Source organism: Tamandua tetradactyla, chromosome 12 (genome assembly GCF_023851605.1).
Source record: "Tamandua tetradactyla isolate mTamTet1 chromosome 12, mTamTet1.pri, whole genome shotgun sequence".
Classification (NCBI taxonomy): Eukaryota; Metazoa; Chordata; class Mammalia; order Pilosa; family Myrmecophagidae; genus Tamandua; species Tamandua tetradactyla.
The window spans coordinates 96,720,734-96,862,087 of NC_135338.1; the positions used below are offsets into that span (position 1 = coordinate 96,720,734).

A 141,354-nucleotide genomic window follows, 5' to 3' on the forward strand; every position below is an offset into this window, starting at 1 on the left:
GAATAAAAACAGAAGGGTTAAGTAAAAATTTAGATACTGACCCCCTGTCCCATCCCCCATACCTCAAACCTACCTCTACCAGCTGTTTTCCCTCAATCAGCTCCTTAGAAGATGGCTCCTTCTCTCAATCTCTCATTCTCTCCAGGCAGGATACTGGAAGATTCTTCCCTGGGAATCCAAATAGCCCAAAAGATACCATCATCAGAGACTCCCCAATGAAACAGCCCAGTCAATTCACTTTAGACTGAGACCCTTAGTCAATAAGCCCTAGCCACAGTACTTCCAACTAACTTCCTAGTGCCCCACTCTTAAATATGAGCTGACAGCCAACAGTCACCAGACATCTGAGAGAGAGCTCTTTAACATGAAAGAGAAGTCCAAAACGAACAGCCAAGAGTAACTTGGAAGAAACAGGCAGAATGCACGGGGAGATTAAAACTCTTCCTAGAAAGCTGGATAAAATGACAAAAAGATGGAAACTAAGGAGGGGAAAGATCTCTTAAATTGAATAGAAATCAAACATCCAAAAAATAAGGGTTCCAGAAGCAGAGGGTAGTGAAAGTTGGAGGAGGAAAACACCCAGAGACTAGAGGACATGTGTTTCTTCAAATTTAAGAGGCCCGCCAAGTGCCAATACAATGTGTCAAAACAATCCCTCAAGGCACATCAGTGTGAAATTTCAGAATGCCAGGGACAAAAAGAGGAGACTAAAAAGTTTCTAGATAGGAAAGCAAAAGTTATTTAAAAGAATCGCGGCTCTGAGTAGCTTTGGGCTTCTCCACAGAAAGGCTAAAAGACAGACAACATTCAAAGGGAATTTTTTTTTTACAATTTAGAATTCTACATTTAGCTAAATTATTAATGAAATGTGCAAGTAGAGGCATTTTCAGACATATAAGAGCTAAGAAAACTTACCTCCTATGTGTCCGATCTCTGAAAGCTACTGAAGGAAGTACTCCGCCAGATCACCAGAATAAGCCAGTAAATGGGGAAGATACAGGATCCGAAACACAAGGGATCCAGCCCAAGAATTAAGAGAAAGGAGTCTCCAAGATGTAGTGAATGGATATCCTAGGCTGATACCTGGGCAGCAGGGACTGGAGTAAATTAGAAAACTACTGGAGAGATGTCTCCAAAAAATGGAATTAATGTAATACCCGTGTGTTTGAAAGAAAGGGGAGACTTAGACATTAAAGGACAGTCTGATGGTGAATTAATAACACATATAGAGAAAGCAAATAAAAATATCAAACCAAAGGAAAACAAAATGTATACAAGACTTGAGAAGACAGTATACTACATGGCTCAGCTATAAAGTATCTATACACAGTCAGAGCAGTGCTGAATACCAACCTACCCTAAATTATTATTTAACTTCATCAGAGGGATGGAGGTGACAGAAAGTACACACATACTGAGAGAGATGAGGAACTAAATCCTCATCTCTAATAGAATGAAAAGCCAATAGATAATGCCTAAATTAAAAAACCAAGACATATCACTATGTGCATGGTATTTAAGGATATGGAGTCAATTGAAAAGAAAAAGATAGAAGAGGTGAAGTGCTTGGCACTTGCTGGGGAGCAAAAAGTGGGGAGGAAGCTCTGATTTATGGTGGGAGTGAGGTTATAAGCCTTATAGAATGACTAACTCTTTGAATTGTGTGCATGTGTATATACATGCACATATACAAATATATATACACATATTTCTGTGAATAAACAAAAACTAAACTTTTTTAAAAGGACAGGGAGGCAGTTGGATTTATATGCCTTGAGCTCAATAGAGAGATCTAGACTGGAGCTGAAGTATTTGCAGCCTCGAGGCAGAGTCTGATAACTGAAAACAGAGCCAAACAAATCCAGCGCTCTCTGCATCCAGGTCCCCGGCCTGAGGAGGTATACTTTGCACCCAGAAGGTAGCGCCTAGGAGTGTCCAGCCAGGGCTGGAGTTCGAACTTAAACAGAGAGGGAGTTCTCGGCGCGCCTTCCAGGCGAGCATCTCCCTTTGGCTCTGGTCACCAGCCTAAACGACACGACCTGCAAATGCCAGGCTTTATTCCTGCCTTAGATGAAGAAAGGAAAGCCGCTTCCTGCCCGCGGCCCAGAAGGGACACCGGCTGCTCTGGACTTGCCAAAAGGAGAAAAAGAATCTCAGGAAGCAACGGAACACCTTGATGAAGCACAGAACGGAACTGGCAGGCTGAGTGAACAAGCCAGGGAGGAGATTTTGAAAGCAGGACCGACGTACAATAACTGCCAACCGCTCTTTCAGAAGGGGTCAGAATTGAGGGCCAAAACCCCGAATTTGACACATGGTGTCACCCACCAGGAGCATCTGCACGCCTGGGGAGGAGAAGGGAGAGGCGCTACATTGACGCGTCCGAATTTGAAGATATCACCTCAGGCTCCAGAACAGATTTTTATTTTGATGAAGAATTCTTACTTTGAAAATAAAGTTCCCTCTAAAGAATTTCACCTGAAGGAGTGGGGTGATCCAGCCTCAAAGTCCCTACCTGGCGTCCCTACCTGGCATCCTGGTTATTCGGATGCAGGGGGCAGGGCTGGCAGGGGTCATCCCAGGTGACGTCCGACCAAGGCCATCACAGTACTATCTGGTTCCATATGGGAGATGAGGAAAGGGGAGAAGAGGAAGATGATGGTGAGTGCGAGGAAAGAGAGGAAAATGAAGAAGATGGCTAGCAGAACCCTGATGGAGTCCAACCCTCTCTTTTTCATTGTCTCCAGTCCCAAGTTGCAGTCTTACCGCCACCCCCGCCCCACCCCTTTCTCAGTTGCCCTGTTTCTGAGGTCTCGCTTCTCTCCTTTACACCGTGGTTCTAAACTTATCTGGGGAGACGTACCTTACTCAGAACACAGTGGGAAAAGAATCTCTACCCTGATCGGATCTGAATGCATTTTTATCCCTTCCTGTCTCAACAAAAAACTTTATGGAGTCAACAAGCCACTGGGCCCTGTGGGAAATAAAAGAAAAACCTTCTGCTCCCTTCACTCTGCTGGAAGCTGGAGGGTGCTAGACCCCCTGTGGAGCAGAGCGTAGCATTCTAGCTTTTGCCACCTTTCTTTGTATGTTGGGCTCAGAGATTGCACTGTGTCTCTCTGTGAATACGGACAGTTACCATTTACCAAGATGTATCTGTCTACCTTCTCTCATGTAAAAAATGAAAAAAAAACATTAGCAAAAAAATGGGGTTATAGAAGGTGAGCGAAGGGTGGGTTTGAGATGTTTGCGTGGGTTTAGTGGGCATTTTGACAACATGGCTTCTCCTTTGGCATGTTCAGTTGTGATGTTTAGTGGATATCCTTGCAGTTTAACATGATGCTTTTAAAATAAAATTCTCTCCTGCTGCTTTATATGCATGTGACCTGGTATTTAGAGATAAGAATGAACCAGATCAGGTTAGGATTAAGGTAATTCAGAATACAGAGGTAAGAAAGACATTGTCTATATTTTAGAACATCATCTACTCTTCGAAATGAAAGGAAGAAAGATTTATTTTGTCTAAAACCTAAGTTTTCTGTAGCACACAATCTAACTCAACTTGTCTGGATAGCTCATTTAAACAATCCAAACCCAGGGAGCCCAGAATAAGAATGAGGGCCTTTAATCCTGTACAGCTTAATGTAATGCCTGGATACATTCCAGAGGATATTAAGCAGATAATCAAAAAGTATTGGCAAAGTCCCTTGAGGGATGGGAGAAAAATTATGAAACTATTAAACTTTACCACTGGGCAAACCCCTGATACTGCGTCAAACTTTAGGGACACCCAAATCATTAGGTCAAGTCCTTGATCCTGAGGCTTACTCTTGTGAAGCTTATGTAGGTAGCAGAGAAGCTTAGCCTACCTATAGGTGTGCCTAAGAGTCACTTCTTGAGGACCTCTGTTGTTGCTTAGACATGGCCTCTCTCTGTCTAAGCCCAACTCTGCAAGTGAAATCATTGCTTTTCCCCCTGAGTGGGACATGACTTCCAGGGGTGAAAGTCTCCCTGGGAGCATGGGAGATGACTCCCAGAGAGGGGTCTGGCCCTGGCATTATGGGATCAACAATGCCATCCTGACCAAAAGGGGGGAAAAGAAGTATAACAAATAAGGTATCAGTGGCTGAGAGAGTTCAAATAGAGTCCAGAGGCTACTCTGGAGGTTGCTCTTACACAGGCTTCAGTTAGACATTGCTGCCTACCATAACTTGCCAACCCCCAACCAAAACCATTCCTGCCAATTCTAAAGAACACCTAGGACATTACAAGAGATTCTACAAAGGTTCCATGCACTAGGGTAATTTTCCAAAACCTGCAACCTCCAGATGGGTCCCTGGACCAAATAAGTCCTGAAACCTAGAGGGGCCAGCCTCTCCAGAACAACAACTAGTTCCAACCCCTTATCCCATATTATCAACAGCCCCTCAAAACATGATAAAGTTAGAATGGGCATAGCCCAAATACCCCTAAAGAGTGGGAGAAATAACCATGCTGATGGTGGAGTTATACAGAGAAGTTTGGATTTAACAAATGAGTATGATTGCTGAATCATTATACTGATATTTCTTTTGGCTTCCAGTACCTTAGAGCAACTAGAAGTAAAAACCTAAAATTGTGGAATTATAACCCACACCAAACTCTGAAATCTGTTCTACAACTAGTTGTTGTGCTGTGCTTTGAAATTTATCGCTTTTTTGTATATATGATATTTTTCAAAACAAGAAAAAAAAGGTCGGTTGTGATGATAAAAATATATATATTCCTTCTAGCCTAGCCTCCAGTGTTCTGGAGCAACTAGAAGAAAAAATCTGAGATTTTGGAATGCCAACCCATGACAAACTCTGGGATCTGTCCTGTAACTACTTTTTGAAGAGTGCTTTGAAAACTACTGGGTTTTTCTTTCTTTGCTTTGTATATATGTTATACTGTACAATAAAGAATTAAAGAAATAATAGAAAATTCTCTCCTAATGATGACTTGGGCCCTGCTACTTGATGGGAGACTCAATAGAACCTGTAGGATCTTATTTGGAATTGACATTCTCTATTATAATTTTGCTCCTGTGTATTTTTAAATTTTCTTTTTGTTTCACTGGAAAAGAAAGATGATGCTCAGTTTTAAATGTTAAAAGTGTACAAGTTGCTTTGCTAACAGTAAAATTAAACATGTACATACAAAAAAAAAGATAGGGAAGTGATCTTTCTATCATTTCAATCAGATTAAACAAAAAACAAAACAGGGAGTGGCGTGTTTCATCCCTGGAGGTAAGTCTAAGGAAGACTGCTTTCAGATCCTCCCGAAAGGAAGTGCTGACACTGCCTCACCTCCTCTCACTGGTCTTGGACTCTGAGAACAGCTGCTCTCAAAATTAGTGGCATGTTGGAATCACCTGGGGGGCTTTAAAAACACTGCTGCCCCAGGAAGCAGAGAGTCCACCAGCCAGCAGCCTTTGGAGATGAAGAAGGAAAATGCCTTCCTGGGAGCTTCATGAAACAGGAAGCCAGGAGAAGAAGCTAGCAAATGATGCCTTGTCTGCCATGTGTCCTTCCAGATGACAGAGGAACCCTGACTGTGTTCACCATGTGCCTTTCCAGATGACAGAGGAACTCTGACTGTGTTTACCATGTGCCTTCTCACTTGAAAGAGAAACCCTGAACTTCATCGGCCTTCTTGAACCAAGGTATCTTTCCCTGGATGCCTTAGATTGGACATTTCTGTAGACTTGTTTTAATTGGGACATTTTCTCAGCCTTGGAACTGTAAACTAGCAACTGATTAAATTCCCCTTTTTAAAAGCCAAAAAAAAAAAAAAAAAAAACACTGCTGCCCAGGTCCTCCCTCCATGGATGCTACTCGAATTGGTCTGAAGTTCAGCCAGGGCATCAGGAGCTTTAAACAAAATCCACTGATAATCATGTGCATCGAGGTGACTTCATAGCAATTTTGGAGCTGCCACCCCCAACACCTGGGCTGTATCCACTTCCAAGGTAATGGCCAGTTGCAGGGATTTCTGATCATTCTGGAGGAGAAAGACAAGCAGGTTACCCTCTCCTCACAGAACTGTAGGCTCTAGCCCAGGTCGGAAAGACCACCAAATAAAGCCGAGCTGGCTTAATGTCTTCTGTGCCTGGGTGCCTTGGCTATGCAGCTGGGTTTGCACATGATGAGCAATCAGGCGGGAGAATTTTCCCAGAAGCATTGGTCAGGTAGAAGGGGGCAGGGAAGAAAGGCCAAGTGGCGTCAGGTGTGGTGTGTAATTGGGCGTGAGGGACAGTCAATCCAACGGGGAGAAACAACCCAGACGGCAAACAAACAGGGAGGGGTGGACTGAGACCAAATTATGTGGACAGCTCAGCGGTCATGAAACTCCCAGTGGAGCCAACAGAGCTGCCTTCACGTGCACCTCCACAGACTGAAACTTTCCACTAGGGAGAGAGCGCTTGGAGACAGCATGATGTGGCCATTCCCAGACAAAGCCAGAAAGCCTACGTCAGTGAGGAACATGGCACGCAGTCTTACCCTCAAGAAGGAGGCTCCCGCTCAAGGGTTCAACAAGCATGGGAGTGTAGCTAGCAAAATGGGGGCTTCTGCAAGACAAAGAAAAGCTTCCCCTCCCCGTATCCTTAAACTGCAGCAGCCTCCATAGAGGTGCCAAAGGCCACGAGATTCACCCACTTTTCCCACAGGGCTCTGCTGACCCCATCTACACACACAGAGAGAACTGTGATGACCTGTTCACTTATCTATCTGCCTCCACAAAACCTTCACTGTTGTACCTCAAAGCCTAGCAGAGGTAAGTTCATTAACTGACTAATGAACAAATGAATGAAAAGGGAGGTGGGGATTTGTGCACTGTTTTTAAACAAAGACTCAACAGCTCTCAGTCTAGGGAAGTTTTTAAACAATACACAAGTCTGGTGGATTACTGAGACCTGCCAAATCAGACCCTTTGGAGGTGGGGCTTTGGCATTGGGTAATGGTTACTCACATTTCTGATTAGGAACCTCTGCTCTGCACTCAAAGGTTCGCATACTTTGGTAGGCATAAGAATTGCCAGAGACATTTGGTAAAAATGAAAACCGGAGCAACTAACAATTTGAAAATGGAAAGTTTAAAAGTAATACCATTTATAAAAGCATCAAAAAACATGAAACAATTGGGGACATATTTAAGAAAGGACATGTTAGACCTGAACTCTGAAAACTACCAATCACTGCTAAGAAAAATGAAAGAAAATGTAAATAAATGGAGAGATATACCATATTCATGGATGGAAATACTCAACATTGTTAAAATGTCAGTACTTGGCTGTGCATATCCAAAAGAATGAAAGAGGACCTCTATCTCACTCCCTACACAAAAATTAATTCAAAATGCATCAAAAACCTGAATATAAGAGCCAGTACCATAAAAGTCCTAGAAGAAAACATAGGGAAAAATCTTCAAGATGTAGTGATGGGAGGTAGTTTGCCAGGCCTTAGACCCAAAGCACAAGCAATGAAAGAAAAAATAGACCAATGGGACCTCCTCAAAACTGAATAATTCTGTGCTTCAAAGGACTTCATCAAAAGGGTGAAAAGGCATTGCAACTGTATCCAAAGAGCAGTCAAACCATAGAAAAAGAAAAAAAAAAGGGTGAGAAGGCAGCTGACTCAATGGGAGAAAATATTTGGAAACCACATATCTGATAAGGGCTTGATATCCAAAATATATAAAGATGTTCTACAACTCAACAATAAAAAGACAAACAACCCAACTAAAAATTGGCAAAAGACATGAATAGACATTTTTCCAAATAGGAAATAAAGGTGACTAAAAAGCACGTGAAAAGATGCTCGGCCTCACTAGCTATTAGGGAAATGCAAGTCAAGACCGTAATGAGATATCAACAATCTAGAACCACCACTGTTAGACAAACAGGAAACTACAGGTGTTGGAGAGGGTGTGGGGAAATAGGAACACTCTCTCCTGCTGGTGGGAATGTACAATGGTACAGCCGCTGTGCAGGATGGTTTGGCAGTTCTTCAGGAAGCTGAGTCTCAAGTTGCCCTACAACCCAGCAATCCCACTACTCGGAATATACCCAGAAGATCTGAAAGCAGGGATGCGAACAGACCATTGCACACCGATTTTCATAGCAGAATTACTTACAATTGCCAAAACATGGAAACAACCTAAATGTCCAACAACAGATGGATGGATAAACAAAACGTGGTATATCCATACAATGGAAGATTATTCAGTTGTAAGAAGGAATGAAGACCTGAAGCAGGTGAGAATATGGATGAACTTGGAGGACATTATGTTAAGTGAAATAAGTCAGAAGGACAAATACTGTATGAGCTTACTGACATGAACTAATTATATATGTAACCTCGTAGACACACAATGTGGAATACAGGCTACCAGAACATAGGATGAGGGGAAGGAATGGGGAGCAGTTCCTCAATACATGCAGAGTGTTTAACTAAGCTGAGCTTGAACGTCTGGAAGTAGACAGAGGTGATGGTAACACATTATTATGACAATCCTTAATAACACTGAATGGCGGGTGGAAAAGTGGCGGAAGGGGGAAGTTTAGAGTCATGTGTGTCACCAGAAAGAAAGGTGGAGGTTAAAACATGGGAATGTACTGTGAATTACTGATTACATATGTAGAACAGAATGAGCAAATGTTAAGAATGTTTGCGTTTCTTTCTTGTAATTTTTTTAATTAATAAAATTAATAGTTAACAAAAAGTTAAAAAAACAAAACATGGGAATGTATAACACAGTGGATCTTGTGGTATATTGTGATTAACTGGTCAAATATAAAAAAATATTAAAAAGTCCTTTCATGAACTAGAACAAATGCATGACACTATTTTAAGCAGTTAATAATAGAGGGGTGTATGGGTCAATGTACTTATTGCAAACTATGGATTAGAGTCCACAGTAATATTTTAATGTTCTTTCACCAATAGTAACAAATATACCACACCAATATTATGGGTCAGCAATAGGGGAGAAAAAGGGGTATGGGAGGATTTAGGTTTTATTTTTTTATTTTTATTTATTTTCTGGAATAATGAAAATGTTCTAAATTTGATCACAGGAATGTATGCACAATTATGTGATGATGGTTTGTATGGTGTGTAAATATATCTCAGTAAAATTGCAAAATAAATAAATTAATTTTAAAGATGTCAGTTCTTCCCAAATGAATTCAGCTCAATCTCAATCAAAATCCCTATAGGCTTTAAATAAAAACTGTCAAGTAAATTTTTTAAATTTATATGAAAATGTAAATGACCTAGAATCGTCCAAACAATGTTTGAGAAAAGAGAAACTTACCCTAATTTTAAGACATACTATAAAATATAAAACTACAGTAGTCAAGACATTGCAGTATTGATGTAAGGATAGACAAACAGATCAATGGGACAGGAAAGACAGTCCAGATTTTCATTGATTTTCAACAAAAGTGACAAGACTATTCAATGGGGAAAAGCTATTCTTTTCAACAACTGGTGCTAGAAACTGAATATCTGTAAGAAAAAAAAATTACCTTAACTCTTATCTTACTTGACATACAAAAATAACTCAAAATGGATCACAGACCTAAATGTAACTGCTAAAACTATAGCATTTCTAGAAGAAAGTGGGAGAAAATCTTTACAACATTGAGGTAGACAAAGATGACTTATTTAGAAAGCAAAAATACTAACTGTAAAGGAAAACATTTGACAATCTGGATTTTATCACCAGGAACGACTTTAGCTCTCTCAAATTCACTGTTAAGGAAATGAAAAGGCAAGTCACAGAGTAGGAGAAAATATTTGCAATGCTTATGTTCAGCCAAGGACTTATATCCAGAATATACAAAGAACTCTTATAGCTCATTAAGAAAGAGAAATAATCTCCCCACCCCCAAACAATCGAAAGATTTGAACAGACACTTGACAAAAGATTTACAGGTGGCCACTGAGCATATCAACACGTGCTCAACATTGTGAATTATTTAGGGAATGCAAATCGAAACAATAATGAAGGACCTCTACACACTCATTTTAATACCCCCCAATTTTAAAACTAACAAAATCAAGTGTTGGCAACGAGTGAAATAATTAGAATTCCCATACATTGCCTGTGGGGACACAAAATTGTACAAACACTTTCAATAGCTGCTCAACATTAAATTAAACATATCCTTATCACCTGCCCCAACAACTCCACTTCTAGATATTTACCCAAGCGAAATAAAAATACACGTACACATACACACACACACACAACTTGTTTGTAACAGTTTTATTCCTGGTAGCCTTAATCTGGAAACAGCACAAATACCCATCAGCAGAGGAAATGAATGAACAAATTGTGGCACATCCGTACAACAGAACACGTCTCAGGTACATACAACACGGCAGGATATTAAAACCAAGCTGTGTGAAAGAAGTGAGACAGAAAAATAGATCCTGCTGTGCTGGTTTCCCGTGGCTGTTGTTACAAATCACCACACCCTTGGGGTGGCTTAAATCAAAAGAAACGCATTCTCTCAAGTTCTGGAGGCCCCTAGCTGAATTCAGGGTGTCGACAGTGGCCGGCTCCCTCGGGGATCTGGAGGAGAATCCGTCCTGAGCCACCCCAGCTGCTGGCACTGCTCAGCATCCCTTGGCTTATAGCCACATCACTCCATCCTCTGCCTCTGTCTTCACATCAGTTCCTCCTGTGTGTGTGTGTGTTGAATCTCTATCTCTCTCTTATTTGAGATGGAATTAAACTCACCTGGATAAACCAGGACTATATCCACATCTCAAGAATCTTAACTTCATCCCATCTCTAAAGACACTTTTACTCCACTTACATGGAGTAAACCAACATTGACAGGTTCCAGGGATAAGGACCTGATATCTTTGTGGCCACCATTTGGATGATTCCACTTATAAAATTTTAGAATTGGTAAAACTAACCTACAGTGACAAAAGGCAGAGCAGGGTTGCCTGGTGCCAAGGGCGGGGCTGATCCATTGCAAAGGAGCATACGGGAGCTTCCCGCAGCAACGGCAATGCTCTGCGCCTTGAGCGCGGGGATGATTACACGACAGCAAATTTATCAAAGCTCATCAAGTTGTTGTCTTAAAATGAGTGCATTTTATTATATGTAAATTTGATTTAAAAATAAAATCGATTTAAAAAGAAAGCAAAAAAAGTGTAGATTTGGGGAGCCAACCTTGGAGAGTCTGATTCAACAAGTCTGGAGAGTGCTGCAGGGACTCTGCCTTTTAAACAAGCAGGTCAGGTATTTAGGAGACACCCTCCCCCCCACGGGGAAGGAGCACTCAGGAAGGTGGGGTGAGCACCTGCCACATCCTGCTGCTGGTTCCACACACACACCTGAGTGCCAGGTGCTGAGCAGCAGTGAAGCCCCATGCACAGTGAGGACAGGCTGCTGGGAGACACACACACAGTACCAACTCCAGGACAAGGCAGGAGTGATGAGAATGACAAAGAAGATGAATTTTGATGCCAGAGGTTGGTAAAAGCTCTCTGGAGAGGGTAGCATCTGAGCTAATTACTGACAGTAGAGCAGATTTTGGCAAGCACGGGCTTGGCCACCAGTGCCCTCCTGCTTATGCATGCTGAGCTCACTCTGAGAGCTCTGTGCCTCCTCTCTGTCCAAGTCAAGTCCTCTCACAATGGCATGCCAGCCCCTTCTCTAGGTTCTTCATCAACAAAGCCCAACAATGGGACCTGGCCTTCAATAAGACACCCTCCTGCCGAGAGCCAGCCTGGGTGTCCCCTTCTCTTGATACACTAGCCCCAGGTCCACACTGCAGCCCCCAGGGCTCTGCCTCTTTGACCAGACTCCCTGACCCCTTCCTCCAGGCTGACCTAACTGTGGTTTCTCCAGGGAGCTTTCTAGGTAGACTCCGCCCCGCACAGCACAAGGGCCCTGCGGGTGGTTAGATCTTCCTTTGTGATGTGGTTGCTGATCCCCATCCTTGATCTTTCTTGGTCTCCATCTCTCAACTCCTGGAGTCTCAGGGAAGGACCCAGGCCAGGGCCCCAGGGCCTCTCTGGCCCAGAAATGAGACCAATCTGAAACTGGATTTGGTCCCATGTACCTTGTGTTAGAGAGGCAGCTTGGTATCTTTTAGCCTTAATCTTCCCTATCTTTGAATAAGCAGGTAAGCTCCTACCCACTCCCCTCCTTCTCTAAGTGAGGAAGGGCAGGCCTGGGGAGCCCGGTACAAGCCGTGTCTAGGAAAGCTGAACCCTGTGTGCTTCAGATATGCCTCCTACTTCCTTGCTTTCTCCTCCCTAGGTAATCCCTTCTCTGCCTGTATCTGTCCTTATGAGCGACTGACTTCCCCACCCCCTTGGTAGACTGAGCAGATGAGCCTGCAAGCGGTCCCCAGATGGAAGGTCTGCAGCTGCAGGGCCACAATGAACTTCCACTGATGCCTCAACCTTTTGGGGAGCCCAGTGGCCTTCAAGATGTGGTCCCAGGAGACAAAGACGAAGGCATGGGGAAGGAATGGGCCAATCCTAGGAGCTAACAACCCTAAGGCTAAGAGGAGACCTCGCCTGGTAAGGGCCCTGGACCCACCACCTGCCCACGGGTCTTCATTTAAACTCACACCACATCCAGGAGAGGCAATTGGGTGCCCAGGGAAGCTTTTCACCCCAATGGCTTGTGCAAACGATCTGCTTCCTTGTGCCCCTTCCCCACCACATTTCCATCCCCCATAACCACCAGTGGTGACACCCAAGCCAATACCACAAGTAACGCGTCTCTCCCTGGGACACGGAGGTAAACACACAACCACAGGGATGTGTCTTGGGCCCAGAATGGAAGGAGCCAAGGTGCCGGAGATGGATGACAAATCCCCCGAGAATCCAGCCCCAAGCTCCCCCCAGTGACACCCCTCCCCAAAATAGGCAGAGAGGGTCAGGAACACCCATGCAAACAGCTGATCCACAAAACCCCCGCTGTGCCACGGCCTTCCCCTCCTTGGCCTTTTCTATTTTTATCAGGAGAGTGCGAGGGGGTTGCCAGGCAGGGCCATGCCACTGTTTATGTCTGAAATTTGAAAAGATGCACAGTGTACTTGGGAGAAGGCGTTGCAGTTAAAGGAATTTTGGAGGAGAATTTCAAAACCAGCAGGGTGAATAGGTGCCTTGTGTTCTGGCTCTTGACTCTGGAAAAGCTGTGTTTCCAACCAGGGGAGGCAGAGGGGCCAGGGATGGGGAGAAAAGGCCCACGTGTGAGGGCTGGACAGGGAGTGAGGCACAGGAGACAAACGGTTTGCAGACGGGGGGTGTGGTGGGAGGGAGCACTTTTGCCCCTCCAGTTTAACTTCTGCTTATTTATCCCCCAATTAATTCATAGACTTTTCTTGCCCTGAAGTCTACCTGATTAACCACTCAGTTCTAACCATTCTCTGCTCTCCATCTGCCATCCCTCTCTTCTTGGTCAATGAATTTTACCATGCGTGAACTTTCTCATAATACATATTGTTGTTATTATATGTCCATGTTTTAATTCATCAAGGACAGAACATCTGATGCACATGCAAAAATGTTACAACATTGTACTCATTCATTTCCCTCCAAAAACAGAAATGAAAAAATTCTTTAAATGCTGTCTTGGCACATGGACTTTGTTTTGGAGGACAGGCTCTTTCTGTTGGGCTTTGGAAATGAGAAAGAACTTTTAACTAAAGAAGACAGAACAACAAAAAAGTAAAATAATATGAATTAATAACAGAGAAGAAGAGAAATTAATGAATCAATGATGATCAATAAGACCAAAAGCTTTTTAAAATCTGAAAACAAATCCTTAGCTAGCCTACTCATGACAAGGTACAAAGCACAAATACACAAAACTCAGTATGAAATAGTTGAAAATAGTTTTCGAGCCCCTTTCCCAGCTTAAAATGTGGACATTTCCTCATTTCTTTTCTGCATCTCCTATGTCCGTGTTTACTTGGTAAGGTTTGCAATCACTCTAATTTGTCAGTATTCTATTCCCTACTTTAATTGCAAGGCACCCTGCAATAGTAGCAAATCCACTATGTTTATCACTCAAAACACGACTTAGGGCCTGGATGGAGGTCTTACTCTCTGTAGACAGATGGTGAAGGTAGCGAATTGGTCCTATTTCTTTGAACTGGAAAATAGAGGGCAAGGGTGGCCACAAAAAAGTGCACAGCCCCCACCCCCTTCCCCTCACCCCCTCCGCTGGGGCTGAATGAATCGCATCCAGTCTGTCCTCTCTCCTACTTCACCTCTCAAATGTTAGCCCAGCTTGGACCCAGCTCAGTAGATTCAAACCCGGCTACAAATGGTCCTTACTAAGCCAGGGGCCCTGGGGACGCCTGGGGAGACTTCTTGGGGGCTGGACTTCTGGGATCCCCTGGTTCAGGGGTGAGAAATGCTCAGCATAGATAAAACTGTAGTTGGTTAGCTCAGTTCCTTGGGCCTGTGGGTAAGTGCCAAGAGGCACTAGCCATGTACGCCCTTAGCCGCAAAAATGCAACAGTTTAAAAAAAAGTCATTAACCACAACGCCCTAACAGCCACAAGGTACAGGTGTCATGTAATTAAACTCGGGGTCTGACTGTGTTGATGAAAGCTCACCCCTTGATACTTGTGCCTACTTCTTTTTCTCCAGAAACCCCTCACATGCGTCACTTGTCATCATATGCGTCGGAGTCCACGAGATGTCCCTCCCTACATTTCTGAGTTTCTCCCAGTTTCTCTTAGTGTCCTTACAGCTCTGTCCAACAGTCTTTCTTCCACCACCATTTCTATCCTTCGCCTTTACCCCTTAATTAGTTACAGGATGCAATTAAAATATATTTTAGCATCTGCATTGACTGAGCAGAATTTAATGTACCCTGTTCTTAAGTTAAAAGTAGATGTGCATGACTCCTAGGGGCGTGACTCTCCCTGGCAACGTGGGACCTGACTCCTGGGATGAGCTGGGACCTGGCATCGTGGGACTGAGAAAGTCTTCTTGACCAAAAGGGGGAAGAGAGACATGAGACAAAATAAAGTGTCAGTGGCTGAGAGATTTAAAACAGAGTCGAGAGGTTATCCTGGGGTTCTTCTTACACATTATATAGATATCCCCTTTTTAGTTTGTGGTGTATTGGAGTGGCTGGAGGGAAGTACCTGAAACTGCTGAACTGTGTTCTAGCAGCCTTGATTCTTGAAGGTGATTGTGTAATGATATAGCTTTTACTATGGGACTGTGGGATTATGAAACCTTGTGTCTGATGCCCCAAAGCCCAACGGAAAGAGCCTGTCCTCCGAAACAAAGTCCATGTGCCAAGACAGCATTTAAAGATCCAGGGTATGGACAGATGAGTAAAAAAAATATGGACCATAAATAAACACATAGTGGGGGAAAGGGGTAAAATAAGTTGGGTAGATGGAAATACTAGTGGACAATGAGAGGAGGTGTAAGGGGTATGGAATGTATGAGTTTTTTCCTTTTATTTATTTTCCTAGATGGGTGCAAATGTTCTAAAAATGATCATGGTGATGAATACACAACTGTGGGATGATCTTGTGAGCCACTGACTGTACACCATGTATGGAATGTTTCTGTGTGAAGATTTGTCAATAAGAATAGTTAAAAAAAAAAAAAAACCCAGATGGGCAGAAACTCAGATTGACCATGTTCCCAGGCATTTCTCTCCGCCTGCTGGCCGCCTGCCCCTGCTTCCGAAAACCCAGCATGTAGACAGCAGAACTCACCGTCTTTTCTCACTTAGCTGTCACCTTCCCCACCCTGCTTGCTGGTGTTGGACTCTCCACCTCCTGGTCATTCCAGCTCAGAGACCTGAGGCCATCCTTGATGCCTGGGTCTCCCTTTCCTCCAAGATCAGTGTCAGATATATCTTTGCAGATGTCCCTTCATTTCCAGTCTCACTGTCATCATCATAGTATTATCCCACCACCCACAGATGCACTTTGCTTATCCTTCAGTGCATTAACACACACCATATTTGAATTTTTTAATCAGTCATCAATTCTTTTTAATTTTCCATAAAAATCTAGATAGTTGGTTTCTCAAGGATAAAACGTGAACAGCGTCCAGCAACAGCAAGCCTGGATTTCTGGGTGGCAACATCGCGCTGGAGCTGGGGAGTGGCTGCTCTTGGCCCCCAGCTTGAGTGAAGGAAGCCCAACCCAACAGAGTGTACTTGGGAAGATAACATTTATATCAAACTCAAAAATAGGCAAAACTGACCCACAGTGACTAGGTGAGAATAGTGGTCTCCCTGGGTTGGGGAACTGGCTGGAAGGGTACCAGGGAAACTGCTCAGTGATAGAAAGGTTGTGCTCGCTGATTTTGTTTGTGATTGCAAAGCTGTTTTCACGTGTAAAAATTCATCAGGCTTAACCCTAAAGAGTGGGATAGAATGATCAAAGGTGATGGAATTATACAGAGAAGGTAGGGTTTAACAAACAAGTATGATTGCTGATTCATTATACTGATATTTCTTGTAGTCTCCAGTATCTTAGAGCAGTTAAAAGTAAACCTAAAATTGTGGAATTGTAACCCACACCAAACTTTGAAATCTGTTCTACTGGTAATTGCTGCACTGTGCTTTGAAACTTATTGCTCTTTGTATATATGTTATTTTACACAAAAAATAAAAAATAATCAATTGCGATGATATAAAAAAAAAAATCTACTCCTTCTTGCCTCCCATATTCTGGAGCAGCTAGAAGGAAAAATCTGAGAAGATCGTATGGTAGCCCATGACAAACTCTGGGGTCTGTCCTGTAACTACTTGTTTAAGACTGCTTTGAAAACTATTGCTTTTTCCCTTCTTGGTTTTGTAAATGTGTTATATTATACAATTTAAAAAGTTAAAAAAATCCATCGGGTTGTACACTTAAGATGGCTTTTACTCTTCATAAATTATGTATCAATCAAGGAAAAGGAAGAGAGGGAAGAAAAATGTTGGTACAATGCTTAGCTTAGTAGCCAGCACATAGTAGATGCTCAATAAATGGTTGCTATGAAAATATTTTTTTAAAGGATGAGTGAGGGCTCTGGAGTCAGATCCCTGTTCTATTATTTAGCAACGACATGAACTTGGGCAACTTTCTAAACTTCTCTGCCCTCAGTTTCTTCGTCAGCGAAATAGAGTTAATGAGAGTCCCTGCCTCATAGGGTCGTCGTGAGATTAAGAAGTTCTTAGCTGATCCTGGCGTGTAGAAAATGCCCTATAAACGTGAGGCTATGTGAGCCCACTAAGGGACTGGCATGCCCTTTTCTCCAACTTGCGATTTTGAGACTAGACAGCGTGTCCTCCAGCATTTCGGCAATGCCTGCTTTTTCAATGAACTATTTCAAGATTGGAATGCTAACGAGTAAATGTTCAAATAATAAAAGATACCCACTTATGTACTCTGCGTTTTTCTCCCCTTAAAGGAACAAGCATTAAAAACCAAATATAGCCATAGCCACAACAACTAAAATGTCAAGATACTCCCCCGCATGATAATATCAAATGAGCGCCAGACTTTGTGGGGCGCAGCGTTGCAGATCATGTTTAAAAGCGATGGAGTTGCTGTCTGTCCCTCTTACATTTCATTTTTAGCAAGTGTTTGCGCGATACCATTCTTGCTCATTTTATACATAGATATTTTGTATCTGTACTCTAGTGTGTAAAACTTTGTGACAAAAGCTTTTCAGAATTATCCAATGTTTGTCATTAACAGAGAATAAAAGCCTAAGCCCAATGTGACAAGTGCTGGGTGGTCAGTCCGAAAAGATTCTGATAGCTGGAAGAAAGCAGACAGCAGAGAAGGGCCAGCTCCAGTCTGGGGTGTGGGAAGCCAGCCCTCAAGATTCAGCATCAAGAAGAAAGCAAGAGGTTCCCAGGAGCCTCCAGGGCTGGAGCTGCTTGGGAAGCAAATTCTCTTTCCTCTCCTCTTATCCCCGATCTGTTTGAAATATGTTGTCACTGAGGAAGACGAGGAAGAGGATGTTATAAACCAATGCAGCAACATCCCATTCATCATCAGTCACTAAGAATCCGCAACGATAAAAAAAAAAACTAAGAAAAAACTAGTAAGGAAAGTGCTTGCCGTAATTTCCTCTTTTATGAATGGCAGGCTTTTATTGAAAATAAGTACTTTAATTGAGATGAAAATTGCATACCGAGGCTCTAAGAAATGTGAGTTTCCTTAACATGCCCTTCAATTCCCAGGTCTTTCGTGACACAGCACTTTCTGTCACTCCTCTTCATTATTTCACACAGGCCTGCGGTGAATTGCAAGTGTTTCATTAACCTCTCCAATGTTCTTTATTATTAGAACATTTCCCACTTAGTTTGTCACTGGTACAGTGTTAAAGTAATAAAACGGCGCTTCTCAAATATTCCACTAGTTCTCAGAAGACTCCACTCCCTGGCCTAGTTCTGCAATTAGGTTTTCTATATCATATTTCTATGGGCCCTGGCTTCCAAAAAGGATCACAGCATTCTTTACCCACATCACATACAGGATTTATCACTGCCACATTCCTAAATGGCGGGTATTTTTAGCTTCTTTTACAAACCCAGAAAGTCGTACACAGACGAGGATGAACTTTTCTCAGGGACAGCAAGTTGTGGTAGGGAGCAGGGTAGAGGGGAAGGCAGGGGGTGGGGAGAGAAAGTTAACCATCCCTGCACCTCCAGCCAGACCATTTGCTAGGTGCTGACATTCATACCTCATTTTCATTCTCACAGCAATCCCGTGAGGCAGCTCCATTTTCCAGATGAGAAAAGCAAGACTCAGGGAGGTTAAGAAACTTGCCCAGGGCTCCCAGGGGCAGGGCAGGATTCCCATCCGGGGTTACGGAACGAAGCCTTCAGGCGGTGGTGGGGCATGCAACAATCTGCTGGTTTTAGTTCAGCAACTAAGAGGATGGCACAGTTCTGAAAACCAACGACCTCTGGCCACACCAGCAGGAAGAGAGTGTCCAGATGGTGGGAAGGGGAGAATTATCCCAAATCCTTCCCAGTCAGACCTCAGCTGGACTTGTGCATCCAATACTGGGGTCACACTTTAAACGGGCACCCACAAATACCAGTTTATGGAGAGTGAGGATGCCAGAAGCAAACTCCTCTGGAAAACAGTTGAAGAGTCCAGGATGCGAGGGGTTAAGCTGTGAGGAGAGCACAGAAGAGTGACGCGCTTCACATAAGAGGGACATGGGAACAGCTCGTGGGGCCCAGAGGCTTGAACAGGACCGCTGGCAGGCACGGGGGCATTGGACGGAAGCTCCAGAGAAATTCCATATACACTTTGTATTGGGACTTAGCAAGGCACCTACAGGGTATCCCCATGTAAGGGAGAGAAGAGAGCGCTCCCCGGGGATGAGGTTGGCCAGTCTGGGAGAACGACCTCTGTAAGTGTCACTGTAATGGAGTGTGGAAGCCAGCCTCCAAGTCACCCCGCCACCATCCCCACCTCCTGGTGCTCCATTCCAGTGGTGAGCCCCTTCCCACACTAGCTCAGGGCTGGGCCTCCCTCTGTGACCAACAGAATATAGTGGGAGTGACAGCATGCAACCTCCAAAACTAGGACATAGAAAGCATCGTGGGGAGGCCACAGTGGCTCTGCAGGCAGAGCTCTCGCTTGTCATGCCGGAGACCCGGTTCGATCCCTGGTGCCTGCCCATGTTAAAAATAAAAACCACTGTGGCTTTCACTTGGCCTCTTGTATGACCCACTGTGGTGTGACCAGCCACCACGCCATGACAATGCTCAGGCATGGAGAGAAACTGAGGCCTGTGACACTCGCTTGTGAGCCATGTAAGTCAGCCACCATAGCCTCGTTCCTCAAATCCCAAGCAAGCATCCAGCTGATGACAGCTCCAGCTGACGTCCACCTGCAACCCCATGACCTATCCCAAGCCAGAAGTGCCTCCTAAATTCTAGGCCCGTAGAAACCATGAGATGGTAAATGACTGTTGTTGTTTTGAACCACTAAGGCTTAGGGTGATTTGTGACACGGCCATAATAAATGGAATGTGCAACCACGTCATCCCAGGAGAAATGTCTCTAGGGACTTCTCTAGAGCTCAGCCCTGGGCTCAGTCCTGTGCAAAATGCTTGTGAACAACCTGAATGAAGACATGGAATTGGCATCCCAGTTAGCTTTGTAGATGGTCTGCAGCTGAGGAGAACATCAAGCACATAGAATAACAGAATCAGGATCCAAGATGATGTGATGGCTAGAGTGATGAGCTGAATTTATTAGGGTAATATTTAAGAAAGGTAAAGATAATGCTCCAATACTTAGATTGGTAAAACCCATTGCACCAGGACAAGCCAGGGGAGACATGACCCAACAGCAATACACATGGACGAAGGAGGTCTGGGTTGGCTGTAGGCTCAGAATGAGTCATGATGAAGCTGCCAGAAAAGCACCAAAAGATGTGGGTGGGTTGCATTAACAGAAGCATAGTACACAGAACAGAGGAGGTGAGCTCTTCCCTGGGCTGAGCACACCAACAACAGGGCTGGAGGAGTTCTATGTCACCCTTTATAGAGGACCCAGGTAGTTTCAAATCTGCTCAAAGAAGTTTGGTGGGGATGGATAGAGGTCTATTGAGCAAGACAAATGAGGAAGGACTGAAAGGAGTGAGGATCCCCAGTCCAAAAGGCAAGTGGGAAGAAGAGAACAATAAAATCACTGATTTCAAACACAGAAAGTTCTGTTCACATGACAGCAGACTCAGAGAACCAGGCTGGGGGGTGGAAACAGGTCTATCTTGTCCATTGATGGGTTCTCAGTGGCTGGCATGAGTAGGAGCTCCATCTAAATGCTAGAGCCATATGAAAATGGGACATGGCCTCAGAAGGGAGCCAAACCCATGGGTACAGCAAGCAGAGTCGGCTGGCCTGTGTGGGTTGGAGGGCATCGTGCAGTAGACCAACAGACTATGTGAAGGGCTGTCCTCGAGACTCTCTAAAGGCTCCCGCCCAGGACTGAGATGCACTTATTCTGTAACGTTGTGATTACATCAGTAGGACCTGCTGAGGGATGGCAGCACCAAGCTTCTCAAACCCCAGCAGGTGCATAAACCCCCTGCGGGATCTTGTTAAAATGCAGATTCTGAGTCAGCAGGTCTGGAGGGGGCCTGAGAGTTTGCATTTCTAACAATTCCCCATATGACACCGCTCACTTGCTCACTCGCTCACTCGTCTGAGGCCCACACTTCAACAGCTGGAGGTTGGAACTTGTTAACTACAGCGGATCAGATCGCGCAGCCGGGAGAAGGCATGTGGCAATGCTTTCAGGTAGAGGAGGGACGACCAGCATCAGAAATACAACTCAAGGGGCAGGACTGCTACAGGGACAGCAGCAGCCCCCACGTCATGGAGGGCTTTCTCGCACTACGTGTCTTTTGATTCCTGAACAGTTTTTAAAAGGTCCAAACACTTTACCATCATCCCAGGTTTTCTTTAGCCTTAAGGATAGGCTGTGTGGAGTTCCGCCAACCTGCGCAAAATCCCGCTCTACCCCATGCTACATGGGTGGTCTCTGAGCCTCAGTGACTGCACATGTAAAATGGGGATGATGTCCATTTATGGGGCTCACTATATTTTGTCTTAACCTTGTTATAAAAACTAGATCAATTAACCTCTACCCCCTTTGTTACAAAGATTAATTACATAATTAATATTTGACCTTAAACTGAATTGTCCTTCATTAATGTCCTGGGATGCACGTCAGCCACCACCACGTTTTATAGGTGAGGGGCGGTTTGGTCTCACCTGGAGCATCAGGCAGATGCTTGCATGAGCATCTCTGACCCTTCCTGTTGGAATTTAGGGACTGTTTTTTGAGAACAATGGATTTCATCCCAGGATTTTCTGGAAAGGTTGTTTCCCTGGGTCCAGGCATCTAAACAAGTAAACAAGATTTCATCCCATTTCTTCATCCTTGAGGGACGGGGCTGTTGCCCTCCAAGGGGTTTTGTCACCAGCATCTTGGCAGTGCCCAAGTGCTCCAGCAACTGAGAGACCTGACCTGGAGAAACCCAGAGACCCAGGTTAAAAAAGGGTGAAGTAAAAGTACCAACCAAGAGAACACCTTAGCACAGCTCCTAGGGACCCTTGGGTGCAGTGGGCACCACTCCCCTCCCCATTTCACCGCCCTGCTCAGGGGGCTCACAGAGAATGTGCTGGGCCAGGGCCAGTCCTGCCCTAAGCAGAAATGGCCACGATTCCAAAGGGGTCACCCCAGGGAAATTGAGGCACTTCGGTTCCTTTTCATCAAGGACAAGTTTGTTCTATTATCTCTGTAATGGGCAGCCCCCGGAAATCCCGCTTCCTGATCTGGGGGTCTTCATTCAGTCCTTGCCCAAAGAGGAGATTAAGCGCCTTCCGCCACGTTGACGGAGGCCCCCCGAGTCTTAGCATCTGACCTCTGAAGCGCCACCAGCTTCCTCCCTGAGGGTCCTGAGGGTCGTCAGCCAATTGGGTCTCCCCAAAGCGCAGCAGCTTCTCCAGCAGCTGGCGTGGCAGAGCGCATGACCTTGGGTTTCAGCTCAGCTACCCCCTCCCCCCTCCTTGTGTGTAGGTAACTCCTCCCCTTCCTGAGCCTCAGTTTTCACATGGGGTGGGGTGGGGGTGTATATGTACCTTATTGGGCTCTTTGTAAAAATTAAATGAAATATTAATGTGTGTTAAACAACTGGCTCGTAGAAGGTGGTCAAAGCTGTCAGTTCTTTTATCCTCTTGCCCAGAAACAAAATTACTGAGGAGGGATTTCCCTGGCTCCATGGTGGTACCGACCCGGCCAATTCCTGCCGCGCTAGAGATGCCCTCGGTCTCTCCCGCAGTTTGAAGACCCCCGGCCTTCTGCGCTGTCCCCACCTCCCTGCCCCCCAGCACACCTCCCCACGGACCCCTGTCACCTCCCTCTCTCCCAGGCCTCCCTGCCACCCGGCCCATCCCAACCCAAAAAACTTTCAGCCGGCGCCCCAGGAGGAAGGTCCTTCCCCATCACGGCCGCGGGTGGGGAGCAGCGTCCCCGCGCGATCGCGTCCGGCCCCGCCGGCGCCGCCGACTCCTGGTCCCCGCACCCGGGCGCCCATCCGGCCCTGGTGACCGCCGGGCCCGAGCCGCGCGGGACCGCTCTACGGATGCAGCCCGCCGGGGCCCCACCGACTGCGGAGCTGCCCACCGCAATGCAGACGCGGGCCCTCCAGCCCTTCCCACGCCGCCGTCCTCCCACCCGGCCCGGAGCCGCGGGTCGGCGCCGCCGCGCGCTGCGCTCCTCTCGCGCCCTGCGCACCGGGCGTCTTCCCCAGCGGCGCGCGGGTCCCCGGCCCGGCCCCCAGCGCGCGCCGCGCACCTCCGCCGGCCCCGCCCCCTCCGGCCGCCCCTCGGGTCCCCCGGGGGTGGGGTTTCCCTCGGCGCTCGCCCCCTCCCCCTCGCCACCCCTCCCCCGCCCGCCCCTATGTATGTGTCAGGGCGCGCCATGCCCGGCCGCCCGCCCGCCGCCCGCCTACCTCCCCGCCGCGCCCGAGGGGCTCGCAGAGCTGACGACGCGCGCGCGCCGGGCAAGGTCTCCCTCTCCGCACCATCGCCGGCCGGCCTCTGACGCGGGTGCCGGGACTCCGCGCACCTCTCGCGGGCCCTTCCCTCGACTCGCCGCCACCCCGCAGCCCCGCCGCTGCCGCCCAGGCCGCCGCCGGAGGAGACCTGCGGACAGGACCGCCGAGGAGGAGCGGTGCGCTGCGCCCCCGCCGAGCGCGTCCCCTGAGCGCGGCGAGACCCGGGCCCCGCGCCCCCGGGAGCTCCCGCCGCCTCTCCGGGTGTACGGGACGGAAGTTCTTGGAGAAGGGAGTCCAACTCTTCAAGGTAACTGTCTCCTTCCCTCCAGAGAGAGGCTCGCCCTGGGCGCCCTGAGCGCCAGGAGCCGTCCTGAGGCTGCGGGCTCTGCGGGGTGGGCACCGCCCGGGTCTCCCCTCCTCTGGGAGGTGAGCTTCGGGGGGCTCCGACCAGCCGCTTGCCGCGTCTGCAGGGGAGTTGAGCAAACTCTCATGCTGTCGCAGCCTCGGCGAATGGGAGGAGGAACACGTGAGAAGGGTCTCCTCTCCTGGTCCCCTCAGACTGAGGAGTAGAGAACAAGGGAGCCTTTACTTCTAACTCCTGTGTGTTCCGGAATCCTTGGCAGATTAGCCGCTCAGAGCCAGGGAAATGTGGGTTCGGATCTGCTCTGTGCTACTTGTGAGCCGGAAGAGTTGCTTCGTCTCCCTGAGCCTGTCAGATGGGAGTGATTCGGCCTCCTCGTCAGGGTGGCTGGGGGAACAAATGAAATGATGTGCGCAGTGTGCCGGGCGCAGCGCGGGTGCCGAAGCAGAACCCGTTGGCCCCACTTCCTTGGCCACTTGGCTTGTTCCAGGTGCCCCGGGGCGCCTGAGGAGATAGAGAAGGGGGAAAGCCAGAAGGAGACGAGCAGAACTGGGGACCGGGCTACTGAGCTGCGGGCAAGGGAGACAGGGGCAGGCTGTGAACATGCCCGCGCCACTGAGCAGGGGCATTTCTCAGGAAGAGGAAGGGACATGAGCACATGTGACAAGGGCATTTTCCCTTCTGCAAGTGAAGCCAACGATGGGAGAGCAGGAACCCTTTCAAACCCTGGAACTGGATGGGGGGCTCTCAGCAGATCTACTGAACCCACACTCTAGGCCAGAGCAAGCCGTGGCAGGGTGAGGCGTCTCCGGTTGAGACTCAGGCTCCAAATCACCCAAACTTTACATCCTGCTCCTCCTTGCAGTCCTGAGTTGGTTCCAGTGGGATGTTGCAGGGTTTCACCATAAAGAGGCTCTGGTCTCTACTTTTTTTTTTTTAACATGGGCAGGCACCGGGGATCGAACCCGGGTCCTCTGGCATGGCAGGCAAGCATTCTTGCCTGCTGGGCCACCGTGGCCCGCCCTGGTCTCTACATTTTGATTAATGTGTAGCTTCTGCAGGGGCACCACCAGGAGGAAAGGGGAGGAAGATACAAAGCTGAATGGGTGGTGTGGTGTCTCCAGACCTGTGCTCCACAGTGGGTGGACGCCTGATAGTTTAGGGGGAATCTGGACCTTGGACAGACATCCATGTGTTCTGACGCTGTGGGAAACCAAACCCAATCAGCTTTACTGAGTTTCTAAAGGTCTCCCTGCAACTTAGGGACATCTCTAGGACTAGAATCCCCAGCTCTGTTTTTTTTTTTCCCAAGGCCCCAGCAGGTCCTTAGTTCAGATTTAAGAGTCCAGAAGTTTGGGATCTAATCCTTATCTCTGCTCCCTGCTTCTGGGCTGCCTCGTGGCATGCACAGTCAGGTGGCCTGTGGCCCCAAGGCAAGGTGTTTTGAGGAGGCGCTGATGAAGACATTTGGAGAAGTGTTGCCCTGTAAATTACTGAGCTTGGGAAGAGACTGTGTAGGTGTGAAAGGGAATGCAGGAGAAAAGCCGAAAGCTTGTTAGGGGGGTCAGGGAGAGAGATGATCCTAACCTTTAAACAAGTTACAGAACAAAAGTTCTCCCGGTTTAAAAACTTTGGGATGCAGGAATTTGCAAAAGGAAGAAAATGTCTCCGAGAAATGCTGGCTTTCCTGAGGTTGCATCAGACTGTGTGTAAGTTAGATACTTGTGTCGGTAGTGCCCAGCTCAGCACCTGGTAGCATTCATTCATTCGCCAGCGCCTCTGGAGCGCCACCTGGAGGCCAGGCTCAGGCTCGATACTGGCACATAGTGGGGCCTCAACAAACAGTAGCTTGTGGGATGAACCAGGTAAGGCATTTAGCAGGGTGCCTGCCTGGGCCAAGTCCTAATTGTTTAGTGTGATTGCTGTGGCAGTTCTATTATTATTATTAATTTTATATTGAGTCGACACTTTTGTCTTAGAATTTTCGATGAAAATCATGCTTAAGAGGGGAGTCTTTATTTATCGTTTTAAAGCCCACGAGTCATTACAGGAATAAATAATCCAGAGGGGAAAGCGATGCAAATATTATTATTTGGTGTGTGGGGGCATGTGTGTGCATTCGTGGTGAATCCTGCTGTGTCTGGTGTGAGCCACCCCAACTGCACACCCAGCCCCACACCCAGGCGCAGAACCGGCCCCTGCCCACCCCCCACCCCCCATCGCAGGCATCCCCGGTTGCAGGGGGAGCCCCAAGGCAGAGCTCGCTCCCTGAGAGGGTGGGTAACAGTGGGGCGGGGTGGCAGACAAGGCAGACCCAGGCTTGGATCCCAACTTAGCCACTCTTTGGCCCCATAGCTTCCGACTGGTGATTCGGTGCCCTGAGCCTCGGTTTCCTCTCTAAAAAGGAAAGACAAAACCTCCCATTGAAGGATTTTTGCAAGAATTAAAAACATGATGTGGGCACCTCGTCTGACTCACAGCAGACGCCATAGACCTTAGCTCTTCTCCACTAATAACTCCTGACCCCTCTTGGGGTCACAAACGGTAAGTTCCAGAAAGCACCAATTTCAAATATTGTCTTAGTATGAGATTGTGTGTCCAACTTTCAGTGTGGAGAAAAGTGAAAATGATGCCATCTAGCTTTGGGCCCTTCTTGCTGGGCTCTAAGAAGACCTCTGCTGAGTCGGGGAGGGCCTCTGGCTCATTTTCAGTCTGTCCCTGCTTCCGCAGGAGCATCTAGCATAGGGTTTGCCCTCCCACAGGTCATGAAACCAAGTTAGTGTGAGTTTTATGAAGTAGGAAAGAACAGATAAGCCTAGACTGCTTCCTAAGTGGTAAGGGTAAGTACTGTTTCCGAAAAGTTTTGCATCTGTTCTATATTTGGCAGCCCTATACGTGTCTGTGTGTTTGTGTTTGTGTGCCAGATACGTATATGTGCAGATATATGAAAACTGATATTTGTGTTACGGATCTTTTTTGCTGCTGATTGTGCTCAAAAAAAGTTTTGAGAGACACTGATCCAGGTGGTGTTTCCGTCTCTGAGAAATCCCTGCCCTGTGGCTTTAGGAGGCGGATGGGGGGGGGGGGCATCCTTGCTGGCGGGATGGAAACTGGGGGTGCGGGTGAGTGGCCAGCAGGAGGAAGAGGGCTCCGTGTCGGTGTCGCCGCTGGGCTTGGAGGACTGGCTTACAGAGGGAGCAGGAGCGGGACGGGGCAAGTCGACAGCACGGGAAGGGCTCCTCTCCTGCTCTCAAGGGAGAAGCTGGATTCGAACTCAGAGCAGGCTGCCCAGCCTCCCCACCCGTGCCCAGTGTCTCCAGAAGCGAGCTGTGCCTCGGGATGAGACTGGGCCCTGATGGAAGATTCCCTGCTGTCCTCCTTCTTTGAAGAAGCCTGTCAGAGGAGGCAAAGGGGCTGTCCCTGTGGATCTCCCCTTCCCCAAGCCCAACAGGACACCCCCATCCTGGGAGGGGCCCCTAGGGGCTGTTGGGGGTAGTGACCGCAGAGGAGGGGTCTCTGCAGGGGTGGGGCAAGGTTAAGGTGGGGGAGGGGGAGGGGGAGGGCAGGACAGGCGAGAGAAGGAGCAGAGAGAGGGGGAATTTGCTGGGAAAATGGTAAAACGGTTCCTTTTTTCAAAAGTTGAATCCAGGGCAGGAACGGAAACAGTGGAGTTTACTTTTAAAAACTCAGAGCCTCCTTGTAAGCAGCCAAATGTGTGTGAGTGTGTGTGTGTGAGTGAGTGTGCCGGGAGGGCGGGCCCTGCGGGCTGGCCTGCGTGTGTGCATGTGCGAGCCGCCACTGCTCCCTCTCAATGGCCTTACAGTGTGTCCTAAAGAAGCTTTTTGTTACAGTCATGAATAGGTGGATTTGGGGTGTGCAATACTGGGCATCACGACCTGGATATTTGGTTACCTTTGAGGTTACATGTTTTTCCTTTAAGACACACACCCGAAAAAATGAGCCACCTCTTCTAGCATAAGGTCTGGTTTTTCAGGGAGGAGAAGGGCCTCACTTGTCTGTCTGTAATTGATTTGACTCGAGGGAGGCTAAGGAGACTCGCGGCTGGCCCGGTTTACAAGGCGCGGCCCAGGGGACAGTGCCCTCCTGGGCCCATAGGGCTCTGTCCTCTGTGGTCGGCTACTGAGAGCCCCTGGCCTGGGACACCGGGGGCGTCAGAGCCTCAGATGAGGGTCGTTTAATAGATTGCAAGGGAGTCGGAGGCCAGAGACGGGGAGGGTCCGTGCCCCAGGGCACGGAGCAGGTCAGCAAGGCTCAGGACAGGAACCCAGGCCTCAGGCCTTGTCCCGGAACTTCTCGCCACGTCCACAGAGGCCCTCCATCCATCCACCCATTCATTCATTCATTCATTGTTCTTTGCTACATGAGAGGCACCACACTGGCTCTGGGGGGACAACAGTGAACAGAAAAGGTCACTCTTCCCGCCAGCTGTCTGCTAGTGGGGAAGACAGGCTTTCACGAACCTGGCCTTGACCCCTCCGTTCCATAAGGCCGTGGTTCTCGCCTGGAGTTGATTTTGTGCCCCCGGGGACATTTGGCATATTTCTAGTTATCCCACTGGGGTGCCACAGGCCTCTGGTGGGTGGAGGCCAGGGACGCTGCTAAGCTTGCGGTAGTGCGCCGGAGAGACTCATCTTGCCCCAAATGTCTCTAGGGCTGAGGTCAAGAAACCCTACCCTAGACACCCATCCAGGCCCTGCACTGGGCCACAGGAGCCCAAGAGCACAGGCAGGAGGCCGTGGGACAGGGAGGCCGAAGGGAGGGCTTGGCTGGCAGTGAAGAGCAGAGCATAAAAATAAATTAAGGCAGGCCCACAGTGGAGAGGTAGAAAGAACGTGGGCATGGAGGCTTAGCTCTAGATTGAAATCCTGGCTGTGTGTTCTTGGGCAAGTCACTTATCCTCTCTGAGCCTCAGCTTCTGCATCTGCAAAGTGAAGCCAGTGGGACTGTTAGGATCCCAGAGAAAGCAAATAAAGGACGTGGCACAGAGTAGACCCACCATGGAAAAGCCGCTGGCACTGTTACCCGTGAGGCTGTTAAAAGTCCAACTGTGGAAAATCCCAGCCTCCATCCACAGGTGTGGGCATTTGGTCAGAAGGCCAAAGAAGGCTGCTGCTGGGGGCGTGTTCGCCACGGTGAGGCTTTCCGCAGGGGTGGGGCCGCAGCCGCAGGAAGGGGCGAGATGCGCAAGGGGGACAAAAAGGCCCCGACCTCCAGCCCCAGGTGTGCGGTGGGGGGAGCAGGGACCTGGGGGTCAGGGGTGATGGGGAAGTGGTTGCTCATCTGTAAAACGGGATCCTAAGGCCTGCCCCCCAGCCCTGGGTCCGGGGAGGAACAGGGGCCACGCTGCCGAGCGGGTGCCTGGTGCAGCGAGCCGAGTCTCCCCCAGTGAGTGAAGGAACCAACGAGCCCACCATACTGCGCTGTAAATTCCGTCCAGCTCCTGCCGAGGAGGGGACCAGCGGGCAGCAGGAGGGCCACCCTCCGCCCACCACCCTCCACCCCACGCAGGCTGGAGGAGGCGGGCCCCGGGCCCCAGGGAGGGTGGAGCAGGAGCACCCCAACGCAGTTCCCCGTGGGATGGGGTGGGATGGGATGGGGTGGGGTGGGGGAGACCCCTGAGCTGAGGAAGGCCCAGCTGCTGAAAAGAGGACCGAACTGGGATCAGGAGCCCAGCGACCTGTCCCAGAGCAGGGGCGCCTCTGAGCACCTCCACCGTCCATCCTGTCCGGGGATGGGGGGGGGGGGGGCGGGGGCTGGGCTCCGTCACCCCGAGGCAAAGTCACCATCCGAGGCTGAATGGACACCCACCAGGCAAAGGGGACTCCCCAGGCCTCCAGAGCCTACAGTTACAGGACCGTAAAGCAGTAGAGCAGGACGGGGTGTAGGGGTCACCACACACCCCAACCCCCTCGTTATTCAGATGAGGAGACTAGAGAAGGGAGGGTGCAAGCCAATCTTGGCCAAGCACGGCTCAGCCAGTGCCTGCGGCTCTTACCCCACCTCCCGCCAGGCCGAGGGGCTGGGGGCTCACTGCCATCCACTCCCGACTGTGGACACTTAGCCCTGCGGAACCCCCTGGCCAGTCTTGGGCCGTTTCCTGTGTCCTTCCCTGGTCCTCGCTTTGGTTGCATGGCAGCTTTGGGGACAAAAACCCCTCAAAAGAGAAATGTCCAAGGTTAGGAAGGACCCACCTCCCTTCTCCCCTCCAAGAGTCTGGACTTCCTCCAGCCACCACCCCGGAGTCACGTGGGGGACAGTTTTCCCAGCAAAGCTCCCCTGGCCTGACCTTCCCCCACTTTGTGTCTCCCCCTTTCTTTGCCACCCCCCACCCACCTCAGCCTGCACATCCAGATTCCTCAAGGGAACGCCTGGATTTTAGGATGACTCAGGGATGTAGTTGGTGTTTTTTCAGCTTGACAAGAAATGGAAAGAAGGGGCCCAGAGGCCGTTGTCGGACGTAGCCTTGGTGTCTAGACTCAGAATCCTCCAAAGGGCTTTTGAAAAATGCAGTGCCAGCCCCGGTGTGCACCCTGGCAGCCTGCTTCAGTCCAACCAGGGGGCCCTAAGAACCTCGGTTTCCCAGAATCGCCCAGATGATTCAAAGCAATCAGGGTTGTGTCTCCCAGTCTAAAGCCCCAAAATGCTCTGCTTGGTGTGTGTGGTTCTGAGCCCGTCTCTCCAGCCCTGCCTCTGCTGCCTCGCCCTCCCCTCTCTCTGCAGCCTCTGCTCCCCGCTTGTCCTTTAGGGGTGTGGTCATGGCCCGCTCCCCGTAGCTCCTCTCTCCTACCTGAGACAGAAGCTCCACTTTCATATTTTTTCCTCTGGATGAAAGGACATCTGTCCCTAGAGCCAGATGAAGCTCAGCCAGGGCTCCCCAAAGTAGGCGCCACAGGACATTCCTCCCATGGATGTCAGCGGGCGTTGTGTGCTGGAGAGCGTTCCATCCCCAAAGGTCATTTAGGGTTAAGCAAAGCTAAATGCGTCCCTGTCCTGCAGGACTTCTAAATGTGCTGACGAACTTTGGAAATCTCAGTCAAGCTTCTCAGATTAATTTGACCAGGGGACTCTTTTTTTTTTTCTATAGCAGATTGAGGAACTCTGAGTCCATAGAGATGCTGACGTAGGCATCAGCCAGCGACTCATCCTGCAGCAGGGATGTGGCAGCTGCACAAGGGGCAGCCCCCCCGCCGGTGGCGTTCACAGTCCAAAATCCCAAAGGCAGCCCGTAACCCCGCAAGCCCTCCCCACCACCTCTTCCTGCACCTCAAGCCTGCACCCTTCCCTTCCGTGGCCATTCCCCGTTCAAGAGCTTAATGCTTAATTAAAATGCTTAATGCTCATTTTAATGCAACTGTCTCCTGGATTGAAAAAAAAAAAAAGGAGAGACAGTGAGAATTCAGAGTGATTTATCCAAGGAAAGTTCCAGATCCCACCCCACCCCCTGCCAAGTCCTGCCTCTGGAGGGATTATTTATCCAAGCCTGGCTGCCCCTCCCTCCCCACGCGTGAGCCCGGGGCCTAACCTTGCATGTCCTACCTCCTTACAACTCCAGAGGGCGCAGCCTCCCTGAGGTCCCCATGGCCAACTGTTCTGGGGTGAGTGATGGTCCCTGCAGCTGGGAAAAGAGGGTCTCTGGCTGGGACCTTGGTTCCATTCCCATCTCACCACCCTCTCCTTGGGCATCACCCACCTTAGGCCCACAGGGCCCTGCCAGGGGCTCCTGCACCTCACAGGGGCCATCAGTTCCCTTGCAGCAGCCCCACTCTGAACCCCCACCTGCTTCCTAAACCCAGCACCCAGTGACTTCTGCTGTAACTTACTCTGTTGATGTTTTAGCAGAGAGGGGCTGCCCTGGTGTGCTGGACGGATAGTTTAGATTGGCCTCACACCCATTGCTGGGGACGGGGCAGTTGTTAGCCAAGGCAGTCCTAGAGCCTTGATTCCTTGTGAGGGGCCAGCACCCATCCTCTCCCTGCTGCACCAAGAGCAAAGGCTGCATGGGACAGGGGCCCTGTCTGTCTTGTCACCCTGTATCCCAGCACCCAGGAAATGCCTGGCACACAGTGGGTGCTTATTGAAATGCTGACGCACACTCGGTGCTCGTTAAAAGTTTGTGAGCCTGACAAGTGACTTCATTCCAGTGTTCCAGAGAATCGGGGGTGGAGGGGGATGGCCCGTGACACCCCAGAGGGGCCGCAGGGGTGGGTCAAGGGGAGGCAGAGCCGGTAGCTTTGGAGGACCAAGCCAGAGTCAATCAGAGCGACTGCAATTTCAGGTCTTTTAGCCTTGGGCTTCAAAGTAAGATTTTGTTTGAATAAAGCTTTCATAGCTTAAAAGAAGAAACACGCTGGAAAACCGCTGATTCAGTGCATTGTGCTCCTTCACAGAAAATGGGACCCAGAAAATACTACATTCTGCCTAAGGTGCATGGGCGGTGGCAAAGCTGGGACTTCGTGTTGTCTCCTGAGCAGGACGGCTGCCTCAGGACAGCACCCCATCCCTGCCCACCTGGGCTGTGTCTCAGGGACTCTGCACGTGCAGAACCTGGGCCAGCCCCTGTCATGCCACCACCGGGGCCGCCAGTGACCAGTTGAGGAGGGGTGGCTGCCCTCCTTGTGCCAACCCCCTACCTTTCAGCTTCCTTTAGTGGCGCATGATGATTCCCCATCCTTGGGAAGCAGCCGCTTGTAGGAACACATGTATGTTTTTAGGTTCTACCGCCTTGACGGCCTCAAGTTCCATCTCACTAGTCTACCCAGCATGGGCACCATTTCATCTCCTCTGCTTCTTATAAGCTACAGGGGCCCAGCAGCCCCAAGGACACGGCAGGCCTAGGGCTGAGATGTGTTTTCCCTGGACTGGCTCAGACTCTTCCTGACTTTGTGAGCTGCAATAGGCAGTTCTCACCTTCACTGTCCCCACTGAGTGACAGCTCCTCTCCAGCTCTCCCCTTCATCTGCCCACAGGCTCCAGCCCCTGTGGGCCTTTCCTGAACCTCCAGCTCCTTTGGTTTCTCCCCTGGAGTTTTAGTCCTAGCCCCCATCCTGATGACATCTAGCACAGACGAATCCATGGGGTGTTGGCTCCCAAGAGTAGAGTCAGATAAAAAGGCTCCAAGGCCAGTGAAGCCACTTCCTCAGAGTTGGCTGGCCTCGCTGGGCCTCAGTCTCTGCACCTGTCACTTGATATAATGACTTTTATCCCATCGGTTTGTTGGTGGCGGTGGGTGGGGGCTGGGTGGGTGGAGGTTGACAAAAATGAGATAATGTGGCTAAATCACAGTACCTGGCACAGAGCAAGGGCTCTCAAAGTGGCAGCTGCTGTTAACATTTTGTAGAAATGGGTTGGATGCCCTCACCTGAGGTGTGACCACCTCGTTTTGCCTAAACTGAAGTTTCTTGGCTGCTTTCTTGAACATTTATCCTCTTAAGATATTCGCACAAATCCCACAGCTGGAAGGCCCCCAGGCCTGTAATGACTCACGTGGTCTCTGCTGCCATGAAGCTGGCAAAGGAACAGGGTAGGTGAAGGAAGCCAGGCCGGCTCCTGGTAGAGGTAACTGCAGAAGGCCCTGTTGTGCCCAGGGCCCCCACACTGCAAAGCTCCAGGGGCACCAGTACAACATGATCTGTGTGAGTGGTGCCCCCTGGAGTTGTGCAGCGTGCAGCTTTTGCACGTCAGCCGTGATTGTGCCCCACTCCTTCACCCATTCTCTTAGGACTGCCCTACAAAGGATGAAGGGGTGGGAATTCCTCTTCTGGTGTTCAACCTGCTGACCAGGTAGCAGGGCTGTCGGGAGGCATGCGGGGAAGGGAGGGGCTGGTGCAGGGCTGGGTGCTGCCTCTGGCCCTGTGGTTCTCTCCCTCCATCCCCATCCTCTTCTCTTCTGGGACTAGAGTGTGAGAAAGCCTAAATTTCCCAGGAGTGCTTTTGATGGCTTAGAGCAAGTTAAGGCAGCTGAACAGACCCAGTTCTGACTTCAGCTGAAATTGGTCTTTCTGATTCTGTTTGGCTCCCAGGAAAAAAGATTCACTGAGTCAAAATGGGACCAGAAACTTCAAAGATATTTTCACTTGCAGGTGTTTGTTTGTTTTAAATAAAAGGCACAATCCAGGCCAGGATCTGGGATGTGGTTCTCTCTTCTCCTGGTTCCTTAGAAATACAGAAAGCTCACCTGGTGTCAGCTGGGAGGTGGACAATTGATGATAGCTGATGAGGTGAGGGAGCTGGACTGGGTCAGAAAGATTGGATTCAAAGTAGAAGCACAGAGGAGAAAGATGCAGAGAGAGCCATCGAGAAAGAAAGAGCCCAAGACACAAAATGTTCCATCTCCACCAAGAAAAATAACAGGCAGTGGAGATTTAGATTAGACAGTAGAAAACATTTTCTAAAGAAGGCTAAATGACCTTGAGGCTGACTGCACAGTAAGACTGGAGAATCTCCTATCTTCAGAGTGGTTTTTTTAGTAGTAGAATTAGTATTATAATAAAAAGTTACCCTTTATTTGCTTGTTACTGTGTTTTAGACCTGTGCTACAGCTGAGAGATTTAGAGGACCTTCTATCAGAGGACACAGATGCAATAAATGCCATATTCTCCCGAAGGGCAGTGATTTTATATTAATAGGAAACTAGGCAAGTTGAATAGAAAGGGGATAAGGGCCCCCAGGAACCGAGCTTTTCCTTGGAGCCGAGTTCCCCAGGTGCACACTTAGGCTGGAGCAGCAGAAAGCGCTGGCAAGTCGATCTCCAGACCCCCATTTTATAGATGATGGAATTGAGGCACAGCTGGAAGTGGTGGGGTTAGGACTTGAACTCAGGACCGATTCCAAAGCCTGTGATTGCCTGGCTCGTCCACGCACTCTGCCTACAGAGAAGATTTTCATGGGCTTGGTCCTGTCACGTAGGTAAGGAAGAGAAGCGAAGGGGCCCTGGGTGAAGCACTGTTTATTTCTTGCATGCCCTACCTGAGAATGTCCTGCGGGTTCCTGTGGCTTATGGTGAGATAGAGCCATGAGCTGGAAACAGCTTGAGCTGACTCCACTGAACACTAATTGTGGCAGGAGGAATTCTGTTTCCCAGCAGATTCCCAAGAGTTTTAATACAGTGCGAGCTTGCTCTCCTCTCCTTCCCCAACTGAGGCAACCCCCCTCCTCTCCGGCCCCCAGCAGGCTGCCATCTCTGTCACTGGCCAGTCCGCTGGCTTTGACGCACATGTCCAGTTCCCCTAATGGCTGCCAGAGATGGAGTTTATTTTCTCCTGTGAGCATCACCTTGAATGTAGATTTTTTTAAAGGATGTGAAATTTCATTTCATTTTTAGAAACATCTTTCCTTTAAAAAATGTTAAAGGACACCATAGAAAGTTTAGGAAATACCAGCACTCGAAATGGAAAAAAATAAAATTTGCCATAAACCAGCCAGATAACTGGATTTAAATTTCTGTATATCTTCCTCATCTTTTTTCCATGAATAGAAATATTTTGGAAAATGGAATTCGATCATATTCTACACGTTATGTTGTAACTTACTTTTCGTGCAGTGAAGGCTAGCACCTGTGTGATGCAGAGAGCCCCAGTTCCCGTCCCAGTATGCTGCTGGGCAGCCATGGGTGAGTTTTCTCCTTCAAGGAAAACGGGAACAGCTGCTCTCACCCACCACGCTCAAACGGGTTTGAGGCTAAAACTACAGTGCAGTGGCTTGTCATTGAGAGAATGAGAGAACACCCGCCCAGTGGGAAGTTCTGCAGGCAATCCACCCGAGGGACGTGTGCCCCGAGTGGGCCAGAAAGAGGCGAGAATTTGCTGCTCCCGGGTTTGACCTCAGCTCCCCCACGCATCTTGTGGTGTGAGCATCTTGCAACCCCAAGGGTGTTTTAGTGTTTAATGATACGTATCTTTCATGCAGCCTGGCCCTCGTAGCGAGCCAACGAGCTTATCTGCCGCCCAGATGAAAAGGTAGTCTAACCCAGCGAGGGGAGGAGGGCGGCTGTGACAGACTCACCGGCCAGGGCATGTTGGTCCCCCACATGGCGCCTTCCTGAGAGTCTCACAAGGGAAATTTTGATGATGCCTACTTCAGCCCTGCGGGCAGCCTCCAACCCCGGCATCCCGAAGGTGCCACGCCGCTGGCTGTGGGGAGAATGTGAGATGTCCCAGGTGCGACACATGGGGTGGCCATCTGGTGGGTGGCTGGGCTTCCTTGGGTATAAAACCCCTCCAGAGAAAACAAATGGAGCCTGGCCAATGACATGGTGCACAGAGCCCTCCCTACCGTGGGGGGTAGGGGTCTTGAGTTCTCTCCTCAAAAGGAAAGGGAGCTGTCTCGGGAGGACAATGTCACAGATGAAACGATGGGGAGGAGTTGGTTGGCACCAGATGGTGTGAGTTCCTCGAAGGCACTTGAGTGGAGGGAGCCGCTCTGGCATCCTGTTGGGAGGCTGTTCTAAGGAACTACAGCCCCGACCGCCTTGCAGAGGACAATCAGACAGTCAGAAAAGGCTGGCAGAGAACTGGGGACATGCTGGACACAGCTGGAAAGGGAGGAGACAAGGAGGGACAACACCACATCGCTGCCTGCAGCTCTTCTCTGCCTGTTCTGCAAAATGTCAGGCGCTGGAGGGGCCCGTGAGGGCTCAGGGAACCACGTCTCGGCCTCTTCCTGGTTTTACTCTATAGCCCTGCGGCGTCTTGGTCTTTTTGGTTGTATTTTGAAGCTGAACCCAATCTGTGCTAAGAGCCTTTCTGTAGATCGAGCATGCAACAAATGTCTGCTCACTGAATCCGTGATTTTAAACCTCGGCCCCTGATCGTCAAAGGGCTTTTGACACGGATTGTCAGAAACCTGTGAGGGGAACCAACCTCAGCACCTAGCGTGGCTCCCAGTGTGCACACGGGAGGCAGGGTGCCGGCTAGGAGCACTGCTTTTGGAGTCACAAGGTCTGGGTTTGAATTCTGGCTCTGCCACTCACAGACCTTGGCATTTCGGATAAGGTTTGACCTGCTCTGAATCTCTAAATAGGGCTCATAACAGGACCCCTCTCCTAGGACCCACTGAGCATTGAGTGAGATGATGTGTTTGTGCAAAGTGCTATAGGGCACCACAGCTGGCGTGGAACTGAGCCCCAGTGCACGGCTGCTCTTAGGAGAAGCAGTCGTGCCCATGGATGGGGAGAGACCAAAGGGTAAAGAAGACCTAAAGCATGTTCCCGGGCTGCCTCTCATCGCGGAGGCAGAGAAATGCTGCAGGCGGTGTATGTCCTCCTGGGATGGAGGAGGGTGAGCTCGACTGGGATGGGGGAGCCAGCAGGATGTCATGGAAGAGGGGCCAGCTGGTCTGCCCTTCAAGGGTAGAGGGCCTTCCATTAGGCAGAGAGCGCAGAGGCTGCTGCTTTCCTCCTGTCGCACGTGTCAGGCCAGGTCAGCCCCCTGCCCTGAAACCCTGAGAGTTCCCCTCACCTACCTCCAGCCATACCCCCCACATCTGCCTAGCTTTGTTTCTGACTTTATTTGATGCTGCACTACTTGCCTCTGTCCCTTCCTCATGGCTCTGTTCCTGCCAGCCCTTCCTGCCGGGACCCCCGCCCCTGTCTCTGCATGTCCACATCAGCTGTCTCCCAGGGCTCAACTCAAACACCACCTCTTCCCCAGAGCCCTCCCTGGCCCCCACGGACTTCTGCTCCGGAGCCCTCTCCTTTGCCTTGCCCTCTTGTTCTCTGGTATTTATCCGCCATCTCTCCTGTCCGACCCAGTGAGCACCTGGGGCGGGTGGGTTCACAGTGGCCCATCGTTGGATCTCTGTCAGCATCTGCTGTTTCCGGCGGTGAGTGGTGATGGAGGAAAGGAGGGCAGCAGGGAAGCCAGGACGCGGTTGGAACTTTTCTGATGGAAGGCAGTCGTTCCTGCCACAGCAGAGCCGGAAGAGAAAGCTCTGCTTCCCGGAGAGGAAAAGCATTGCCACTGAGGGGTGACACGGAATGAAGGGACCTCTTCCAACATCCGCTCAGCCAGCGATACACATCCTGATGTTCTAATGAAGGAGGGAAGAGCTGCTTTGTGTCTCCCCTGAAATGATACACAGAATCCACGGGTGCAGGCAGGATCTCCCAGGAACTGAGTCCACAGCTGCCGTCAGTTCTCAACAAGGAACAAGATCCCAAATGAGCCAAGTGGGTCTTCTCCGTGAGACCTTTCAACCCTGGGATCAGGAAATGCAAATGAGAAGAATGGTCTAAAAGAATGAGATCTGACTCCAAATAACCCTTGACTAGTTCCCAGGACTAAAGGCCATGAACTCGAGCATCCACCGTGGAAGTTCAAGGGAAACAGACCGATCGCCCCTTTATTCTTTACAACTACACCCCAGGCCCCTGGCCCTCCACTTTATCCAGTAATTCAGCTCTAACTCCAAATACCTGATAATGTTTCTGGCAAGAAGGCATTTCCGCCAGACCTTCTGATTCCAGAAACCTTTCCTGAAGCTCAGTTTGGAAACCCAGGCTCAATTCCTACTCACAGAAGCCACCAAGGAGTCACGCTGGGTCTCCACCCCTTCCCCAGTACCTGCAGGAATAAACTCTGTCCTCCCAGGTTGGCGCTCAGTGCCCATCAGACCAGACCCAGCTCAGTGCCCATCAGACTGGACTCAGCTCCAGGCCCCAGGTCCCTGCCCCAGGAAAGCTGCTGGTGCCTGATTGGAGGGCGGGCTGAAGGACACTCCTTTCCAAAACTTAGGTCTGATATTTACACAAAGTCTGAAATTAATGCAGAGAAAACGTCCAAGTGCCCGGGCTGGAACAGAAGGCTGAGAACAGGAAAGGGCAGGTACCAAGTACCAGGTTTTTTTCCACGAAGAGAACAGGGCAAAGCTGAATGTCCCTGTGTGAGTAAACCAGAAGCCATTCATCGTGCCTGTGCCTCTCCCCTTTAACCAGTTTTCCTTTGCGATTGAGAGAGGGGAGGGGTGGGAGAAATAATGGAAATATTGGGGAAAGGCTAGTGGTGCTGAGCTGAGGGCCCTGCCTTATCCCAAGAACACTCTGTGGGAGGAAGGCCACCCCATCCTCGGAAAGCACGACCCCTGGCCGGACTTCCTGTCCAGTGCCTGGATTTTGTCTCTCCCCCCCGCCCCCGAAGCTCCTTGGAAACACAGCCTTCATGAGGCTGGCGACCTGGCTCTAAGCTCTGTCCTGCCCCTGCCTGCTGTCTCTGGGCACCCACTGCTCCCTGCATGGCGGCCGCACTCCTGATCCTCTCTTAACAGGAGAGGAGTTCAGGTAGCTATTTCCTTGGATGTGTGTTGCCCCTGCCAGGCCTGCTCAGGCGTCCCCTCTGTCCCTGGGCCTCTGGTGCTCTCTGGGGCCCGAGGAGAATAATGCATTGAGATCAGGTGACACTCACAGCTATGATCAATCAGCAGCTTAGCACTCCTTCCATTCCCAGACTTCATCCAGAAAGGACACTGCCTATTCATTAGGAGCCATCCATCCACTCATTCAACAGATATTTACTGAGCACCTACTATGTGCCAAGCACGGTTCCAGGCACTGGGAATACAGAGTGAGCAAAGCAAAGTCCCTGCCATCGTGGAGCTTATATTCTAGTAGGAGTGACAGACAATAAGCAAACAGAAAAAGACCAATTTCCAAATAAGACTGATGTTATCAATAAACCATTATAGGGTGCCCTAATGGGGAGTACCTGGGAGGGATGGTGGGGGCGGGTGAAAGAACAGGGTGTTCAGGAAAGGGACATTGGAACTGAGACTGGAAGGATGAAAAGCAGCCAACTAGGGAGAGCTCCCAGGACGGGTATGTTCCGGAAAGAAGAAAGAGCAAATACAGGAGCCCTGAGGAGAAAACAAGCTTGTGTGTTCAAGAAACAGCTGGAATGTGGCTGGAGCCCAGAGAGTGGGGAGTAGAGGCGTGAGACGCAGCCTGAGCAGCGGCGGGGGCAGAGCGCGGAGGTCTTGTACTCTGTGGGGAGCAGCAGGTTCTACTCTCGGGACCTTCAGCCTGAAGGACAGCAGCCAGGCTTCCTATTGCTTTAGCCGTCCCTTCTGACCTCAGCTCAGCACCCTGGCTCATTCGTGGTTCCAATGTGAAACAGTTTCCCTTCATCCCAGCTTCTCCTCCTACCCTACCCAATAGCAGCAGGCTACCCAAAGGATGTTGGGGCTTCTGTTTGGTGGTTTGCAGAAAACAAGAGGAAGTTTAGAGCAACCTGTCACAGAGAGTCATCATTCCCTGCCTCTCCTCCTGACTGCTAGGAGTATCTGTGATTTTCAGGAACCTCACTCACAAAAATTCTGGCCAGAGATGCCAAGAAATTTGCCCAAGGTCACTGAGGCAGCAAGTTATGGGGCAAAGGTATGAACTCAGGTTGTGTTCTTTAAGCACCACTTCCAGCCAATCCATGTTGTCTCCTAGGAACCTTGAGAAGAGGCCATTTCAGGAAATTACATAGAGCCTGGGTTCAAAGTGGACCTCAGAGAGCAAAGAACAGCATAATACAGATCTAAGTCAAACAGGTATTACTAACAGGGACATATGTCAGCGAGGCAAAGCCACAGAGCCAAGACACACAGATCAGAGAGGGGAGAAATCAGTGTCATCTCCTAAAAGTATTTTCTGTGCCATGTGTCCTGAGCCAGGGTCAGTCCTTCCAGTTCCTCGTGTGCCAATTCCCCATCTCCATGTGGGCCTCTACCTACAAGCCCACACAGGCCTGCAGCAGACCAGGGCCAGCTCTGCTCTGACAGGTGGGCCAGTGTCCTCCTGGTTTCTGGTCAGGGCAGTGAGCTTGGCCATGGATTGGCACTGGCAGGAACAGCTGCTGGGAATGATTTCTGAAGCTGAACCTCAGAAAGGGCTTCCCTCTGTTGGCTTCCTCTCTCTGACCCTCTGTGATCAAGGAGTTGGCTGGCTCTTCTAGCTGCCAAAGGCAAGGGTCCTCAGGTGTGTCCACTGCCTTTTCTGGAGAGCTGGCCATTAGGAATCCAGACCCTCCTGAGTAAAGGATGCTCATGCCCTTCCAGGCACTGGCTGTGACGTGGCTCATTTACTAGGGGATGGCTTGATGAGCACTCTGGTAAAAACCTGCCCTGAAAATCCTGGGAAGGAAGAGGGTTAACAGGGGTTGTCTGTAAACCCCTGTCAGGCAGAGGTGGGTTTATCTAGTGTCCATCTTTTTTGGAGTCCTTGCACAATTTGCCTAAGGGCTTTTGGGAGGAGCTGCCACATTGGGCTGCAGGAACCTGCCTGCCAGCGGACTTCAGAGAGAGCAGAGAAAGCCAGAGCTCAGAGCCTCCCAGGACCCTTCCCTACCGTGAAGGGCCCAAGATAGGTTAAGGTGCTCGCTTGGGAGCCCACTTCCTCCGAAACTCTACCCTGCATTGATCACATCAGGATTCCCCAGCCCTACCTGTAAACCAGGTATGCCGCAGGCCCCCCGCAAAGCTGGAATAGGGCTTGGTTTTCCCTCTCATATGAACTAGTTAGGGGATGCATTTTGCCCTCTACCAACCCCTAAAATCCTCTGGATCTGAAATTCCGTGAGAACATTTCTCATCTCCCCCATGTTGAAATGTGTTTGACCAAACAATGGAATGGATGAGTGAAAGTAATGAATGTAGAGGGACTGGAGATGTGTGTGAGACTAACTATGGGATTTGTAGCCAGAAGACCTGGGTTCCAGAACGAAACTCAGTCACTATCTGTGTGATTTTGAACAAATTACTTAACCTCATACTTAACCTCTGAGCAGTGGACTCTCCATCTATAAAATGAGGGTAATGACGCCTCTGCAAGGTCATTTGAAGGATGAGAAATGACCTGGGTACAGCTGAAGCACAGCTCCTGGCACTGAGCAGGCTCCTTGTAAAGGTCCATGAATGTAGGATTTGACTCTGGTTGAGACGCCTGCTGTTGCCTGGTAGGGAGGTGACGGCCACCCGCACTCGGTGGCCACGGGAACGCGCCGGGAGCTCTGTGGCCAGCCTTGTGTCCCTGGAGATGGCAGTGGCAGCATTATATCCTACTTCCCAAACCCACAGCTTAGCCGATACCACATCCTGTAGTCTCCAACTGAAGGCAAGAAGGAGCCCTAGGCTAACCGCATACTTCCCATTTGCTATCATTGCAGATCAAATGACCATTTGGCCTGGGGCATCACTGCATTAGATATGGGTGCAGTTATTTAGGACCAGCTTCTTATCGAGTCAGCTAGAGCTGGCTGAGGGCTGCTGTGTGCAGAGACACAATGGCCCAGGCCCACAGTCAGTGCTCAGTGCAGCTGTGCTGGATTGAACGCAGCGATCCTTCCATATCACGGGGGTCCTCTCTCCTCCCCGGGGGTGTCCAGTGAGACAAGATGCAGGAAAAGACCCAGTGTTCACCGAGGGTCACACGGCATCTCCTTTCAGTCCCCACCAGGCCCTAACCTGGACCCTGCCTTAACCGACCACGTGACCCTGGACCTCAGTTTTTCCTCTCTGAAATGGGGACAGCCTAGGGAGAATTGGCCCTGGAGTTATTTGAGATTCTAAACGCGAGCCTCCTGCAGGGCAGAAGACCTCTGGGATTAGAATAAGTCCCCTCTCACATCTCCCAGCCTCCCTTGCAGTTTGGGACCAGCTTATCTCTCGCTCATTCTGCTCCAGCACCCAGGTCACAGGCAGTGGCACTCAGGTTCTGAGAAGGCCGGAGCCCCTGCATCCTGGCTGTGCTGGGGAAGCAGCAGGGGGTGTGGGGATGGAGAGAAAGGGCGCTGCCAGGTGGTGAGGGTGGGAGGAATGAGGGGCGGCTCTGCGGGAGGAGCAAGGCTCAGGTCGGTGGAACTGGGAAAGAAAGATAAGAAACCAGGAAGTGACACCAGATAGAGAGGGGACTGGTCATGCCTCTTACCTGGGTATTTAAGACTCTCTGAGTGGTGGCCTTGGGCCATCTCCCAGCAGCTCCACCAACTCCAGCTTCGCTCCTCGAAAATGCAGATAAAATAGACTCTGCCTGGTAGGACCAGCGCCCGCTTACTCGGGTCTGCTCCAGCCGCTAGGCTATGGGATCCTCAAAGGGACATACTCCTTCCCCGTCCCCGTCGCCTCCGTCTCGGCACAGCAATGCTCAACCCCAACCCTAGACAACTGGCCAATTTCAGTGGACCCACTTAACTGCCCAGAACGGAGAGACGAAGGTGAGAAATTTGATGTAAGATGCTTAAGTAATGACAGAGCTAGTAATTGGAATTAGGAAATCGAGGGTGTCGAGTGAGAGAAGATAAGGAGGAGACGGAGGAAGAAATACAAAAGTACTAAATGAATTCTCAAAATGCCCTCAAACACCCAGGTCACCGCTGCATCACCCGGGGAAGGGGGCTGGCATTACGGTTCCCGTTGGCAGATGGGGAAACGGGCCTCATGTGAGCTCCCTGGGGGTGAGGCCCGAGCTGGGACCGGACCTGGCTTAGGGCTCTCCCGTTCCACCCTCCCCGCCCTGTCTGCTTACACTGTTGAAAGTCAGCAGCTCTGGCTGGAGGGGCCTTGGGAGCGGGCTCACGGGCACTTCCCCTAGGCTGGGTCCGAAACCCCAATGTCAAGTGCAAATGCTGCCCACTTTGGTGTGCAGATATCGGGATGAATCTTGTCCACGAACGAGGTGGACTTGGAAGTAACTGATGTGCTGGGCGGGGGGCGCGGGGTCGTGGTCCTTTGAATCCCTCCCCCAGGACTTGCGTCACAGCCTCAGAGCTGCTTGGTCACTGGCGAATCTTACTGGTCCGGTAGTGTACCAGATCCCAGCACCCAACAAGCAGGTGTCAGATGCCAGTCTGCGCTTCCACAGAGGGATTTCCTTTTAATTAAGGCTGGATTTTGAGCCTTAAAGAGGTCACCGTCTGTGTGGCACGCAGCCACATGAGGGACGGCTCATGGGAGCCATAACGCAATAGGAAAATCAGTGAAATGCTAACATGACTGGAGAAGCAGCCACAGTTAGGAGAGCAGAACCAAGGGACAGGGTCATATGCGGCATTGTGGAGGGGAAGAGAACCATGCAGGGTCAGGACGGGGGCCGTGCATACGCCCACTACCCCAGAGACACTGGCCGCGTGGGCTGTGATGTGGCCGGCGCAGGAGAGAGAAGAGCCCAGCCCAGTCCTGGTCTTGGCCTTGGTTTCAGCGCCAGCTTCGTGACCCCAGGGGCTCATGCCAAGCAACCCAATGAATGGAGAGCAATGCTTGATAAGACAGAAAAAAGAGAAGCAACCTATTATCTTTCCCCCTGCCTGTTTCTTCACTGAACATTCTTTACTTCCAAGAGTGTAATAGTGTGCTAGCACATCCGCTCTCAAAAAAAAACACAAAGCCCTGATGTGTAATGTTTGCTGATTTCTGTGGTATATTCCCGTTATGGTCAAGTTCAGGCTGCCATTGTGATATCCCTGGATGCAGAATTGGGAAGAGCTGCTCAAAACTGGCCTTGGCGTGCACAGGGCTGATGCTTCCCTAGAAAGGGAGGGGCCTGACTGCGATGGCCCTGAGCTGCGGATGGTTGGGACTCTCCCAAAGCGCCATGCCCTACTGAGGGACTGTCACGAATCTCATCATGAGCAAGTGATACCTACTGTATTAGTTAGGGTTCTCTAGAAAAACAGAATCAATAGAGTACCTTCGAGAATACAAAATTTATGAAAGTGTCTCACGTGACTGCGGGAATGCAGAGTCCAAAATCCGCAGGGCAGGCTGTGAAGCTGACGATTCCCATGGACGGTCTGGACGAACTCCACAGGAGGGACTCGCCCGCCGAAGCAGGAAGAGAGCCTGTCTCTTCTGAATCCTCCTTAAAAGGCTTCCCGTGATTAGATTAAGCATTACTCATTGCAGAAGACATTCCCCTTTGGCTGATTACAAGTGGAATCAGCTGTGGATGCAGCTGACGTGATCATGATTTTATTCTATGAAATGTTCTCATCGCAACAGACAGGCCAGCACTTGCCCACCCACCACCTGGCCAAGTTGACACATGAACCTGACCATGACACCTACCTATGGCTGAGACGTACTGAATGCAAAATGGATGAGCCTTCTCAGCAGGGCTGTGCACCATGTGGCTGCCCGACGAGTGGGGGGCTGCAGCTCCACCCAGCTTTCCTGCCAAGGCCTGGGGTGGAGGGAAATGCCTTCTACAGTGCGTGGGCCTCACTGTTCACTTGTGCTCTCAGCAGGCGCTGGCCAATTCCTCCTTCGCTCTGTGCCGGGCACTAGGCTGGGCATCGGGGACCCAGTGGGAACAAGACAGACCAAATCACTGTTATAGAGCTCACTAAGCCTGTGGACTGGGGCAGCCAATCCCCCCTGGGTCTAGGTTCTGGTCCGGGCTACACCGCCAACCTACTACACGGCATTGAGCAAATCCCTTAACCTCTGTGGCCCTGTCTCTTTACCTGTAAGTTGAAAGTGTTGGACTTAATATTCATGCAAGTCCATCCCAGCTCTGACTTCAGTCCAAAGGGAGGCAAGATGGGCCCGGAAGCCACGTGAGGAAGGATTGGAAGGTCTGGGAGTGTCTCCCCTGGAGAACAGCAGACAGGAGAGCTGCCTCTGGTCCCCAGAAGATCTGGCATGAGAACAGTGACAGAGGAGTGGGTGTGAGTTGTGTGGCACCCGAGGGTAGAAATGGTTAAGGGTGGCGGTGGTTTTTGACCCCATTTTGGAAGTTCCTTTTCTCTGCCGCGGCACCGGCCCCCCTGGGGAGGGCTGAGCACCCCACCATTGAAGCAGAGGCTGGGGGCCATCTGCCTGGACCCACAGACGGGAGCTTTAGGAGGAAGACTGTGGTTGTAACCCCCCAGATCATCAATTCTGAAGGAACAGAAATAGTCGTTTGGTCCACTGTGTTACATGGAAAATGCAAACGGAGTACAGAAAAGATTACAACTACGTAAAACACAAGTGGACACCCAAGGAAAAGACTAGAAGGAAAACTATCCCTATGCTAACTATGGTCCAGTAAGGATTATGAAGATTTTATTTCTCCATTTTTCTATTTTCCAAGTGTTGGTAACGTGGTGTTATTATTTTGAAATGAAACCATTTCACTCTTTAAGAAAAGTCATCAAGTCCAACCCCCATCCTAGAACAGAGATCCTCCTCACAACAGCTAAAAACTCTCTTGTGACCCCAAATTTCTGAGGCTCATCGGGCTCGGCAACCAAGGAGGGAGGGAAGACGGTGACCCTGGAGGGTGCTTGTTGAGTGCTGGCCCCATGTTGGGGACAGAGCCAAAGACACAGCCCCTGCCCTCAGGGAGGGAAGCTGCCCCCCAGCTCTTGGAAACCACCGAGATGGCGGGCCCTCTGTTGTTAAGCAGCAGGTGGCCCCGGCCAGGCCTGGCCTGGGTCCCAGAACTTGGGGTCTCCAGAACACACTGCCCGAAGACGCCCTCAGGTGAGCGGGTGGACTGGCAGCTCGAGCCCACAGCTCCCGCTGCGCAGGCAGCCACGGGGAGACTCTAGCTGACAAGGAGGTAAAGGGCTTCCAGCCCTGCCTCAGCTCAGGTTCAGAGCGCTAGCATGCTGGCAGCAAGTGTCCCGGCACTTCTCTCCTGAGAGCCAGTTCCTCCATGGGCTCCAGCCCGCAGCCCGTAAGCCCCACCGAAGTTCCATCCACACCTACCCGCTCCCTTCTCCCCCACTCGCCTCCTCTCCCTGCTTCCACGGCTCCAGCCCCATCCCGCACCTCCTGGCTTTGTTCTCCACGGAGAAAGTCTCCTGCTCACCCCGCGCGCGAGAGGCCCACTGAGACTGCAGACACTGGGAACCCGGACAGAATGGAGCATCTCGGATGGAATGGAGTATCTCGGACGGAATGAAGCATCTCCCTATTTTCTTTACAGCTGAGAAAACACACACAGACACGGGCATCTTTATTGCGATATTTCTATCGCAAAGTTTGCCCTTAAAAAAAAATGAAGAAATAAAATTCGTTTCTCTGCCCATGCCCCCCCTTTCCCCTCACCCCCCCCCCCTTGGCAGAGGGGAACAGAGCCCCAACCCCACAGAGAGCTGCTGCCTCCCTGGACAAAGTCCAGCTTGTTCGGGGGCGAGGGAAGAAACACGACTCTGAAAACTAGCACGGAACCTCCCAGGGAGGGGTGCTGCGAGGGGGCACCAGGCGGCCCCGAGTCTGAGCCGGGCTCCCCAGGTCTGGGAAAGAGGGGCATCCTGAGCCCTGCACGCCTGCCCGTGGCGACCCCACGCAGCCGAGCCCCGCATTGCTTTCACAGGCCGACCCCGGCAGAAAAGTCCCTGAGGAGAACCATGGGGCCACTTCTCAGAGCTTTGGGGTGCTCCGGTTTCCCCCCCGCTGCCCCTGCGCGTTGTGGGCCGCGCCTCATGCATTGGCCCCTCCGCTTCCCTGTGACCAGCCTGAGCCCACCCTCCCCCACCCCACCCAACTCCTGGAAGCCCCTCAGGGGTGCTCCCCTCACCCCAGATGTGCCCAGGCCCCAGCCAGTGGTGCCCGGACCCCTGCTGGACCGTCCAGGGAAGCCAGGGGCTTCTCCCCAAGACCACTCCACCCTGTCCTTCGGTTCCAGTTGCCCCAGGGCTCCGAGGCTGCCTCCCCCTCCCCGCAGAGCCTCGGGGTGGCCCACGCAGCTCAGCCCAGACTCAGGGCCATGAGGGGGCGCAGAGAGCAGGGAGCAGGCGCTGAGGCGGTCGGTGGCCTCGGTGTTTCTGGCACGTGGACACCACCTGGGAGCTCTGAAAACGCCTCAAGGCTGTGCACTGCGGCGGTAGCTGAGCTCTCGGTGGATTCAGTTGGACCTTTTTGGGGTCTTCCTTTGACCCAGCTGGGTCCAGGAACCCCAGGCAGCTGTCCACGCTTGTGCAGACCCAGCCTTGCACAGCTCCAGGGGACTCCCTTTTCACTGTGGTCGCCACAGATTTGCATATTTATCGTGACAGCTTTCCAGCAGGTGGCAATAAGGAAGGTTTGTTTTTCTAATTTATGTGAAGTCGTGATTTCGGCCAGCAGGAGAGCCATGTGTGCAGTTCTCTCCTAAATTGTTCATCTATCTATCTCGTGGCCTCCCCCAGAGCTCTCAGGGCTGGGATCCTTCCCCTGACTTGAGCGAGGCCCCCAGCTCTTGCCCCACACTTTGGAGGTGCATCCATTCTAAAACACACAGGATTCCTGGTTTTGACATTGGTGACGGGCCCAGATTTCATGAGGGAGGCTGGGAACGCGTGTCCCGCCTCTGGGGATGTCCAGGATGAGGCTCCCCTGCTGGAAGGGGAGGGTCCCTGGGAGAGGTGGGAGGGGTCTTGGGCCGAACTGCCTGTAAGTAGACTGAGAAAGCATGGCTTGACCTGTGAAGGTTTGGGGAGGAGAGGATTCTTGGAGAAAAGATCTCACAAGCCACACGCGGCCTCCTTACCTCCATGTGATTTCAGACCCTTGGGCTTGGGACTTCTCATCTTGGGTCCAGTGGAGTATGTGACTTCCTTGCCCACCCACGTAACGCATCTGCCTTCCCTCTTCCAGGTGCACTATGACCACTTTACTCTTGGTGTTTGTGACTCTGAGGGTCATCACTGCAGCCGTCTCAGCAGAAGTTTCAGGTGAGGACAATCCCATGCGTGTTTCATTTAGTCAGTAAGCCCTGGGGACTGGGTGCTAAGTGCTGGGTACTGAACTCGGCGCTGCTAGTCCCAAGGAAAATCTTCCCCTCTCCTGGCCTTTTCCAGGCCCTGCCCCTTTCCCGTCAAATACAAACATAACTGCAGGAGACACCCACGTGCACACACACCCGAGCACCCAGGCTCCCTCCCTCAGGCCTTCGTTCCCCTGTGGCCTTCTCGGATGCTGCTGAGGGAGAAGGCTCTGGGTAGGGGCCCACCTTCCTGCAGTCCCCATCCTGAATCTCACCTAGAACTGCTGGGCACTGAGCTTAGGGTTGGGGCAGGACAAAGATGACTAAATGGAGAAAGAGCTGCCAAGAGAAGAGCACATGGAGTGTCAGAGAAGAAAAAAACCACCCGAGAAACAGGCAGAAAGCAGCCCCAGGTGAATCAGCCAGGCCTTGGCCTTTCCAGGCCAACCAGCCCCAGCCTGGTCCCTTACATGGGCAGGCACTGGGTGTACTTCTGATAATCAGGTCCTGAGCCAAATGAACCAATCACCCACTGACCCCTGTGTGCACATGAGCCCAAAGTGGAGTTGCGGTGGCCTTAGGCCCAGGGGAGAGAGGCCCTGCTCCAGGCCAGGCACTTTAGGGTCCCTCTGGCCTCCTCCGGACTCAGCCTTGCCCCATGGATGGGCAATCTGCAGGGAGGATGGCCACGTGTGCCCAGAACCCTTCAGACCACACCCTGTGTATCCAGGACACCCAGGCGGGCCTGAGCCCACTTACTGGGAGTGCAAGGGTCTCCTTTCTCATCCAACCCCTTAGGGGTGGGCCCCCACGCCAGCTGTGAGCCCCCCTAGGCCTACAGAGTGGTTCCGGGCTGCCCATTGGCATGGGGTGTGGACAGCTTGGACGTGAGAGCTGGGACACCCCCACCACCACCGCGAGTCCCTCAGCACAGGGCAGAGTCAGTGTGAAAGAGGAGGGGCTGACCCCACCCTGCCCCCCACCACCACAGTCCAGCACAGAGCTCTAAGGACTCCAGGAATCCAAGTCTGAGCCTGGCTTTGCAGGCCATTTTGAAAGGCATAATTGTCAAATAGGAAGTCAGAACGTATTTCACTTAAGGATCTGCTGGTTCGATTTATAACTTTTAAATATTTAGACAGATGATGCACGGGCCTGCATTTGTGCTCTCGCTGTGGGACCCACCAGCATCCTTCCCTTGTCCATAAGGTGGGGTAGTTTGCCCTCACAGGCAGGTCAGGTCACTGGTACTGGCCAAGAGCGTGAAAGGCTGCAGAGCCGGGTGTCGCAGGCTCCTTCAGTGCGCCCCCAAGACGGCCGCCACCACCAGCCCAGGCTGGGTCAGACGGCGCAGCTCAGCCAGCACAGGGAGACTGGGGGAAGGACCCCGTGGGGCCATCCCAGACATCAGAAGGCAGGACCGGGCTCCAGACAGTGCTGGCTCCCCGTTCTTTGCCCTTTTATGGATCCTGTCACCTGCAAATATCTGAAATAATTTTATTTTCAACCTCTAAGCTCTCCTGGGGGAAACAAGGAGGTTCCATAAGTTTATGACTTGACATGAGAAGCGCTCTTTTCAAAAGCTGCTTCTTTCCTATTCCAGGCAGGTCTTTCACTTCTTAGGATTTAGTAAACACACTATGTCTTCCCAATCAATGCTCGCCATGACTTCGGGGCATCTGATTATATTCTGTCCCCTGCTGCCATCTGACTCTCTGCAGATTAAAATGCATGATCTCTTCTGATGCTTCTCCAACCCAGCTCCCCAGGTCCCGAACAGCAGAACGGGGTGGCTTGTCCCCCACAAGATTGGGGTCGAGCCCCAAGAGGGACAAGTCACAGATCGAAAGTGTTATGTGTTCACTTTCAAAGTTGCATGGACATTTTTTTCTACCCCATAATTTACCCCCAATGTAAAAGTAATCAATCCCAAAATCTTTGGGATTTTTGAGTAAAAAACTTTGAGGAAAGTTGCTACATCAGGAAGATAGGCTTGATCATTGGGAGGGGTGGCGTCCCCTTATGTGGGGGCTCCCCAGTTTGGAAAGCAGAGGTGGCCTACATCCTGACCTTTCCCTCGCCCTTCTCTGGACCACTCTTCTGGCTCCGTGGTTTCTGCCTTGATCACAGATCAGGGTCTTGGGAGGTGCAGCTCTGGAAGGGGGGCTGCCAGGCTTCTAGGGAATTCCTGCCTGGCACAGGGACGGACAGCCCCACCCCGGCGCTGACAGGTGTGTCCCCCCACCCTGGCTGGGGGCCCTGCCCGGGCGCTGACAGGTGTCTCCCCTCCCCCCGCAGACCCAGACAGCTCGCTGAGCGTGAGCATCCCCGAGCCCTCCCCGCTGCGTGTCCTCCTGGGGAGCTCCCTCACCATCCCCTGCTATTTCATCGACCCCATGCACCCCGTGACCACCGCCCCCTCCACCGCCCCCCTCGCCCCGAGAATCAAGTGGAGCCGCGTGTCTAAGGACAAGGAGGTGGTGCTCCTGGTGGCCACGGAGGGGCGCGTGCGCGTCAGCAGCACCTACGAGGACAGGGTCTCGCTGCCCAACTACCCGGCCATCCCCAGCGACGCCACGTTGGAAATGCAGAGCCTGCGCGCCAACGACTCGGGGGTGTACCGCTGTGAGGTGATGCACGGCATCGAGGACAGCCAGGCCACGCTGGAGGTCGCGGTGAGAGGTGAGCGCCGCCCGGGGTGAGGAGGGGGACGCTCAATCCTGCCTCCACCACCCACGGGTTCCGGCATCGGTCGAGTCACCAGCCTCGGCCGCTCCCTCCGTGAGCTGGAGCTGGTGGAGCCATCCTCCCGGGACTGCTGGGGAGTCACACGGACGCCAGCCTCAGGCTCAGGCCCACCAACTCCCGTAGTTAGTCTTCCCACCGCAAACTGTGATTTGGTTGGCTTTGTGATCAGCCCCATTTTACAGACAAGTAAACTGAGGTTAAGTGACTTGCCTGAAGTTGCCTGGCGAGTGAGTCGGGCTGGGTCCTAATGCATTATTGGGGTGCCTTTTCCCTCCCCCGCCTGCACCCCCTCATTCCCAGCTCTAGAAGCCAAGGAAGGGCCTGAAGACTATGTCCCTATCCTCCTTTGTCTCTTCCTTGAGCCCCCAAGAGCTGGTTGGGTCCCTGGGTGACTTCAGGCCTTTCCTGCCTGGTGAGGGACAGTAGGAAGCTCTGTGAGAGATGCTGCCTCCTGAATGGGCCTTGAACAGGACCCCACTCGGGTGACCCCAGGCCGAGGATGCCCGAGGTTCTGGGTGTCTCGTTCCCCAGAGCAATTACGGGGTCCTGGAGCAACAAGAAAAAATTACAAGGAGGCAGATTTTGGTCCCGTTCAAAGAAGGACTCTGATTGTCAGAGGTATCTTAGAGGAACGCTTGCCCAGTGAGACCGGGAGCTCCCGTGATTGGGGGGTCCCAGCCGAGACAGGAGGAGGACTCACCCTCATGGAGAGGGGGCCCAGGCACCAGCTAACGGCCAGACGAGGTCCCCCTGGGCCGCTGCCGAGCCTGTGCGAGACCGCGCTGACCGGCCCCGGCGCTGACAGCCGCTGTCGCCCTCCTCCTCGCAGGTGTCGTGTTCCACTACAGAGCCATCTCCACGCGCTACACCCTGGACTTCGACCGCGCGCAGCGGGCCTGCCTGCAGAACAGCGCGGTCATCGCCACGCCCGAGCAGCTGCAGGCCGCCTACGAGGACGGCTTCCACCAGTGCGACGCCGGCTGGCTGGCCGACCAGACCGTGAGGTCAGCCCCCGGTGCAGAGGGCCACCGGGGCCAGGGCGGGCGGGGGGTGGCGCCCCATCTGGGTGGCCGGGGCGGGTGGGGCCTGGCGTCCCATCAGGGCGGCACCGTGACCAGCCAGGGCAGCAGGCTGGGGTCATCACCTCTGGCCGACACCGGCCAGGCCCTCCCTGACCCGTCGGGGCCCTCATTCCTGTGTCAGGCGGGAGGGTGAGCGGCTGCTGGCAGCCTCACCCTGAACGAGCATTTCCTCCACGCAGATTACATGCCCTTCTCCCTCCACCCCATGTTCCCCTTGGCCGTGGTTTCCTCATTTGCAGTTTTTTCTTTAACTTTGATGTTTTATGTATTTTTATAGACCACCTTGTAGCCTATCGGTTGTTTGCTTTTTCATCAGCAAGGCAAGACAGGCGTACACTAAGCTCCCTCACACATTGCTTTCTGAGTGCAGCCCCCGAGAAGTGGGCTTCAGAGCGGGACAAGCCAGAGCCCCTGCCCTCAAGGGGCCTCAGTCTGCTGTGAATTAGCCTGTCCAGGAGAGATGGGACGGTCAGCCCGCAGCGGCGCATACCTCTAAATGCACTAGCTAGAGCCACAGTCTCGAGAAGGAAACATCTGTGCAACCTTAGGGTAGGCAAAGATTCCTCAGGGCGCAGAAACCACTTGCCACATAAAACAAGATGAGATGATGCCCAGCACAGGGCAAGCGTACGTACCTCGGGCCCCAAAAGAGCTGGGCTCGATGCCGCCTCTGAGCCATGGAAGCGTGTGGCCTTGGATAAATGGTTTACCATCCCTGAACCTGTTTACTCGAAATACAGTCCTTATAGCTCCTGCCTCGTTAGGGTGATGTGGGACTCAGATGACATACACAGGGGTCAGCAAGTTCTCGCCCACCGGCCAAATCCAACCCAGCCCTGGAGCTGTAAGGACAGTTTTACTGGAATACGGCCAAGCCCATGTGTTACTCTACATGGGCTTGTCTACAGCCGCTTTCACGCTACAGCAGCGAACTTGAGTAGTTGAGCAGAGACCCTATGGCCAACTAAGCCAAAAATATTTACTATCTGGCCCTTTGCAGAAAGAGTTTGCCAAGCCCTGATAGAGCAGCGGGGCTCGGAGCAGTAAGTACTCAGTGGAGAGGGCTGCCTTTGCTCGAATGACTGTAAAAACAGATGGACAGGCCACATGGCCAGGGCGCACACGGTCAGGGGTATCAGAAAGTCACCGTCTCCTCCAGGCGTGCAGCTTCCTCTCTGCTCTCAGTCACACGCCCCGCTTGGGGTTCCCGGCAGGTACCCCATCCACACTCCCCGGGAAGGCTGCTATGGTGACAAGGATGAGTTTCCCGGTGTGAGGACCTACGGCATCCGCGACACCAATGAGACCTACGACGTGTACTGCTTCGCCGAGGAAATGGAGGGTGAGGCCAACCCCCACCCCCCGCCCCTGCCGTGAGACGCTTGCCTTGCTCCTGAAGCCCTGTTCCGTCCCGTTGTCCCCTCACTGCCCTGACCCCACACATTTTCTGGGGAGGGTCCCACTCGGGCTCCTGTGCCCCGCTGCCCGCCCTCCCTCTCCCTGCCTTCAGGGGGGGCCTGGGGCTCCAGGCGCCTGCAGACTGACCAGGGGTCACCACTGGGCCCAAGACCTCGGGTCAGAAGTCTCTCACGGGGACTGTCCTTCCGAGTCAGGGCCCCGGCAGCTGGGATCTGCTGCACCATCAAAGCCTCATCACCCTGGAAGGGACATCCCAGGACACTCCAGGGTGGGGCCGTCAGTCCATAGCTCCTGGGAGCGCTGGCTCCCCAGCCCCCAGCCCTATTCCAGGCCTTCCCAGTGGGAGGCTCGGGTACAAGAAGGAGACCTGGATTCCTTCTGTTTTCTCAAGGGCACTAATTTAGTTAGAGCTGCCCCAGGTACCAAGTGAGGGGTGACTCCCCTACCCACCAGACGACACCTGCTCCTCCCCTCCCCAGCTCCAGGCCCGCCCCTCCCGGCTGGGAAGGAAAGTCGACACACCGACTCTTCTGGGCAGGGCAGCCCCCAGCTTTCTCACCACCAAGACCCCTTTTCCTCTTGCTCATCCCAGGAGCCAAACTAGTCTGTTAAGGAGCAAGTATTCATTTCCCATTTTTGGCAAACCAGGGGCAAACACAGCAGCCGTCAGAGCTGCCACTCAGCAGGACAACCAGAGGTCTCCATCAGCAGATGCCCACGGCCCCCTCACCCCAGCACCACCTTGTTAGGTGTTTGCAAATATTGAAGAGTTCATAGCCCCAAATAATGCCAGTTTGGGGACCATTGTCCTAAGGCATCAAAGTCCGATGCCACTTTTAAGTCTTTGCTTCACGTGGGCGATGCGTCACTCCTAGGGAAGACACCCTCATGGTGGAACGTTCCACAGCAGACTGCCAGAGGCAAGGAAGCTTCTGTGCAAGGAGAGTGTCACCTGTCCTCAAACTGGCGCTAACCCTCCCCACCTCCCAGCCACTTGGGCTGCTCCTTGCTTGGTCGCCCTGTTTCCTGAACCTATATCGCCCTGCCCTAAACCCACAGGAAGATGGAAACTAGCAACTGGGGGTCAGGATCGGAGATTCAGACACGTGGCGTGAGCGCTTTGAGAAGTCTGAGTGCAGGCCAAGTGAGAGGAGACTCATGGGCTGGTGGAAGCCTGTGGTTCTCTCTGGGGGGACTCAGGGCAGCACAGGGGCAGGGTGGGGGATCCTCACGCCACCGGCCACGTCTTCCACAGGTGAGATCTTCTACGCCACGTCCCCTGAGAAGTTCACCTTCCAGGAGGCGGCCAGCAAGTGCCGGCGGCTGGGTGCCCGCCTGGCCACCACGGGCCAGCTCTACCTGGCCTGGCAGGCCGGCATGGACATGTGCAGCGCCGGCTGGCTGGCCGACCGCAGCGTGCGCTACCCCATCTCCAAGGCCCGACCCAACTGCGGGGGCAACCTCCTGGGCGTGAGAACCGTCTATCTGCACGCCAACCAGACGGGCTACCCCGACCCCTCATCCCGCTACGACGCCATCTGCTACATGGGTGAGGTTGCGGCCGGGGTGGGGTGGCACCCAGAAAGGGGCAGGGAGTGCTCCACCCCTCCGAGGGCCACTGCGCGCCTGAACCCCGTGTCTTCGGCTCACCCCACTTGTGGCTGGTCCCTCGGAAGTGCTAGAGGGTGGAGACGCTATGGGCTGCAGCCCATCTACCCCGACCTCCCCTTTGAGCCGAGAGAGCAGGGGGAGAGCATGAGTTTCGGAATCTGACCTCTCACTTTGGAATCCCTGCTCTGCCTCTCACTGCCATGCCGCCCTGGGGACGTCACGGTCTGAGCCTCAGTTTCCCCATCTGTCTAATGGGGACATGATGGCCCTGCATGGCAGGGAGGGGACATGGCCATGAGACCACCCCCCAAGGAGAGATGCTGTTATCTGACCTTTTAAATTGACTCCACTTTAAAGGAGGGCCAGAGCACTGCTGAGGAGTAGGTGAGCATTTTAACCAGGACTTTATCTTGAAAACTGAGGCTAAACATTTCAAAAATAAGTTTCTATCTTATATACATATGTATTTTTCACAATATAGTGTGAGCTTTAATATAAAAATTAGATGTCATTTCATTCTATCTTTTATTTAACACTAAGTGATACTTACAATTACGTGCTAATTCTTGGGAGAAGAGGACAAGAAATAATCAAGATGCACAAAACTTTGCATAGGTCTTATGCATCCAGACATAAAATTGGTGATAGCACAATACCATCTCATTTCATTTTCAACCTTCCAAGCCTGATTCTTACATAAAGAGGATTATTTTTGGCAAAATAATTAGGGTTTCATACCTCAGAGCCTCTCTTAACCCTTGATATTCTGACCACTTTTTTGAAGCTGTGTCACTCACGCGGATTTTTCTCTTTTTTAATTGTTAACTAACTGGCCCATTTCGGCCAGACCCTCATCTGTCCCTGACCCTGAGCCAGGGCGCTCGTCACCATCATTTTAATCCATTCCACAAACTCCGGCATTTTCTGCCAGACTCTAGCAACGCTCCGTGGCTCCTTGGCACTGTCCTCTGGCTGGGGCATCACTGGCCGGCCGGGTGCCCGCTGTGGTTGAGGTGGGCGTGTGAGGAGCCGGAGGGGACGTGGGAGCGGGAGCCGGCTTTGTAAGCAGTGGGCTGATGGTCAATACCTTGTGCTGCGCGCAGGCTAGCACCCTTTTGCAATCCTGAAACGGGGGGGTGGGGGTGGGCCCTGTAATGAGTAAGTAGCGAGGCCCCGCAGCAGGCACGCGGAGGTGCCCTGCGCATAGCAGGTGCTTCCACCCCCTAGCAGGAAGGAGGTGGACCCCACCGGCGCTCACCCCCTGCCCACCCCTCGTGCCCCTTCCCCAGGTGAAGACTTCGTGGACATCCCAGAAGACTTCTTCGGGGTGGGTGGCGAGGAGGACATCACCGTGCGGACGGTGACCTGGCCTGACTTGGAGCTGCCCCTGCCCCGAAACATCACGGAGGGTGAAGCCCGGGGCAACGTGATCCTCACCGCGAAGCCCGGCTTGGGGGTCTCACCCACCGCCCTGGAGCCCGAGGAGCCCTTCACCTTTGTCCCTGACCTGGAGGCCACCGCCTCCCCCGAGGCCGAGAGCAGGACGGGAGGGCCCACCACGCCCGGCCTGGGGCCCGCCACAGCCTTCACCGGCCAGGACCTGGTCGTGCGCGTGACCGCCGCTCCAGGAGCCCCTGGGGTCCCCGGGCAGCCCCGCCTGCCAGGTCAGTGCCCGCCCCCGGGGGTGTGTGCAGGGGCAGGTACCTCCGGCTTACCCTATGGCCGGGGACGGTCCCCACCTGTAAGACAAGAGGCATCAGCTGGCCAGCGATGCCCAGGCTCAGTCGCCACGGGGCTCTTGCTTCAAATGAGAGCGCATGCGGGAAGCTGGGGCCTGTTATCAGATAAAGGTGCCACGCACGGAGAAGCAGGGTGGACCTGGGGCTTGTCCTCGCCCCCATCAGCCACCTCCGCAGTTAGGCCACCTGAGAGCCCCTGCCCTGGGTGGCCCTGAGGTCAAATGGGGTTTCCCGCGGAGCTCAGCTGCTCCCCAAGCTCAAGTCCCTGAAAAGGAGGGAGGACGTCCTGGAGGTGTCTCCGTGAAGGCCCAGGTGGACCGCGGCCGGGAGGGCAGGGCGCCCCGGGGAGCGGGCACTGGGTTCGCGGTGCGAGCCTGAGCCTGCCCCCCCCCGCCGTGCAGGCGTCGTGTTCCACTACCGCCCAGGGCCCGCCCGCTACGCGCTGACCTTCGAGGAGGCACAACAGGCCTGCCTGCGCACCGGGGCCGTCGTGGCATCACCCGAGCAGCTCCAGGCCGCCTACGAAGCTGGCTACGAGCAGTGCGACGCGGGCTGGCTGCAGGACCAGACGGTCAGGTGACAGGGCACAGGCCGCCCCCCGCCCCCGCCCACGGCTGGCCCGGCGCCCAGAGCAGAGTGCGCCTCTGAAACGTTGTGGATTCATTCATTCATTCATCTGTTAGTGGCTCCATGGCTATGCCTTAAGTTTTCCCCGATTTCTGAGACAGTGGGAAAGGGCCCCCCAGGCAGTTTACGTCCTTGGTAACTTTCCCCCTAGAGTCACAGAGGTGGAACCCCTGCTCCTGAGACCCCTTCTCCAGCCACCAGGACCCCTCCGACTCGGCCCAGTGCCCCTCCACGCAGCCAGCTCGCTCTGGAAACCAGAGACCCCAGGGGCCACCAGTCCCTTCTCCCAGAGCCCAGGAACTGGCTGGCTGAGGGCCTCCCTTCTGGTTTGAATCCCATCCATCCTGCCCCAGCCCCAGTGACCCTGGGGCCCTGCTGCCCCAGCTCCAAGCACGGGCCCTCATCCTCCCCCACCCCCCCAGGTACCCCATCGTGAGCCCCCGCACACCCTGTGTGGGCGACAAGGACAGCAGTCCAGGAGTCAGGACCTACGGCGTGCGCCCATCGACAGAAACTTACGACGTCTACTGCTACGTCGACAAGCTCGAGGGTACAGACAGCGGCTCAGCTCTGGGTCCTCGATGGGCAGGGGCTGACCGCCTGCCCAGTGGGTGCGGTGGGGAAAGAGCCTACTTAGAAAGGAAGGTCCCCCACCCGTCTCAGGTCAGGCCCGGGACTCCCTGCTGGACGGGGCACATGGTCGCCCCCAGAACTGACAGGGGGAGTTGCTTCCTTAAACTGAGTTCTCTGTGGGTAAATGAATCAATTTCTTTATTATAAATTCTACACACAGCATCTGCCTCTTGGAGAGTCCCTATGCTCACGAGCAAAGCAAAGGCCCTGAGAAGTCCTGCAGTTTAAAAACACCCCCTTTAACTCTGTTTAACCCCGTATTTCCCAGACTTGTTTGAAAAACAGACAAGCTTTATTTTGCTTTATTTCATTTCATTGCATTCCATTTCAAGTAATATCCCACCAAGTTAGTATTCCACTGAACCCAGTTTTGGAAATGCTGATGTGCTGAAAAGATTTCAGCATTGCTCCCAACTTATTTCTGGAATATGGGCAAATGACTTAACCTCCCTAGGCCTCAGTTTCCTCCTCTATGAAATGGGGCTGATTTATGACACCACAGAGGCTTTTTTGAGAGTTAAATGACACGTGTATGAAAAATGCCTGGCACAGGTAGGGACTCGATGAAAGTGACTTGCCCCCACATTGGCTAGCCACCCCGACACAGGGTGCTGGGGAACAGTAGCTCCAGGACCTAGGCCCTGCCCTCGATGGGTTTACAGGTCAGTGGGGGCGAGGGACAGGTCACAGCACCAGAGCACCCAGTGCCATGGCACAGGGAAACACAGGAGCATTAGGGGGGTGCCCAGGGGAGCCCCAGGGGAGCCCGTGGGCCAGCAGAGGGAAATTCTTTCCCCATAGGGAGACCAACTCCTTCCGGTTTGGCTGGGATGTGCCCCATTTAGCCCCAAAAGGCCTGAGTCCCATACAAACCAGGACATTGGTCACCTTATTTCCCAGGGACCCAGCAGCTTCAGCGGGGTGGTGGGAGAAGGAGCTTATTTGAGCTGGACTGGGTCTTTACCGTGTGTGCCATGGGGAATAGGGTCGGGGGGTGCTGGCCCGTGGGAGCCCTGCCCCTGGGAGAATGGGGGCTGCTCTGGCCTGGGCTGGAGGGTCCCACACCTGCCTCTCCCCCAGGGGAGGTGTTCTTTGCCACGCGCCCCGAGCAGTTCACTTTCTGGGAAGCCCAGGAGTTCTGCGAATCCAACAACGCCACGCTGGCCTCCACGGGCCAGCTTTACGCCGCCTGGAGCCGTGGCCTGGACAAGTGCTATGCTGGCTGGCTGGCGGATGGCAGCCTCCGCTACCCCATCGTCACCCCGCGGCCTGCCTGCGGCGGGGACAAGCCCGGTGTGAGGACCGTCTACCTCTACCCCAACCAGACTGGCCTCCTGGACCCCCTGTCCCGGCACCACGCCTTCTGCTTCCGAGGTATGAGCCCTCCCCTCTCCCCCACCTCCCCCTTCCACCCAGGCTCACACCTCTGTCCTTGCCCCCCTCCATCAGGGCAAGGGGGAAAGGTCAATCCCTCTGGGACGGGAGCAGTTCTGGAACTAGTATGACCTTAAGCTTTGACCCCAAGGCAATTGCATCCTTCTGAAGTTCCCCCAGAAGTCAACAGAGTCATGAGTAAGAACTTGGGCTCTAAAATCAGGCAGAACTCTGCCATTCAATGTCTGTGCGACTCCAGGTGAGTCACTTAACCTCTGTTCCTCTGCCTCTCCTACAATATGGTGATATACAGTTCTTACTTCAAAGAGTTAGTTGTGAGGATTAACTGTGGTAGTACAAGTGAAGCACTTGGTGTAGTGCCTGGGATAGCAAATGCTCAATAAATGTTAGCTTTTATTCTTATGCTTTTCACGTATTATTTTAATTTGTATGTCCTTGTCAAACTGTTTCTGGCCTGTAAGTATTTTGTGATGAATTTACTCAGGTTATTCTATTATTCTTCACTAAACACCAGTAATTCGGTGTTGTGTATGACCCATGCTGAGGACACACAGCCTGAGGGCACCCTACTACTCACTGGGTGCTGCCAGGACATCGAGGCATTGCTGAGCTCTGATTGGATGGGTTCCCTGCGAGTCTGGGGGACGGTCCAGGGATGGGCGCTCAGATGAGCCTGTGGCATGTAGTAACGTCTTATGCCATGTTTTAGTTAATACGCATCAAAACTGAGTGTCTGCAACTTCCTTGGAATCTGTGATTATTTCAAAATTAAAAAAACAAACAAAAAAAAAACCTTCATGCCCCTGAATTTCCCAGAGTCTCTTTTTTAAATCTCAAATCAAAGAAAATTCAGCCCTGCTCAGCAAGCCTCGGGAAGGCCAGGCCCCTCCCAGAGAACTGGATGAGCCCCTTACCCCAGCTCACGCCCACCCTGCACCTGCCCTGGGCTCGGCAGCTGAGCCTGTTAGCTCCAGGTAAATTCCAGGCCCGGCCCTGTCCCCAGCCGCAGCGAACTCAGCCTCAGCCTTCTGTCCCGCAGAGAAGGCCCAGCTCCCTTCCCTGCCAAGACGGCTGCTGGTCGCCCCTAAACCAGGGAGCAGTCATCCCGGGTCAATGAATCCTGCCCCCACTCCTCAGATGCCAGGATGGCTTCATGGATTTTAAATAGCACCCTTGGGTTTTTGATCCTGCTACATTTGGAACAGAATTTCTTTTCCCCAGAAAGGCAGCATAAGGTATCTGGATTCACATATTAGATCTGCCATATGTAAGCCACTGACCCCGGCAAGTCACTTAATCTCTCTGTACCTCGGTTTCTCCGTCTGCAAAATGGGGCAACCATATCTAGGTCATCAGGCTGTTGTGAACGTAAATAGTTTTTATATACGTAAAGCCTTTAGAGTAGTGTCTGGTGTGTGTAGGGGATGCTACAGGAGAATCCCTGGACCACTCTGGATTAAACGGCTGAGGGTGTATGTGTACTGCTGTCCCCTCATGCAGACGGCCGCATGGGGCAGCCAGAGGGCCTCACGCTGGTAAGGGCGGGAGCTCACCGCTGCATCGCCCCTTAGGTGTCTCAGCAGAACCCTCTCCCGGAGAGGAGGAGGGCAGCGCACTCACGCCACCCCCTGATGTGGAAGACTGGATCATCACCCAGGTGGCACCTACCGTGGCTGCTGGCCCTTTGGGGGAGGTGACAGCCGCGCTCCCAGGCTTCACCATGGAACCAGAAAACCAGACAGAGTGGGAACCAGCCTACAGCCCAGCGGGCACCTCCCTCCCACCAGGTGGGTGCAGCCTGGGCCCTGGGCACAGTGTATCTTCCTGGAACCTGTGCTTCCATTTTCCCAGCCCTGCCACTGGCCCCGTGGCTCAGCTGGCCCCCGGCTCTCCCCTTAGTCATAGAAAGGGCAACCTTGTCATAGCACATCTCTCTCTCTTTTTCTTTTCTTGGACAAAGACCCCAAATGCCCACGCTGCCAATCAGAGGGGCCTTGGTTATTCTGCCCTCCGGCACTGACACCCCAGTCCCCTGACGCTCTCATAGGAAGCTCTCCAATAGAGGAGGCAGAACCAGGGAGGGTGTGGTTGCTGGAGCTCTCACTCCTCTTTCCCCCACTTCCATGTCCCTCTCCCAGGCCAGGTGTCCCCCGTCAGAACTTCCTAAGCTTCATCATTATGATTAAAGCAGAGGTGTCTAGACAGGGTGAAAGTAGCAATCCCCAAACATTTTTTGCATGCTTTGTGGCCACTGTGTTTGGGAAATGCTGGCTTGCTAAAAGATTCACAGGTATCCTCACTGCAGGCTTTCTCAGAGCCTTGGGGATGCGAGTGCCCACTGCACATCTGCACACGGGGGTGACACATGCTGAGTGTCCCAAATGAATCTGACCAAAGAGCCGTTCTTCAGTGGCTCATTCCTAATATCTAGAGGCACTCAGTCTGGGTAAGGCTGAACTGAAGAATGTACAGTAATGGGTGTGTGTCCCAGGAAGCGTCAGCTCACCCAAGGCATGTACATCTTGGGAAAACCACGTATCAGAGATTCTGATTGATCCAGACTTCCATTCGGTGCATGGTTCCTGGGCAATGCTAGGCCATCCCGTGGGCGCTGGAAATGCACAGGCTCCCTCCATGCTAGAAGGTGAGAAGGCATCCGTGGGATTCTGGTCTGGGATCTTGCCCAGCAGACACACCTAACGTGGCCCTTTCCTCATCCTTCACCAGGACGATAACTGAGTCTTCTTTGGCATGAGAGTGTGGGTTGGCCTAGCACAACCACTAGAGGACATTTATCGTAGTGGGGGAGTGGGGAGCAGGCGGTTCCAATAGCTGCATAGAAATGTTTCCTGAACTTCAGTAATTTCCCAACCACCTTGCTGATTCCTGGGAACCATCTGTACTATTGAGTACTCCATGCATTTTTGTTTAAATTGACTTGCTATAAAAAAAGAAACTTATAATGATGTAAAAAATTTATATCTTGACTGTAAATGGCTATCCCAGTGTTTTTCTGATTTGTACATTAAAATGCATAACTATCAAAATTGAGTGTTTCTGTGGACCCCACCTAAAATCATCTTGCATACCATCATTGTTATGCTTAATTCCCCCTGCCCCCTCCCCCCACCTCCACCCGAGATTCTCCTCTAAGCAGGAATGGACTGGGAACCTGCCCGAGTGGGAACCTGCCTGAGCGCCCTTCTGTGCCTCAGGTGCTCCAACTGGGAAATTAGCCCAAAAGTACATACAAGACATAAAACCCATCCTGGGGCAGGCCAAGGTGGCTCAGTAGCAGGGTTCTTGCCTGCCATGCCAGAGACCCAGGTTCGATTCCTGGTGCCTGCCCATGCAAAAGAAAAAAAAGCCCAGCCTGGTTATCTTTAGAATATCAAAGGAAATAAGACCAAAAGAAAATGTAAGCATGATTATTTAGAATGATGGGATTTTCCCTTTCTCTCTCTCTTTCTCTCTCTCTCTCTCTATTGATCACATTGTCTCAGAATGGAAAAAGTTGGTATATTTTTACCAAGAGCACCATCCGACCTTCCCTATCTCAGAGAGATGGATTTAGACCAGTGGATCTCACACTCAAAAGTGCATCAGTATCACCTGGCTCTCCAAAAGTCCAGGTGATAGGGCTGGCAGGTACTCAGAAAAGCTGGAGCTTCCCAGAAGGTTTGCTCCAGATCAGTGCTACTCCAACTTCACTGTGGATAAAAAAAAAACACCTGGAGAGCTTGTTAAAGCACAGTGCTGGGTCCCATCCCTGGAGTTTTTGATGCAGTAAGTCTGGGATGGAGGCTGAGAATTTGCTTTTCCAATTTCCCAGGTGATGCTGATGCTTCTGGTCCAGGGACCACACTTTGAGGACCACTGGTTTGGATTAATAAAATGAATCATGTGGAAATTCTTGAAAGGTGACCTTGGTTTCCTTTGGTGGTAGCCAGACCCCCATGTCAAGTGGGTTGTGTGGATGGTGTCCCTAGGATTTTGCAGAGCACTGCAAGTCTGGCCAACACTGGTCCTGCAATGGCCAGGAGCTTCTTGGTCCCTTCCTTTCCTCCCTCCCTTCCTGAGACAGTATGCAAGGTTCCATTAAAAAGTATCTGAACACATCTCTGAGCTCTTAAGAGAAAAGTTTTGTTGTGGAAGGAATGGAGTTCAGCTTTCTTGGTATGAGCTTAAAATTGGGAAGAGTGAATAAATCTATACCTCCTCATTCTTCTTTCTTTCCTCCAGGATTCCCTGCTACGTGGCCTCCCACTGGTGCAGCAACAGAGGAAAGCACAGGCCCTTTTGCAACTGGAGTGCCCTCAGTCTCAGAGAAGGTATTCCCCTCAGAGGAGCTGTACACACCTGCATCCTCAGTGCCCAGCAGGACTGAGTTATCAGGCTCTGGGGAGCCATCTGGGGCCCCCGAAGTCAGTGTTGACTTCACAGGCAGTGGCGAAGCTCCAGGAGGACTTGACTCCAGTGGCCAGCCCTCAGAGGGAAGTGCAAGTGGAGTGCCCTCTGGAGACCTTGATTTCAGTGGCCTGACCTCAGTGGCAGGCTCAGGCCTGCCTTCAGGAAGTGGACTGCCCTCAGGGGATGAAGAAAGTGTTGACAAGCCACCCTCTAGAGGTGAGGGCCCAGAAGGCTCTGCTTCTGGAGTAGAGGACCTCAGTAGGCTTCCTTCTGGAGAGGAAGGCCCAGAAGCCTCTGCATCTGGAGTAGAGGACCTTGGTGTGTTGCCTTCTGGAGAAGAAGTTCCAGAAGCCTCTGCATCTGGAATAGAAGACCTTGGTGTGTTGCCTTCTGGAGAGGAAGGCCCAGAAGCCTCTGCCTCTGGAGTAGAGGACCTTGGTGTGTTGCCTTCTGGAGAAGAAGTTCCAGAAGCCTCTGCATCTGGAATAGAGGACCTTGGTGTGTTGCCTTCTGGAGAGGAAGGCCCAGAAGCCTCTGCATCTGGAGTAGGTGACCTTGGTGTGCTGCCTTCTGGAGAAGAAGGCCCAGAGGCCTCTGCATCTGGAGTAGGGGACCTTGGTGTGCTGCCTTCTGGAGAGGAAGGCCCAGAAGCCTCTGCATCTGGAGTAGGGGACCTTGGTGTGTTGCCTTCTGGAGAAGAAGGTCCAGAAGCCTCTGCCTCTGGAGTAGGGGACCTTGGTGTGTTGCCTTCTGGAGAAGAAGGTCCAGAAGCCTCTGCCTCTGGAGCAGAGGATCTTGGCGGGTTACCTTCTGCAGAAGAAGGTCCAGAAGCCTCTGCCTCTGGAATAGAGGACCTTGGTGTGTTGCCTTCTGGAGAAGAACACCCAGAAGCCTCTGCATCTGGAGTAGGGGACCTCAGTGGCCTTCCTTCTGGAGAAGAACATCCAGAAACCTCTGCCTCTGGAGTAGAGGACATTGGTGTGTTGCCTTCTGGTGAAGAAGGTCCAGAAGCCTCTGCATCTGGAGTAGAGGACCTTGGCGGGTTGCCTTCTGGAGAAGAAGGTCCAGAAGCCTCTGCATCTGGAGTAGAGGACCTTGGCGGGTTGCCTTCTGGAGAAGAAGGTCCAGAAGCTTCTGCATCTGGAGTAGAGGACCTTGGTGGGTTACCTTCTGGAGAAGAACATCCAGAAGCCTCTGCATCTGGAGTAGAGGACCTTGGTGTGTTGCCTTCTGGAGAAGTTCCAGAAGCCTCTGCCTCTGGAGTAGGGGATCTTGGTGGGTTGCCTTCTGGTGAAGAGCATCCAGAAACCTCTGCCTTTGGAGTTGAGGACCTCAGTGGGCTTCCTTCTGGAGAAGAAGGTCTAGAATCCTCTGCTTCTGGAGTAGGAGATCTTGATGGGCTTCCTTCCAGAGGAGAGGGTTCAGAGACCTCTGCTTCTGGAATAGGGGACCTCAGTGGTCTTCCTTCTGGAGAAGAAGGCCCAGAAACCTCTGCTTCTGGAATAGGGGACCTCAGTGGACTTCCTTCTGAAAAGGAGGGTCAAGAGACCTCTGCTTCTGGAGTAGAGGACCTCAGTCAACTTCCTTCTGGACAAGAAGGTCTAGATATCTCTGCTTCTGGAGTAGGGGATCTCAGTGGACTTCCTTCTGGAAGAGAGGTTCTAGAGACCTCTGCCTCTGGAGCTGAGGACCTCAGCAGGTTGCCTTCTGGAGAGGAAGGCTCAGTGGGTTCTACTTCTGGAATTTTGGACGTTAGCAGACTGCCTTCTGGAAGTGGGCAAGCCCCAGAAGCAAGTGGTCTTCCCTCTGGATTTAGTGGTGAGTATTCTGGGGTGGATCTTGGAAGTGGCCCATCCTCTGGTCTGCCTGACTTCAGTGGGCTCCCACCTGGATTTCCCACTATCTCCTTAGTGGATGCCACATTGGTGGAAGTGGTCACAGCCACCACCGCAGGTGAGCTGGAAGGGAGGGGAACTATCGGGATCAGTGGTGCAGGAGAAACATCTGGGCTGCCCTTCAGTGAACTGGATATTAGCGGGTTAGCTAGTGGATTACCTTCAGGAACTGAACTCAGTGGGCAGGCATCTGCGTCTCTTGACATCAGTGGGGAAACATCTGGACTCTTTGATGTTAGTGGGCAGCCATCAGGGTTTCCTGATATCAGCGGGGAAGCATCTGGACTCTTTGATATCAGTGGGCAGCCATCAGGGTTTCCTGACACCACCAGTGGGGGGCCATCTGGAGTGACTGAACTTAGCGGACTGACCTCTGGACAACCAGATATCAGTGGAGAAGCATCTGGAGTTCTTTTTGGCAGTGGCCAACCATTTGGCATAGCCGACCTGAGTGGAGAAATATCCGGGGTCCCTGATCTCAGTGGGCAGCCATCAGGTTTACCAGAGTTAAGCGGGGCACCATCTGGAATCCCTGATCTCCTTTCTGGTGCCATTAGTGGCAGTGGTGAATCTTCTGGAATTACCTTTGTGGATACCAGTTTTGTTGAAGTGACCCCTGCAACATCTAAAGAAGAAGAAGGCTTAGGGTCTGTGGAACTCAGTGGTCTTCCTTCCGGGGAGGCAGACCTGTCGGGCACATCTGGGACGGTGGATGTCAGTGGACAGTCTTCTGGAGCAGTTGACTCCAGTGGGTTTCCATCCCAGGCTCCAGAATTCAGTGGCCTGCCTAGTGAAGTCAGTGGAGAATCCTCTGGAGCTGATATGGGGAGTAGTCTGCCCTCTGGAGCATATGATGGCAGTGGACTTCCATCTGGTTTTCCCACTGTCTCTTTGGTAGACAGAACTTTGGTGGAATCTATAACCCAGGCCCCATCAGCCCAGGAAGCAGGAGAAGGGCCTTCAGGCATTTTGGAACTCAGTGGTGCCCATTCTGGTGTCCCAGACACGTCTGGAGACCATTCTGGATTTTTGGACCTGAGTGGGCGGCAGTCAGGGCTAGTAGAGCCCAGTGGAGAGCCACCAAGCACCCCATATTTTAGTGGTGACTTTTCTGGTATCACCGATGCAAGTGGAGAATCCTCTACAGCCGTGAGCACCAGTGGGGAAGCCTCAGGACTTCCAGAAGTTACTTTAATCACTTCTGATTTTGTGGAAGGTGTCACTGAACCAACCATTTCCCAGGAACTTGGCCAAAGACCCCCTGTGACATACCTCCAGCCTTTTGAGTCCAGTGGGGAAACCTCTGCATCTGGGGACACTGGTGGAACTACGCCAAGGCTCTCGGAGTCTGGGGTAAAAGCATCATTGGTCCCAGAATCCAGTGGCGAGACATCTGCCCATCTGGAGACTGTGGAGGGCGCATCAGCTGCCTCCGAGGCAAGTGGGGACACTTCCGTGTCCCCTGAATTGAACGAAACCACCTCTGCTTTCCATCACACTGACCCTGAAAGAGCCTCCGGCCTGGATGTGAGTGGCATCACCTCTGCCTTTGAGGAGGGGCCCCAGGAGAGTTCAGCTGCCCTGGAAGTGAGTGGAGATTTAACCACCACCTATGACATGGGCTCAGAGACATCAGGCTTGCCTTCGGCTGCTCCCATGGCTTCTGGAGACAGGACTGAAATCAGCGGAGACCCGTCTGGTCACAGCTCAGGGATAGAGACTGTCATCAGCACCAGCCTCCCAGAGGCTGAGTGGGTGCAGCAAACCCAGCGTCCTGCAGAGGTGCGTCTAGAAATCGAGTCCTCCAGTCCCTTGCATCTGGCAGAAGAGACCCAGTCAGCCAAAACAACCACGTCTCCAACAGACGCTTCCATCCCGACTTTATCAGAAGCAGCAGGTGAATTAACGTCAAGTACTGCAGGTATTGTTGGAATTCTTGTACTTTAAATGTGGTTGGGTGGATTAGAGTATAGGTAGCATCATAACATAGTGGGAGGAAGTGTAGCTTCAAGGTTTCAGCACAGCCCCAGCCAGCTGTGCAACCTCAGGCAAATTTCTTAACCTCACTGAGCCTCATCTGTAAAATGAGAGTAGTACCAGAGATTAAACAGCATATAGGTATAAAGCAAGCACTTAGCGTCATACTTTGCACACTGTGCCCACTCGCAAAGGTTACAGTGAAGTTTCAGCACCAGAATATTTATATGTGAATTCAACTATGTGTACTTAGCACAGGGAGAGACAGTGCTGGAAATTCTGCCCATGCATCCTTGCCCCAGAGTGAATGTGAGATGAGAGAATGGATCTGCTGATGAGATTTATGCCCACATAGTTTTCTTGTGCAGGGTTAAAACCTGCACAGTTTAAAGAACTATATGTGATTGTGGTTACACTCCAACTCTAGACCCTGTGTGCCCAGCCCCACCCCAGCACCCTGGGGACTCCTCTGTAATGACCACCTTGATGCGAATGAGAACCTGGGTGCCCTCTACTCCCGGGCACCAGCTGTGATAGTTGATGATTTCCTTCCACTTTTTTCTTTGGACCCTTGCACCTCCCTTTGTGCTGCAAGAGTTTCACAGTCAGAGAGAGCCCCAGATGCTTGGGGCAGGGGGACAGAGTCCCCAGAAACATGCTAACCCAAAAGCCAGCCTCGTGGTCCCGACTGTGGGGTCTGGAGAACCCACTGTAGCCCACGGCAGTCAGGTCTTGGTGCTCAGCCTCTCCCCTGGCGGTTGCAGCCCCCGCCAGCTCCTGTGCCGAGGGACCCTGTGGTGCTGGCACCTGCCAGGAGACGGAGGGACGCATCCTGTGCCTGTGCCCCGCGGGCTACACTGGCGAGCGCTGCCACATAGGTAAGAGCCCCACTGGCCATGGGCCCCCCTCGCCCCTGGAGGGGGCTGCAGGCAGGAGGCGGCGACCAATGTCAACCAAGGCTCAGGCTTTTCAGATGAGATGTGGGGGGTACAGGTGGCAGGTCGGGGAAGGAACCCACAGGGTAGCCTGGCGCATCGTTTTGAACCTGGCGCCAATTTTACATGAAGGTTTAGGAGAAAAAAAGTCAAGGAATTAAACTAGTGAGTAATTAGTTTTCTGTCAAAGCAAAGGTTATTTATGAGTAGACTGTAAATTGCATGCATTTTGAAGATAGGACGGGAGACTTCATAGGAACGTTGGGTTGGGGTGAGTATCAGGCTGACCATCACGCCTGTCTGTCCCTGGGAAGGAAACTCCCAGGGGGGCGTCTGGGGTCACACCCAGTGAATCCCACCAGGAAAACCCCTTCAGTGCTGTGCATGTGTGGGGTGGGGTGGGGTTCAGGCCCCCCTTCTTGCCCTGGTGGACCTGATGGAAGTGCTGGTCACACCAAACGCACGGTCTCCTGCATGCAGGGAGCCGGGACCTGGTGGCATCCTGCCCTGGGCACCCACCACTCTGGGGTTCGTGTCCAGAGGTAGCTGTGAACCTTTGGGGACTCATGAGGGTAGGGTGTTGCGGGGGGGCTGGGGAAACTTCCAACTGCAGGTGGCTCCCAAAGGAAATGATGAGAACCCACCTGCCCCTTCCTGGACACACTGCAGGGCTGCGGCCTTGATGACACATCTCTCGGCAGCATCAGCCCCCCTTGAGGGAAAAGATGCCGAGTTTTGTCCTCACTCATGTTCTTGGGCTAGCTCTCTCCACTGCCCCTTGCCCCTCACCCAAACCTCTCTCCTAAGTCGGGAATCAAAGACTCAGAGCCTTTCATAAAAGGACCCATGCCAAAATGGGGAAATGACTGGGGAATCAACAGCCACAATTGGCAAATTGTGCCAGGAAATGACCCTGCAATAGCTTTTATTGAATCAGACGCAAAGAAGGATTCTGTGTTTACAGATACTAATATGTACTCCAATTACACCCTTATGTATGATATCCTTAGGTAATATAAATACACAGTATGCCTTAGTTCCCTAGTTCAAGCAGCGGGAATCGATGGGCTCACGGTTTTGAGACTAGGAGAAGTGCAAAGTGCAGGTGTCAGCAAGGCGAAGCTATATCCCTGAAGACTGTGACATTCTGGGGACAGCCACCGACAATCTTTGGGGTTCCTTGGCTTTCCCATCACATGGCAATGAGCATGGTGGCGTCTCCTCCTTTCTCCTCCAGGCCCGCTGGTGTCCAGCCTCTGGACATGGCCTCCTCTCTGTGGCCTTCACTATAACACCCCCAGGAAGTGGGTTAGGGCCCATCTGAACTGAAATGACCCCAACAAAAGCTCCAATTTCCAATGGGCTCACACCCACAGGATGGATTTAGGACATGTTTTCAGGGGTACATGCTGTATGCAGTACTTATACTATATCTATCTATCTATCTATCTATCTATCTATCTATCTATCTATCTACCTACCTATCTATCTATCTATCTATCTATCTATCTATCTATCTATCTATCTATCTATCTATCTATCATCTATCATCTATCTATCTAATCTATCATCTATCTATCTATCTATCATCATCTATCTATCTATCTATCTATCTATCTATCTATCTATCTATCTATCTATCTATCTATCTAATCTATCATCTATCTATCTATCTATCATCATCTATCTATCTATCTATCTATAGAGAAACAGACAGTAGGGTGGAAATCTATTCACTTTTCACCCCCTTGGGGCCGGCCTCTGCCCTGGGCAGGGGGCCTGACCTGGGCACACGTGTACCTCCAAGGCCAGAGCTAGTGGCCCCCTGAGGACAGTCCTGGACTGACCGCAGAGGGGAAAGTGTTTCCCCTGGGCCATAGTGACCCCAGGGACCACAGCTGCAGCCCTCCATCAGCCAGCCCTGCCGGACGGCCAGAGTGCTGACTCCATCCTGGAAGCGACTGGCCCCGCGGTCGGAGGAGGGAATGGGCTCCCTGTGCCATGAGAGGCTCCCGGGGAGGTGGGGGAGGGCGTTGTGCTGGGCCTGCATGCCCCCCGCCCCCACCCTCAGCCCCACCTGCTCTGGATGTGCAGCTAGAGAGGAGGGCGAGCAAGCTTTGGCTGGCCCTCAGCTCAGTCCCCCGGCACAGCTTCAGTTACTGAGGGAAGCCTCAGATGCTTCCAGAACCGAGGCAGCCTCTGGGACCAGAACTCCTCTCCCCAACCCCTTTCAGCCTCTTCTGACATCTCTCTGGTCTTAGAAATTCCTTCTTCACTGATGATTGCCTTGACCTGTGGGAGTCTGGGCAGATTTTAACAGGCAGTCGTTGGATTTAAGAAGGAGGACAACAAAGTTTCATTCACGGTCAACCTTTAAAATAGAAGTAAAAGGACTTGAGAGAGTATAACTATGAAATACCTTATTAAATTAGTGATATTTATCTTAAAGCAAATTGAGAGTGATAATCTTTCTCTCTGCTACGTAATGGACCCAACCAAAAAGTAAATGTATTTACTCAGATCTGTTCATCCTGGTTGAACATTAGAAATTTTTTCAGTCCAGGAAGGTTGCATCCAGGGTCTCCACACGCAGCTGAACAGGCTGTGCACGGAACAACTCCAGGCTCACTATTCATGTAGTAGTCTCAGTGGTGACACATTTAGGTGAGGGTCATTTGTGTTAAAGCACCCGCTGTCACTTCTCACTCAGCCAAATAAACTCTCTCTCACTCACAGGTGCTGGCCTCTAAACCAGGCAAAAGCTGGACAAAACCTATTCTAGGGGGGAGTCCAAGGTCTCCAGTTCAGACATCAAAGCAGTTACTTAACAAGTTTCTCTCTTGTCCTAGCTTTTACCAGGAGGCACTCAGTTATTTCCTCCCCCAGGTTAGGGGTATCCTGGGAAGGGGATAAGCTTTTACCCGGAGGGCACTGAGCTGGGGGTGCAGGAGCAAACCATCCTGAGAGTCCTGAGTCTCCCCAGAGCCCTGCTCAGTGATGTTGGGCGAGCCCTTTGCAGACACAGCCGAAATGGTAGCGAGGTGCTGCTCATCCTCACCCGAGTCCCTCTCCTTCCACATGGGACGGAGGCCTGACTTCCGGCCCCATTTCCTGATTCTCTCCATCTCTTCCCATCTGTCTCCTCCACTTACCAGCACGGGCAACTCACTCCACTAGTTTCATCACTAAAATGGCATAATGATGTCCAGGCCACAGGGCTGCTGGGAGGATAACGTGTGTGAGATTCTGGCTCAGAGAAGGTTCTCGACAGATATCGGTTCTCTTCATTCACAAAGTCTGCCAAATGGCCAAAGCCCTGCCCTTCCTCCAACGGCTGTCATTTCATCTGGGTGCCCCTCTCTGAATGCACAACAAGGCCCTGACTCCTTTCTTGGTTCTACCCTTCAAAGGATGAGGTGGGCAAGGTGGGGCAAGGGGAAGAGCAGGCAGGAGGCACTGCGAGGCCTGAGCAGCTAATAAGAAAGCCCCTGCAGGGAGCCCAGCTCTCTTCTCACTGCAGAAGATGCTGCCTCTTGCCCCCCGCGCCACCTGTAGGCACTCTGATTTTCAGGGCTGTGGCCCTTCTTTCCCTCCTTGTCCGTGAATTTGGAGACGTGCCTAAAAACAGCTTCTGAGGCTAGGTTTTGGTCTCCTTGAGGTTTGGTCTCCACAGCCTCCCCAGATGTGCCCTAGCCACATGCAGAAAGAAAACCACACTGTCCCCTGGGCGCCGGCAGCCTGGAGGCAGGAGATGTGAAACAAGTCCCCAGAGCAACGGAAGCTGCCTGGCCCGACCTCCCCAGGGCCTCCCGCCTTTCCCGCCCTCCCTGCCAGGGGTTGGCCAGAGGCCCCACAGCTGATGTCCTGCTCTCCTTCCCAGAAGCCCTCCTTGTCCCCTGCTCTGTACCACTGCTTTAGCACCTACATTTGCTTCATTCCCCCTCGCCCAGTGCTTCCCATCTCTCATAATGGCACTAATGGACCAAAGAGGACAGGAGCTTACCCGAAGCAGGAGGGCCGCCCCAGCTTCTGCCCCGCCGACTGGCCTGACCTATTGCTGCTACTGCTGCTGCTGGGAATCCTGGTGCATGCTGGGAATCCTGGTGCATGCTGGGAATCCTGGCGCATGCTGGGAATCCAGGTGCATGCTGGGATTTCAGCCAGTTCCTCCATGCATTTTGGTTTTGCTTGGAACAGTTCCGAGCTTGGAGCTGTTGGTTCTAGCCTATGGTATGTGCTCCCTGAGATGAATTAAGAACTTCATGGGAAGAGAGAACTGCCTGAGATCCGGAAATTTTCAGGCCACACGCTACACAAGCCCAGCTCTGGCCTAGAAGATAACCGGCATGCACCTCCAGCACTGTAAGCAGACAGGAAAGCACTTTGGTTATCTTATCAGAGGATTTACTTCAAAGGTCTCAAGGTAGCTCCTATGGGAGGCAATAACTAAGTCCTTGAATATTTAGGACTGTGAGGTCCTATTCCCAACACAGGTGGACACCACCTGTAGACACCTTATCAGATCCTGAGGGCTGTATGAATGCAGCTGAGGCTTGGTATCTCCAAACCACATAGCCTCATGCTCCATGAGCCAGTGGAACCCATGCACAGCATTTGTTGATCTCTTGGGAGACAAAGCTTCACAAGACCTGTTATTGTGTTCCCAGAGGAGGGAAACCAGGAGAATAAAAACAAACAACTGGAGTCTTTGGAGTACAACTACAAAGAGGGCAGAAGGGATCCTGCAGGTCATCTAATTTCTCAGAAAGAAATGCAGAAAAACCAGATTAGATGATTCCATTCTCACCTTGGCTTATCAATGAAAATTTGAGGCAAAGGCCAGTGACGTGCTCACTCAACTCTTGCAATGAAGTTTGATTAGTAAAACTGTCTTTAGTAAAAACTAGTAAAAACTGCCTGAAAGAAGAGAAGAGCCCTGCCTGTGAAGACAAGGCTGATGGGGATCTGCTGGTATCTCAGGAGGGTGCTGGAGGGCAGCCACTTATTAAGCATGTCACTGGCTTCAAAGTCTTGTCCCCCACTGGCCAGGATGGAACCACTCTAGAATTGTAACTCCCTGGAGATGTCCACCTTTTGGGGCTCTTGAAGAAGATTACATGGGGAAATGTTGGGCAGGGTTTCGGTCCCTCCCCAGAGAGAGATGCTGGCTTTATCTTTGGAAGATACCATAGAATCTTATTTACTGAAGACAAAGAAGATATTTGAAACTGGAAAAATGTAATGGCCTCAGGCAAATACCCCCTGTTGCCATTTTCTCAGGGACTCATACTCTGCAGACCACTTCTAGCTCATTCATTCTAGTCCTGCACAACCTTGCTCACTTTCTGGGGTTCATAACCACAGAGAAAGCCAAGTCATGGATGGAAAAGGGAGACCCCTAACCAAGCCTCAACAGCTTGACTGCCAGTGTACTTGCCTACCACCATATTCATTGTCAGTTTAGACTCCATTACTTCTTGATATTTGTGCAAGAGAAGACATCTGAGAGGAAGTCATGCGCACTCTCATAAAAAGGTATCTGGCTTCAGAAAAAAACAGATCTCTCCAACCCACTAAGAAACCTGGCTCCAGTGCCCCAAGCTTGCCAATCAAGAATCATCACATCCAAGAAAACCCTTGTCTGGATCTTTGGTTCAGCACTCCAAGATGGCGGCAGCAGCAGCAGCAGCAACAGCTCTTAGGAAGTTGAGCCAGTTCCTTCCCAGGGCTCTGGAGAGCAGCAGGGCTGGCCACCCATAAGGAGACCACAGTGCTTCAGAAATTGGAGTTGCCGGCAGGCGTCCTAATGGTGGCCCTTGGTTTCTTGCAGACATTGATGAGTGCCTCTCAAGCCCTTGTCTGAATGGAGCCACCTGCCTGGATGCCCTCGACTCTTTCACATGCTTATGCCTTCCCAGCTACGGAGGGGACCTGTGTGAGATCGGTACGGCCGTCTCGGCTTCAGCTAATGTTACTCACTGCTGCACCCTCACCTCCTCCCTCGTCCTTCCCTTCTAACCACAGACCCCTGGCTGGGATCCCCAAGGTCTATCCAGACAGCCACTCCTGGGGCCACTCCTGAGAAGTTCTGCCCCAATCACATTCCTCCTCTTGCTTGTCTCCTTGAAAGCCCTCTTCTGGGACCTTAGCTGATCTGACTGCAAGAGAGCTGAGCAGGCTGAGCCAGCCTACACTTTGGAAGGTGGGACTCTAGGGGACCTTTAGAACACTAACCTTCTTCAGGGCTTCCAGGTCACTGATCCCACACCGAGGTTGGTGTGTGTCAGACTGAGGAAAGAGCTGATTCCATGCATTTGTCTTGAAGGAACCTGTGGGGTGGGAAGCATTGGTTCTCCCTCCGATGACAGCACGGATCTTCCCAGCATGGTCATAGGCATGTGTCTGCTTGTTGCATTGCCCAGGGACCTTGGTGGCCTTTCCATGGCCTTGGGGCACCATGCCACAATGGCTAAACTGTTTTCCTCTTCTCCTGGGGCAAGAGCTGTGTCACCAGCATGCTCAAGCCATGCATGAGCAGGGAATGCTGCATGTCATGCCCCTCATCATCCCCATGGCAATTGCCGTGTCAGTGTCACCCAGGCCAGTGCTACCTATCTCCTTCCCTCATTCAAGGCAAAAGTTTGGCCCGAGAGAACATAGCCTTGTTGCAAGGGACAGGAGCTAAGTTTCCTTTCTTGGGTCTTGCCAAACCCTTCCCCCTCTGCATCTGGGCCAGGCTGTGTACCAAGAGCTCTCCCAGGGCCAGTCTGAGCCCCTGGCTCTCAAACTTTTGGTGCTTCCTAGACTTCTCTATCCTCCTGGATCTCAGAAGCTTCCCTACTCAGGAAGGGGAAAATAGAGCTTCTGTATGCTAGTAACTATGGTGTTCTGTGCTGATCTGGAAGTGTGTGGGGCCCAAAACCATTTTCAATGAACTCTTAAGTTGAACAGCCTAGAAACTTCTGGAGAGCAGCTGAAATTCCTGGGAAGTCTCCCTTTGGTCCCAAGCTGCTCCATAGTTTTATACATTTCTTGGAGGCACTGCCAAGGATTCAGGCTGGTGGAGGAACTTAAGACTTCTGGAAGAAAAGGCCTGGACTCTCCTCTGCCTCTGCAGCTGCTCACTCTCCACCCTCACCCCAAGACTCTGAGAAACTGGTGCATGGGTGGGTGGAAGTGGAGTACTACAAAGGTTTCTCTCCCCAAGGAGCCAAAACATTAGCCATAGGAGAGAATATACTCACAGACAACAGCTCTTGGGTTCCAGACTGGGCAAGAGGGATTGCTGCTGGAGTGCTGATGAGATAGAATGAGGATGCAGAGCCATCTCATATCTGACTGAGCCTAGGCTCCCAGTCATGCAGGGCTGCACCTCCTGTCCTATCCCACCTGAACCCTCACCACCCCTCAGGTGCCCTGGGCCCTGGCGCTGGCCCTGCTGCTCTTCTAGCCTCCGTGGCTTTTAGGGTTCTCTTTCCACAAGGCCTCCATCCTGCACGGCCCTGCACCTTCCAGCTTTGCCTGCTCAGCTCAGCCCTCAGGCGCCACGGTGGCCCAAGTACTGACCTCACAAGTCATCTCTGGGGTGATATCTCTGCTGGCCCCTCCCTCCCCTTTCCAGACTCTACCACACCCCTTGGGGAAGGCACTGGCAGCAGAAGGACCAGAGGCACGGACCAGAGGCACCCTCCCTGTCTCCTGTGCTGCTCTGGCTCTGCCTTCTCAGGCTAAGCTACTATCCTCCTCTTCTCCTCTACTGTTCACATCCCTTGCCAAGTATCCACATCCTCCCCTTCCTTCCTGTGGCAGCCAGAATGATTGGTAGCACCCAATCAGGGAGGCTGCCCTAGAGCCTGAGGGCTCATGGCCCTGCGCTCAGTCCCAGGCCCCTTGGAGCAGAGCTGCACCTCGGTGGAAGAAGGAAGAGAGGGACTTGGAATTCCCTCTGTCCAGTGATATGCTGGTAAACCAGCTCTCACAGCAGGAAGTACTGATTTGTAGCATTTTGCAATTCCTAGGGTGTAAATACTTCTACCGCTACCATTTAAAGACTCCCAGAGTGATGTCACTGAAGGCAGAGTTGGGTAAAGACACACAATCTGCTCTCCCAAGCCTGTGTGAGCTGACTCAACCATGCCCCTGCTTCAGTCTGCTACCCATGCTGCTCCAAGAGCTGCCCCAACCAGTCCAGAACTGAGAGCCCATTACGAACTTAGGCTCAATATGCCATCAAAAAAAAAAAAAAAAAAAGCCAATGCCCCTGGGACATGGATCCTAGTCTAAGTCTCCCCCTCCAAGAGGCAGTGTGCTCCGCTAGAGCCAGCTCTGATTAGCAGACTGCTCAGAGCTCTGAGTCCTCACTAGACCCAAACAGACTTCTTCCTGCTCCTCTGTCCCCTCCCCAGTTTCTGCTGGAAGTAAGTTCTCAGCTCCACCTCATGCCCCCAGCACTGTCAGTGCTCCTCCACACCCCACACCCCCACCCCGACTCCCTCTGTCTCCCTGGAGCCCCGTGGAGCTGCCAAACCACTTTTGCCATAGGCCTGAAAACCTCCCACCTTCCACCTCCTTTTACCTGGTCTGCAGAACCTTGTTTACCTTGAAGACTGAGAGAGTCTGCAGAGCAGGCACCAGCAGGAGGAAAGCTTTGGGGACCACATCAGGGAAATCAAGTGTCCCTGGCATTTCCCGGAATATGGGGATGTGCTGAGGCCCCGGGATGGGACAGGCTTCCCTGGCAGGTTGAGCCTGTTCCCAGCTGGGCCCCTCCCTTCCTTTGAGGGGGCCACACTTAAGGTGGAGCGAATACAGGAATCCAGGCTCTGTGACTGGCAGCGTGCGCCGCTGCCTTCACACCCTCACCTGTGTTGCAGACCAGGAGTTATGCGAGGAGGGCTGGACCAAGTTCCAGGGCCACTGCTACCGCCACTTCCCTGACCGCGAAACCTGGGTGGACGCTGAGAGCCGGTGCCGCGAGCAGCAGTCCCACCTGAGCAGCATCGTCACCCCTGAGGAGCAGGAGTTTGTCAACAGTGAGTGCAGTGGGGTGGTGGGGTCTGAGAGGAGAGAGACCGTCACACTGTCTGAAGGCAGCCGATGTGGGCCCAGTGGGGTTAGGAGGGGGCTGGGGAGGACAGAAGGGTATTTTTGCAGCTGGTGTTCTTGGCTGCAGAGGCCAGAGGTCTCTGGGACCTGCAGCTCTGCCTGCACCCAAGATAGCCCTTCAAGGTCCATCCCCAACCCTCACCCTATGGCTGTCAGCAGGCCATGCCAGCGTGGGCAGCTGGTCTAAGGTACATGGACGCGTACGCATGCTGAGACCTTCTAAGGGTCTTAGAAGTCGCATGCTCCTAGGAGCCCACCTACTTCTTTGCACCACGCCACCACCCCATCCCTATGTGTTCATGAGCTCGAGTTCCTCAGACCCCGGGTCCTCTCCCCAGACAATGCCCAGGACTACCAGTGGATTGGCCTAAATGATCGGACCATTGAAGGTGACTTCCGCTGGTCAGACGGACACCCCTTGGTGAGTCCTGCCAGGGACCCCAGGCAGAGCCAGCAGCCCCAGTGGGGTGGGAGGCCAAGGGGGAGAGGGGGATGAGACTACCAGAGAGAGAAGCATCTAAACTGTGTGCCAAGACTTGCCGAGCAGATCGTGGACCGTGAGCTCTCAAGGGCAGGGATTCTGCCACTTTCACCTCGGTGGCCCTGGAGACAGAGTGAACGACAGCAGGAAGGAGGGAAGGGAGTGAGGAAGGAAATGACGAGTAAAGGCAAACCACCATGAGGGATATAGAAACACTTTGGAGCGGTTTTTTGCCCCCAAAGGACACAAGTCTACTCAAGGAGACAGAAAGACAGATAGAAAGCAGGACAGATGCCAAATTAATGGCCTGGGAAGTAAATACTGCAGATCAGTGAAGGCTAAGACCCTCAGGGGAAGCTCCCTGGTGACTGTGAAAGGGTCATAGGTGAGGAGGGCAATTAAATTGGAGGGAAGAGGATGTCCTGACAACCCTGGGGGCTCCTCTGGCAGGCAGAGGTCGTGGCCATATCCGGTCCACTCCAGGCGAGGCAGCCCTTCTGATCCGCCTGTTTGCAGAAGGAAAAGGGAGGTGATTTGGCTCACTAACAGAGACTGTGAGTCCTTGGGGCTCTCAGCTCCGGTCCACAGACTGATCGAGAAGGACCAGCGCCAGGCTGTGTCACCGTTCCTTGAAGATCCATGGGGTCCGTGGCAGCCAGAACAACCCCAAGCACCCAGCAGCCTTTGTGTCACTGCCATATGAGCCAGAAGTTGGGCTAAAAGAGAAAGGATACAGGGCGGAGGCTTCACGGGGAGAAAGAGGGAGTCTGGGAAGCAGTGCTGCTCCCACCCACCCTGCCTCACTTTGCCCACCCTACCCCCACCCCCACCCGCAGCAATTTGAGAACTGGCGCCCCAATCAGCCGGACAACTTCTTCGCCACGGGAGAGGACTGTGTGGTGATGATCTGGCACGAGAAGGGGGAGTGGAATGATGTCCCCTGCAATTACCACCTGCCCTTCACGTGTAAAAAGGGCACAGGTAAGCCTGAGTCTGGGAGAGCCTGGAGTGGATGGGACGGTAAGCCCCAAGCCGGGCAAGGGCAGGGAGCAGGGAGGGCCACAGGCCAGTGGACAGGGTCCCCCACGCCCCACAATACACGGCCCCTCGGAGGTTGGCAGCAGAAAGTCAACTACGGTGACATCTGCCTTAGGAGCCTCCCTGTTTTGGAGTTCCCAAGTCAGCCACAGCGATTCAGTGGCCGGCCTTGATCCTGCAGACCCAGGGCTCACCTTTCAGTCTGTTTGGGCTCACGCCATGCGCCCCCGGGCCTGTGAGTCCCGTTTCCCGCCCCCCCCCCCCCCCCATTGGATGATTTCATGAAAGCTAGTCTGCGGGCTCTCGCCCTCGTTCCCGCCCTTTCTCCCTCCCTTTAGTCCTCTGCCCATCCCCTTAAGAGCCCCCTTGCTTTCCCCTTCCTGCTGCTCTCAGTCATTGGGGAACCCGGAGGTTGGGCCCAGTGGCTCTTAGAGCTGCCGGGACTCGCCCGGGGAGCGGGCGCTGGTCGGCGGGGCGCGGTGGGGCTGCGGCTCCGGGTCCGCGTCCCTCCCGGGGCTCAGCCGCAGCGCCGAAGGCCCCAGGAGACTGTCTAACGAGGCTTTGCCCCGCAGTGGCCTGCGGAGACCCCCCCGCGGTGAAGCACGCCAGGACCTTCGGGCAGAAAAAGGACCGGTATGAGATCAACTCCCTGGTGCGGTACCAGTGCACCGAGGGCTTCGTGCAGCGCCACGTCCCCACCATCCGGTGCCAGCCCAGCGGCCTCTGGGAGGAGCCACGGGTCACCTGCACAGACCGTGAGCATCGGCCCCTCCTATCCACACCCCTTCCCCCACGCTGGGCGCCGGGTTAGAGCCCCCCAGGTGTCCCCTCCCTGCCCGGGACACAGCAGAGGCTCGCCCTCTCCCGGGGACCCACACATCCGCTGTGAGGTCGGGGGCTGCTCGGTGGCTGAGCACTGTCCCTGTCCCCAGCGAGGCCCGGGTGCTTGTCCCGGGGAAGGGCTCACTTTCGATCTGAATCCCGTAGCCCACGGAGGCTCAAAGAAAGATCGGAACAGGGAAGACGCAAAGCTCTTCCTTAGGGGCCGCTTGGGTTTCCGCAGGGGGTGGCGCAGCGTGGGGAGGGCAGCTTGGGGAGGGCAGCTTGGGGAGGGCAGCATGGGGAGGAGCTCGGCCTGGCCCCGCCTCCTTCTGGAGAGGGGGCGGTGCCAACGTCTCCCTGTCTCGCCCCCGCCCGCAGCCGCCACCTACAAGCGGCGAGCGCAGAAGCGCAGCTCGCGGAGAAGCCGCCCCGGCCCCGCACGCTGAGGCCCGCGCTCCGCGACGCTGAGCCCAGGAGCCCTGCCGGACTGACAGCGCGCCCCGCGCAGACGGTGTCTTCCTCTTGTCGCTTTTTGTCATATAAGGAATCCCATTAAAGAAGGAAAAAAATAAGTCCCACATTGTGTATGCACCCGCCCGCCGCCCAGAGTGCCAAAAATTCATCCGATTTTCCCCCGGAATACCAAAGCGAAGCAAACGTGCGTAACCCCGTGGACTGAGTTTAGAGACATTTCTTCAATCTCCTGTTGTGCCTTTCCAGGGCCCAGCGCAGGGACAGGGGGGAAAGGGGAGGGGTTAAGTTAAATAAAGAAGATTATTTTTTGTTTCCTGACTTTATCCAAGAGCAGTGCAATCGTTGGTTATTTTCATCCCTAGGGAGGGGGGAGGGGGTCAGAAGGAGCTGGAAGCGCCCAGGCCACCGGGTACGGCGCCCTCGGAGCCGCAGCTGAATGTACAGGGAGGAGCCGGGAGGGCGGCACCAGCTCTGCCTGGCTGAAGCCCGGGGGCAGAGGGGGCAGCGGGCAGGAGAGTGCACCTTCCGCTGCGGGGGGTCGGGCCTCTCCGAAGTACCTCTCCCAGTGTCCTCTCACCCCGTCCGCCACCCCGCCGCTGCCCAATTCGGCAGGGCTGGGTGGGGGGCTTCCTTCTCACTTGGAGTGCCCCCCACCCCGCCCTTCCCCCCACCCCGCCCCCCGGGACCGTGCAGGCACAAGGGTTCCGTGCACCTATTTATATTTTTGAAAATTGAAGATTATGATAATAATAATAAAGACGTTGGAAGAGATCTCTTTCTTTTCTTTTTTTTAATTAAACAAGGCAGCCAAGGTTCAGGGTCTATTGAGTGGGCTCGTGTCAGTGGGGACATGTTTTGATCAAATGACCCTTAATTGGTGTGAATCCTGTTCCTTTAGAAGCCTGGGACTGTGCTTTATTTTCACGAGGGCGCAGTTGGTGTGTGATGGATTCTGCTCATGTGTGTCTGTATATGAATGTGGAGCATGTAAGAGTGATGGTTGGCTACAGGCATGCGTCTGGCGAGGGGCGTCATGTGCCGCAATCCACAGGTGCTGGGATTGCCAAGTGGATGCTCCAGCAAGGAAAAACTTCAGCGAGACATCTGGTGACCCTGTGCATGCCGTTTGGTTCTTTGAGATCACCTTGTTTACTCACACATGAGAAGGCTGTTGGTAGATGGGGTCCAAGATCAGGTAAAATCAGGATTTATTAAAAGGGGAGGTGGGGGAGCTGCAGATAGGATGGGAACAGTGAATCTCACACTTACTGGTAAACTGATTAGCTGACCACTACAGAGAGGTCAGCCTAGGCATCCTGCCCTCGAGAGGGCTTTAGAATAGCAATGAAAATTATCTTGATGGTTTATGGCTTCTCTGACAAACCTTGAGCACTGAGCTGGGGGGACAAGACTAGCCTTCCAGGAAGCCCTTCCTCCACCTCCTCCACCTGATTATGAGGCCTGGGGTGCCCCACCTCCTCACCCCCTCAGTCTCTCAACTTGCCGGCGACTTTATCTGTGTTTGTATATTGGTAAATGCCATGCCAGGGTGAGTAGCTGTGTGCTGATAGCTTTTCAGCAATGCACTGCGTGTATGGTTATTTGTAGGTGGATGTATACGCATGTTCACGTTACCTACAGCTCTGGAAAGAATAGGTGGGCAAAGGTACAGGGTGCAACTTCCAGGAAGGCGGCAGAGTAGGATAGGCTGAGTTCACCCCTGCTCAATGGGCAACTAGAGAAGTAACTGGGATGCAAGCAACCAGACAGGGTCTTCTGCACTAAATAGAGAGGTGCTGGATGAAGAAGCAGAGGAATTGGGGCAGAGAAAATGGAGTGAGTGTACTTAGTTGTGACTCCACCTGGGGCGGGTGGCAGCACACAGGAAGGAGTGGGTTCCAAAGGCGTGGGGTGCCCCTGCACTCCTGCTGCCTCCGCAGCTAGCATGGGGGATCTTCCTTCTCAGCTCTGCAGCTGAGAGCTCCTGGGGGGAACCCGGAAGCCAGCAGATTTAGTCTGCCCATGCATGGACCTTCCAGACAGTGCACAGTGTCTGTCCCTGGCCCCTGAGCCAGGCTGCTGTGGACACCTGGTTCTGGGCAGAGACTGGGGGGCCCTGCATTTGGGAGGAGGGGGAGATGCAGAGCAGAGCCGGTCTGACAATTCGGTGCTGAAAAAGATTCATTGGGTCCTACTACCCCTTCCCTTTTCCCACGGAGCCCTGGAACCCTCAGGCGTGCACAGGCGGAGAGGTGTGGCTGAGGAAGTGAGCCAAGCCGACGGATAGGCATTTCTGGCTCAGCTATGGGCAAGGGCAGTTGAAATACCCAGTCCCACAGCCCAGGATCATTCCAAGTGGGAACCTGGTGACTACCAGACCCACAAACAGATTCTCTGCTGAGGGGCACACTGTCCACCCCTAAGCCCCAAAGTTGGCAGCTTTCAGTGGGCATCAGGACCAGTGGCCTTGGCTGAAATTGCACTGGGTCTCCATCCAGCACCTTCAGCTGCCACAGTCAGGGAGAGTTGGGCCTGAAGGAAAGAGAAGAGCCAAGAGCACCATCTGCTGGGAAGATGTGGAAAGTGCAATCTGGCAAACTGCCCCTCTATCTAGCTTTCAGCAGATCTTCAAGTAGAGTTGCCTCCCCTGCATGAGGTCTGGACCTTGGTTTGGTGTGAAATTACTGACAAACCAGAGACAAAAGACCTAAGCAAATACATAATCTCAGGTGAGCGAGGGAAATCAACTTTCATAATAACCTACCTATAGGTATGCCTGAGAGTTACTTCTGGAGGACCTCTGTTGTTGCTCAGATGTGGCCTGTCTCTCTAAGCCCAACTCTGCAGGTGAAATCATTGTCCTCCCCCACTGTATGGGACATGGCATCCAGGGGTGAAAGTCTCCCTGACCCCCAGGGATGAGCCTGGCCGTCGCAGCATGGGATCAACAATGCCATCCTGACCAAAAGGGGGAAAAGAAGTGTAACAAATAAGGCATCAATGGCCAAGAGAGTTCAAATAGAGTCGAGAGGCTACTCTGGAGGTCGCTCTTACACAGGCTTCAGTTAGACATTGCAACCTATCATAACTTGCCAACCCTCAACCAAAACCATTCCTGCTAAAGAACACCTGCAGTGTTTTATAAAATTCTACAAAGCTTCCATGCACCAGGGTAACTTTACAGAAACCTACAACCTCTGATGGGCCCTTGGACCAGATAAGTCCTGAAATGGAGAGAGGCCAACCTCTCCAGAACATCATCTAGTTCCATCCCCCTATCCCATATTATATACAGCCCTTTCCAACATCTGGGCATAGCCCAAATACCTCTAAAGAGTGGGAGAAAGATCAAAGGTGATGGTGCAGTTATACAAAGGCATTAGGATTTAACAAATGCATGTGAGTGCTGAATCATTATATTGATATTTCTTTTTAGACCCCAGTTATCTTGGAGCAGCTATAAGGAAAAACCTAAAATTGTAGAATTGTAACCCAAACCGAACTCTGAAATCTATTCTATAACTACATGCTAACAATGTATTTTTTTTTTAACATGGGCAGGCACCGGGAATCAAATCCGGGTCCTCTGGCATGGAAGGTGAGAATTTTGCCTGCTGAGCCATCGTGGCCCGCCCCTAATGATGTATTTTTTTAATTTATTTCTTAATTTAAGAAAATTAAGAAGGAACAAACAAAAACATTAACATACAATTCCGTTCTACATATATATTCAGTAATTCTCAATATTATCACATAGTTGCATATCATCATTTCTTAGAACATTTGCATCAATCCAGAAAAAGAAATAAAAAGACAACAGAAAAAGAAATAAAACAATAATAGAAAAAAAAGATTACACATACCATACCCTTCACCCCTCACCCCCATCTATCACTAGCATTTCAAACTAAATTTATTTTAACATTTGTTCCACCTATTATTTATTTTTATTCCATATGTTCTACTCGTTTCTTGACAAGGTAGATAAAAGGAGCATCAGACACAAGGTTTTCACAATCACACAGTCCCATTGTGACAGCTATATCATTATTTAATCGTCCTCAAGAAACATGGCTACTGGAACACAGCTCTACATTTTCAGGCAGTTCCCTCCAGCCTCTCCATTACATCTTGAATAACAAGATGATATCTACTTAATGTGTAAGAATAACCTCCAGGACAACCTCTCCACTCTGTTTGGAATCTCTCAGCCATTGATACCTTGTCTCATTTCACTCTTCCCCCTTTTGGTCCAGAAGGTTTTCTCACTCCCTAGATGCTGAGTCTCAGCTCATTCTAGGATTTCTGTTTCACTCTGCCAGGAAGGTCCACACCCCTGGGAGTCATGTAGACAGGGGGAGGGTGGTGAGACTGCTCGGCGTGTTGGCTGGAGAGAGAGGCCACATCTGAGCAACAAAAGAGGCTCTCTTGGGGGTGATTCTTTGACCTAAATTTTAAGTAGACTTGACCTATCCTTTGTGGGGTTAAGTTTCATATGAACAAACCCCAAGACTGGGGGCTCAGCCTATAGCTTTGGTTGTCCACACTGCTTGTGAGAATATCAAGAATTCAACTTGGGGAAGTTGCATTTCTCCCCGTTCTCACCATTCCCCGAAGGGGGCTTTGCAAATACTTTTCCAGTCACTGATCAAATCATTCTGGGATTCATCGGGGCACCACTCTGGACAAACCAACAAAATCTCATGTCCTACCTGAGATTCCAAGTACTTATGGTGTCCAATCAAACTATCTACATAAGTTATATTAGGAAATGCACTAGTCAAAATATAAATTTTGTACCAAATAAACATTTTTTACTTTAGTCTCACATATAAGGTGACATTTTAAAATATTAATTACCATCTATTTTCAGCACCCTGCAGTAATGACATTCCTTTGTTCTTCCTCATGCAAAAACATTTTTAAAATTTGTACATTTAGTCACTATTATTATACACTCTAGGCATTCCTAGATTTTACCATCTCAATCTTTAACATCTATCTTTCTTTCTGATTTCATTTATGTCCTCCCTCTATCATTCTCACATGCAGCTTCAGTCAGTGTTTTAACATAATTACATTACAGTTAGGTAGTATTGTGCTGTCCATTTCTGAGTTTTTGTATTCAGTCCTGTTGCACAATCTGTATCCCTACAGCTCCAATTACCCAATATCTTACCCTATTTCTATCTCCTGATGGTCTCTGTTACCAACGAAATATTCCAAGTTTATTCACGAATGTCAGTTCATATAAGTGAGACCATACAGTATTTGTCCTTTTGTTTTTGGCTAGTCGCACTCAGCATAATGTTCTCAAGGTCCATCCATGTTGTTACATACTTCATAACTTCATTCTGTCTTAGAGCTGCATAATATTCCATCGTATGTATATACCACAGTTTGTTTAGCCACTCGTCTGTTGATGGACATTTTGGCTGTTTCCATCTCTTTGCAATTGTAAATAATGCTGCTATAAACATTGGTGTGCAAATGTCCATTTGTGTCTTTGCCCTTATGTCCTCTGAGTAGATACCTAGCAATGGTATTGCTGGGTCATATGGCATTCTATATTCAGCTCTTTGAGGAACCACCAAACTGCCTTCCACAGTGGTTGCACCATTTGACATTCCCACCAACAGTGAATAAGTGTCCCTCTTTCTCCACAACCTCTCCAGCACTTGTCCTTTTCTGTTTTGTTGATAATGGCCATTCTGGTGGGTGTGAGATGATATCTCATTGTGGTTTTGATTTGCATTTCTCTAATGGCCAGGGACATTGAGCATCTCTTCATGTGCCTTTTGGCCATTTGTATTTCCTCTTCTGAGAAATGTCTGTTCAAGTCTCTTTCCTATTTTGTAATTGGATTGGCTGTCTTTTTGTTGTTGAGTTGAACAATCTCTGTATAAATTCTGGATACTAGATCTTTATCGGATATGTCATTTCCAAATAATCACATTGTGTAGGCTGTCTTTTTACTTTCTTGATGAAGTTCTTTGATGTGCAAAATTATTTAATTTTGAGGAGTTCCCATTTATTTATTTATTTCTTCAGTGCTCTTGCTTTGGATGTAAGATCTATAAAACCACCTCCAATTTTAAGATTTATAAGATATTTCCCTACATTTTCCTCTAACTGTTTTATGGTCTTAGACCTAATGTTTAGATCTTTGATTCATTTTGAGTTAACGTTTGTATAAGGTGTGAGATACGGGTCCTCTTTCATTCTTTTGCATATGGATATCCAGTTCTCTAGGAACCATTTATTGAACAGACTGTTCTGTCCCAGGTGAGTTGGCTTGACTGCCTTATCAAAGATCAAATTCCATAGATGAGAGGGTCTATATCCGAACACTTTATTCGATTCCATTGGTTAATATATCTATCTTTATGTCAGTACCATGCTGTTTTGACCACTGTGGCTTCATAATATGCCTTAAAGTCAGGCAGCGTGAGACCTCCAGCTTCAATTTTTTTTCCTCAAGATACTTTAAGCAATTCGGGCACTCTGCCCTTCCAGATAAACTTACTTATTGGAAGAGGTGAAGGAACTTTCTCCAACTCAGCTAAAAAAAAAAAAAAATTTACTTATTGGTTTCTCTATTTCTGAAAGTAAGTTGTTGGGATTTGTATTGGTATTGCATTGAATCTGTAAATCAATTTAGGTAGAATTGACATCTTAACTATATTTAGTCTTCCAATCCATGAACATGGTATGCCCTTCCATCTATTTAGGTCTTCTGTGATTTCTTTTAACAGTTTCTTGTAGTTTTCTTTGTATAGGTCTTTTGTCTCTTTAGTTAAATTTATTCCTAAGTATTTTATTCTTTTAGTTGCAATTGTAAATGGAATTCATTTCTTGATTTCCCCCTCAGATTGTTCATTACTAGTGTATTGAAACACTACCAATTTTTTAATGTTGATCTTGTAACCTGCCACTTTGCTGTACTCATTTATTAGCTCTAGTAGTTTTGCTGTGGATTTTTCAGGGTTTTCAACATATAGTATAATATCATCTGCAAACAGTGAGAGTTTTACTTCTTCCTTTCCAATTTTGATGCCTTGTATTTCTTTTTCTTGTCTAATTGCTCTGGCTAGAACTTCCAACACAATGTTGAATAACAGTGGTGATAGTGGACATCCTTGTCTTGTTCCTGATCTTGGGGGAAAGTTTTCAGTTTTTCCCCATTGAGGATGATATTAGCTGTGGGTTTTTCATATATTCCCGTTATCATTCTAAGGAGGTTCCCTTTTATTCCTATCCTTTGAAGTGTTTTCAACAGGAAAGGATGTTGAATTTTGTCAAATGCCTTCTCTGCATCAATCGAGATGATCATGTGGTTTTCCTGCTTTGATTTGTTGATATGGTGTATTTCATTAATTGCTTTTCTTATGTTGAACCATCCTTGCATAAATGGAATATATTCTACTTGGTCATGCTGTATAATTCTTTTAATGTGTTGCTGGATTCAATTTGCTAGAATTTGTTGAGGATTTTTGCCTCTATATTCATTAGAGAGATTGGTCTGCAGTTTTTGTTTTTTTTTTTTTTTGTAATATTTTGTCTGGTTTTGGTATGAGGGTGATGTTGGCTTCATAGAATGAATTAGGTAGCTTTCCCTCCTCTTCAATTTTTTTGAAGAGTTTGAGCAGGATTGGTACTAATTCTTTCTGGAATGTTTGGTAGACTTCACATGTGAAACCGTGTGGTCCTGGACTTTTCTTTTTGGGAAGCTTTTGAATGACTGATTCAATTTCTTTACTTGTAATTGGTTTGGTGAGGTCATCTATTTCTTCTTGAATCAAAGTTGGTTGTTCACGCCTTTCTAGGAAGTTGTCCATTTCATCTACATTGTTGTATTTATTAGCATAAAGTTGTGCATAGTATCCTGTTATTACCTCCTTTATTTCTGTGGGGTCAATGGTTATGTCTCCTCTTCCATTTCTGATCTTATTTATTTGCATCCTCTCTCTTCTTCTTTTTGTCAGTCTTGCTAAAGGCCCATCAATCTTATTGATTTTCTCATACAACCAGCTTCTGGTTTTATTGATTTTCTCAACTGTTTTCATGTTCTCAAATTCATTTATTTCTGCTCTAATCTTTGTTATTTCTTTCCTTTTGCTTGCTATGGGGTTAGTTTGCTGTTCTTTCTCCAGTTCTTCCAAGTGGACAGTTAATTCCTGAATTTTTGCCCTTTCTTCTTTTTTGATATAGGCATTTAGGGCAATAAATTTCCCTCTTGGCACTGCCTTTGCTGCGTCCCCATAAGTTTTGATATGTTGTGTCATTTTCATTTGCCTCGAGATATTTACTGATTTCTCTTGTAATTTCTTCCTCGACCCACTGGTTGTTTAAGAGTGTGTTGTTGAGCCTCCACATATTTGTGAATTTTCTGGCGCTCTGCCTATTACTGATTTCCAACTTCATTCCTTTATGATCTGAGAAAGTGCTTTGCATGATTTCAATCTTTTTTAACTTGTTGAGTCTTGCTTTGTGACCCAGCATATGGTCTATCTTTGAGAATGATCCATGAGCACTTGAGAAAAAGGTGTATCCTGCTGTTGTGGGGTGTAATGTCCTATAAATGTCTGTTAAGTCTAGCTCATTTATTGTAATATTCAAATTCTCTGTTTCTTTATTGATCCTCTGTTTATTGATGAGAGTGGGGAACTGAAGTCTTCAACTATTATGGCAGATGTGTCTATTTCCCTTTTCAGTGTTTGCAGTGTTTGCCTCATGTATTTTGGAGCATTCTGGTTTGGTGCATAAATATTTATGATTGTTATGTCTTCATGCTGAAATGTTCCTCTTATTAGCACATAGTATCCTTCTTTGTCTCTTTTAACTGTTTTACATTAGAAGTCTAATTTGTTGGATATTAGTATAGCTACTCCTGCTCTTTTCTGGTTGTTATTTGCATGAAATATCTTTTCCCAACCTTTCACTTTCAACCTATGTTTATCTTTGGGTCTAAGATGTGTTTCCTGTAGACAGCATATAGAAGGATCCTGTTTTTTAATCCATTCTGCCAGTCTATGGCTTTTGATTGGGGAGTTCAATCCATTAACATTTAGTGCTATTACTGTACAGGTAGTACTTTCTTCTACCATTTTGCCATTTGGGTTTTATATGTCATATCTAATTCTCCTTCTTTCTACACTCTTCTCCACACCTCTTTCTTTTGTGTTTTTGTATCTGTCTCTAGGGCTCCCTTTAGTATTTCTTGCAGAGCTGGTCTTTTGATCACAAATTCTCTCAGTGATTTTTTGTCTGAAAATGTTTTAATTTCTCCCTCATTTTTGAAGGACAATTTTGCTGGGTATAGAATTCTTGGTTGGCAGTTTTTCTCTTTTAGTAATTTAAATATATCATCCCACTGTCTTCTTGCCTCCAGGGTTTCTGCTGAGAAGTCTACACATAGTATTATTGGGTTTCCCTTGTATGTGATGGATTGCTTTTCTCTTGCTGCTTTCAAGATCCTCTCTTTCTCTTTGACCTCTGACATTCTGATTAGTAAGTGTCTTGGAGAATGTCTATTTGGATCTATTCTCTTTGGGGTACGCCGCACTTCTTGAATCTGTAATTTTAAGTCTTTCATAAGAGTTGGGAAATTTTTAGTGATAATTTCTTCCACTAGTTTTTCTCCTCCTTTTCCCTTCTCTTCTCCTTCCAGGACACCCACAACATGTATATTTCTGTGCTTCATATTATCATTCAATTCCCTGAGTTCCTGCTCATATTTTTCCTTTTTTTTTCCCTATAGTTTGTTTCTTGTCAGGTTTCAGATGTTCCATCCTCCAGTTCACTAATCCTTTCCTCTGTCTCTCAAAATCTACCATTGTAGATTGTTTTTTTCATCTCTACTACTGTGCCTCTCATTCCCATAAGTTCTGTGATTTGTTTTTTCAGACATTCCATTTCTTCTTTTTGTTCACTCCTTGCCTTCTTCATATCCTCCCTCAATTCACTGATTTGGTTTTTGATGAGGTTTTCCATGTCTGTTGGTATATTCTGAATTAATTGTTTCAGCTCTTGTATCTGATTTGAACTATTGGTTTGTTCCTTTGACTGGGCCATATCCTAGATCTTATGCACTAGCATAAGATGATGTAGTACCTTTATTTTGGCGGACTCTCCCTGCTGGGGGTGTGGTGGAGACAGAGGAGAGGTTGTAGGCTGGTTTTAATGGCTTCAAATTGCCAAGCCCCGGGGTCTGAATTCCTTGAGGGAGGGATTCCACCTGAGTCGGTCTTCACCCCTACCCTGGGGAAGGCACAGGTGGGAGACAAGCCCTGAAAGCAGCCCATTTCTGCCTGTGCCTGGGGCAGTTGCAGCCGGAGAAGTCCTGCTGCTGAATCCGGAGTCAGCCAAGCTTCCGTAGAAAGACAGCCACAAAATTTCTGTTTCCTGCCCTTTCCTCTTTTTCCATTAGCCCAATGAGCGACCTCCACCTTCACCAGGTTCACCTGAGCTGGGGGCCTATTTTTAGTAGTCAGAATTTGTTAATTAATGCCACAATTGGCGTTTGGTTGGAAGCAGCCCCTGCTGCTGTTAAAGTCTCTTTCCTTTCCCCTCTGGGAAGCAGCCTGTGGGGGGGGGGGGGGGCGCCGGCTGCCACGACTTGGGGAACTCATAGTTCTGGGGGGCTCACAGCTGGTCCAGCTGGTCCAGACTGGGGTACGCTGTGTGTCCAGTCACTGACGTGGCTCCGGGAGCCGTTCTGTACTGTTTCTGGTTATTTAGTAGTTGTTCTGGAGGATGAACTAAAACATGCACATTGCTAAGCTGCCATCTTAATTCTATCTCCTCATTGTGGTTCTAACAATGTATTTTTGATGTTCTAAAAATGATTCTGGTGATGAATACACAACTACATGATGACCCTGTGAGCCACTGATTATACACTTTGGATGGAGTGTATGATGCATGAAGATCTCAATAAAAAGTAAATTTAAAAGAAAATGTGCTTTGAAATATATTGCTTTTTTGTATATATTTTATTTTTCACAATAAAAAAATGTAGAGGGTGCAGTTTCAGTCACATAATAGGGGCTCAATAATCATGTAATTAATCACTTAATTAATGTCTACACCAGTGGCTTTCAAACTTGAACTGCATCCGCATGTCCTGGAGGGGTGTGCCACCTGAGCAGGCTCCAGCCCCTATAGCTTCTGACGCTCAACTTTCTGGCAGGTCTGGGATGCGCTGAGATTCTGCATTTCTAACCAAGTTCCCAGGTGATGCTGTGAAGTACTGGGGTACGGAAGAACCCACACTGGCTGATTGGTGGGTGACCGTCATGTGTCGGGTCGGGCAGCAGTATGAGGAGGATGGGGGGCAGGCTCCCAAGGTCCTGGCTCCCAAGACCTTCTGGAGGACATAGCCTCCCACTGTTTTGTTGCCCCTTCGGCCAGCCAGCCAGCCAGCGTCGCAGCGGTCCAGGCCACGGAACTTCCCCCCTCACACCTATAGGCAGGGGGTGGGGGGCAGCCACCAGCACTCAAGGCCACACATGCAGGGGGCAGGGGCAGGACTAAATCTGCTCGAGGGTGCAGCCTGCAGAGTCCGCACCCACCACCCAGGCTTAATGGGCCGGGCACAGATGGACCTGCCCCACCCCACCCCACCCCACCCTCCAGGACAAGGACATTGTGCCAGTATCTGAACAGGATAGAGAGCCAGGTGCAGGGGGGCTGGAGCAGAGGAAGGAGTCATAGCACCATTTATTATTCAAAAAAAAACTCGCACACCTGAAGGATGCTCTCCAAATGGGGAGTATGAGAAAAAAACACAGGCGGCTCTTTGGAACCAAGAGAAGGGAAGGGAGGGAGCGGACTTTGTCCCTCCCCTTGGATTTCACACAGAAGCCGAGGGCCTCGCTTCCAGCCCCAGCTTCTCGGTGGAACTGATTTGGGCCACCAGCTTGGCAGAGAAGTCCCAGGGGGCCGGGAGACAACAAGGCTCAATGCCCAGCTCCGGAGCCCTCGGTTCCCTCGAGGCCCCGCGCCCCCACACCCTAAGGCGGAGACAGCTGCAGACTCAGGAGCCCCTCTAAACGCCCCAGAGCTGAGTGTCCAGAGGAGGGTGGCAGGAGTCCGGGTGCAGAGAGACTTGCGGGTGGGGGTCCAGCCAAGAAAAGGGAGGGTTTGAATTCTGCTGCATTTACCAGGAATAGTAACCATTTTTACAAATTCAAGTTGAGAAGCATAAAAATAACACTAAAATTGCCCCTACCCTCAAGGGAAAATGAACCACTCAATAAATACGCAGCTGGGGAGGGGCCCGGCAGGGGCAGGGCCAGGGCCAGGGCAGGGGCCAGGGCTGGCCGCAGGATCTAGCGCGGGCGGTAGCAGTAGGCCCCGTGCTGGCGGCTCAGCGGGTCCGGGAAGCCGAAGCTGCGGACGCCGGGCTCCGGGGGTCCGCAGTTGGGCCGCGGGTGGGCCACCGGGTAGCGCGCGCTGCCGTCGGCCAGCCAGCCAGCGTCGCAGCGGTCCAGGCCGCGGAACTTCCAGGCGGCGAAGAGCTGGCCCACCGTGGCGATGCGGGCGCCGTCCTCCTCGCAGGCCTGCTTGGCCTCGGGCAGCGTCAGCTCGGCGGGCAGCGCCAGGTAGTACACCTGCCCTGTGGGCGACGCGGGCGGGAGTGCTGGGCGGCCCGTGCCAGGGGCCCCGCGGCCAGGCCGGCCCGTCCACAGCTACTCGCCAGTCCCCAAGGCCCCGGGGCCGTCCTGAAGCCTCCCAGATGCCCTCCCAGGGTCTGTGACCACCCCGGCCCCCGCCCCCGCCCTGTCCTCCGCTCACCCTTCAGGGCCGGGGCGAAGCAGAACACGTCGTAGCGGTGCCGGCGGCGGTGCCGGGGGCCGTAGCTGCGCACGCCGGGCGCCAGGCCCAGGCCCCCGCACGGCCGCCGGGGCAGGGTGATGGGGTACTGCACCGTGGCGTCCTGCAGCCAGCCCGCGTTGCACCAGTCCAGACCCTCCTCCCAGGCGCGGAAGAGCTGCTCGAAGGAGGCCACCACCGCGTCCTGCTCCTCGCAGGCCCTTTGGGCCTCGTAAAAGTTGAGCTGGTAGCGCCCCTCGCGGGGCTGGTAGGGGAAGACCACGCCTGCGGGGAGAAGGAGGCGCTTGGAGGGGCGGACCGGGGAGACCCCAGCCTCGTTCTGCCTTCGCTGGGACGCGCGCTCCCTGCAGCCCACGGCTCCTGCAGCCCACGGCTCCTGCGCGCACGCTCCGCAGCAGCGCGGCCCATCTGGGAGCTCCTGTCCTTGCCAAAATCCCCCAGACCCAAGGGTAGAGCCAGTATCTGGTTGACACCTCCCTCCTGGAAGTAGGCCAGCACACAGATATATGCAGAAAATATTGATGAGCTTTTTAAGGAGATTAACTGACTGACTGAGATCCTGGACTCTAGAATTCCCAGGGCCAGTGGAAGAGCTCCTGCAGGAGATGCAATCATCCAGGAGAGGGCCAGAGGTCCCCAGGGGAAGGGAGGCTCCAGAAGCCGAGGGACGTGGCCGGCTGGGTGGCAAAGGGCCCTTAGCTAAGGTGGGCTGAGGGCAGGGAGTTCCTAGGGCAGCCGAGACCTGCCCTCCAAATCCATGGTTCTTGGATGATGTCTGACTATAACCAAAAGGTTTCTGTTTGTCTGTTTGTTTCACAATAGGTTTTTAAACACCTGAGATCCAGTCCTTACCAAACCAGATGGTACCGTAAGGAGGGGGAGCATACTGCCGGCCTGGGTGGGGACCTGCCTGGAGACATTGTTTAAAGGAGCGGCCAGGGTCCTTGGACTCTCCTCCCTGTGGCTTAGGACCCACCTGACTCCAAACCCCACCTCAGCTGGGGCAGGACCCTGGCGCCTGGGCACAGCTTGGTGGGGGGTACAGGCCCACGGGCTCTGACCATCAGCTGGCAAATTCCATGAGTGCGAGGTTTTACTTTATACCCGACCCCACCCCAGATTCCTAGCCTTTGCAGCCCCAGGAATGGGGTGCAGCCTCCCCATTTCTCTAGCCAGCTCCTGCCGTCCCTAGACAAATGACGTGCGCAGTCTCCCTTACCTTGCCCCTTGCTGCCTTCCCCAACTCAAAGGCTTCCCTTGCAGTGGGAGGTAGACACTGCGTTTTGACCTCTGCCATTTACTGAACTATGCATTTGACGCTCGTTTTGTTCTCGTCTCCTCGGAGGGAGCTACAGAAAGAGCCTTTGTCATTCCCCATTTAACACGCATGAGAGAACAGGGCCCAGAGAGGATGAGCCATTTTCCTCGTGCATCACAGCTGGGATAGGGTGGACTTGGGGAACGATGTGACTTGTCTGTCCCTCGAGCTGCTCCTCTAACAGGGAGGGGACACATGAAGACACACGGCCCATCCTAGAGCTCAAGAAGGGAAAAGAGGCCTCAAGCCACAATCCACAGATGAGTGGTTGGTGGTGGTTTTTTAATAGGATTTTTACATAAAAATCCAGAAATTTCACATGAAAATATAAACTTTCCAAGTCAGAAAATCTGGTAGCACTGGGCCTGCATTCTGGCCTAGTCATTGGCTGGGCGTGACCAGAAAAGCTCCCTTTGTATGAGGAGTGGGCTCAGCGGCGTGCCCCAAGCCCCAGCACTCCCTGTTGCTCACACTTGGCCTGCCCATTCAGTTGTGTTGCCTGCAAACCCTACTTTGCTCTCAGCTCTGATTCTAATTAGCTTTATAACTTCCCTGAGTGGGGGTGGGGTGGGGTGGGTGGGTTGTGGAATATAGAAGATTCTGGAGCCAGCCTGTCTGGTTCAAACCCCAGGTTGCCATTTATGAGCTGTGTGACCTTAGGTAAGTGACTTTACCTCTCTGTGCCTCTGTTTCCCCCCTGTAAAGTGGGGATGATAAATTAAAAAAAAAAAAAAATGGAGTTGTTTTGAGTTTGAGCTGTCACACTAAGCCGCAGGACCCTCTCGCCTCTTCTCCCAGACCCCCGCGTCGCCCACCCACAGCTGGGTCTCACCCCGCAGCTCCAGCTCCACCAGGCCGCTCTCGTCCTCCAGCCCGTCAATGACCTCGCAGCGGTAACGCCCGGAGTCCTCCGGCCTCAGGCCCCGGATCTGCAGCGACGCCTCCCCGGCCGGCTCCTGCCGCAGGTGCGCTCGGCCGCGGTAGGGCCCGAAGGAGCGGTGCCTCGGCCCTATGGCCACCAGCACGTCGTGCTCCGGGGCGCCGTTCTCCGACAGCTTCCACCACTTGATGCGCACGGGCGTCGGCGGCGCTAGCGCCGGCTCGTGGTGGTAGCGGCAGGGCAGGGTGGCGTCGGCCCCGCGGTGGGTGAACAGCGTCTCCTCGGGCGTCTCCACTACCAGCTTTACTCCGTTGAAGAGGCCTGGGGGAGGCGGGCCCAGATGGGGACCGGCTTATAGCACTGTCCGCTGCGAGGACTCCCCCCCCCCCAACCCCTCTCCAGCTCCCTCCAGGCTCAGGTGCAAAAATGTCCACAATTTCCCCCCTCCCCCCATGTGCTGGGTGATTGTGCAGGCCCCTCCCCCCCATCGAGAAGTGGAGTCTGTCCCCTCTCCACTCAGTTCCGCTCTGGCCTGACGACTTCCTTTGACAGCAGTGCCACCGGCCTGCTCTGAGCCTGGGCTTTGGGAGGGCTCATGGCGCCCATTCATTCCTTTAGAACCCTGCTGTGCCCTGGCACAGCCATGCCCGCTGGAGGAGGAGGGCAGCTGCCCCAGCCAAGGCCATCAGGACCACCCAGCTCCACCCCAGCCCACCTGCCAGGGACGGCGGGTGCATGCGTGAGCAGGGCCAAGGCTGGGGAAGTGGCCAGCTGAGAACAAGCCCAACGCTGACCCCCAGAACCATGAGCGAAAAAATTGTTGTTGCCTGAAGCCACCTGGTTCTGGGGCGTTTTTATGCATCGAAAGCTAATTGATGGTCTGGAGATTCCTCACAAAGTGAAACCTAGAATTATATGACCCAGCGACTCCACTACTAGATCTATACCTGGAAGAACTGAGAAAAGGTACTCACCAGGTTCTAAGAAGTGATAGCACAGCAGCATTATTCAGAATAGCCAAAGGGCCTAACACCCACCAACAGATAAATGGGTAAACAAAAGGCGATAGAGACGGATAATGGGATTCTGTTCTGTCATGAAAAGGGACAACGTTCTGATACATGCTACCAAACAGATAAACCTCAGGGACATCAAGGTGAGTGAAATAAGCCAGTCACTAAAGGCCACGTTTTCTATGATTCCATTCCTATGAAATATCCAGAACAGGTAAATCTCTAGTGACAGAAGGCAGGTTGGCAGGGCTTGGGGGAGGGAAGAAGAGCAAGTGATGGCTAATGGTTTCTTCTTGGGGTGATGAAGATATTTTGGAACTAGATCGAGGAGGTGGCTGTCAATGATGTGAATGTACTAAATGCCACTGAATCACAGGCTTTAAAATGATAACGGTTATGTTATATGAATCACACCTCCGTTAAAAATTAACAAAAGAAGGAAAGAAAAGCTAACTGATGCAGCATGCACCCACAAGGCATGTCCACCTGAGGGGGGCGCGCGGGGGCCGCAGCCAGGGGCTCAGGCTCCCCCACTCTCCTTCCCCACGACACGGGCCACGGGGGCAGTGCCTCCCCTTCAGCTCTGGCCCAGCTGTTCACCATGGCTCTTCCCAGACAGCTGGTGATACTGGTGATGCTGGTGAGGTAGAGATGGAACCTCCAGAGAAGGCAGCTAAGGGCTCAGGGGTAAGCAAATTAGCCAGAGTGGCACCAAAGGGCCAGGTTTACATGCTAAGGTGCCTCACTTTTAACGCCAGGGGCCTCCCCACCTCCACCTCTTGGATCTGGACTTCCAGCCAGGCTCGAAGTACACAAGGGGAGGAGGAGGTAGTGAGCTGAGGGGAAGAGATGGGCGGGAGCCCCCTGGGGAGCGTCTCACACTGAGGAAGGGCTGTACACCCCCTACCCAGTTCTCTCGTGCAGTGGTTCTCGAAGCGTGGCCCCAGCAGTGACATTAATAGGGCTTAGGAGTGGAACTGTGTCCCCCGAAAAGACACAGACACAGTTCAAGTCCCGGCCCCAGTACCCGTGCATATGGCCTTATTTGGACATAGTTATTAGGAAGGATTGAGCCATTGGCCCCATTCTCTGAACCTCAGTTTCCTCATTTATTAGGTGGAAATAATAACTGACTCTGCCTTTGGGGCTGAGGGGTCAGCCAGGGTCCACTGGGCCTGCTTGGTGCCCAGGCTGCACCAGCTCTTGAATATTTTTATTCTCAACTTTGCCTCTCTCGGGGTTTTTGTGAATATATAAGATAAGGCATCTAGAAATGTGCCCAATACATAATACGTGTGCAATCACTGCTAAATAAAAAGTCACTTGCCAATACCAGGCAGCCAAGAAGTGACACAATTAAGATGCAGAATCATGTCTGTGCAACCCAAACTGCCTTTCCACCTCGGAGACCAAGTGAGATCACATTTCAATCTTAAAATCTTGGCAGAACTTTGGGGAAACTATAAAAAGTACAAGTGAGAACATCACTAGCATGGCAACATAAGACATCCCCTGAAAAAAATCTTCCCCGAGATTCAGTGAATAAAAGGAGAATTCTCATTTGCTTAGAGCTCTGGAGGATGGTCGAGACTAGAGAAGGACTCCATAAATGCTGAATCAAAGATGAAGGAAAACATTAGGTGGGAAACTTCCATCCCGGACCTGCAGGTCCACTCCCTCTTCCAGACTCAGTCCTGAGCAGCTTGGGGAGCTGCCCGGATCCCTCCCACCTCCCACTGGGGACAGCAGCAGTGGAAGCCCACATGTATCAGATAGGACCCCAGTTTCAACAGAGACCCAGGGCTGGCGGTAAGCCTCTAAGAAGTGCTGCATACAAAAGGGCCCCCAGAGGCCTGGGGCAAAGACCTCAGTAAAACTATGACTGGACAGTGCTGCCCTCAGCTCACTCAGTCCAGTTTCTGTTGACTGGACCACCTAAATGCAATACGGATTTTCTGGAGCGACCCACCTTGCAGATTTGAATCCATCTGTCTCCCAGAGGTGGGATAACCTACTGGGGAAGAAACCCAATGTGAAAAGCCTCACAGAGAAAAAAGAAAAGGGGGGGGGGGGAGGCGGAGCATTTAAACTGAATCGTTGTAAGGTAGGAGGGTCCCAGAACTGAAAAGAACAAGGAAAGCGGGGCACTGAGTGAAGGAGAGAATTCAAACAAATCACAGGAGCTAGAGAGAAAATTCTGCACAAAAACAAACAGAATGGATCAAGATTCCCAGAGAATGAATAGAGGAAAGGAAATTTTCTCTTGGAGATAAAACAAGAAAGTGTAATCTTAAAAATTGTACCACATATCCAGGGTAAGAATCAGATGAACTAGAGCTGAGAAGATCTGATCGCTTATTCACAGGCTATTCTAAAGGTCTAGAATAAATTGGACTGAGCATGAAAGAAAAGCATTGGGCGGGCCACGGTGGCTCAGCAGGCAAGGACGTTTGCCTGCCATGCCAGAGGACCCAGGTTCGATTCCAGGTGCCTGCCCATGTGAAAAAAAAAGAAAGAAAAGCATTAACACAAAGCCAGTCAACAATAAGACCCTAGACAAGAGGGAGAAACTGACTTTCTGAGTTAACTCCTCAAGATAATCAGGTGCATACTCTGGTTTCTCTTCAGATCGTATAAATCTTTCGCCTTTTACTAAAGATTTCCGTGGAGAGAAACAACTCTGAGTCTTAAACCAATTTTTTGAGGCCTTGTTTAGGCAAGGCTAATAAAAGGGTTAAAAAGAAAAAAAAAAAAAGATAATCAGGTGCTTCGACATCAGCAAAAAAAAAACACAAGCCATACTAAGAAAAAAGAAACACATGGCTCAGTCAAGGGAACAAATTAAAACTTAAGAGGAGACACAGAATTTAGAATAACTAATCAAAGAAGTTCAAGCAAATCTTCTAAATCAATTCAAGGAGATGAAGGAAATATCAAGAAGACAATGTGTGGGCATAAAGAACTCAAAAGTATAAAGAGAAACATAACAGAAATTATGGAGGACAAAAGGCACAGTAATGGAGATTAAAATACACCTGAAGCATCAAAGCAGATTTGAACAGGCAGAGGAAAGAACCAGCAGACTATAAGGCAGGACGACTGAAAGCATACAGTCAGAAGAACAGATAGAGGAAAGGAAAGATAAAATTGAGCAGTATCTCAGGAATATGAGTGAAAGCACAAACCACACAAACGCATGTCATGGGTATCTCAGAAGGAGAAGAGCAGGAAAAGGGGGCAGAAAGAATATTTGAGGAAATAATGGCCAAAATTTCCCTACTCTAATGAAAGACATAAATACACATGTCCAAGAAATGCAACATACCCCAAACAGAATAAATCCTAATAGATCTACTCCAAGACACATAGTAATCAAAATGTCAAATGCCAAAGATAAAGAGAAATTCTGAAAGCAGCAAGAGAAAAGTTATTTTATCCCATACAAGAGATCTGCAACAAGATTAATTATCGATTTCTCATCAGAGACCTTTGAGGCGAGAAGGCAGTGGTATGATATATTTAAGGAACTGAAAGAGAAAAACTACCAGCCAAAAATTCTCAATCCGGCAAAATGGTCCTTCAAAAATGAGGGAGAGTTTAAAATATTCACAGATAGACAGAAACTGAAAGTTCATCAACAAGAGACATGCTCTACAAGAATTATTAGAGGGAGTTCTGCAGGTTGAAAGGAAAAGACAGGAGAGAGTGGCTTAGTTTAGTGTGAAGAAATGAAGATTATAAGTAAGGGTAACTAAAACAGTAAATGCAAAACCCAGGAGTACTGCAGCCTCAATATACAACTCTACTCTTTAATTCCTATAAGAGTCAGAATACAACTGAACAAGAAAAAGGCATATTTCCTGATAATGGAAATGCAAAATATGAGGTGATAAAGTGGGACCAAAAAAACATAAGAGGGGAAACAGAGGGCTATGGAAGCAGAACATGTATGCTATTGAAGCTAAGTTGGTATTTTGTCCAAATTAGTAGGTTATAGATGTAGGATGCGTAATATAAACCTCGGGGTAACCACAAAGAAAGTATTTTTTAAAATATACAGAAACAGAAATGAGGAAGGGGTCAGTCAGGTACATCGCAAAAGATCAACTATACAGAAAAGGAGGTTGCAATAAAGGTAAAGAGAGACAAAAAAAGATATGACATAAAAACCAAAGGACAAAATGGCTGAAGTAAGTACTGCCTTTATAGTAATAATGGTGAGTGTTAATGAATTAAACTCCTCGGTCAAAAGGTTGGCGGAATGGATAAAAAAGCATGATCCAACTATATATCATTTACAAGAAACTTTCCTTAGACCCAAAGTCACAGGTTGAAAGTAAAAGTTTGCAAAAAGATATTCCATGCAAACAGTAACCAAAAGAGAGCTGGGGTAGCTATGCTAATACTGGATAAAATAAACTTTAAGTCAAAAGTTGTTACAAGAGACAAAGAAAGGCTATATATATATATATATATATGGGACAATCTACCAAGAAGAATTAACAATCATAAATATTTATGTACCTAATAACAGTGCCCCAAAATAATATGAGGTAAACAGTGACAAAACTGAAGGGAGAAATAGACACTTCTACAATAATAGGTGGAAACTTCAATACACCACTCTCATCAATACAAAGAACATCTAGGCAGAAGATCAATAAGGAAATGGAGAACTTGAGTAATACGATAAAGGAACTAGATCTAACAGACAAATATATAACACTACATCCCCAAACAGCAGGCTATGCATTCTTATCAAGTGCACATGGGTCATTCTCCAGGACAGACCACATGCTGGGTCACAACACAAGTCTCAATAAATTTGAAAATCAGTGACAGGTACAGAAATGGAAAATCCACAAATATATGGAAGTTGATACACTCTTAAACAACCAGTGGATCAAAGAAGAAATTGCAAAGGAAATCAGTAAATATCTTGAGATGAATGAAATGGAGAACACAGCATATCACAACTTATAGGATGCAGCAAAGGCAATGCTGAGAAGGGAATTTATAGCCCTAAACACTTACATTTAAAAAGAAGATAAAGCTAAACTCGATGCCATAACTGTATGCCTGGAGGAACTGGGAAAAGAACAGCAAACTAACCCCAAAGCAAGCAGAAGGAAATAAATAAAAGATTAGAGCGGAAGTAAATGACATTGAAAATTAAAAAAAAAAAACAACAATAGAGAGAATCAACAAAATCAAAAGTTCATTCTCTGAAAAGATAAAATTGACAGCCCCTTAGCTAGACTGACAAAGAAAAAAAGAAAGGCACAAATAAAACCAGAAATTAAAAGGGGGGCATTACTCCTGACACAGAAAGGCTCATAAGAAGATAATATAAACAACTCTATGCCAACAAATTAGACAACCTAGATGAAATGGACAAATTCCTAGAAACACATGAGCAATGTACACTAACTCTAAAAGAAATAGAAGACCTCAACAGAACAATTACAAGTAAATGAATGAATCAGTCATCAAAAACTTCAACAAAGAAAAGATGGCAAGACCAGATGACTTCACAGGTGAATTCTACCAGTCATTCCAAAAAGCATGAATACCAATCCTGCTCAAACTCTTCCAAAAAAAACTGTAGAAGAGGAAACACTACCTAACTCATTCTATGAGCTGAGCATCACTGTAATACCAAAGCCAGATAAATATACTACAAGAAAAGAAAATTACGGACCAAATTTTCTTATGCATATAGATGTAAAAAATCCTCAACAAAATACTGGCATATCAAATCCAACAGCACAATAATCGAATTATATACCATGTCAAGTAGGTTTTATCCCAGGTATGCAAGGATGGTTCAACAAAAGAAAATCAATTAACATAATACACCACATTAACAAAACTAAGGGGAAAAAACACACGATTATCTTCATGGACACAGAAAAGGCATTTGACAAAATCCAGCATCCTTTCTTGATAAAAACACTTAGAAAAATAGGAATAGAAGGAAACTTCCTCAACATGATAAAGGACATATATGAAAAACCCACAGCTAATATCAGACTCGATGAAGACTGAAAGCTTTCCCTCTGAGATCTGGAACAAGACAAGTTTGCCCACTGTCACCACTGTTTATTCGACATTGTGCTGGAGGTTCTAAGCAGAACAGGTAGGCAAGAAAAAAGAAATAAGAGACATCTAAGTTTGAAAGGAAGAAGTTAAACTTTCCCTATTTGTAAATGACATGATCCTATATGGAGAAAGTCCCAAAACATCTACAACAAAGCTACTAGAGCTAATAAATAAATTCAACAAAATAAACAAATTCAACAAAATGGCAGGATATAAGATCAACACACAAAAATCTATACACTAGTTTTGAGCAATCTGAGGAGGAAATCAAGGAAAATATCCATTTATAATAGCAAGTAAAAACTCAAATACCTAGGAATAAATTTAACCAAGAATGTAAAGGACTTATATACAGAAAACTATGAAACATTGCTAAAAGAAATCAAAGAAGACCTAAATAAATGGAAGGACATTCTGTGTTCATGGATTGGAAGACTAGAAATTGTTAACATGGCAATTCTACCCCCCAAAATTTATAGATTCAACGCAATCCCAATCATAATTTCAATGGCCTACTTTGCTGAAATGGAAAAGTCAATCATCAAGTTTATTTGTAGGGGTAAGAAGTCCCTGAATGGCCAAAAACTCTTGAAAAACAACAGAGTTGAAGGACTCACACCTGCTGACTTTAAAGCACATTACAAAACTACAATGGTCAAAACACCATGGCCCAGGGAAAGATAAAGTGACCAATGGAATTGAATTGAGAGTTCAAAAATAGACCCTTACATCTATGACCAATTGGTTTTTGACAAGGCTGCCAAGTCCTCTCAATTGGTGAAGAATAGTCTCTTCAACAAATGGTTCTGGGAGAATTGGATAGCCATATGCAAAAGAATAAAAGAGGAGCCTTATTTCATACCATATATAAAAATTAACTGAAAATGGATCGGAGACCTAAATAGAAGAACCAAGACTATAAAATTCCTAAAACAAAATGTGGGGAAGCATCTTCACAATCTTGTGTTAAGCAATGGTTTCTTAGACTTTACACCCAAAGCACAAGCAATGACAGAAAAAATAGGTCAATGGGACCTCCTCAAAATTAAAAACTTCTGTGCATCAAAAGAGTTTATCACAAAAGTGAAAAGACAACCTTCTCAATGGGAGGAAAATATTTGGAAACCACATATCTGTTAAGGGTTTAATATCCAGAATATACAAAGAAATCCTGTAACTCAACAGTAAAAAGACAAACAACCCAATTTAAAAATGGGCAAAAGACTTGAATAGACATTTTTCCAAAAAGCATATACGAATGGCTAAAAGCACATGAAAAGATGCTCAACACCACTAGCTATTAGGAAATGCAAGTAAAAAACCGCCATGAATTATCATTTCATTCCCACTAGAATGGCTACTATTGAAAAAAAAAAAAAAACAAACAGAAAACTACAAGTGTAGAGAAATAGGGACACACATTCATTGCTGGCGAGAATATAAAATGGTGTATCCGCCATACAGACAGTTTGGCAGTTCCTCAGAAAGCTAAATATAGAATTACCATGTGATTCAGCAGGCCTGCTAGCAGGTACCAGAACTGAAAGCAGGGACTTGAACAGGTGTTTTCACATGGACGCTCACAGTGGCATTATTCACAATTGCCAAAAGATGGGAGCAACCCCGGTGTCCATTAACTGATGAATGGATGAACAAAATGTGGTATATACATGCAATGGAATATTACTGAGCTGGAAAAAGGAATGAAGTCCTAATGTATATAACAACATGGACGAACCTTGAGGACATTATGCTGAGTGAAATAAGCCAGTCACGAAAGGACAAAAAGGATCTCACTGATATGAGCTAATTATAAATAAACGATAGAGTTAGAATCTAGAATATAGGTTACCAGGGGACAGATTGGGGTTAGAGAATGAGGGGCTGCATAATTTGTCCAGAATTTCTAGTTGGGTAGGTTGTGGAGGTTTGGAAATGGATGATGGTGATGGCAGCACATTATTACAAGTGTAATTAACAGCACTGAAATATATAGGTGAAAGTAGTTAAAAGGGGAAACGTTAGGTGGTATATTTCACCAGAATAAAAATGAAAAGATGATGTTTAGTAGGGTGTAACCCAGTGACCCGTACTGGCGATAAGGGCTAATGCTTACAGTCTAAGAATGTTAGATGTGACATTCATGAATCATGACAAACGCATGACACGAATACAAGGTATTAATAAGAGTGATACATGGCTCTTCCTCTTTCTCTGCTGGTGGCGCTCCCGCCGCCATCCAGCCCTCCTCTTCCCCCTTCTCCGCCGGCGCTCCCGCTGCCATCCAGCCCTCCTCTTCCTCTTTCTCCACCGGCGCTCCCACCGCCATCTAGCCTTCCTCTTCCCCCTTCTCCGCCGGCGCTCCCGCCGCAATCTAGCCTTCCTCTTCCCCCTTCTCTGCCGGCGCTCCCGCCGCCATCTAGCCCTCCTCTTCCCCCTTCTCCGCCGGCGCTCCCGCTGCCATCTAGCCCTCCTCTTCCCCCTTCTCCGCCGGCGCTCCCGCTGCCATCTAGCCCTCCTCTTCCTCTTTCTCCGCCGGCGGCGCTCCCGCCGCCATCTAGCCCTCCTCTTCCTCTTTCCCCGCCGGCGCTCCCGCCGCCATCTAGCCCTCCTCTTCCCCCTTCTCCGCCGGCGCTCCCGCCGCCATCTAGCCCTCCTCTTCCTCTTTCTCCGCCAGTGCTCCCGCCGCCATCTAGCCCTCCTCTTCCTCTTTCTCCACCGGCAGCGCTCCCACCGCCATCTTGCCCTTCTCTTTCCCCTTCTGCTCCGGCGGCTCTCCATCCGCCATCTTATCCTTCCCTTTCTCCTCCTACTCCAGCAGCTCTCCAACCACCACCGTGCCCTCTTCCGCCGTCACCGGCTCCTCCGCCACCGTCCTCGACAGCCTTGCCACCCTCACCTTTCCTCCTCCAGAACAGCTACTAGGGGAGTAGAAACGATACAGAACAGCTCCCAGAGCCACAACAGAGATCAAAAAGACAGCGTACGCCATCCTGAAACGGCTGACTGTCTGGGAGAACCAGCTCCGGTGAGATCGCCGAGGGGCGCATGCTTTCCCGGGTGGGGCGGCAAGCGGCCGGAGTCCCTCTCTTCCTCCTTCCCGGGCCAGCTGGCAGAATTGGGCAGAGGGTCCCCTCAAGCCGCGGCAGCTGGCGCCCCCACCACACGAGGCCCCCCGGACCAACTGAGAGAATTGGATCGGAAATCCCCAGGCCGCGGAGAACGGTGACCGGGGGGGGTCCCTTCCAAACACGTGACTCCCCGGTCCAGCTGGGAACAGTGCACTCTCCCGGGCTGCGACGGCTGGCGCCCTACCGCCACGCTTGGTGCCCCGGGCAGACTAGGAAATTCGGACGGGTGCTCTCCCGGGCTGCGGTGGTCAGCGACCCTCCCCGCGTTCAGACCCCCGGGCCGGCTGGCACTCTTCCAAGCCACTTTGGCTGGCGAACCTCCCCCATGGCGAGAGTTTTCCAAAGTTAAAGGACCCACAGCACCTTTTACTGGTGGGACCCGCAGACAAACGTGTGCCACGAGCGCCACTTACTGGGCAAGATAAGAAAAACAGAACCCAGAGATTTCACAGAAAAATCTTTCAACCTGTTGGGTCCAACACCCAGGGAAATGTGACTAAATGCCCAGACACCAGCAGAAGATAACGGATCACGCTCAGAAAATTGAAAATATGGCCCAGTCAAAGGAACAAACCAATAGTTCAAATGAGATACAGGAGCTGAGACAACTAATGCTGAATATACGAATAGAAATGGAAAACCCCTTCAAAAATGAAATCGATAAATTGAGGGAGGACATGAAAAAGACATGGGCTGAACAAAAAGAAGAAATAGAAAAACTGAAAAAACAAATCACAGAGCTTATGGAAGTGAAGGATAAAGTAGAAAAGATGGAAAAAACAATGGATACCTACAATGATAGATTTAAAGAGACAGAAGATAGAATTAGTGAACTGGAGGATGGAACATCTGAATTCCAAAAAGAAACAGAAACTATCGGGAAAAGAATGGAAAAATTTGAACAGGGTATCAGGGAACTCAAGGACAATATGAAGCGCACAAATATACGTGTTGTGGGTGTCCCAGAAGGAGAAGAGAAGGGAAAAGGAGGAGAAAAACTAATGGAAGAAATTATCACTGAAAATTTCCCAACTCTTACGAAAGACCTAAAATTACAGATCCAAGAAGTGCAGCACACTCCAAAGAGATTAGACCCAAATAAGCGTTCTCCAAGACACTTACTAGTTAGAATGTCAGAGGTCAAAGAGAAAGAGAGGACCTTGAAAGCAGCAAGAGAAAAATAATCTATAACATACAAGGGAAACCCAATAAGACTATGTGTAGATTTCTCAGCAGAAACCATGGAAGCTAGAAGACAGTGGGATGATATATTTAAATTACTAAAAGAGAAAAACTGCCAACCGAGACTCCTATATCCAGCAAAATTGTCCTTCAAAAATGAGGGAGAAATTAAAACATTCTCAGACAAAAAGTCACTGAGAGAATTTGTGACCAAGAGACCAGCTCTGCAAGAAATACTAAAGGGAGCACTAGAGTCAGATACGAAAAGACAGAAGAGAGAGGTATGGAGAAGAGTGTAGAAAGAAGGAAAGTCGGATACGATATATATAATACAAAAGACAAAATGGTAGAGGAAAATATTATCCAAACAGTAATAAACTAAATGTGAATGGACTGAATTCCCCAATCAAAAGCCATAGACTGGCAGAATGGATTAAAAAACAGGATCCTTCTATATGCTGTCTACAGGAAACTCATCTTAGACCCAAAGATAAACATAGGTTGAAAATGAAAGGTTGGGAAAAGATATTTCATGCAAATAACAACCAGAAAAGAGCAGGAGTGGCTATACTAATATCCAACAAGTTAGACTTCAAATGTAAAACAGTTAAAAGAGACAAAGAAGGACACTATATACTAATAAAAGGAACAATTAAACAAGAAGACATAACAATCATAAATATTTACGCACCGAACCAGAATGCCCCAAAATACGTGAGGAATACACTGCAAACACTGAAAAGGGAAATAGACACATCTGCCATAATAGTTGGAGACTTCAATTCACCACTCTCATCAATGGACAGAACATCTAGACAGAGGATCAATAAATAAATAGAGAATCTGAATATTACTATAAATGAGCTAGACTTAACAGACATTTATAGGACATTACATCCCACAACAGCAGGATACACCTTTTTCTCAAGTGCTCATGGATCACTCTCAAAGATAGACCATATGCTGGATCACAAAGCAAGTCTTAACAAATTTAAAAAGATTGAAATCATACACAACACTTTCTCGGATCATAAAGGAATGAAGTTGGAAATCAATAATAGGCAGAGGGCCAGAAAATTCACAAATACGTGGAGGCTCAACAACACATTCTTAAACAATGAGTGGGTCAAAGAAGAAATTGCAAGGGAAATTAGTAAATACCTCGAGGCGAATGAAAACAAAAACACAACATATCAAAACCTATGGGACGCAGCAAAGGCAGTGCTAAGAGGGAAATTTATTGCCCTAAATGCCTATATCAAAAAAGAAGAAAAGGCAAAAATGCAGGAATTAACTGTCCACTTGGAAGAACTGGAGAAAGAACAGCAAACTAATCCCAAAGCAAGCAAAAGGAAAGAAATAACAAAGATTAGAGCAGAAATAAATGAAATTGAAAACATGAAAACAATAGAGAAAATCAATAAGACCAGAAGTTGGTTCTATGAGAAAATCAATAAGATTGATGGGCCCTTAGCAAGATTGACAAAAAGAAGAAGAGAGAGGATGCAAATAAATAAGATCAGAAATGGAAGAGGAGACATAACTACTGACCTCACAGAAATAGAGGTAATAACAGGATACTATGAACAACTTGACGCTAATAAATACAACAACTTAGATGAAATGGACGGGTTCCTGGAAAGACATGAACAACCAACTTTGACTCAAGAAGAAATAGATGACCTCAACAAACCAATCACAAGTAAAGAAATTGAATTAGTCATTCAAAAGCTTCCTAAAAAGAAAAGTCCAGGACCAGAGGGCTTCACATGTGAATTCTATCAAACATTCCAGAAAGAATTAGTACCAACTCTCCTCAAACTCTTCAAAAAAATCGAAGTGGAGGGAAAACTACCTAATTCATTCTATGAAGCCAACATCACCCTCATACCAAAACCAGGCAAAGATATTACAAAAAAAGAAAACTACAGACCAATCTCTCTAATGAATATAGATGCAAAAATCCTCAATAAAATTCTAGCAAATCGTATCCAACAACACATTAAAAGAATTATACATCATGACCAAGTAGGATTCATCCCAGGTATGCAAGGATGGTTCAACATAAGAAAATCAATTAATGTAATACACCATATCAACAAATCAAAGCAGAAAAATCACATGATCATCTCAATTGATGCAGAGAAGGCATTTGACAAGATTCAACATCCTTTCCTGTTGAAAACACTTCAAAAGATAGGAATACAAGGGAACTTCCTTAAAATGATAGAGGGAATATATGAAAAACCCACAGCTAATATCATCCTCAATGGGGAAAAATTGAAAACTTTCCCCCTAAGATCAGGAACAAGACAAGGATGTCCACTATCACCACTATTATTCAACATTGTGTTGGAGGTTCTAGCCAGAGCAATTAGACAAGAAAAAGAAATACAAGGCATCAAAATTGGAAAGGAAGAAGTAAAACTATCACATTTGCAGATGATATGATACTATACGTCGAAAACCCGGAAAAATCCACAACAAAACTATTAGAGCTAATAAATGAGTACAGCAAAGTAGCAGGTTACAAGATCAACATTCAAAAATCTGTAGCATTTCTATACACTAGTAATGAACAAGCTGAGGTGGAAATCAAGAAACGAATCCCATTTACAACTGCAACTAAAAGAATGAAATACCTAGGAATAAATTTAACTAAAGAGACAAAAAACCTATATAAGGAAAACTACAAAAAACTGTTAAAAGAAATCACAGAAGACCTAAATAGATGGAAGGGCATACCGTGTTCATGGATTGGAAGACTAAATATAGTTAAGATGTCAATCCTACCTAAATTGATTTACAGATTCAATGCAATACCAATCAAAATCCCAACAACTTATTTTTCAGAATTAGAAAAACCAATAAGCAAATTTATCTGGAAGGGCAGGTGCCCCGAATTGCTAAAAACATCTTGAGGGAAAAAAACGAAGCTGGAGGTCTCGGGCTGCCTGACTTTAAGGCATATTATGAAGCCACAGTGGTCAAAACAGCATGGTATTGGCATAAAGATAGATATATCGACCAATGGAATCGAATAGAGTGCTCAGATATAGACCCTCTCATCTATGGACATTTGATCTTTGATAAGGCAGTCAAGCCAACTCACCTGGGACAGAATAGTCTCTTCAATAAATGGTGCCTAGAGAACTGGATATCCATATGCAAAAGAATGAAAGAAGACCCATATCTCACACCCTATACAAAAGTTAACTCAAAATGGATCAAAGATCTAAACATTAGGTCTAAGACCATAAAACAGTTATAGGAAAATGTAGGGAGATATCTTATGAAACTTACAATTGGAGGCGGTTTTATGGACTTTAAACCTAAAGCAAGAGCACTGAAGAAGGAAATAAATAAATGGGACCTCCTCAAAATTAAACACTTTTGTGCATCAAAGAACTTCATCAAGAAAGTAGAAAGACAGCCTACACAATGGGAGACAATATTTGGAAATGACATATCAGATAAAGGTTTAGTATCCAGAATTTATAAAGAGATTGTTCAACTCAACAACAAAAAGACAGCCAACCCAATTACAAAATGGGAAAAAGTCTTGAACAGACACCTACCAGAAGAGGAAATACAAATGGCCAAAAGGCACATGAAGAGATGCTCAATGTCCCTGGCCATTAGAGAAACGCAAATCAAAACCACAATGAGATATCATCTCACACCCACCAGAATGGCCATTATCAACAAAACAGAAAATGACAAGTGCTGGAGAGGATGTGGAGAAAGAGGCACACTTATCCACTGTTGGTGGGAATGTCAAAGGGTGCAACCACTGTGGAAGGCAGTTTGGCGGTTCCTCAAAAAGCTGAATGTAGAATTGCCATACGACCCAGCAATACCATTGCTGGGTATCTACTCAAAGGACTTAAGGGCAAAGACACACACGGACATTTGCACACCAATGTTTATAGCAGCGTTATTTACAATTGCAAAGAGATGGAAACAGCCAAAATCTCCATCAACAGAAGAGTGGCTAAACAAACTGTGGTATATACATACGATGGAATATTATGCAGCTTTAAGACAGGATAAACTTATGAAGCATGTAATAACATGGATGGACCTAGAGAACATTATGCTGAATGAGTCTAGCCAAAAACTAAAGGACAAATACTGTATGGTCTCACTGATGTGAACGGACATTGGAGAATAAACTTGGAATATGTCATTGGTAACAGAGTTCAGCACGAGTTAGAAACAGGGTAAGATAATGGGTAATTGGAGCTGAAGGGATACAGACTGTGCAACAGGACTAGATACAAAAACTCAAAAATGGACAGCACAATAATACCTAATTGTAAAGTAATCATGTTAAAACACTGAATGAAGCTGCATCTGAGCTATAGGTTTTTGTGGGGTTTTTTTGCCATTATTATTACTTTTATTTCTTTTCTCTATATTAACATTCTATATCTTTTTCTGTTGTGTTGCTAGTTCTTCTAAATCGATGCAAATGTACTAATAAACGATGATCATGTATCTATGTGATGATGTTAAGAATTACTGATTGCATATGTAGAATGGTATGATTTCTAAATGTTGGGTTAATTTCTTTTTTTCCGTTAATTAATAAAAAAATAAAAAATAAAAAAGAGTGGTACATGGAAAAAATGCACCAAATGTTAACTAAGGATGGCAGCACAATTTTAATACTTTTTCATCAATTGTCACAAAGGTTATTACTATTTAAAAAGTCACAACAATTTCAAGAAGTGCGGTCATCAATTGTAACAAGTTCCACACCACACAAGGATTTGGTGGCGGGGTGGTGTGTACGGGAATCCTGCATTTTATGCATGATTGGTCTGTAAACACACCTCTCTAATAAAAATATACTTTGTTCAAGCACAGGTGGTTGCTCTTCCATGCGTTTGGCTCCGGTTCTAGAGGTCTGCGAACACTGAATCATCATCTCTGCCTGTTGTCTTAGCAATAAGGCGGGTGCACGCAAGGACACAAGTGGGACCCAGACAGGGGTGGTGGCGAGCTGGTGTGGCCCCCCCACCCCCCGCCCGCCCCCCCACCCCCGGAGCCTGGCGCGGCCCAGCCACCCACGCAGGAATGGGCGGGCCGAAGCAGCTGCCCACCTTGGCCGTGGCCGTGGCCCCGGTGCGGGCCGTGGGGCCGGCTGGAGTAGTAGAAGCCGTTGTAGAAGGGCAGCCCCGCGGCGCAGGGCAGTGCCAGCAGCAGGACCAGGAGGGGCGGGCTCATGGCGACTGAGGGCCGTGTGTCCCGGGCCAGGCTGGGGCCCCCAGCAAGCTGGAAAGAGGGAGAAAACAAGCCGATTAGAGAAGCCCCCCCGGGGGAGGGGGAGGAGGGGGACGGTCTTTTCCAGCCCCCACTAGATCTCTCGTTTGCTCAACAAACGGTTATTTACGAGGCACCCAGTGCACGCCAGGCACAGTTCCTCCAGGCAGGAACGCAGCAGCCGGCCAGACGAGATGAGGAATAAGCCGGCACACGGGCCCCAAGTAGGGACCAGTGGGTAGAAAATGCTGTGACTGTACCAACATTTTTCAAACTGAAGGTGTGAATTCAGAAGGCTGTGAACAGCATTGGTTCAATGAAACCAAATAGGCCAGACTGAACTGGACAATACCGGGTGGTCCCATGTGGGGAAGCTTCAGTCGCAGTCCAGAAGTGTCCAGGATGAGGGGAGCTACCGTGTGGAATGTATTTCTTACTCTGGGTCAAGGTCAAAAACCAAAAGAAATTGGAAAACACCATGTGACCACATATCTGGGGTGCTGCTCCAGGTTTGGGGGACACGCGAATAAAACAGGCAGCCAGCCCGGTGGGCTGGAGTTTGCCAATTTGAACTATTAAAATATTGCATCAAGGCAGTAGGTCTTGGTGACTGAAGTTTTTGCCAACATCATACATTGGGACCCCGAAGCGAGGGCCTCCCCCAGCTGCCGGCTCTGCTCTCCCGGGTTGGCTGAGCGCCCCCAGGGATTACAAAACCAAACCTCTTCCTGGAGGAGCTCAGGCAGGAAGAGTCAGGCAGACAGGCCCAGTGATAAGCACGAATGTGGGATACCGAAAGGGAGCATCAAAACTAGACTCAAGGCACAGGAGTAAACCAGGTGGAAAAGGGTAGCCAGGCCTACCAGCCCAGAGAGCGTGTCCAGGGGGATGAGGGGTGCAGGCAGGAGGGTCTCTCCCTAAAAAGCTTTGCATCTGGGGACGCCTGTGGAGCAGGAGGCAGGGCATGGCGTACAGCACAGCAGGGCAGCTGAGGGTTGCAGCACAGGCATAGGCATGGGTGGGGGGTGCAATGCTGATGCTGTGTGTGGTGTGATGACTCTTCTCTGTCCTGCTTTGATCCCTGTGGGTCAATCTCCCGGGGCCCCTTGTCCTCTGGCTTCCAGCTGGAGTAGCTGCCAGGAGACGCCGGCAAGACTAGAGAAGACCGTATTTCTTCCCGGCTCCCTCCCAACCCCGTGCCTCTAGCACGGTTTCCTCTCGGCCTTCCTTTGTCCCTTCAAGACCACAGCTCCTGCCAGGGGGCCTGGCCCCAGCCGGGCTCTCTGACACTCTTTCCTCCCGCTCCCCTCCAGGTCAGGAGGCGGTGACTGCCCTTGCTTCTCTCTGGGTCCTGTGACTCTCTCGTTGTCCCTTTCACTCTGCCCTCCAGAAGTAGTCTAGGAACTTCAGAAACCTTCTGGGTGACATCTGTTCCTGCCAAGACCCAGGCTGCTAAGGTGAGAGGTGGTGAAGGGGTCAGCAAAAGCGGCGTCCCAGAGGCCCTTGGACATCAGGGCCAGAAATGGGCCCTTTCCCAGGGGCCCGCAGAGGAGCTGCAGGGCTGCCCCCGCCTGGTGGAAACCCCCCGGGAGGCTGCGTGGCAGGCGTGGCAGGCGGGCGATGGGGCAGCAGGCCTCGGGGAAGAGCCGCCACTGGCAGCGCGCCATGCTGATCGTGTGGAAAAACGCTTAAGGCGCAGGTTAAAATGGACAAAACAAAGCATTAAATCACCACTCTGCTATGATTGCAAATGTGTGCTCTTATGAATGCCTGAGGAATCAGAGGGGCAGGAACCCCAAAAAAATAAAGAAAAGAGGAAAGGAAGGGGAGGGGAGGGGAGGAATAGAGAGAGATGGAAGTGGGGGGAGGGAAGGAAGAAGGAAGAAAAGCATTGGCTTGTAAGGGTGATAGGATCAATGAAGAAACATTCTTGGTTCTAGAACAGTTAGGAGCTCTTGCTGGAGCACAGGGAATGGACGGGGAGGAAGTTGAGGGCTGACTCCCCGGCTCTCCTAGACGTCTTCACAGAGGCCCAGACCTGCCCTGTGCAGCTGCAGCCAGGACCCTGCCCTCCAAGGCCTCTCCTTCTGTCCAAGAGGAATTTCCTGCTGATGCCTGCAGAGCCCACTGGTGCCAGGGATCTGGGCAGCCTCAGCCCGGCCAGGCTAACTGGTGCAGGAGTTTGGGGATAGAGGACCAGGGCTCCAATCCCACCTCCACGACTTATGAGCTGGGTGACCCTGGGCTTGGAGATCACTCTACTCATCATGGCAGACCCCGGGCGGTCCACCAGTGTGTCCTACTTTTCTCCTAGAGTGACAGAGTTCTAAGGAGGTGCACGGCCACTCAGCCCAAGGCCCATCTCCAATCTCCCTTGCAGCTAGGAGAGGCCGTGTGACTAAGGTCAGTCAATGGAAGTGGGCAGGAATCGTGCGTGCCACGTCCAAGTCTTGTCGTTAAAACAACTAGGGAGGCCTTTCCCTGCTCACTCCCCCAGCTGCGGGGAAGCCAAGGATTGAATGGCAGAGCTGCCCCACCAGCCCTGGACCTCCTCCACCTGCACTTCCCCTGAGAGAGAAACAAAGGTCTATCCAATTTAAGCCACATTCTGAGTCTCTTTGGGAACATAGCTGAGCCTCATCTGGCTTAACAAATACACCCTTTTTACAGGGTTGCCATGATCGTAATAAAAATTTTAATAGCTGACTTTAACAAGCACATCGTGTCTCATTTAATCCTTGCCACAACCCTGGAAGGAGGACTATTATTGTCCCCCATTTCATACACGGGAAAGCTGAGGAACAGAGAGGTTAAGTAAGTTACCCAAGGTCATCCAGCTAGGGAGTGGCAGAGCCAGGATTAGAACCCTCTGCAGCTCCGAAGGCCAGAACCACTGTATCAACTTCAGGGAGGTGACGTGAGCAGAGCCAGTCTTTCGAGGAGTTCATTTTCTTTCCCTTTCTTGAGGCTCCACATTTAGAACCAGGAGGGAAGTGAAGTGGGGACTGAGAGGTTTGTCAGTGCTGAGCCAGGCGTCCCGGGGTCTACCCCACCTGTGGGACCTGAGCAGGAGTCCCCTCGCCCCCAGAGCCTCCTCAGGAGGAAGCGCTCCCTCCTCTGCCTGCAACATCTCAGCCCCTCGAGCAGCTCGTCCTGCACAGAAAGGACTCCCCTAGGATAGGCAAAGTCACACATATCTGCCACAAGTGATATTTGGATCTCTGCGAACAGTTGGTGCAGACTACTCAAAACATAAGCAGCTTTGCAACCGAGCATTAACAAAAACAAGAGCCATTCTAATTGTGCAGGTTTGAAACTGTTGTGTACCCCAGAAAAGCCAAGTTCTTTGATTCTCATTCAGTATTGCTGGGTGGGGGTCTTTTTTATTGTTTCCATGGAGATGTGACCCACCCAATTGTGGGTGGTAACTTTTGATTAGGTGGTTTCCATGGAGATGTGTCTCCACCCATTCAAGGTGGGGTTGCTTATTGGAGCCCTTTAAGAGGGAACATTTTGGAAAAAGCTTCGCAGAGCCAGAGACCTTTGCAGATGCAGAGGGAAAACACCTTTGAGGAAACCTTATGAGATGAGGAGAGAAAGCTAGCAGACGTCGCTGTGTGCCCTCCCAGCTGAGACAGAAACCTCGAACTTCATCAGCCCTTTCTTTGGAGTTAAAGGTGTCTTTTTCTGGATGCCTTAATTTGGACATTTTCACAGTCTTAGAACGTAAACGTGCAACTTACTCAATTCCCTTTTTAAAAGCCATTGTGTTTCGGGTATATTGCCTTCCAGCAGTTCACAAATTAAAATACTTATTTGAAACGTTAATTTTTTTATGTTAAAGTAGTTAACTCTGCAGGGACATTTGCACTCAGCGTCCCAGGTCCTTTGCAGCCTTTGCCCCTGGGGCAAGTGCTCCCTCCTATGAGACGCAGGCCCTTGGGGCATTTGATAACAAAAGAGACCAAATTTACCAAAATTAAAAATCTGATACAGGGTGAAGTTATCTTCTTCAATCTTTGTTTTGTTTTTGTTTTTAATGGAGGGGAAATGTCTTTGCAACTTCTTCATTTGATTTCTAGTTTTATCAGTAAATGTTATGTTGTAGAAAGTAAAGCAGCTCATTTTTTGTTGTTAGTTTCTTTGCTACACAGCATCATTTTTTCTGTTTTTTATGCAATTTTATTGAGATATATTCACATACCATATAATCATCCAAAGTGTTCAATCAGTGGTTCACAGTATCATCATATAGTTGTGCACTAACCACCACTATCAATTTTTGAACGTTTTCATTACTCCAAAAAATAAGAATAAAATAAAAAGAACACCCAAAATATCCCATGACTCTTTTCAGCCACTATTATTTATTTAGGTTTTGTCTTTATTTTTTTACTCAGCTGTCCATATACTGGATAAGGGGAGTATTAGTCACAAGGTTTTCACAATCACATGGTCACACCATGAAAGCTACACAGTTATAGAATCATCTTCAAGAATCAAGACTACTGGATTACAGTTCAACAGTTTCAGGTAATTCCTTCTAGCTATTCTAATGCACTAAAAATTGAAAAGAGATATCTGTATAATGCATAAGATTAACCTCCAAAATGACCGCTCAGCTCTATTTGAAATCTCTCAGCCACTGAAACTTTATTTTGTCTCATTTCTCTCTTCCCCTTTTTTGCAAAAAGGTTTTCTCAGTCCCATGATGCCAGGTCCTGGCTCATCTCAGGAGTTTTGCCCCACATTGCCAGTGGGATTTTCACCCCTGGGAGTTATGTCCCATGTAGGAGGGAGGGCAGTGAGTTCACCTGCTGAGTAGGCTTAGAGAGAAAGGCCACATCTGAGCAAAAAATGAGGTTCTCTGAGGGTGACTCTTAGGCCTAATTTTAAGTAGGTTTGGCTGCTTCTTTGCAGGAATAAGTTTCATAGGGGCAAACCCCAAGATCGAGGGCTCAGCCTATTAATTTGTTTGTCCCTACTGCTCTTGAGAATATCAGAAATTCTCCAAATAGGAAAGTTGAATATTTCCTCCTTTCTCCCCAGTCCCCCAAGGGGACTTTGCAAATACTTCTTTATCACCACCCAAGTAACCCTGGGATATATCAGGGCATCACACTAGCCTTATAAACCAATAAGGTCTCACTCCCTATTAAAGTTTCCATGTAATCATGGTGCTCAAATAGCCTGACTATACAAGTTAAATTAGATATTGTGCTACAGGAAATGTAAACTTTGTACCAAAAAAGCATCTCTTCCTTTGGTCTCACACAGAAGTTGAAGATTTAAAACAAAGTCAATATCATCCTTTACCCTTTAGTCTGATTAACTTTAGTCCTAACCACATCAGCTTCATTCATGTCTCTTGCTGAAATCAGGTCACTTTTTCAGTGCTTTTAACATTTCTGTAAGGGGTAATGCTGACTTTCAGAGCTGCAGAACTCTAGCTCTGAGTCTCAGGTATCACATATATAACCAAAGTGCCAGGGAATGACCAGAATTTAGTAATCATGGTTACAACTCTGTGATAGATGTGACTGCTGTAAGATCTTACAATCTAGGAACCATTATATTAGGCCTTCGCCTGATAACCTATGCTTTCAAAGTCTGCATATTGTAATTAGTCCACATTAGTGAGTCATTATAGTATTTGTCTTTTTATTTCTGGTTTATTCTACTCAACACACTGTCCTCAAGGTCCATTCACCTAGTTGCATGCCTCACAACTTCTTTCCTTCTCACAGACACTCAATATTCCATTTTATATGTATATACACCACAATGGAAGTTCCCCCTTCCATTCATCAGTCAATGTACCTTAGGCCACCTCCATTCGTTGTGAGTCGTGAACACTGCTGCCATAAACGCCAGTGTTCAAATGTCCATTCAGGTCCCTGCTTCCAGTTCTTCAAGTATATACCTTACAATAGGGTTGCCGGATCACATGCAACCCTATACCTGGCCTCCTGTGGGGCCACCACACTGCCCTCCAGGGAAGCTACACCATTCTTCTTCCTTACCCCGCTGGTATGAAAGTGTCTTCTACCCTCAGAAAAACCCATGTTCTTTCATCCTTTTTCAACATTGTGGGTGGGATCCTTTTGATTAAGTTGCTTCCATGGAGATGTGGCCCACACAATTGTGGGTATGACCTTTTGATTACGTGGTTTCTATAGAGATGTGTCTCCACCCATTCAAGGTGGAGTTGCTTACTGGAATCCTTTAAAAGGAACCATTCTGGAAAAAGCTTCAGAGAACTTTGGAGATGTAGAAGGAAAGCACCCCCGGGGAAGCCTTATGAATCAAGAAGCTGGCCGAGAAAGCTAGCAGATGTTGCCACATGCCTTCCCATCTGAAAGAGGTGTCCAGAAGCCAAAGACCCCAGCAGACGCCAGCTTCAGACATGCCTTAGAACTGTAAACTTGCAACTTAACAAGTTCTCTTTTTAAAAGCCGTTCCATTTCTGGTATATTGCATTCTGGCAGCTTTAGCAAACTAAAACAGGGCAAAAGAGCTGACTTAAGTAACTTCGAAAAACAGCGTTTTGACTGGGAGCCATCAGGCTAAAGAAAAAGGGAATTGTATGTAAGCACTGAACTCGGTCAGTAGAATTGTTTCTCAGTGCAAACTAGGAAAAAAAATTTAGAATTAAAATTAAGTTAAAATAAAATAAAATGGAGAAGCAACACCACCACCATGAATCCCATACCATTGTATTCCTCACCCCACCCCCCTTACTGATATTAGCTTTGGTACATTTTTTGAACAAACATTGCCTTTGTTACATTTAATGGAAGCATATTACAATGTTACTAGACTACAGAGTCTAGTTTGCATTGCCTGTATTTTTCCATATACCATTTTCAATACCTTGCAATGTTGACATTCATTTGTTCTCCCTCATATAAAAACACTTATTCGTACATTTGATCACCATCATTGTCCACTCTAGGTTTCGCTATGTCGTACAGTCCTAGCACTTTATCTTCTCTCTTTCCTTCTGGCACCATACATGCCCCTAGCCTTCCTCTTTCAACCATACTCACTCAGCTTTTTTCAGTGTACTCACAATATTGTTACCTTCAGATAGCACTGCATGATCCATTTCTGGATCTTTACAATCAATCTTATTGAATAATCTCTACTCCTTCAGCAACAAATGCCCAATCTCTCTACCTTCTTTCTATCTCCTGATACCTGTATCCTCAACTTTAACTCTCAAAGTTTGCTCATTAATGTTAGATCATATTAGTGAGACCATACCGTGTCTGTCCATTTGTTTCTGGCTAATTTCATTAACATAATGTCCTCAAGGTTCACCCGTGTTGCTGCATGAGTCACGACTTTATTCTGTACCCTTACTGATAGTCTTAACTTCTACACTCTTCTCCAGGCCTCTCTTTCCTGTCTTTTCCTATCTGCCTATAGTGCAATATCTTAAGTATATCTTATCACTGCCTTCTCGCCTCCATAGTTTCTGCAGAGAAATCCACACATAGCCTTATTGACCTTCCCTTGTATGTGATGGATCATTTTCTCTTGCTGCTTTCAGAATTCTCCTTGTCCTCGACATTTGACAATCCGATTAATAAGTGTCTCGGAGTAGGTCTGTTTGGATCTATTCTGTTTGGGGTACGCTGTGCTTCTTTGATCTATAATTTTATGCCTTTAATAAGAGATAGGAAATTTTCAGTGATCATTTCCTCCATTAGTCTTTCTCCTCCTTTTTCCTTCTCTTCTCCTTCTGGGATACCCATAACTCATATATTCATGTGCTTCATGTTGCATTCACTTCCCTGAGACCCCACCCATATTTTTCCATTTTTTCCCCTATTTTTGTAGGATTTGTTTTTATTCTTTTGTGTGTAGGATTTCAGATGTCTTGTCCTCTAATTCTCTTCTGCCTCTTCAAAGGTGCTGTTGTAGGTCTTCACTGGGTTTTCATCTCTTCTATTGGGCCCTTCATTCCGCTAAGTTCTGCCATTTTTTTTTCAGGCTTTCAAGCTCTTTATGGTCTCCCAGTATCTTCTTTAGGTTCCTCTCTTTTGCCATATCTTCCCTCAAGTCATTGATTTGATTTTTTATTTGATTTAGCATGTTTTTGAACATTCTTGATTAGTTATTCCAACTCCTGTATCTCATTTGACGTGTTACTTGGTTCCTCTGATGGGGCCATATCTTCGTTTTTCCTAGTATGACTCGTAATTTTTTGCTGGTGTCTGGGCATCTGATTCCTTGATTAGTTTATCTGGAGACTGTTTTCGCCTCTTTTACCTAGGGTTTCCTTGTTGGATGGCTTTATTCTCTATTTATTCTTTGACATTCATTTAAACTTATTCTAGCCTCTAGTATAGCTTCTGATGAACTTACCAGAATTTTTCAGCTCTCGTTTTTCTGGTTCTTGCCCTGCTTATATGGAACATTTTTTTGAGGAGGGTCTCCCCATATATAATCAACCCCAATCAGATTGTCACAGACAAGACAGTTCCAGGTCTCAGGAGGAGGGTGTAATCAGTATCGGTTTCCTTGAGGAGGAGACCCAGCAGGTTGTCAGTCTTTTCTGTGGAGCCTCTAGACTCTGAGCTTTTCCTACCCTGCCCAGCAGGTGCCATTTGCCAGCTCACAGCTCCCCATCAGTGTAAAGTGGTGCCAGGGCCTTCAATTCTCAGCCTGCCAGGGGCATGGCTAGACACAGGCTGAGGTAGAAGCCAAGCTTACCCTGTTTCTGATTCCCAGCCCCTGGGGTCTGAATTCTCTGAGGGCTGCCACTTGAGTTGGGCCCAGCCCTTTTCCTGGGGAAGAGAGGCCCTTTAGGAAATTACCTCCTTCACTTGACTAGTTACTTTGTCTCTCAGACCTATCTGAACTCCACCCTTGCCTAGGTCAGTGCTGACAACTGAAAATGCCTGTGACTTTCTCTAACAAGCTACTTAGAACAGTTTTTTTTTTAAAGCCGTTTTCAGAGCCAGTCCCCAGCCCCCAAGTTTCACCAGTCAAAAGCCAGAGTTGGCACCCAGTTCTGTGTGCCCCCTTTTCTCAGGGCACAGCCCTTTCCCAGTATTCTGAACTTGGTTGACTCCGAAAGCCTCCATTTTTTGTTTTTTGTTTCTTGTTGTTTTTGTCATCCCTCCCTCTTCTGCCAGGAAAGACCTCAGGGTTCCTTTCCTGCTTGCTCTGCATTTACCTGTGTTTGGAGTTTGTATTAGCCAGTCCAGATTTGCTCATTAAAACCACAATTGGAACTTGGTTGAGCTACCTTCCCTTGCCCTAGTAGAGACGGCTTTTTTCCCTGCAGGGAAGTGTCTCCAACGCAGCCTGCCACACCGGGCCAGTTGCGGGGGGGGGGGTAGCACCAGCCTCTGCAGTTTGGGGGATTTATTTACAGGACTGCACTGAGATCTCGGCCCTCCAGCCCACTCCAGACTGATGTAGGATGTGTGTCCGATCACAGTCATCCCCCAAAGAGTTGTTCCAGGCAGCTCCTGGCTATTTACTAGCTGCTCTAGAGGACTAATGAAACTCCACACCTCCGCCCCGCCTCAGTGCAGCAGCTCTTGAGCAGTTAAACCAGTGATACGTATATCTCATCCATCAAATCTAGTGCACTTCTACAAGACTTTCAGCGTTTATCTTACATAATTCATACATCGCTAAGGCTTGCTCTGTAATCGTAAGAAAACTTGTAAGGGTCACTTCAAAACATCAATGTGCTGGGAAAAGTCACCACCAAACCAACACAATTCCACATTATACTGACATCATTCCCCCTTCTTACAAATCACAGATGAGGAGATTCACAGTCTGGAAACACTCGGAGGCAGACAGTCCCACTGGTGAGCTCTGCCCTCAGGAGCCTCAGGGCTGTGCCTCAGAGGCCCCGCCCCGGCTGCAGAGACCTCAGCTCATATGCACAAGCTCACGCCTGGGCACCACACACTCTCCCGGGATTTTAAAAGGCTTCTTTATCCAGCACTTCCCTTGACCTCCATGGTTGACAAGGAGAATTTTATTCACCCCATTTAATCCATAGGTGAACAAAAGGTGCAGAGACAAGAAGTAACTATCCAAAGGTCACACAGCCAGGTGGAGGAAGCAGGACTATGGAACTCTTTTCAGCCACCCTCCCCCCACTGAATGATTTGTCACTGTGGTAGTTAGGCTCAGGTATCAACTTGACCAGGTGAAGGCACCTAGTTCTGTTGATGTGGAATGAGCCAATGGTATGTGAACCTCATCTGTTGCTCATTACATCTTCAGTCGGCTAGGAGGCGTGCCTGCTGCAATGAATGATGTTTGACTTAATTGGCTGGTGTTAAATGAGAGACTCAATGTAGCACAGCCCAAGCAGCTCAGCACACCTCATCTCGGCACTCGCAGCTCAGCCCAGGCCTTTGGAGATGCAGAAAGGAATCACTCCGGGGAAAGTTGTTGGAACCCAGAGACCTGGAGAGAAGGCCAGCAGAGATCATCCTGAGCCTTCCCACGTAAGAAAGAACCTCAGATGAAAGTTAGCTGCCTTTCCTCTGAAGAGCTAACAAAATAAATCCCCTTTTATTAAAAGTCGATCCATCTCTGCTATGTTGCATTCTGGCAGCTAGCAAACTAGAACAGAACCTTGAAGGTCTGCTTCCCACTTGTCAACTCACCCACACAGACGTCATCATCTGCACGTCTCGCAGTGTCTGACTAGTTACGCCTAGTGTACAGACAAGGACACCGAGGTTCAGAAATGCTAAGCTGTTCGCTTAAGGTTCCCCAGGGTAACACATGAAGGAGCTGGGACTTGATCTCATTCATTGGACAAATATCTATCATGCATCTGCCACGTGGCAGGCACAGTTCAAGGCATGATGGATACAAAGCAGAGATCACCACAGAGCTTACCTTCTAGTGGGGGAAACAGACAATAAACATGATGTGTGATGCATACGATGGAAAAAGATGAAGCCAAGAGTGGGGTTCTTCTTTAGACAGGGTATCAGGAAGACCTCCCTGAGAAGGAGATGTACAGGGAAGGTGTGAGCCTTGGAAGTCCTGGGGAAGACCATTCCAGGGAGAGTGAACAGCACGTGCACAGGACTTTGACAGCTTGGAGGCCGGTGAGGCTGGTGCCCAGGGACTAAGGGAGATAGTGGCAGAAAATGATGTCCAACTGGCAGCCAGAGGCCCCGTGTTATTCCAAGAAGGAGAAATGCTGAAGAGCTTTCAGCAGGGGTGACATGAGTCTGACTTACATTCTAAAAGGATTATTCCGGCGCACTCATTCATGCATCTCAAATCAAATGCATGTCCTTACCCTGGCTGCTTGTTTCCAAGCTAAAAACTATTCTCTCCAGCGCTTTCTGAAAGACTGGCTTCGGGCCCCTCTCCCATCAGGGCACCCGCCTTCACGGAGTCTCTGGCTTAGTAATGCCAGCTCGAGGGAAAGAGTATGACCTGGATCAAAGGCCTCTTTGCTGGATGCAAACTCTACCATAATGCAACCTTGGAACAGTGGGAGTCACCAAGAAAAACAAAATGCACTCTGAAAAAAAAAAAGAAAAAAAAATGTATGTATCAGGCCTTCGCCCAAGAGCCGCAGCCCCAGTGGGAGCTCTGGGGAGGGTGAGGGGGCTGCAGTACACCCAAGGCCTCAAGTTAGAATCACTGAGTTTAGCTCTTGGCTCTGCCACCTTCTAACTGGGTGGCCCTGGGCAAGTCATCTGACCTATTAAACCAAAGTTTCCTTGTCTTCAGAGAAGATTAAAAAGTAAGAACAGGTCACTTCCGGAGAAGATGGCGGCTTAGTAAGACGCGCGGGTCTTAGTTCCTCCTCCAGAAAAGCAACTAAAGAAACAGAAACAATACAAAACAGCTCCCAGAGTCACGACAGAGACCAAAAAAGACAGCGTACCCCATTCTGGAACGGCTGAACGGGTAGGGAGAATCCGCTGCTGTGAGATACCCGAGGGGTGCATGTTTTCCCGGCTGGGGTGGCTGGCGTCTGGGGTCCCCTCCACGCACGTGGCTCCCCGGTCTGACTGGGAACATTGGATAGCGGGGCCCTCCCGTCACGCTTGGCGTCTCGGGCCAGCTGGGCAATTTGGACCGGCACTCCCCCAAGCCACGGCCAGCGGCCCCCGCCCCCACGCGCGGTTTCCCAGGCCGACTGCCCTGCAGACAAACGACCGCCACGAGCGCCACCTACTGGGCAGGAAAAGAAAAACAGAGCCCAGAGATTCCACAGAAAAACCTTTCAACCAGCTGGGTCCCACACCCAGGGAGATCTGATCAAATGCCCAGACACCAGCAGAAAATAATGGATGGCGCTCGGAAAATTGAAGATATGGCCCAATCAAAGGAACAAACCAATAGTTCAAATGAGATACAGGAGCTGAGACAACTAATGCTGAATATACGAACAGAAATGGAAAAACTCTTCAAAAACCAAATCAATAAATTGAGGGAGGACATGAAGAAGATATGGGCTGAACAAAAAGAAGAAATAGAAAATCTGAAAAAACAAATCACAGAACTTGTGGGAGTGAAGGACAAAGAAGAAAAAATGGAAAAAACAATGGATACCTACAATGGTAGATCTAAAGAGACAGAAGCTACAATTAGTGAACTGGAGGATGGAACAACTGAATTCCAAAAAGAAACAGAAACTATAGGGAAAAGAATGGAAAAACTTGAGCAGGGAATCAGGGAACTGAATGACAATATGAAGCGCACAAATATACGTGTTGTGGGTGTCCCAGAAGGAGAAGAGAAGGGAAAAGGAGGAGAAAAACTAATGGAAGAAATTATCACTGAAAATTTCCCAACTCTTATGAAAGACCTAAATATACAGATCCAAGAAGTGCAGCGCACCCCAAAGAGAATAGACCCAAATAGGCGTTCTCCAAGACATTTACTAGTTAGAATGTCAGAGGTCAAAGAGAAAGAGAGGATCTTGAAAGCAGCAAGAGAAAAACAATCTGTCACATACAAGGGAAACCCAATAAGACTATGTGTAGATTTCTCAGCAGAAACCATGGAAGCTAGAAGACAGTGGGATGATATATTTAAATCACTAAAGGAGAAAAACTGCCAACCAAGACTCCTATATCCAGCAAAATTGTCCTTCAAAAATGAAGGAGAAATTAAAACATTTATAGACAAAAAGTCACTGAGAGAATTTGTGACCAAGAGACCAGCTCTGCAAGAAATACTAAAGGGAGCACTAGAGTCAGATACGAAAAGACAGAAGAGAGAGGTATGGAGTAAAGTGTAGAAAGAAGGAAAATCAGATATGATATATATAATACAAAAGCCAAAATGGTAGAGGAAAATATTATCCAAACAGTAATAACACTAAAAGTTAATGGACTGAATTTCCCAATCAAAAGACACAGAATGGCAGAATGGATTCAGCTTTAAGACAAGATAAACTTATGAACCATGTAATAACATGGATGGACCTAGAGAATATTATGCTGAGTGAATCCAGCCAAAAACTAAAGGACAAATACTGTATGGTCCCACTGATGTGAACGGACATTCGAGAATAAACTTGAAATATGTCATTGGTAACAGAGTTCAGCAGGAGTTAGAAACAGGGTAAGACAATGGGTAATTGAAGCTGAAGGGATACAGACTGTGCAACAGGACTAGATACAAAAACTCAAAAATGGACAGCACAATAATACCTAATTGTAAAGTAATCATGTTAAAACACTGAATGAAGCTGCATCTGAGCTATAGGTTTTTGTTTTGTTTTGTTTTGTTTTGTTTTGATTTTACTATTATTACTTTTATTTTTTTCTCTATATTAACATTCTATATCTTTTTCGGTTATGTTGCTAGTTCTTCTAAACCAATGCAAATGTACTAAGAAATGATGATCATGCATCTATGTGATGATGTTAAGAATTAATGATTGCATGTGTAGAATGGTATGATCTCTAAATGTTGGGTTAATTTCTTTTTTTCCGTTAATTAAAAAAAAAAAAAAGAGAAGGGATAATTGGAGATGAAGGGATACAGACTGTACAACGGGACTGGATATAAAAACTCAGAAATGGACAGCACAATACTACCCAATTGTAATGCAATTATATTAAAACACTGAATGAAGCTGCATGTGAGGTATAGGTTTTTTGTTTTTGTTTTTTTTGTTTTTTTTTCTTTCTATTATTGTTTTAATTCTTATTCTGTTGTCTTTTTATTTCTTTTTCTAAATTGATGCAAATGTACTAAGAAATGATGAATATGCAACTATGTGATGTTATTAAGAATTACTGATTGTACATGTAGATTGGAATGATTTCTAATTGTTTTGTTAATTCTTTTTTTAATTAATAAAAAAAAAAAAAAAAAAGTAAGAACAGTTCCGAATGCTGGGGCCAATGCACAGAGCAGGGCCTTGGTGGGAGAAAGACGTGGCAAACATCGCTTAGATGCCCCCCTGCCCTGGTCCCATCCCTGATCACTCGCACTAGGGACCGGTGGACAGCCCCCACTCCTCCACCCTGACCAACCCAAACACCTGCCTCTGCCCCTTGGGACCACCACAGAGCTCCCTGCTGGGAGGTGGAGACAATCCAGCCCAGCTATTTCAGCAGCGGGTGGCTCCCCAAACCAGCTGGAGCCAAGCCTGGGCACCCAGATCTGGGCTTGGGGTTAGAGGCAGATACTCCTGCATCCTGCTACATGACCTTGGGCAAGTGACACAAACTCTCTCTGCCTTCATTTCCTCATCTGTAAATAAGGATCATAATGGTCTCTCTTCACAGGGCTTTGGTGAGAATTAGAGAAGGTGGATTTTCTCCAGCCCCTGACACACGGCAGGTACTCAATGAATAAAATAGCCAGTGTGTACTGGCAGAAGACAGCGCTGCAAACATCTCAGGCTCTATAATCAGATGGGCCACCTGGACTCAGTTCCCACTCCACCCACTCACTAACCATCTGTCACTGGGCAAGTTGGGGAGCCTCTGTGAACCTTAGTTTCTTCATCTGTGAAATGGGGGTCACAGCAATAGCAACCTGAAAACATGTTTGTGAAGAGTAAAGGGAGTCTGCCACAAATATATTAGCTCTTATTACTTAACCCTTTACAAAGCAACATCTCAGGTTATCTCAGTACGTCTTTCTCTTCTCTCATTGCCTAGGAGACAGGAGACAGGAGCCAGTACCGCTGCCTTGTGCTCCCAACAGGGAGCCAGAGACCTGGTGCGGAAGTGACTGAATGACCCAAGGCTGCAGCTGGGCTAAGTAAGTGGAGCAGAGAGAAAATCCTGCCTCGGGACCCTCCACACACCAGAACGATCAGCTGAGCCCTGACCTGGAGGGGAGGTGGGTGCTTACCCAGCCGCCTTCCCCACCTCTCCCCTGAACGCCACATCCCCACGCGACCACCTGGGAGCACAAGGTCCCCAGACACCTGCAGAGGGCAGCATTGCCCGCCAGGTCTTCCCTTGGGCGGGCTCTGGGCGAGGGATTTGACCCCGGCGCCCCAGGTTTAGACAAGGCTCGCAGGGTCCTGGAAACCCGCGGCCCCAGGAAAGCGGCCGCTGGAGGGGTTTCCAGCAAGCGTTCCCCGCCGGCTGGCCAGGGCAGGGCGGAGGGCGAGGGGCCGGAGCGCCTCCCAATCACCGCCCCCTGCTGCGGGGAGCAGAGGCGCCCCCGAGGTCGGCGCTGGGCGCGCGGTGCAGGAGGGTCACAGGCTGTCGCGGCCGCACAGCGCGCTGCCTGCAGGGCCGGGGCCAAGGGGCCCGCGCGGTTTCCTTCCCGGCCGCTCGCGAGGCCGAACTTCCTCCCTGGGCGACCCCATCTCCCCCCCGGGGCTCTACCTGCCACTTTCCCAGCCCCTTCTGGGTCTCCGTGTCCCGGGGCCTGGAACCGACGGGCAGCCGGCTGCGTGCGCCCTGGGGCGGCCTCGCTGGGTGTCCCCAACCTCCCCGGGCTCCGGTGCCCCGGGCGCAGGCGGGCACCCCCCCCACCCCGGGCAGAGCCCCGCGCGCGGTGCGCGGTCCCCGAGGCTGCGGGGCCGGCGGCGGGAAAGCGACCCGGGCCCGGCGGTGGTCTCGGAGGCCACCCGGGTCGCTCGGAATTCGCCTCCTCGCGGCGCGCACACGGGCCCCGCACCGGCCCTCCGCGTCCCCGCGCAGCTCCGCTCCCCGCGCGCGTTGGCGCCCCCGGTCGGCCCGCACAGCCCGGCTCTGCCCGCGCCGCAGCGCCCCCCACTCCCCCGGCCCCTTCCCGCGACCCTGCCCAGGGACCCGGGGGCCCCGCTGGAGACCCAGACCCGGGAGGGAAGGCTCGGCCGGCAGAGAGCCCCAGGCGGCCGACACCCCCGGCCACGTACCGTCCCCGAGGGGCTCCTGGACGGCTCGAGGTTCCGGGTCCGAGGCAGCGGGCGGATTTGGGGATCTCGAAGGGCCAGAAAGGAAGAGGCTTGGGACGAACCCCCGCGCTCCCGCCGGGCCGGCCCCTTAAAGGAACACACGCCCCTTTCCCTCCCGAGGGCTGGGCCCGAGGGGAGGAGTTGGGGCGGACGTGGGCAGTCACCAGATTCGGTTAGGGACCGGCCGCCCACCGCGGGGCAGCTGGGTCATCTATGAAGGCAGCGTCCAGCTCAGACTGTCCCATGCTGGGAGAGAAGGTGGTGTCCCATGCTCGTAGAAGAGGGGCGTCTGAGCTCAGAAAAAAGTAGGATTAATCAACAGACGCTCTCTCCGGCAGCCCAAGTAGGGGTGAGGATTCTCTGTGCCTTTCCCTCTCCATAGGAAGCAACGGGGTGGCGGGCAGGATGACAATATGAAATGGCAGCCAGACTCCAACTCAGTGGCGGGCAGAGTTGTGGCCCCTCTAAGTGGCTCTGGGTGCGCCCAGCAGCTGGGCAGGGGTCTTTCAACAGGGCCCTGCTCTCCCTTGCGAATCCTGACCTCCGCGGCGTTCATCTGAGCGTCCCTCCCAGGGTGCCTGTTTGGACAGGGTGTTTCCTTTCCGGTCAGGCCCTTGGGAGGCCCGGGCCTGGACAGCCCTGTTATTTCCTCTGCAGAAAAACCTCAGGACATCTTAAGCCTTGGCTGGGAGAAAGGCATGGGGTCACAGAGCTCAGAGCCTCTTCCTAAACATGCCTCAAGCAGCCATGTGTGTGTGTGTGTGTGTGTGTGTGTGTGTGTGGTGTGTGTGTGTGTGTGTGTGTGTGGTGCGTGTGCGTGTGGTTTGTTGCATACACACAAACAGCCAAGAGCAAATCTAAACACAGAGTTAGTAAAACCTCATAGACTAGGGGGTCAAGTTCCCCCCAAAGTGAATGCCAGGCTCAGCGTGCAAAGGAGAGCCAAGGCAGGCTCCTCTGCAGGGGAGATGTTTGACCACTCTGCAGGATCGACCAACAGGAGGGAAAGAAACGTTTAAGGACCAGTTAGGGAACTTTTGCAAGCTTCACTAACATGATGGCCGAGGTTTGGGGACCCTCTAAGGGCCAGGCTTTGCCTGGTGCTCATGTGCGTTCTCTCACCTCACCCCTACAGGGCCAGGTCAGCCCTATTTCCTTCTCCTGGATGCGGGAACTGAGGCCCAGGTTACTCCGAGGTCATTCGGAGCCAGACTTGGACCCAGGTTGTCTGACTTGAGACTTTGCGCTCCTAATCACTCTGCTTCATTTAAACCAGGGATGGGAAAGGAGAGGAGCCTGGGAGAGGCGGGTCAGCAGGTCCCAGCGCTGACAGCTGCAGGTGTAGGGTGAGGAGTGGGCTGTGGGGAAGGTCAGCTTTGTTACAACCGGCCAGCCGGGCTTCACCAGCAGAAGACGGTGCTGGTTCCCGAGACTGATCAGGAATGAAAAGGAAGACTGCCCAGGGAGACAAGAAGCAGAGGGAGGGAGGGGTCAGGAGAGAGTGAAAAACCCCAGATAGCGTCCCGGGAGGGGGGCCTTATGGAAGGCCATGGCCAACCCGTTCGAGCTCTGGGGGTGAAAGGAGGGACTGAGAGGTGACTCTGGCAATTCCAGAATCATCTCAGGTCTCCTGGGCTGGGTGGGGGCCTTGTAACCACTGCCCACCAGCCCACGAGGCCAGTCCAGTGAGACTGGCCCCAGAAAATATTCGCCACTGTGAACAGGGCTAAGTTTATGGATGGGAGTGAAGCTCAGTCCTGGTTCTCAGTCTCCCCTTGCAGGATTCCTGGGATCCAACAGGGCTCGAGCTATGGGGAAGCTGGAACCATCCTGGAACCAGAGATGCTGGAGACAGATGGCCCTCTGGGGAGAGACGGCCCTCTAGGGAGAGACGGCCCTCTGGGGAGAGATGGCCCTCTGGGGAGAGATGGCCCTCTGGGGAGAGACGGCCCTCTGGGGAGAGACGGCCCTCTGGGGAGAGACGGCCCTCTGGGGAGAGATGGCCCTCTGGGGAGAGACGGCCCTCTGGGGAGAGACGGCCCTCTAGGGAGAGATGGCCCTCTGGGGAGAGATGGCCCTCGTACTGTCTGCTCGGCCCAGGGGAGGACAGAACCTGGGGGGAGGGGATAGGAACTGCTCCCAGAAGGGCATCCAGAGACCAGCAACTGCCCAGAGGGATGGACTCCAGCCTCACCACACAGCTCCACGCAGCCCCGGGGAGGAGAGCTTTGAGGCAAGGGCCCCGACGTCCAGGAGGCCCCACATGCCCAGTTCACCCAAGCCCACCGCCTGCACCTTTCATCCTGTCCCTGCTCGGTCCCGGCCACAGCAGCGCCCAGGAAGGAGCCCCTTCCAGACCGGCTTCCCCGATACGGTCCCAGCAAACCCTCACCTGCCCTTTGGCAGCCAAAGGGCCCGATCTGCTGCCCAGGGACGCCTGGGGGACACTACGGCTCCCTAAGCTCAGTCCAGAAATCTTGCCCTGTACTCCGAGGCCTCCAATGCAAGGATGGTTTCCTCAGCCGGTCTCCCAGTCCCTCCTCTGCCACCCCACTGGCCACTTCCCAAGGTCTCTGCATGGGGGAGGGCAACAGGCAGAGCCCCACCCCCTGTGCCTTCCTCTTGGCCCCCTCCCCACCCCACGCTGCACTCACCGGGGCCTCCTGCAGCCCCGAGGAAGCGCTCCTCCGGCCCACCACTCCAGTGGGAGAGAAAAAGGCAGGCGAGCCCTGTCTTCCCAGTGTGGGAAGGGAACAAAGGCAGGATCCGGGGAGACCTCTGCCTCTGTGTCGGGCATAGCTTGGGCCCCTCACCCTGCTGACGGCTGGGGCAGCAGCTCTGGACCCAGTGCCCGAGGGGTGTGAAGGCTGGAGAATTGAGGGGAAGAGCGACAGCTATTTGGAGTCAGGCAGGTGATCCCAAGGCTGCTGGGCTCAGGTGGGACTGGCGGGTAGGGGGATGAGGGTAGGTGGGGGAAAGGGGTGGGGGAATCAGCAAAGCCAAAAGCCCGATGCAACGAGGCAATGACGGACCCCAGTGCAAGTTCCAGTGGAGAATATAAATATATTTTGGAAGCTGCCTGTGTGCTCTGAGGGCGAAGAACCAGCACAGAGGTCCCCCCGGTCCCCCGCCACCCACCCCGCACCCCCCGCCGCTATGCCTGGGCAGCGGCATGCCTACACCCTGCAGCCCAGCAGCTCCACGCGCAGGGTGATGCGGTTGTGCCAGGCCACGGGCAGGATGCGGACGTAGCGCGTCTCGAAGGGCATCTCGAACACGTTCTTCTTGTGCGAGTTGTTGTCGAAGTTGCCGGGGAAGATCTGGAAGCAGAGGGGGTGTCAGGAGGGCCCCAGAGCAGGGACCCCTGCCCCGAGAGCCCCAGGCCGGGCTCACAGGGCACCCCAGGCAGGGCGGGGGGAGAGGGGCGGGCAGACACCCACCCTGCTCTCGCGGGCGCCCTGTTCCCGGTACTCGGTCCAGTTCTTGCCGTTGTCACTGTAGGCCACCTTGTAGGCTGCCACGTACTGGATGTGGCCAAGGTCACGGGCCCCCTGGGTGACGATGCCCGTCACCCGCGTCGGGGCGCCCAGGTCGATCTGCAGGAAAAACACATCGCGTTTTCTTCCCCTGGATCGTGTCAACCAAGGTGGAAAGAGGCAGACACTTGGGGCTCGAATCTCAGCACTGGGAAAGCTACTTCACTTGGCTGAGCCTCAGTTTCCTTATCTACAAAATAGGCATAAATAATACCACCTACTGTGCCACTCTGCACTCGAATGACGCTCAGACCCCTGGGCCCTGGCCAGCCCCTGCCTCAACGGCACAGGAGCAGGAGAGGCCCCAAGCTTGCAGGGGCATGGACATGCATTGCAAGTCCCCTGCAGGGCTGTCCACACCCCACCTGGTCCTGTGGGAACCCTGAGGCGGGCAGCTCCTCCCAGCACCCCACATGTGCTCCTTGGAACCTGATGCAGGCCTCCTGCCCCTACCCCAGACCTCCCTGGGGAGGCTGCCAGCTGCCCCAGGACCCAGCAGGCTCCAAGGCCAGCCCATTGCCCACCAGCAGGCAGGCCCAGGCACACTCTCCTCATGCTAGACTCAGTCTCCTCACTGAATGAGGTGGGTGCTTCCCAGGTTCAGCAAAACCCAAGGGCTGACCTAGGGTGGGTTCTCAGACACTGTGGCAGAGAATATGCGTTCTTTGCTCAGGCGGGGGTCCTGAGATGCCAGGACCTGACCCTCTTCCATCCTGCCCAGCTGTCAGCCCTGCAGCACCCACACGCACACATGCGTACACACACGCACACATGCACACACACACAAGGGCCCTTTCTCTGCCCGGGAGCCTGGTGGAAGCAGCAGTCGGCCCCCGTCTCTCACCCTGGAGCTGCAGGATCAGAAGAAGGTAGGACACATGGCAAGAGGAAAAGCCAGAGAAAAACCAGGCTGTTCAGAAGCTCCCTCATGGGGAACAGAAGCTGGGGAGGCCACAGGTGGGGCCGCCCTGGCCAGCCCGGCCCCTTGTCCCAGGCCCACCTGCAGCCACTCTTGCGCGTCACTGCTCTGTGCCGTCCAGGCGTTGAACCTGCCCGCCTTGTCCAGGCGCGCATAGAAAGGGAACCAGCTGAAAGCGGTCAGGCCCCAGGTCCTGAAGGTGCTGGACGCCGTCATCTGTCGGTCAGGGATGGTACTGTCCTTCAGGCCCAGCGGTTCCGAGCACCCTGCGGGGGGCGGGGGTGGGGGGCTGTCAGCCAGAGCATAAGAGACCTCCTCCGAGAAGCTTCTCGGGATCACCTCCCCAGGGTGGGACTCCTCCGGTCTCACAGTACCTCCTGGGGGTCTTGTCAAGCACAGAACCACCCACCGCCTGTTTACTCAGTGCTTACTGCAGGCATTTAACCTGCCACAAGTATTACACAAGGTGGCCCCATTCTACAGAGGAGGAGACTGAGGCCGAGTGGTGTTAAGCCTCGTGCCCGAGATGCACACTCTCCTGAGCACCGTGCTGCACCTTATCACCACCACCACCCACGTGCCCCCCCTGACAGGTAAAAGCCCACCCAGTGGGCTCCCGCAACGAGCACCCCATGGCCGGGTGTCCTTCCCAGCAGCCCCTCCCTGGTGTCCCCGAGACAGCCTTCACAGGCCCAACAAATCCTCCCAGCCATCAGGCGGAGGGTTGTTCCCATGACATTGGGAAGCGTGTGTCATTTCGCACTAGTTGCCTGCACATGCGTGAGGCCAGAACAGCCGGGCCTGGGAGGGAGGGGTAGGAGCCCCAGGGGAGTGGTGGGCCTCTCACACCCACAGCGCCGCCACCCCGCAATGGCTTGTCCCTTTGCAGAACCCGGCGAGGGAGAAGCACAGTGTGCCTCTGTCTGGAGTGGGCACCACGACAGCGCTTTACGTCACCTGCCCGATGGCGCTGTCAACCGTGCCACCCCCTCCTCCCCTAAAGAGCTGGCAGGTGGCTGGTCTCTTGGCTCCAACCCTGGAGGACTGAAAGAGGTCAAAGGGAATGTCACCTTTACCCGAAGGGGACTCTGCAACAGACCATGTGCTTCCAGCAGCTCATGGCCCCTCACTTCTGGGACCCCCAGAAAATCAGACACACTGGGAGGGGCAGTGGGGGCAAGAGTCAGGCACCCTCCCCCCCCCCAGCAAACACAAGCAAACTTACCACCCTCCCCCTCTCTACGTGGGACACAACTCCCAGGGGTGTGGACCTTCCTGGCAACAAAATTCCTAGAATGAGCTGGGACTCAGCATCAAGGGATTAAAAAAATTTTCTCGACCAAAAGGGGAAGAGAGAAATGATACAAAATAAATTGTCAGTGGCTGAGAGATTCCAAACAGAGTCGAGAGGCTATCCTGGAGGTTATTCTTACATATTAAATAGATATCACCTTGTTAGTTAAAATGTAATGGAGAGGCTGGAGGGAACTGCCTGAAAATGTAGAGCTGTGTTCCAGTAGCCATATTTCTTGATGATTGTATAATGATACAGCTTTTACAGTGTGACTGTGTGATCGTGAAAGCCTTGTGTCTGATGCTTCTTTTATCTACCTTATGGATAGATGAGTAAAACATATGGATTAAAAATAAATAGAGGAAACATATTAAAATAAATTTAGTAGATTGAAATGCTAACGATCAGTGAAAGGGATGGGTAAGGGGTATGGTGTGCATGAATTTTTTTCTGTTTTCTTTTTATTTCTTTTTCTGAATTGATGCAAATGTTCTAAGAAATTATTACGATGATGAATATACAACTATGTGATATTACTGATTATATATGTAGAATGGAATGATCATATGGTAAGAATGTTTGTGTTTGTATGTTGATATGTTTAATAAAAAAAAAAAAAGTCAGGCCCCCCAGCCCCAGGCCAGTCCCATCACTTATACAGGACCCTGGGAAGTCCCATCCCCTCTCTGATCCTCAGTTTCCCCATCTGTAAATGAGGAGGCCCTACACCTATGCTCTCACAGATCAGCTGGGGAGCCTATTAAAATGAGAATCCTGTTTCTAGGATGGGCTGGGGCCTGCATGTCTAACAAGCCCCCGGGGAGGCTAACATGGCCGTCTGCAAGCCACGCTGTGTGTCGAGGGCCCCAGCCCACCCAGCCCACTGAATCCGCTCGCCCTGACCTAAGCCATCATTACCTCTCAACTGGACGAGTGCAGGAGCCCGCACGTCTCCCCTCTCACACAGTGGCCCTCTGCTGCACCCTCCCAGCGCCCAGACGCAAACAGTGTCATGTCCTATCAGCCTTCCCCCCACAGGCTGCCCCCTGTTCGGAATAAAGACCTAAATCCTTAAAATGGTCCTCAAGACCCCGTCTGGGCTGGCTCTGTCCACTTCTCCAGCCTCATCGCCCACCTCCTCCTGTTGCCTCGGTTCCAGCCCCCGTGACTTCCTCCCACCCTTCAACATGCCCCAGGGCCTTTGCACTCACCCATCCCTCTACCTGGAAGGTTCTCTCCAAGTCCCTCCCACGGCACCCCATCATTCATGTCTCCTCTCTAGGCCACCCCAGCAGAGCAGCCTGGGCTGCCCCTCTGCCACCAACTCTCCAGTTTTCCCTCATAGCTCGGATGACTCTTCATTCATTTGCTCGTCGTCCCTTTCTCCCTCACCACAATTCAACATGCAGAGTTCAAGGATCCCGCACGCGCTGCTCCCCAGAGCCAGGCTCTCAGTAGGAGCTTAATAAATATCTTAGGTATCTCTTGAATTAAATAATCACCTCCCCAAGGGCACTGTGCCTGCAAAGAGGAATGCAGGCCACCAGCCCCTCTCTGTCGTTTCAGGAAATGGGCCAGACCTTGGCCCAGGCCCGGGCCACACTCACACACACATGCACGTGCACACAGACCCACACACGCAACTACCCACAGGCCTGCACACTCAAGCACACACATGCACACACACGCCCACGTGCATTTTCTCCTGCCAGCTGGAGATTCCCAGGAGAGAGGTGGGTGGCCTAGCCCTCAAGAGAGCAGACAGGTCCGTCACGTGGGGCCATCCCGTGGGTTGCCCATCCTTGCCTGGGGCTGGCCAGCTGGGGCCACCGTAACAGCCAAAGGCTTCAGACTATAAGGCAAGTCTTGAGGGACTCCCAGTGGGGGGAACACAGGGTAGGACCCCCAGACTTGGCTCTGTCCTCTACCAGCTGCCTAAAATGCCTTCTAGAGGAGGCAAAGTCTTTTACTCTCCACTGAAATGATTAAGGCTCAAAAGGCAGTAAGTGATGCATGTGAGTGGTCAGTGAGAGGGAGGAGTGGGTTTTCCTTTTCCTTTTAATTCTTTTTCTGGAGTGATGCAAACGTTCTAAAAAAGATCATGTTGATGAATACACAACTATGTGATGATACTGTGAGCCACTGATTGTGCTCCATGTATGCACTATATGTGTATGACGACTTCTCAAGAAAAATATTGAAGAAAAACAAACGGCAGTGACCCTGGGAGAGGAAACACACTGACTCATGTTCACACTAAAAGCAAAAAGCCCAGACCCAGGCCAGAACAGGACCCAGTGAAGAGAGGTGTTGGGTGGTCTCTGCAACAAGAGAACAAGGAGAGGTACAAAGAGGGAAAGGGGGGCACAGGAGGGCAGGTCTGGGGTGAGGGAGGCGGTAGGAAAGACAGCGGGCTTTCCTCCGGATAGGAAAGGCGGGAGGCTGCCCAGTAAACCTGCGGTTGCAATGGGGCCGGCAGGTGGCACTGTGGCTGCAGAGGAAGGGAGATGCCCAGGCCCCAGGAGGGAAGCTGGGCTGAGCGGGGCGGGGACACCTGGCCTGCTGCCCCCACCCCGACTTCCCCACTGTTGAGTTTTCCTGGCTAGGCTGAAGCCTGTCCACCTCTGGCGCCCCCAACTCCTCTATCTGGGAACCCCTGGGAAGAGCAGCAGGAAGCGCTAGCTCTGGGGCCCCAGAAACGTCCCTGTTTCTCCGGGCTGCAGAAGACAGGAGGTCCGAGGGAAAGCACTGACCTGACCGTGGGGGGGGTCAGTCGTCCAGGGATCTATTCAGGGCGACCCACACGCCCCTGATAAATAATTCAGCTGGGCCTCAGCTCCCTCATCCATTCACCCGCTCACTCATCTAATACTGGCTGAGCTCCTGTGACCCAGACACTGTCCCAGGCAGTTGGGACTCGACAGTGAACAAAGCGAACTCCCTGCCCTCATGGAGCTGATGGCTGCAAAACCGAACCCCTGCAACACATTCTGGAAGCTCAAGGAACCAACCAAAATCAGCGAAGATTCTTTGAAAACTGCAATACCCCCCTACTGGGGTCACATCTCTTTTCTGATTGCAACGCTCAGCACCACGGGTTGGCAGAGAGCAAGCAAGCAGCTGGGCCAGGCTGCCTATGGCCAGGTGAGCCCTCCCAGCAGGCATCGCCAGCCCCTGTGCCTTGTTGCCCTGTCCTCAGTTTGTCTCCCAGGACCGGTCCCAGGCCCCAGCACTCACCATGCAACTCGCAGCCAAGGAGCTCAAAGCGGAGGGTGCAGCTGCGGTGACAGGAAACAGGGACCAGCCTCACATACTGCACCTCCAGAGGGGTGTCAAACAGGTTGGTCTGCAGGTCATAGTTGTTCCTGTTACCCACAAACACCTAGGAGGGAAGGGGCAGATGACAGGAGGGAAGGGGCAGATGGGAGGAGGGAAGGGCAGATGGGAGGAGGGAAGGGCAGATGGGAGGAGGGAAGGGCAGATGGGAGGAGGAAAGCGGCAGATGGGAGGAGGGAAGGGGCAGATGACAGGAGGGAAGGGGCAGATGGGAGGAGGGAAGGGCAGATGGGAGGAGGGAAGGGACAGATGGGAGGAGGGAAGGGGCAGATGACAGGAGGGAAGGGGCAGATGGGAGGAAGGAAGGGGCAGATGACAGGAGGGAAGGGGCAGATGGGAGGAGGGAAGGGGCAGATGAGAGGAGGGAAGGGGCAGATGGGAGGAGGGAAGGGCAGATGGGAGGAGGAAAGAGGCAGATGGGAGGAGGGAAAGGCAGATGGGAGGATGGAGTCTGCCTGGGAGGTAGAGAATGGTGGGGCTGGGAGGGCGGAGATTCAGAGCCAGCCTTACAGCCTCCAACACAGATTCCCTTCTTAGGCGCCCTGTCATCTGGGAGACTGGGCAGAGACCTTTCACATGGGGCCAGCTCTAACCTACAGGGTGCCTCTGTGCAAATTAGGAAGAGGCACTCTGTTCTCAAAACACTTTATTATGACAACTTTCTGACAGATGGAAGCATGCAAACACGGCATCATGTTATGCATGGTGTCCACCTAGTAAGTGCATCCTTGAGCAGTGTACAACCTGCACAACTGTCCAGAGTGGCCCCGGTGCACTGGCATCCCAGCTACTCTCAACATGTCATTTCAGGTTTTTGAGCCTCACTATTCCCATCTATAAAGTGGGGAGGGTATCACCTGCAGCCATGCCATATGGGCACAATCGGGGTCTCCCGATTTCTGGGTATCAGGATGCCCCTCATGGCCAATCCCTCGGGGTCCCTTCCCCTCATTGGGGGCCCTCCCACGGTACTAAGAGCTGCTGGGGGTGCTGGCCACAGCCCACCTTGTCCCTAGTCCCGTCTGTATCCTGGATGTACTGGAAATTGCGTCCATCAGTGCTGTAGGCCACCTTGAAGGACTTCAGGTACTGGGCACTGCCCATGTGCTTGGCGCCCTGCGTCACCACACCCGACACCCGCATCCTCCGCAGCAGGTTCACCTGGACGTGGTGCAGGGAGGGCAACGCGTACACATCCCAGGTCCCCTCCACCCAAGGTCCGGGCCACCCAGCCCCTCCACTTCCCGTGCCCAGCCAGGGGACAACGCAAGCAGGACAAAGGAGGGGCAGCTGGGCTCTCTCGAGGGGACTTTCTCATCTGGTCCTCCCAGGACTCTGGACTCAGTGCTCATGGAAAATGCCAGGGCCCCAGAGGCCTGGTCCACACAAGCAGCCCCTCCAGAGACAGGGTCCCGCCCCCCATCCTACCCACCACTCCAGGCCCTCTCCCTTCACCTGTGGGAAACCGCTACCTTGCTATGTGGCATGGGTCAGGGACCCTCCCCCGCAGGGCTCCCCACCCCAGTGCCTCCCCTACCTCAGGGCCGCCCCCCTCTCCGTACCTGGATCCAGGGCTTCCTATCATAGTTGCTGGCTGTCCAGGCGTTGACGACACCCGTGCGGTGCAGGCGGGCCATCTCGGGGCCCCAGCGCTGCATGCCCAGGAAGCCCAGGTGCACGGAAGAGGCCGAGAGCTGGGAGTCAGCGACGCTGCCCACCTCCAGCCCCAGCGGCATGAGGCAGCCTGCCGGGACCCAGGCGGCACTCAGGCACCGCCCGCCCACCCAGCAAGTGCCCGGCCCAGGGCCCAAGACAAGAGAACAAGACAGCGAGGCCTCCCCTGCAGACCCCGGGCCGAGGAGGCCTCAGATCCTTCCCAGGGCGGAGAGCACAGAGGGGCAGTGGGGGCACCGCCCAGGTGGAGGCACCGTGGTGGGGGGGCCACCAGGCCTGCCGTGGGGTCTCCCTCAGGGTTGTGGTGGGCGGGCTCGTTCTCACACGGTACCGAGTGGCAATTATGCTGGGGGGGGGGGGGGGGCTGCCCCTGACCTCCTCAGTCCCAGCCCCACCTGGGTGTCCTCAGGAGGGTGGCTTAGGGAGAGGGACACCTTGGATGGCGCCAGACACCAGGTGGCGGCCTAAAATAGTTTAAAGAAAAAAACGTCTGCCTGGATTCTTCTAGAATCCCACTGGCAGGAGATTTCGGGAAGGGGTGTGTGCACACCATCCTGTTTCCCCTGTCCCTCTGCCCCCTCCCCAGCCCAGCCACCAGGGGCCTGCCCAGGGCCTGTCAGCCTCACCACGACCCAGCACTGTGGCCCCGGGTGGGGATGTGCAGCCAGGACAGTGACCGGCCGCCCAGGTGAGCCCACCCCCCGGGCCCCGCCAGTCCAGGAGGCCAACACGTGCACCACGGCCACCCAGAGCCCTGGGCAGCTCTGCTCTTAGGGGCCACTTCCAGTATCCTGAGCCAAGACCCCCAGCCCTGCCACCGCCGCCACTCCCTGCGCCCACCACACCCTGAGGTTCCCAGAACGTTATTTGGGGCTGCAGTGTCCTTGGTGGCTCCAAGGAAACATGTCACATGGCAAACAGGGTGAGGCGGGTGACTCCAGCTCTTACCGCGGCTCCCAGCACAGTCCTTAGTGGGCCCCGGCAGGCAGATGGCACGCTGCCCCCCACCCACACCCCCACCCCCGGCACGCACATGCCCCCAAGACCCGAGCGTCTCAAACAAGCTGGACTGAGGCCTAGGCCTGAGTGTTGCCTCAGGTGTGGTAAAGAGCATTCCAGGCCCCTTGTCTGCTCCCCGTTATGGCCCCTGCCAGCCCTGCTTTCCCTCCTCCCTCTGGAGGTCAGATGTCAAGGTCACCCCTCGTTTGCCTGAAGGGCTGCCTGGCCCCCTGCCCCAGCTGCTGGACTGCAGAGAGCGGGGCCCGCCCCTCCCCAAAGTCTTCCCAGCCCCCACGCAGCTGGGGACCAGCCACCCACTCGGTTGGGAGCTCGGGGTTGGAGGGCCTCCAGCTCGGCTGGGAGAGTCACGGGTGACTCTTGGGTGTCACCCAGCGGGCCGGCCAGGTAAGCACACATTGGGCCTCCCACAGCCAGCTGCAGCCGAGGATGCCCCCTCCTCCCCAAGCCCAGCGACAAGGCCATGGTTTAAATCAGAACCAGCAACTCTCAGA

General features: G+C 50.8%; 3 protein-coding genes, 1 long non-coding RNA gene and 1 other non-coding gene across 6 annotated transcripts in view; 2 read left to right on the forward strand and 3 right to left on the reverse strand.

The window, feature by feature from the left end:
- The first annotated feature begins 23,792 nt into the window (after positions 1-23,792).
- Positions 23,793-81,439, forward strand: ACAN (aggrecan). Its single transcript, XM_077124158.1, has 18 exons — positions 23,793-23,872; positions 48,482-48,558; positions 50,889-51,272; positions 52,168-52,342; positions 53,635-53,762; positions 55,095-55,388; positions 56,740-57,114; positions 57,591-57,765; positions 58,239-58,366; positions 59,530-59,823; positions 61,416-61,631; positions 64,087-68,070; positions 74,892-75,005; positions 77,935-78,093; positions 78,505-78,587; positions 79,484-79,628; positions 80,258-80,440; positions 80,886-81,439. The coding sequence occupies exons 2-18, from the start codon at positions 48,489-48,491 to the stop codon at positions 80,951-80,953; spliced, it is 6,975 nt and encodes a 2,324-aa protein (XP_076980273.1). The 5' UTR covers positions 23,793-23,872; positions 48,482-48,488; the 3' UTR covers positions 80,954-81,439.
- LOC143652511 (uncharacterized) lies at positions 70,749-80,783 on the reverse strand. Its single transcript, XR_013160736.1, has 6 exons — positions 80,653-80,783; positions 79,195-79,363; positions 77,924-78,069; positions 76,306-76,357; positions 75,296-75,390; positions 70,749-71,432 (listed from the first exon to the last, which is right to left on the reverse strand). It is a non-coding gene; the product is annotated as an uncharacterized LOC143652511 (long non-coding RNA).
- Positions 81,440-93,313: 11,874 nt separating the features above from the next.
- HAPLN3 (hyaluronan and proteoglycan link protein 3) lies at positions 93,314-129,158 on the reverse strand. Its single transcript, XM_077122387.1, has 5 exons — positions 129,046-129,158; positions 112,553-112,724; positions 95,969-96,337; positions 93,780-94,082; positions 93,314-93,600 (listed from the first exon to the last, which is right to left on the reverse strand). Exons 2-5 carry the CDS (start codon positions 112,674-112,676, stop codon positions 93,314-93,316), a joined length of 1,083 nt encoding a protein of 360 aa, XP_076978502.1. The 5' UTR covers positions 112,677-112,724; positions 129,046-129,158.
- Positions 99,638-99,753, forward strand: LOC143652875 (U5 spliceosomal RNA). Its single transcript, XR_013160924.1, has one exon. It is a non-coding gene; the product is annotated as a U5 spliceosomal RNA (small nuclear RNA).
- Positions 129,159-132,133: 2,975 nt separating the features above from the next.
- The window catches only part of MFGE8 (milk fat globule EGF and factor V/VIII domain containing), a 12,835-nt gene continuing 3,614 nt past the window's right edge, over positions 132,134-141,354 (reverse strand). For both annotated transcript variants that reach the window (XM_077124159.1, XM_077124160.1), the window contains 6 exons: positions 139,732-139,913; positions 139,175-139,330; positions 138,071-138,215; positions 133,621-133,805; positions 132,525-132,680; positions 132,134-132,404 (listed from right to left, as the gene is read on the reverse strand). In XM_077124159.1, the coding sequence (XP_076980274.1) occupies positions 132,261-132,404; positions 132,525-132,680; positions 133,621-133,805; positions 138,071-138,215; positions 139,175-139,330; positions 139,732-139,913 (968 nt within the window). In that variant the 3' untranslated portion in view covers positions 132,134-132,260. The remainder of the gene's footprint in view (positions 132,405-132,524; positions 132,681-133,620; positions 133,806-138,070; positions 138,216-139,174; positions 139,331-139,731; positions 139,914-141,354) is intronic.

What these genes read in the sequence shown, in the direction of transcription:
- HAPLN3 (XM_077122387.1), bottom strand. Translation starts at nt 112,676, where the DNA reads ATGAGCCCGCCCCTCCTGGTCCTGCTGCTGGCACTGCCCTGCGCCGCG. An exon ending in GGGCCACGGCCACGGCCAAG is followed by an intron (nt 96,338 to 112,552) that starts GTGGGCAGCTGC and finishes CGCCTCCCCCAG; the next exon opens with GCCTCTTCAACGGAGTAAAG. An exon ending in GGTGGAGCTGGAGCTGCGGG is followed by an intron (nt 94,083 to 95,968) that starts GTGAGACCCAGC and finishes TTCTCCCCGCAG; the next exon opens with GCGTGGTCTTCCCCTACCAG.
- ACAN (XM_077124158.1), top strand. Translation starts at nt 48,489, where the DNA reads ATGACCACTTTACTCTTGGTGTTTGTGACTCTGAGGGTCATCACTGCA. An exon ending in AGGGGACCTGTGTGAGATCG is followed by an intron (nt 75,006 to 77,934) that starts GTACGGCCGTCT and finishes CCTGTGTTGCAG; the next exon opens with ACCAGGAGTTATGCGAGGAG. An exon ending in GGTCAGACGGACACCCCTTG is followed by an intron (nt 78,588 to 79,483) that starts GTGAGTCCTGCC and finishes CCCCACCCGCAG; the next exon opens with CAATTTGAGAACTGGCGCCC.